The 136,401-nt window shown below is 52.0% G+C and overlaps 2 protein-coding genes across 21 annotated transcripts; both read left to right on the top strand.

The window, feature by feature from the left end:
* Positions 1–14,761: 14,761 nt before the first annotated feature.
* CHD6 (chromodomain helicase DNA binding protein 6) lies at positions 14,762–103,428 on the top strand. 17 transcript variants are annotated; one of them, XM_032704646.1, is made up of 40 exons: positions 14,854–14,870; positions 20,249–20,360; positions 46,755–46,810; positions 58,249–58,748; positions 62,475–62,613; positions 63,137–63,286; positions 66,100–66,165; positions 66,648–66,706; positions 67,053–67,170; positions 68,314–68,400; positions 68,615–68,764; positions 69,060–69,181; positions 69,811–70,054; positions 70,488–70,664; positions 71,531–71,674; positions 72,429–72,684; positions 73,170–73,380; positions 73,892–74,087; positions 74,613–74,777; positions 75,176–75,355; positions 76,557–76,667; positions 78,499–78,701; positions 79,082–79,284; positions 82,208–82,367; positions 82,995–83,084; positions 84,051–84,154; positions 84,776–84,905; positions 85,172–85,232; positions 85,923–85,980; positions 86,620–86,839; positions 88,862–89,070; positions 90,167–91,714; positions 92,295–92,443; positions 92,730–92,936; positions 93,588–94,034; positions 94,713–94,901; positions 96,741–96,860; positions 97,891–97,995; positions 100,002–100,924; positions 100,960–103,428. In XM_032704646.1, the coding sequence occupies exons 3-39, from the start codon at positions 46,778–46,780 to the stop codon at positions 100,890–100,892; spliced, it is 8,202 nt and encodes a 2,733-aa protein (XP_032560537.1). In that variant the 5' UTR covers positions 14,854–14,870; positions 20,249–20,360; positions 46,755–46,777; the 3' UTR covers positions 100,893–100,924; positions 100,960–103,428. The 17 variants fall into 17 exon arrangements, 16 of the variants coding, with proteins under 16 accessions (XP_032560540.1, XP_032560536.1, XP_032560537.1 ...); XM_032704647.1 differs by lacking the exon at positions 14,854–14,870 and adding an exon at positions 19,119–19,585; XM_032704640.1 differs by lacking the exons at positions 14,854–14,870; positions 20,249–20,360 and adding exons at positions 21,377–21,644; positions 47,374–47,468 and having other exon boundaries at positions 68,615–68,749; positions 79,082–79,281.
* A 3,153-nt stretch (positions 103,429–106,581) lies between these two features.
* Positions 106,582–131,186, top strand: RBL1 (RB transcriptional corepressor like 1). 4 transcript variants are annotated; one of them, XM_032705024.1, is made up of 22 exons: positions 106,582–106,713; positions 106,794–106,927; positions 107,827–108,027; positions 109,307–109,371; positions 109,464–109,592; positions 109,703–109,863; positions 110,589–110,638; positions 112,338–112,521; positions 113,974–114,140; positions 116,046–116,158; positions 116,702–116,805; positions 117,324–117,461; positions 118,911–119,075; positions 119,234–119,369; positions 120,985–121,251; positions 122,190–122,371; positions 124,098–124,274; positions 125,677–125,748; positions 125,922–126,003; positions 128,739–128,905; positions 129,331–129,495; positions 129,755–131,186. In XM_032705024.1, exons 1-22 carry the CDS (start codon positions 106,582–106,584, stop codon positions 129,923–129,925), a joined length of 3,162 nt encoding a protein of 1,053 aa, XP_032560915.1. In that variant the 3' UTR covers positions 129,926–131,186. The 4 variants fall into 4 exon arrangements, with proteins under 4 accessions (XP_032560915.1, XP_032560917.1, XP_032560919.1 ...); XM_032705026.1 differs by having other exon boundaries at positions 106,606–106,713; positions 122,244–122,371; positions 129,755–130,307; XM_032705028.1 differs by lacking the exon at positions 129,755–131,186 and having other exon boundaries at positions 106,606–106,713; positions 129,273–129,353.
* The last annotated feature ends 5,215 nt before the right edge of the window (positions 131,187–136,401 follow it).

The following is a 136,401-nucleotide window of genomic DNA, read 5'->3' as shown; positions in this document are numbered from 1 at the left end:
TTGGGGCATCTCTGTGACTTCCTCTGGACTCGCTCCAGCCGCTCCGTATCTTTCTTATGTTGGGAGCTCTGGAGCTGGAGGCAGCTCTGGAGTTGAGGTCTCACCTGAGCAGAGCAGAGAGGGAGAATCCCTCCCCCACCCTGCTGACCACGCTGTTGCGGATGCAGCCCAGCCCAGGTTGGTTTTCTAGGATGCCAGTGCACACTGCCTGCCAGTAGCCATTTTCCCTTGGGAATACCAGGGCTCTCCTGCCTTAAATCTCATATTCACCACAGGGATGACTCATGCTGCTGTTTCTGCTAATTCCAGAATAATTCCAGACTGGTTTGCCCTGGGGATGGAATTAGTTATTTGATCCAGAGCCATCATACACATCCATCCTCTGCATGATCCTTGCAAGTCTGGGGACGCTGGGCACACAAGGACTGCCCAGAGTGGCTGTTTGCAACCCACAGACCCATCTTCATTCTGCAGAAACTCGTTGCAGCAAAACCGTGCTGAGCTGTGTCCTGATGCTGGCATGAACCCAGTGTGGCAGCAGCAATCTTTGCCAGGGAGGACAGTGCCACCATCCTCTACATCAGACCAGACGCCCATCACTCCAAACCTACATTTCTTTGTAATTTTCTGTAACTAAGTAGCAATTCCATCCCTAAGCAGTTGTTGGCCGTTGGGATACTGAGTGACATTTATGGCTGATGAATTCCGTGAGAGGCGAGCAGGGACACAGCCAGGGGCTCCTCCGAGGTGGGACAGTGAAGGGGTAGCGGGGCTGGGGGGTGGCTGCTGCCAGGCTGCCCCAGGACACTGGGCATGACATCAGTGGGTGCTGGGTGTCCTGGGGAGTTGCTCCATGTTGACACTCCAGGGACACCCCACTGCCTCTGCAGGTGGATTTGGGGATGCCACATGGCCCCAGTCCAGCCCTGAGAGGGCACCAGTGCCAAGGCTAAGGCCACAGGCAGTGCCAGTCGGGGAGCCCCACCCCTGCAGGCCAGCAAGGGAAGGACTTGCTGGGTTTTTGTTTGATTTTATCCGTGACCTTTCAACTGGAGCAAAATCTGCTCTGGCAGCGCAGGGGACAGACAGAGGGGAGGGCAGTGGGAGGGGCAGCCCAGGCAGCTCAGCCCAAGGAGCTGTGCTCTGCTGGCTGCACCACAGCCCATCCTCCTACTCCTGTGCTGATAGAACACCTGGAATGGAGGAGGGAAATGGAGAGACAACACAGGAGGCCATGAGCTGCATCCCTACTCCAGTCTCCCACAGCATGTGGTAGCAAGGAGCACCCTAATTACTGCCTCTAATTAGGAGAGCAAGCAACTCCACGAGGGTTGTGCAGCCCCCTCTGCCACAGAGCAGGGACCCCCTGGCACGGCCCCATGCAGGATGAGGGGCCGTGGTAGGGGATCACTGCCACTGTCAGGCACCCCTGGACACAGATTCACTTTCACTGAAGCATTTTTAGGATGTTCAGCTTCAAGATTCAAGATTTCCAGCTGTGAACCCCAAACTGCATTCTTGTCAGTGTGGGGAGGCAGCACTGGCCCAAGCAGCCTTTAGTGTGGGTAGGAATGAGGCGCTGGAGCAGAGGACACCTTGGAGGGGTCGGTCCAGCTGAACCCTGGGCAACTGAAGGTCTCCCTAGGGAGCGGGGTGCCACAGAGGTGCAGAAATTCACCCCAGGCTCAGCAGAGATCAACTGGCCACCCAATGCAGGTACCCCTGCTCCCAGCTCTGATCTCTTCTCCACTCCAGGGATACAGACAGGGAACATGGGGAGCCATTGTGCTGATGTGTTCCCAATCAAGGGCTTCCCAGAGCCCTGCAGCGGGAGAGCAGAGGTGCTGCCAGTCCAGCCTTGTGCCTCCTCTGGCACAGAGCTCCTTGTGGCAGCTGAGAGCAGTAACAGCTGCCAGGGCATGTGGCCTCCTCAACCCTGGCCACACAAGGATGGTGGACACAGGGATGGTGCTGACGGGGATGGAGCCCACAGGGATGGTGGGGATGGGGCACATGGGGATATGCTCGTGGAGAGAGCACAAACAGGGATGGAGCACATCCAGGGTGGTGCTGACAAGGATGGAACACACAGGGATGGACCACAGGGGGATGATGTAGATGGGGATGGTGCACACACAGGGGTGGTACAGGGGGAGCAGTGGCTGCTGAGATGGCCCAGCAGACTGGCTCTCACAGCTGCATGAGCCCCAGCCTGCAGCCAGGCATTGGCTGCAGGAGCCACCAGTGTTTGGGGGCGGGGAGCAGCAGCTGATGAGCTAATTTTGGCTCACAGGGTGCCACACGCCACTCCTTCCTGCACAGCCACAAAAGCCAGGGTCACTCAGGATCAGGGAGGCAGGGAACATGGGACACCTTTGGTAAGTGACAGCTGGGGACAGTGCAGAGAGTCACATGGTGTTGCATGGTGTCCTCCTGCATGTGCTGCAACCTTGGGCTGAGGCTGTGGTCCTCCTTCAGGGTCCCTCAGCCTGAAAGGACACCAGGGGCTTCCCAAAACACATTCAAACCCTCAGACTCTCCCTCTCACTCTTCTGGAGCTTGCCCCTACTGGAAGTGGCTGCTCCTCATGCCCCTATTCCTTCCCACCTGCCTGACCGGTCCTGCAGGAAACCCGCATTTTTGCCCCAAAAATATGTGCCTGAAGTATTTTTTGTTTGCTTCTGCTTTGCTCTGTCCCTGTTTTCTTCCTTCCCCACAACTTACCTGCTTTGGGCCTGATTAAATCCTGTCCTCCTGCCCTGGCATGGCATCACTGTCCCCTGTGAGAAGTCCCCCAACAGGGACAAATCAGGATGAGTGGGCCCTTCCTCCATGGTAGCCCCAGGCTCAGTAATGAACTGATTTGACACCCTGGTGGCCCTGGTTTGCACTGCTTTCCCATCAGTTTTTCAGGAACAGCAGCACAGTCATCACCGTGGTGAAGGCCCAGCTGCTGCCTGACTCAGTGTCCCCACCAGTGATGCCCCAGGGCCATGTCACACACCTGCCAGGGCTGCAGGGTGCCAGGGAGCTGGGGGATGCCCAAGGAGTCCTGGGGTGCTGTTCCAGGGCGTGGTATGCGGTGGGACCCACGAGGTCACCAAAGCAGCCACTCACCTGTGGTGGGGACAGGCAGGTGACAGTCACCTGACGGGTGGCTGGAGGCTGGTGAGGGACACACAGAGGGGATCTACAATCCACCCCTCTGCCCACGTAGGAAACTGGAAATATTCAGCACCCTTAATTCCTCTAAACAATTGTCCTGGTTCACCAGGGTTTGTAACAAGACGATAAGGAATTGAATTGCTCTCGTTCCCTAAGAATTGCTGCGAGATTTCCAAAGGGAATAAATTAGTTCATTGCATCAAGGAAAATGAAAATGAGTTTTGCTTTCAGAAAGGAAACTTCCCTATCCCATGGCATTCAACTGCAGCACAGACCTTAAAAGGTTCCCTTATTTTCTTCCGTGTTCATCTTCAGTGGAGACCTTGGCTCGGTGGCTGGCAGGGTGACTCATGGGATGCTGGAAGTCTTCAGCCCCAACCTGAGCTTTGCTTGTCCCGGCATCTGCCCCTTGTCCCTTTTTCCCCCACTCCAGAGCAAAGAACCTGGCTCTGCCTCCACTCCTGCAGCCCTGGGTGCTCCTGGTGCCCTGTGGCCAGGCTTGGGGGTGCTGGCAGGGCCAGGGGTACCTCCCACACCTGGAATTCAGCCCCATCCCTCGCCCAGGGCTGCTCTAGATAAGCAGCTCCCAAAAACTGCCCCTCTCACCCTTGCCAGGCCTGGGGTGTCCAGCACCTGCACGGGCAGCCCAGCAACGTTGTCCTCCTGCTGCCACCCCAGGGGCTGGGCTTGGCCACATCCAGCCAAGACCTGCAGATGCAGCAGGAGGACAGGAGGCTCCTCGCATTGAGCTGATGGCTGATTAATGAGCTATTTTTCCTTCACACTGTTGATTTCCCTTCGGCTCTGCTGCAAGTTGGTTTGCCTCTGGGAAATAAGGATGTGGCAGCTCTGAGCAGGGCTCTGCCTTAAATCCACGGGATGTGCTGGAGTGGCATGGGCAGGGAGCATCCTGCTGCTTGAGGCTGCTCCAGGCAGCACTGAGTGGGCGTGTTTATCCAAGCCAGTGTTGATGACAAAGCACAAAATTTCAGGAGAGGGTTCACACCCTGAGGAAGTGTGTCCATATCTTGTATTTACACCAGATACTGAAAATGTCCAAGTGTGGCCTTGCAGCTGGAATAACTCAAACATGGCTTTTCCTGGCTCCACGCTCTGCTGCTGACCGCAGTGAACACACAGACACAGACACACCGAGCCTTTTCTTGCACCCTCAGTGATGCTCCAGCCAGTACAGAGGGGCCTAGCCCTTTGCCTTCATGTATGTGGTGGGAACAGGCCACGCCCAGACAATGCCACTGCTGCCCAAAGCTGCCTCCAGCAGTGCTGGGGGATGCTGCACAGAGCCAGATGCTGTTCAGAGCCCAGCTCCCCCTTATCCTCTTTCCTCCTTGGCCAGCCTCACTTACCTCCTGGCACCAGGGTAGAAGCAGAAGGGGTGCCAGCCCTGCCAGCCCCAGCACACGGAGGGATGTGCAGCCTGTAACTTGCAGGAGCTGCAGGTGACCCAGCAGGGAGGTGGCATTTCCAGTGCAGCCCTTGGGCATAGAGGAGAGCAGGGCTCAGCCCACTGCATGCCCACCCCGCTGGGGCACTCTGGAGGGATAAACAAAAGGAAGTCTAAATGTGTGATCAAGATTATGATTTAATTGGCATAACAAAGGCTTGGTGGGCTCTGACACATGACTGGAATATTAATATGGAAAGATGAAGCTTGTTCTGGAAAGACAGGCAGGGGACTAAGGGGAAATGTACTGTTTCATATAGGAAGGCAAGATACATTTGGTTTGCTACCCAGGGAGAACCTGGCTACCATCCTGCTGAGCTGAGGGGCTTTCCATGAGCAATTGCCAGGCTCAACAAAACCCAGGACATCGGGGTGATGGAGAACGTGCCTACCCGAGCAGCTGGTGTGGTTCTAGAACAGGGAGGACAGATTGTCCAGCAAACACTCATAAGGCTTTAAAGGTGATTTTTTGGGGGGAAGAGGCAAGTAGAAGAGAAAGGATCTACCTCCAGGGCATGGATGTGGAGTGGGGGGGGATATCAGTGGGATGAATGCTACCCAAACATGAAAGAGCCCCTTGCCTTGCGGAGAAAAAGAGCTAGAGCTTGGGACCAAGAATAGGGAGCAGGGTGCTCAGGGTTCTGTTCAGGTACAGTTCAAATAGCTCCACAAATGTCCAGCCCAAAGCTCTGTGAGCCCAGGCCAGGGTCTGGCCACCTTCCCAGTGAAAGTCTTGTCCTTAGAGCAACTTCCCTGAGTCCACTGAGTGCTGTCCTGCCCCTGTGCACCCCAAGCACCTCCTATTCCCTGTTATTGGCCATGTCTGCTGTTCACAGCTCACCAGCCTGGCTGGAAAGAGGTTGTGGAAGACCACAGCAACAACCATGTCAAGGGCAGTGTCAGTATGGGGAACATCCCACGCTGTCTCCAAACTCCCAGAGCAACCAGGAAACAGGACGGCAGGTTTGGATGTAAATGCATCCATTTGGAATGCAATATTGAGAAGACCAAAGGGAAAAGAAAAAGGATTCTGTGACAAGGCAGTGAGAGCACATGGGGGGACAGGCAAATCCAGGGCTGATGCTGCAGGGTGGAAAGGGGAAGCCCTGGATGGATACTGCCGTGCCAGGGGCATTCACTGCCTCGGTGCCTCAGCCTGGACCAGCCAGGGTGTGCAGTCAGAACCAGTGAGAGACAACGACCCTGCCAGGAACTGGGCTGGGGAGCTTGGAGAGACAGAGCAGTGCAGGCAGGCCAGGTCTGGCAGCCCTTTGTGAATGCAGGTAGAGCAGACAGTGGGAGATCCTGGAGCAGGAAGAGTGCAGCCAAAATTGGGGGGCTGGGTCAGCAGAAGGGCAATGCTGTGTGGATCTTTAAAAAGGAGAGAAAACTGAGTGCTCATTGCTGCTTCAGACCCCTGAGAAACACCAGGACAAGCAGCAAACCAGTCCAAGACCCTGCAGGGCAGCACGCGGGGGAGCAGTCACCAACACCAAACACAGTCTGTACAGCTTGATGTTCATAAGGTTTTGACTCAGGTCCATAAAAACATCTCAGCAGCAAGCTGCAGATCATATCCATCCTTGGTGTGAAGTGAGTGCTGGTCCCAGCTCAGATAACCATCTCCAGCCTGCCACTGTCAGCAGGTGAGATCATGGAATACAGAACTGCAGGCACAACACGAAGATAGGAAGTGTGGGAATTACGTTGGAAGACAGATCCTTATCCCAAGCTCCCCCTCCATGCCACCCTCACTGAGAAATTAGGAAAACAGGCTTGGGGAGCAGGACATCACAGAGCACAGCCCCACGCTGGCAGCATCCCAGCACAACCAGTGCGCTGTATAAACAAGGAATTGTATAAACAAAGAAATTACTCCCTTGTAAGAAGCAATTTTTGGGGGAAGGACTTGACATGCTAATAAATAACTGCAGAGCAAGGGGCTAACAGCAAAAAAAGGGGCAAACACAATGCTGGGGGGTGTAACCCTGAGAGGGCTTCAGAGGTGCTGGAGGCAGATCTTGCCATTCCCCACGGTGGCAGGGAGTGGGGCTGGAGAAGGCAGCTATGTCTGGACATTGCCCTTTGGGCTGGTTGGAGAGGATCCAGAGAAGGGTGTCAGAGACCTGGAAAACATGACCAGCAAGAAAAACCAGCAAATGCGGGACTGCTTAATGGTAGGAGGGAGCGGAAGGGTCTGTGGCAGCATCTGCAGGAACGTAAATGATTCCTGCAACGAGGAATCTGCCCATGCCAGATAACACAAATAGAGGTCAGCTTAGATCATGACAGGGCAAATCAAGCCAGGTTAATAATCTTCCCAGTGACGAGAGGGAGGGACTGGAGCCTCCATTGCTGAGGTTTCTTAGGACAAAAGGGCATGGTCTTAAGCTGTGCCAGGGGACGTTTAGGTTGAATATTAGGAAAAAAATTTTTACAGAGAGAGTGATCAGATATTGGAATGGGCTGCCCAGGGAGGGGGTGGAGTCACCATCCCTGGAGGTGTTTAAGGTGAGACTGGATGTGGCATCAGTGCCATGGTCTGGTAACCATGGCAGGGTTGGATCAAGGGTTGGACTTGATGATCTCAGAGGTCTTTCCAACTTGGTTGATTCTATGATTCTGTGATTCTGAGAGAGCCAGGTCCCCAACAACATGGTATTAGCATTAGTTGGTCCCAAAGCTTCCCTCGTTTCCAGGATTTTACCATTTCTGGGCACAAGCATATGGAAAACTATTATAGCAGGGGCCTGTCTGGCTTTATGGCCTGTCAATAAGGAAAGGTAGAACTGGGCAAGGCCTGGAAATAACCCCCAGAGACCTACAGGGATGAAAGGATCTGTATGGACCATGGGACACCATTGTCACAATCACAGAGAGTCACACAGGGAAGTGCTGGGGATATCAAACCAGCTTCCCCAGGAAATTACAGATGGAGAAGTCATGGGAAGGAACTTTCAGGGTAAAACAAAGCAGATGAAGCTCAAGTGGGCAGCAGATCCCCTGTCATGCTGGGTGCTCAGTGAGAGCCTGGGGAAAGAGGACCCCGGTGAGGAAACCTGGCTGGAATCAAGGTCAATTGGAAGCAGCAACAGGAAAATGTGCCAGGAGAGAAACAGTGTTTACAGAGCTGAGGGCTGTGTAATTTGAATTTGTGAAATAACTTCCGGTCTCAGTCTCAGGGGCAGTGATATCCAGTGGCTGTGCTTTGGTTGCACATGTGGGATGAGCAGAGCTCACGCGGGAGGCTGGTGATGGATGTTCGGGGCCTGGCTAATGATAAGCAGCATGTTAAGCACCCTTCACTCTTGTTAATTGGAGAAGTGCTGAGGAGCACCTGTGAGCTGGCAGCTCCAAAGCAACAGGAGCCACAAAACTTGAGCAGAAAGTAAGTGCCAGGGATGTCACCGAGAGCCCTGGGAAACTGTGAATCTTTCTCCCCCCAGGTAAAGCTGCTGCCCACAAGGTGACCCTGGGGTTAGGTCTGACCAGCCAAAGGTGGCAGCTCCTGCCACCACAGCTGACCATGGCAGCAGTACATGGGGTCCGCAGGGCAAGGGACGTGAGTGCTGGTGCAGCACAGAGCAGGGGGATGCAGAGCACCACAGCTGGCTGCTCAACTCTTCTCCTCGGCCACAGAAGACCAGCAGTAAAAGAAGATTAAATATAAGTTCCCCATAGATGTTAATTTTCATGTGTAATTTGCGCTCCATATGTGCCCGCAGGATAAGGTGGGCTCTGATACGTGTCCCAGGGACAGACTTCTGGGACAGCCTCCCATGGGGCAGATGGGGGCCAGTGGGGAAGGAAGCTCCCAAGTCCTCACTGCATCATCCATCACAAGCTTACACCTGAGCCATGAGCAGGGTCCAGTGTTGGGCAGCCCCCAGGTTTGCAGCACTGACAAAGCTGAGGGCTCAGGCAGGGGCAAGGTGAGTGATGGCCCTGTGCACAGCACCCCATCTACCCTGACATCAATTACTTGCAGCAGCAAAGCCAAGGAAACCACTTAATAATCCCAAATCATCCCACAGGAAAATTTACAACAGCAATCATAATTTATCGGATAGAAGCTCCTGAGGGCAGAGGAATTTCCTCAAATAACCACATCCAAGGAAACAGTTCTTCACTGGGGACTTTCCAGCTGAAGCCTACCTTGCAGACTTCCTAGACCAAGGCCAAGGAAACACCAGTCCGTTGGATCCCTGGGATCTCCTGCATAGGCCAGAAGTTGACTGCTCCTGCTGCAGCAAGGCAGCGCAGGCAGGATAACCCTGCAGGCAACAAGCAAAGCCAAGGCTGAGAGGCATCTGGGCTGGGCATCTCCAATCCCACACACCGTTCAGCCACCTCTTCAGCTGCCCCACAGAGGAGCCACCACCTCCTCGCTGTCGGCTCCAGTGAAGGGCACCTGACGTATGGAAGTTTCCACACAGGTCAGCCCATGATGACCCCTGGAGCTGGGGAGTCCTGTGGTGCCCCAGATATGTCCAAGTATCGCACCTGGGTACAGAGCCGCTCTTCAGACCTTGCACCAGAAGTCAGTCTGCCTTAATCTGCTCTGGCACACCAGTCTATAAGATGCTGAATTCTGCCTTGGTGACACGGTTATTTACTCATGGCTGCTCACAAGCTTTGCAAGGACTTTAAAATCTGCTCCCTCCCCTCTGGCTGCCTGCAGGCTCCATGCTTCACAGGGGCATAGGTGTGTTCCAACTGCCAAGAAGCAAAGGGCACGTGCTGTGGCATCAGAGGAATTCCCTCTCCTTCCTGCTGCACTGGATCTGGCTGGGACCGTGGCCACATCCAGTGGCAAAGGGATACCCTACCTGAGACCCTGCCCACACAGCAGCTTGCCATCCCCTTTCTGGCTTGTGCCTCACCAGAGGCACTCAGCTGTTGAGCTCTGCTTCTCTCCCACTTTACAGCGTGGCAGGGGCTGGGCTGGCACCCCTGTCCCCAGTGGGACCTGGTGACTGGACCTGCATGTTCCCCTTGTTCAGGCAGCTTGGGGGTCACCGCCCACCATCAAGTGCTCCCAAGAAAATGGGATATTTCTCAATCAGCTTAAGAGGGTTTGTTCTAGGAGAAAGCCAGACATATTAGGTTTTGATCTAAAAGACATAATTTTATGTGAATTCTGGTAATTACTCCTCACCCCCCCCTTTGAGCCCCAGGCCATGTGTGTCTCCAGCCCCTGGAGATGGTTCTGCACAGTGTCTGGTTCCCAAACACAGGACTCCTGTATGTGCACAAACCCCTGGCCAGCACTGAGCCTTTGTCAGCATCTGCACCGTGGAGGCAGCAGAAGAGCAGAGGCTGAGCAGCCCAACAGCCCTGTCAGACTCAAACTCCAGCCTGAAGTGACAGATCAGTGCTTTCAGGTCGAGCCTGTGCCCTGCATGGGGGGAGGACGCTTGAGCTGACCTGACTGCCAGGTGCAGCACACCCAGGCTGGCTGTGACCCCGCTCTGTGGCCAGGACGTGGTCTGTTCATGCTGATGACTTTGGCACAATAACCCCGGTTGTTTTGCCCAGGGTCGTATCAGCATGAGGAATCTGTCTTGAAATTTGTGTCTAGACAAGAAGGATGCAGTAAACCAGCACTGTCTACTGGTGTGCGTCTTTATGTAGCTCAGTCTATGGTTCAGACTTGGAAACTGTCTTGTCCACTATAAAATCCACAGGACAGCTTCTGGACAGCTTCTGGACAAATGCACCCCTCTGCCTTGCTTTGCAAATGGATTGTCAAAGTGGGATGGGAGAACTGAGGCTCCTGGTCCTCAGTTCCTGCCAACCTCCATTCAGGGAGCCAGGATGGAGGTCAGACAGAGCAACTTGGCAATGAGAGCCAAGCTTCCCCTCCAGCCTGGGCCTGGCGCTGTGTGGCCAAGTCGTTGGCATGGGAGGATGCCTGGTAGAAAGGAGCTGAGGGATCCTTCACTCACCTTGTGCTGGGACGAATGGGACAGCCCAGGAAGACTATTCTGTGTGTAAAAGCTCCAGAGCCCCAACAAAGCCACCGGCTTGTGAGGATGCCACAGGTAATCACACCAACCTCCCCAGAACCAGGCAAGTGAAGGACCCTCTGAACAGTGCAAACATACAAAAGGCCACAACAAGGCAGGGGCTGCTACCTCAGCAGCTGAGACTAATTTACTGAGGTGAACAAAGCCCTGCATCCCTTTCCCCAAAGACCTCCAAGGCTAACATCAACTAATTGCTCCTTTAATGGTCTCTTCAGCCTGCTTCCAAAACCTGTGGAATGGCTGCCCAGTTCCCAGGTGAGGACTGCCACCAGAGAAAAATCTTTGTGTCCCTGGGCTTGTGTGGTGGAGTGAGAGATCAGTCCAAGGGAACCCCACTTGCTCTGCCTGCCCCTGCAGAAACCCAGCACATTTCTTGCAGGCAGCTCTGGAGCATCCCTCTCTGTAAGAGGACAAGATTAGCCTGGAAACACTTGGCATTTCTTCAGCCTCGAGAGACTGTCCTTTCTTCTGCCAGAGCTGTCCCTGCGGCCGCCAGGGCCTGTCCCTGCAGTGGCAGCATGCCCAGCCCTGTGCCTGTGGATGCCTGAGGGTTGCCCAGACCTGCCATGTGCCAGATGGGCACAAGCACCTATCCGGACAAAGTGCTGCAGCCCCGGGGTGTGCCTGGGTAATCCGTACTGCTGCTGCATCTTAAGCAGGCACTGGAAGTCTCTGGGGCTCCTGGCCAGGAGATGCAGTGCCACTGGCAGTATCCTGCAGGCATGGCACAGTGCTGCCGTGCCACTCAGCCCGGCGCTCTGGCACAGGGAGGCTGCGCCTTCTGCTGCAAAATCTGGTCTTGGATAAATCAGCGACATTTGTGAGTGGTATGTGATGTTGGAGGTTCCCCCATCCCTGGTGGCAGCTCAGCCCTTGCTGCTCTTCACGCCTGGCACAGAGCTGCATGCAAGGGCTGCTAGAGCAGAGCCACTGCCAGTAGCTCCCAGTCACACAGGGAACACGATGCAGGGCACAACCACCCACGTGGGCTCACAGCCTAGGACCTTGTGCCCAACTCACTGCAGACCCTGGGAGTCCTCAGGACCTCTCCACAAGGAGGAGCACATCCTGGGTGCCACCAGGCCCCAAATGGTGCTGCTTCCTCCTGCTTCAGGGACACTGGCTGGGAGAGAGGCACAGGCACCCCAAGAACTGATGTCCCAGCAGGAGAGCAGGCTGAAGGTCTTTCTCTGCCTTTGCCACTGATGGTCTGTGAAAGCCAACAAAGTGTATTATTGCCTTTAATTTTAACTGCTTTCTTTGCATTTCTTGCTGTTGCCTGGCTGATACTTCCCACCTTCATTTGCATTTTGCTTTTCATGATTCCAGGTGACATTGGTTTCAAGAGAAGTATGTAACAGTAATGTGTTTCTCTTTCAGGATGAGGGATACCTGTAAATCAAGGCCACAGGGGATGTTTGTGCATGTGGTGGGCAGTAGCCTCCACATAGCACATTGCAGGTAAGGATGCAGGTAAGGATGCATCCTAGAGCAGAGTTGGCCATGCCCCCCAGGGAGGAGGCAGGTCCCATGTAGGCAGTGGGGTCTGGGGGTGTTCTGAACCCAGAGGAGTTTTCCAGGGAGGACTGCCTATTTATAAATGCCAAAATAACATATTATTATTATTATTATTATTATTATTAGTAGTAGTATTTAAAATCAGATCAGAAGACAGTGATCACAAAGACTGTGCACAACAATGGTTTGTGTTATAAAATCATACGTTCTTTGTTGTGCCTAGTATTGGGGCCTAGAAAACTGAGAAGCCCAGAGAGGCATCAGCGATGGATGACTAAGGCAGGCACAGGGCCCTTGAATACAGGTGGAGGAGCTGGGCTGGTTTCTCCTGGTGAAAAGGTGCCAGGAGCTGATCCAACAGCAGTACTGGAAAGGCAGTTTAAAGGATGATGGACTCAAATCCTTCTTGGCAGCAGTAACCACAAAATAAATCCTGAAAGGTTAAGGTGGGATGTTGGAATGGTGCAGCCTTGCCAGGTCACCAGAAGGGTGGGGGAATGGGTGCTATGGCCCAGGTAGGCAGAACCATGGCTGATCTCATCTTGTGTAGATCACCAAGGTGGTGTTGGGAAGGGACCTCTGGAAATCCCTTACACAGCCTTATTTGTCTTTGTTTTATTGTTCCCTAATCCCTGACTGGACAATTTTACCTGTTACAGCAATGAGTCACTTCTTTTGAGACCACTTGAGCAAAAATGGTTAATCTACAAATAAGGTGCTTTGGGTTCCTGGTCACAAAGTACTAATTAATTCCACATTTACAGCCATTCTTCACACTGTGGCCAAGGTGCTGCTCTGGAGACAGAGGGAAGATACAGGATGGTGTTTGGTTAGCCAAAGGTTGCCCAGTGCAGGATGAACAGAGCAGGTACAGGTACGGCTTGGGGCTAGAGAAAGAGCAGGCAGGACTAGGGAAAAGGAAGGGCACTGGCAAGGAATACTGCACACATGCTGGTCTTCTAGAAGCAGAGAAAGAATCTGAAGCTGGGGACAAGAGAGAGAAAACATACATGTGAGATTTCAGCAGTGTCCACAAGTGCCATCCATGGGCAAGGAGCCAAACTGAGGGAGGAGAAGGGGTGGTAGGTGGAGTTGTGGGTTGGAGCAGGTGAGAAATGATAAAGGGGAATGCTGCAGAGAAGGAAGTCCTGCTTCGCTGGGAAGAGCAAAGTGGTGATACTGGTCTGTGCGGGAGACTTGGAGGAGGCATGGAACGGGGCATGATGGACCTGTGTCCCTTGGCTGTGTCCTCTGCAGTTAATCTACAAGCATGCAGTGACAGGTACCTGCAGAGGACAACAGCACTGCCCAGTGGGGCTGCCCAGCAGACCCCCATGACTGATGGAAGAGCTGTATAGCTCAGGGGAGAGCATCTGGGGAAATCCAGGAAGCCTAAAGGGAATGTGCCAGCTGGACAGCACAGAACATCAGTGCCAGCTGCTGCCGGACAGGCCAGGACTTCAGTGGGTGCAATGCAGGGCTGTGCCAGCTTCCTGTGGGGCCTGGCAGGCGGGATGGCTGCACGACGACTGCCCTACCCTCGGTTAATCAGCCTGAGTCTCAGTAGAGCTAATTAGCTCCAACAGAGTTTCTTTTGGTGCTGGAGCATCCCTGCATCAGCTGGGAGGATGGAGTGACTGCACACTGCCAGCCCTGCTCCTCTTCCCCAGCAGCCCTGGGTGCTACTGGTCTGGCTGTGGGTGCTGAGCTGGAGGAGAGACCGCATCTGCTGAGCAAAGCCCTCAGCGTTGTGTGAGTGGGAACAGGTATTCCAACGGGGTCTGGTTGTGAGAAATTCCAGTGGAAAGCCCACCTCGGCTGGCTTGGCTCACCGTTAGCCAGTGCTGGACCCGAATCTTGCCGGTTGCTCCCTGCCAAGTTTCTCCCCGGACAGGTGGCTCACCCAGCCCATGTCCTAAGCCTGCTCCCAGTGCCTCTCCGGGAACACCCCTCCGAGAGTGACATTCCCTGGCGCTGCATTCCCTGCAGCATCCCACCGGGCAGCGACATTCCCTCCTCCCGAGCCAGCGGCCTCCCAGCGCTGCTCCCGCACTTCGCTCCGACGTTCGCAGCTCGACGGCCGGCAGCGCCTGCGGGGCCGGGACGGGGACAACCCCCGCGGCAGGACCGGGCGGCGCGGGGCTGTGCCGTGTGGTGTCCCTGTGCTGTGCAGGGTGGGGCTGTGCTGTGCGGTCTGGGCGGGGCGGGGCTGTGCGGAGTTGTGCGGGGTCCCCGTGCCGTGCGGAGTCCCCGTGCCGTGCGGGGTCCCCCGTGCCGTGCGGGGTCCCCCGTGCCGTGCGGGGTCCCCGTGCCGTGCGGGGTCCTCGTGCCGTGCGGGGTCCTCGTGCCGTGCGGTCTGTGCGGGCTCTGTGCGGGACCAGGCCCTGTCCACATCCGGGCCCCGCGCGGACGTGGAGCGCGGGGGCGGCGGCGCGGCCAATGAGCGGCGCCGCCGGCGGCGCAAACAGGAGCACAATGGAGCGGGCGGCGGGCGCGCTGCAGACAAGCTTGGCGCGAGCGCCGCGCGCCTGACGGGCCGGCCCGCCAATGGGCGGTGGCGCGCGGCCCCGGGCAGCCAATGGGCTCGGCACGGGGGCGGGCCCGGGCGAGGTTAGGGTGTCCTTGCAGGGTGCTGGGCTAAACTTCACCAAATAAAAGCTGTTTGTGTTGGGGCGGCCGCGGAGCCATTTTGGGTAAGTTCTGCTCCCAACTTTGGGTTCCCCCGCCCGGCGGGGCCGGGCCCGGGGCGGCGGGGCCGGGGTGGCGGCGGGGCCTCGCCGGGGCGGCGCTATGAATGAACTCGGCGGCGGCGGCGCGGGCCGCGGGGCGGGCGGGGGCCGGGGCGGCCGCCGGCCCTGTCATGGCTCCGGCCGCGGGGAGGGGCGGCGGCGCCCCCGGGCCCTCCGCGCCGCCCTCCCCCGCCCCCCCGGGCCGCGGCGCCGCGGGGGGGCCGCGGCCGTCCCGCCGGCCCTGCGGGGCGCGGGCACCGCCGCCTCCGGGCCGGCAGCGGCGGCGCTCCCGGGGCGTGCGGGGCCGGGGGCGGGGCGGGCTCCCCGCGGCGCTGCGCGGAGGCTCCTCCCGGCCCGAAGGAGGGAGCGAGACCCCGGCGCGGGGTGCGGGTGCCGGCGCCCCCCCGCGGGGCGCAGCTCCCCGCCGGCATCCCGGCCGCGGAGCTCCAGAGAATCCATAACTGCGGCTTTAAACTTGGCGGGCGGGGGCAGCGGGGCCCTGTGCGGGCTGGAGGCGCGGAGGCGGCGCGGGGGGTTGCGGGGGAGGGGCCGCTCCCCCCGCAGATAACGCGGGCCGGTCCCGCTGCGCGGAGCAGCCGCGGGCTGTGGTGGCACCGCAGCCATGTCACGGCACACATCGCAGCCGCGTCTCGCCGCAGTCATCGCGCCCGCTACGTGTCGGTGCCCGCGCCGGGGGGTTCCCCTGTGCCCGCCGGTGGCGTTCGCTGGTGATGGAGGTGGATTTTAGCCTTGATCGTTGAGGTCTGTAGGGTGAACGCTGTGAAAGACACGCACACAAACAATACGGGAAGAGGAAGCGAAATCCTCAGCTTGGTTGCTGCTGCGGGGGTGCAATACCCGCCTGGGAGCAGCGGCCCCTCTGTTTATCGATTCGCCTCCTGCCAACTACACCGAACTCGCGTTGGATTCGGGGACCGCGGGGGCCAGGCCGGTGGCCCCGCAACACACAAAGCTGGTGCTGTCTGCTCTGGTGCTGGCCTTGGATGTGGTAGTTCTTCCGCAGTTTTGCTATGAAAGGTGCTTGGTTTGTTTCTTCAGTGAGTTGGGATGCTTTTAGCCAAAAGCTCAGGCTTTTTTGTTGTTTACCTCCTGCTCGAGAAATGCAGCAAATGCTGTTGGGGTTGGAGAATGAGAGGGATGGAGATGGTTTGCTGTGGTTGTGCAGTGTCCTGTGGGTCTGGGCAGAAGCCTCCAGCACCCGTCAGGCAGCCCCAGCCTCCGTGGCAGAGGGCTCCCAGGGGGCAGACGGATGCGTTGCAGTCGTTAGATGTTTGTCCCTTCGGTTGCAGGGGATCCCTTTAACTGATTTGGAGTCAGTTGGATATGGATGTTGCCGCAGGAGAGGAAACACTGAGCTCTGAGTATTTTCCTCACTGTGAAGTGTTGCTGTTGCTTTTGGGCCCCATTCAGATGATAGCACAGGAATAGGTGCTGTCTTACCTTCACTTGCCCTTTGTTTACCTTGTTCACGTAGTAGCTTTGCTGTGCTGCTTTGCAGAGAAATTGTTGTTTTGGTCCAGCTGTTGAGGTATGAAGCAATAACAGCATATTTTGCTCTGAGAGTAAATTCTTCCTGGAGTAAATAGATTGTTTCTCTCAAGGTTTTTGGCCTCCAGCTGGGTTGGTTTTGGTTTAGGGCTGTCCCTGGGTTCCTTTCCCGAAAATTGATTCATCTTCCACTACAAAGCGTAATGTTGCTGTCTGTTTGCCTTTGGGAACACTAATTCAGCCCATGTTTCCAAATTGGTACAGCTCTTCGGGAGCACTGAGCACACTGCTGCGTTGGCTTTGCTGCAGAGATGGGCAGCATGGCAGCAGTGGGGTGAAGCTGACTGAATGTTGCCCCTCAAGTGCTTCAAGCTGTAAAGCATGATAACTAGGAGAGCTGGACCCTATCAAAGTGTCCGCGTGTGCCTCGTGCACAGAACTGAAAATATGTGTTGTTATTCTTCAAACAAAAAGCAAAGTCAAGGAGAGGACTTGGAGAAAAGCTGATGTTGGTCCGTTTACACTTCCATGAAGTTTGAAGCCCATCCTGTAGCCATGGGTGTTTATTCCTGCCTGTTGTGCCATTCCTCCCAGCAGAAACGTCAGCTGCCCTGTCTCTGAGGAGGCAGTTGCAGCCCCTTGCTGCAGGCTGGTGTGGGTACCCTGTTTGAACCTGTGAGACTAAGGCAGCTTTGTACTGTTTCTCATGCTCGCAGCTGTGAATAATGGGCATCTCTTGCACAAGATGCTATCACAGGGACCCTCATTACCTTGTTCTGAGCGCTGCTGTCTGGTTTGGTAGTGTACATTTGTTTAAAGGCTTCAGTTTACCTCTCCCTCCATTGCCCTGCGTGGTGGCCTTGGGGGACAGTGGCTCTGTCTACGCTGCTAGTGTTTAAGCAGCTGGCCCTAGGTGTACTAGTGCTAGACACAGTGTTCAGTGCTGTGGGTGTTTTTGGGGTCTGTTGATTTCTAGTGGCTTGGTGGAGAAGGCTCTCAGAGGAATATCTCGTTTTCCTGACTGCTTTTTACTGTATTTCTTCAACAGGAAGCAAATCTCTGCCCCCCGCCAAATGTAATCTTAATAATTTTTAAGATTTAGTTTTCTTGAGCGATCTGTAATATTTTCTCACCAGTTTCTCCAAAGACAAACTTTTACAGGTGGCTAATATGAAAGTCACTGTAATGGATTGTGTTATTTCAAGAGGGCTTTGCACAAGCATGTGAACTTGTTTTTGTGAGATGACTCGGCTGCCAGAGCAGGTCTTTGTGTTTTGCTGTGGTGTCCTGGCCTGTCTGGGCTTTGCAGAGATAAGAGCTGGTGTGGTGGTGCTCGTCAGCGTGCAGGAGAAGCTTGCCCTCGCAAAGAGCAGAGAGCTGATCAGCCTTGTGCTGAGAGCGAGCCCTTGGTGCAGGAACGTGGACTCCTGTGTTGTTGGGTCTGGAGAGCAGGCATGTGTGGGGAGGCTGCTCTGAGATTGTCTTAAAGAGACATTGGCAACCTCAGTGGTTGGATGTCTCAGTGGGTAAGACTTTGGGGGAGCCAAGAGGGCTTCTTTCATTGCTCCTACAAGCAGCAGTGAGTGCATTTCTCCTCTTTCACCCCCAATTTCCTTCTTGGGACAGTGGAATCAACCTCTGGTGTTGGTGATTCCAGCCAGGCAGAGGCAGAGTGGTTGTTGGGGGCCAACAAGTGCTGTCAAAGGTTGAGAAGATAATCAGGGTGAGTGGTCTATATGCAGTCAAGCAGCAGTGTTTGCTGTGGGCACGGTGTTGGTGCCAGTGCGAGCAGGGTTTGTGCAGTGGGTTCTCAGCACCCTAAAGCCCTGTGAAAGCAGAGTTGCCCTTCACCACGGGATTGGTGTCAGTCTCAGTGCCTGCATTGCCAAGCGTGGTGGTGGTGGGACCAAAATCCTGTAGGGAAGTGCAGGGCCCTGCAGAGCAGTGAGCTGTGAGTGCTGTTCTGGGCAGCACCTGTCCCAGCCAGCCTCCAGCCATCATCAGGCACAGCCTGCTGGAATAACAGCGCTGGGAAAGCTGACCAAACCGGCAGCAAATGGGGAAAACTGTGGTGCTGTGGGTGTCAGCTTGTGACATGAGGAAACTCTGATTTTGCTTTCTAATATCTCAGGCTGGTGCAATATGTTTTCCGTGTGATAGGACAATGCCTTCAACTTTCCCTTATATGGGAAAATCTGGGATGCAGCCTAGCAATCCGCCAATATGTGGCTAATAATTTTTAGCATTGTTGTGTCGGATGTGTCAAGTCATCCTAAGAATTAGGGTATACCTGGGACACTGTGGCTGGTCTTTAATGTTTGAGGCAGATCCCTGGCAGATACCCGGGGAAAGGTTATGGCTGTGCCCTAGGGAATGCCCGAGCACACTCGACTCTTCGGGAAGTCAGCTAAAAGCTGGGAGAGTTTGTGCCTGGACATAGGGCTCCTGCCCTGCGCTGCACTGGGGCCCAGTGCTCAGAGAGGTGCTGGGGGCCTGCGTTCTGTTGGCATGGGGGTGAGTCAGGACAGCTCTTCACCCATCCTTTGTATGGGAACCTCCTCCCTGCAGAGGAAACACTGCCTTGAGGTTAAGGGGTGCACGCTGCTTCTGTGCTGCAGCCTGTTGTCTCCAAGGCATTCCCAGCCTGTAGAGACTATAAATCCTGCTCTAACAGGAGCAAAACACTCCTTTCAGCTCAGAAAAGGAGAAGCGTGGGAACTGAGTCCCAGTCCCTCTTTGTTTTTCATGTGGGTGCTGGAAATGTGCTTGCAGAGGTGCACTGGGTATTGTTCAAGGAGTGTGGGTGTTTCTGTGATGGTGAGATTTTGGCTTGGTTATGGGGTGCCCATCACATTTTCCATCTCTGGTTTCCCTACGAGGGCTGCTGTTCTGTGATATTATGAATGTCTGTCCTCAGAGGTATATCGTGCCTTCTGCAGGCCTGCCTTTTCCCTCACTATGCAGCCCTTCTGTTGCACTAGGATAGGTACTGTTATCTGGTTGGTTGGTTTGGGATGGTTGGTTTTACTGGGCTGTTTTGGAGTTCTTCTGTTTTGTGTTTTTCCTGATGAGATCAAGTTTAGATCTCTTCTGGTGAAGCTTTCTGATGCTTATCTGGCTCTTTCTGCCATTTGGCTCAGTTGTTACGAGAAGTCTGGGTTGAAATGCAGGTAACTCATTGCTTCCTTTTGGGGTGACTGTGCCGAAAGCAGGGAAAAGTTATGATAATCAATTTGCAGAGTATTTGTTTTCTAAGTGTTTCCATGAAAGCATGGGATCTGTGGAACTCTGCTTTGCAGTAGAGTAGAAAGAGGCAGTATGTGGGGTCAGGCTGGTGTTGCCCCAGCCCCGTGAACTGGCTGCATGTCCCTGCTAACATGCCCATTATTGCAAGGGAGGGACGGGTAGGCAAGGTTGTCTCATTCACTACCTGATGCGGTCCTAAAGCATGTGTTTGAATTACATCGTGGTAGCTCTGGCACAGGAACACAGGTGGAAGGGCATGTGTGTGTGTGTGGGACCCCAGGCCAGAAGCCTGTGGGAAGGCCTTGTGGGGGAAGAGCAGCCTCTGGCTGGCAGAATGCTTTGGGAAAGAAAGCACTTACTGCCCGTTGTGCTAAAGCCCCCTGGGAGGGGCCCCCAGCCTGGGAGGTATCTCATTTGCACTGCCTTGAAGGCAGAAGCAGGACTTCAGCCAATTGAGGGACTTCAGCTACCAGACCCTCCCTGTTAGCAGCCACTGCTAAGAGTTGTGCTCCCTCTGTATTGCAGTGGAAATAGGTATTTGTTTTATGGAATTTGTTTTATGGACATAGTTTCATTTTACACTTCAGCTTTATACTCTATGGCTGCCTTGGAAGGTGAATTCCAGCGTTAGCAATTAGCTACATGCAGGAACGAAGGTGCTGCAAAGTTGTGGGGGACTTCCACTTCTTTGACATAGAGGTAGGTGAAGTATTGGTTCTTTAAGGAACATTAATGTCTTGTTATATATGTGCATCGAGGCAGAATTAAAGTTAGTCCTAGATACAAGAATAAACATTACTGCTTTGCTATATATGTGCTGTGAAAGCTGCTATTTTTGTGTGAGCTACTGCCTTGAGTCTCTAGGTCTTGTGCATGGAGCACTTTTAACCCTCTTTCTTTCATCTGCTTTGGCTGAACTTAAAATATACTTTAGGTAAAATGAAGTTTAAGTGTTTGATGTCTTTTAATTGAGGATCAGAGAAGAGCCATTCTCTCTTGAGGACTCCCCTAAGTGCCTGGTGTATCCTTGCTGTACCCTGTGCTTGCTTAGCCTGAGAAGGAGCGTGGTGGGGTGTGGGAATGCACAGCCCATTGCTCTTATTTGTATGCTTCTCTGCTTGTTGCTTTAGGGAAAGCAAAGCCCTGTTTCTCAGTGATCTTTCTCAGTCCCCGTAGGGTGCCCCTCACCAGAGTATCTGAGCCTTTCCCAGCATGCACTTTGGTGCATACATAAAAGCAGGTTTCTCTTCTCCACTGCTGACAAGAGACTGTGCTCGATTTGTTTGCATGGTGATGTTGTGGGGAGGCTGGCTGAAGCAAGGCTTGTGCTTACTGTGAAGGTGCTGAGGTTTGTGGTTACCCTGATTTCTTCAGAGAGGTGGTTGCAGATTTGTGGGCCAGTCACAGTGGCTGCTCCACCTCCTTGTTCTGGAGGGTGAGAGTTTTTGTCTGAGAATAATATCACTGGTTTGGAGTTGAGCCAGTCCCACACTGTGCTTTGAGTGTGAGGACCAGGGTCCTGAATCCAGAAGGCAAAGGAAGGAGTTGGGTCATTGTGGGCACAGGCTCTTTGAAGCTTTAGTAGTTGTAATTTCAAGGAGAGTGCCCTCTCCAGGGGCCTTGTAGTGAGGTATGACTTTGCAGCTTGCAGGTCCTGTGTGTTTGAATAGGTACAGCTGTGCCTGCATCTGACAGGGCACAGTGTTGTTGGGTGTGGAGATATGATTATCTGCAGATGCTGCTCTCTGGTTTCTAGACAGGCTCTCCACTGGCTGCTGTACTGAGTGGAACATGGCACTAGGGCTGAGGACAGTGCTCTTAAACCCTTTCCTGGATCCAACTCTATCTCCTGCTCTTTCTGTCACTCTGAGCTGGAAGAGGGAGATGTCTGACAGAGAAGTGGATTTCCAGACCTTGTTGCATGATTGTTGCTCCAGAGATGCCTGCTGAAGGAAGAGTTCAGAAAATGAGTGGCTTATCCGGGTACAGAGGGAGAGGAGATGCGGAAGCTGTGTTGGCATGGACTTCCAACAGATATGTGCAGCGAGATGGGCTAGGACATTGGTCTGTGGGAACTGTGCTTTCCTGCTGTGTCCAGGGTTTGCTCACCTGGCCTCCACATTCCTACATGTCAAAGGAGACTGATGTTTATAGACCTGCCAGGCAAGCAGGGACAAGAGTCTCTTAGTGGCTTGGCTCAGCTGGTGCTGTGTGCTTGCCTGCTGGCTGGGTGACCCCATGGCGATGGTGTTGGTTGGCCAGGAGTGTCCTGGACATCATCGGTCTGTGTCCTGAAGGAATGCAGCTTGAGTCCAGGAGAGACCCACAGCAGCTCTGCCTGTGTGCTGTTGGAAGAGGCTTGGTGTGCTCTGGGGTTCCAGCTCTGTTTGGAAAAAGGGACTCTGCAATGCTGGGGCTCTGCAGCCTGTGTTAGTGATGGTGGCTTGGTGCGCTCTGGCATGAGGGGTGTGCTCTCTGCCCCTGCAGCTGTGGCTCTCCAGTCTGGCAAGGCTGATGCTCTCTCCACTGCCCCCTGAGCTAACTCTGACCACAGGATCACGAGCTGGGGCAAGAAGGGGCTACCTCTCCATATGTGCTTTCAGTAGCATTTTACTTGCAGCATGTCCAAGGCAGGGCCTTGGGTGCTTGCTGTTTAAAAAGGCTACCCAAGTGTATGAAAGCATTGCCCATAGCTGAGGAGCTGGCATCATTGAACCCCAAGCATTTGTGTATGAGGAATTGAGGAATTTCTCTTTGGCACTGCTCTCTGCCTCCCATACTTTAGTCGTTCTTGGGACTGTGTAAAAGATACAAATGTAAGGAAGCATTGAGATGATTGAGAGGAAGGTCTTGTTACATCTCAACTCTGGAGACTGTTCTCCAAAGTAACTTCAGCTGAGATTGTGTAGAACTTGTATCTCAGAAGGTTAAATTCAAAGCAATCTGCAAGCCCTTGGAGGTGAATGTCAGGGATTTATAGTCCTTGCTGGGCAATGGAAGTGAAGGCGTATGTAAGGATGTGAACCTGGGGACTGGGGGTTAGTGATGCTGCTTGTGAGGAGTGCTCCTGCTCTGTGCTGCATCAGGAAAGTTCACTAAAATTTGCTTTCTCTCTCTGTTTTTTAGATGCTTGGGAAACAGGTCTGATGCTTCAGTTTGCAGCAGACTTTGTTGCTATTTTGGAGCAAGGTTTGCTAGATTCTGTACAGGCAGAACAGATGCCATGAGCTGTGGGACCTCCCCATAGCATACAGTATACTCTCAGATTGTGGTTATCTGGGATGCTGTCTTCCTGGGTGATGAGGAGCAACTTGGCTCCCCTAGTACCTGGCCCTGCTGCAGGCAGGGGTCTTGCCAGCCAACCTTTCTGCCCTGTCCTAGAGAGGGTGACCCGAGTTTGCAGCACTGGCAGGACAGGTGCAGCCTGTGCATGTGCAGGAGCTCCTCTCCAGCAGGGCAGCATCCATCAGGTGGCCTCTGTAAGCTGCTATTGAAGCTGTCCTGTGCTTAGAGAGTGAGCGGTGTAGCAAAGTGTCCTTTTGCTCCTGGAGGTCCCTTCTATGCCCGCTCCAGCCTGCACTGTGTGTGAGAGCACAGACCAAGCTGAGCTTCCTTTATCACCTGGTTTCTGAGACCCGTAGGACCAGGATGCAGGGCTGCCTGGCCCAAAGAAGAGCTGCTCACTCATCACAAGCTGAGACTACCTTGGGATCAGCCTTCAGTGCCCATGCTTACAAGCTGTGATGTGAGGTGTGGCCATGGTGGGCAAAGCACCAGCAAGGCTGGCCCTGAGCTCACTTCATGCACCAACACCCCTCCCCTCTTTGCTGCCTCCTTTGCAGGAGGTTGGCAGGAGGACACCAACTTTTTCTTTCACCCTTTTCCTTTACTGTAGTTTTAGTAGGAGGACAATGGAGAATAACTTACAGTCAGCAGGTAACAGGAGCAATTGGGGGACATCAGGTGGATGACTGACAGGGATAAGAGTGATCTACCATGAAGGTCTGTCAGGAGGCAGGGAGTTTCAACTGGAGAAGACTGACAAAAATGCCTGAAGGAATGATTTTTCAGGACTGGACTCTGCAGTGGGGTGTCCATTACCATATGGAGCTGTGGCCAGAATTGCTGTGCCTTCTCAGCAGGAAATCTGCTCTTCATGTGTGTCTACAGCCAAGCCTTGAGGTGCGCTGCAAGCATTTGTTCACTCTCTCAGTAGCCCTGCTGTGAAATTTTTTTTTAAATTTATTTATTTTTATTTTTTTTTGGTCCCTATTCCACCATTGGAAAGTAGAGGCACAAAGGGCTTGATTGCCTTTGAGGAGCTGTTTGCAGTGTGGCAAAGCTGTTTTCTGACAGCTTGAGTTTGCTGTCCAGGACATTAACAACAGTAAGAGGGGAAGATCTGTGCTTTCAGGAATGCCGTCTCATTTTTTGGCCATCTGCCTTGGGATAGCTTGAGTTTGGTGTCATTCGGTGTATAGCTGTCAAGCAGTAACCTTATAAAAGGGTCTTTGAGTTGGCCAGCTGTCAAGGTCTGCTGGTTGAGCTGGCTTTTGTACACCTTTCTTGCTAATAAAGGTGCCGTGGGCTAAATTACGTGCCTGGTGGCATCTTTACAGGGACAGTGACCTTGAGGATGGACTTGGACAGCTAAGTGAAGCTCTGAGTGCTTGTGCTCGAGGAATAAAAGGCAGCAGGAAAATGTGCAGAGTGCGCAGGGTGCTGGTTTCTGCTGAAACCTCTATATCCCTCCTGGTAGCTGGAGAGCAGCTGGATGGTTTGCTCTGATGCAAGAAGCCTCTGAAGCAGCTGATAATAACCCCTGCGATCCTGTGAGCTCAGTAATTCATCAGAGACTTTTCTTACACTGCTGGGAAGTCTGGTTCCTCACTGGTCCGGGAAGCCAGCAGGAGCTGAGCCCGTGATCCTCTCATTGCCCAGGCGTAACAGGCAGGCACTTCAGGGAAGAAAGCCTGCTTCCAGCACCAAGAGTGTGTCCTCAGAGCTTCTTCGCCCATTTCCATCTAAAATCTAGCTGGGGTTGTGTTGTCACTCTGACCTGAGGCTTTCCACAGCCTCCTTGGCAGCCCAGGTGCATCTGCCTTGGCACTTGAGGCTCCCTGCCTTGTGGAGGAGCAGACTGCGTGTACTGTCCCAGGCTGGGGAATGGGAGTTGCCCACCAGGCATCTTTTTGGTTGCCAGCAAGCTGGTCCTGCTGCTGTGTTGAGCTGCCATTAGCAGTGTGCTCCTGGCTCCCTCATACAAGGAGAGAGGCTGTGAGCTGGCTGCCTCTGGCTGCAGGAGGATACCAGAGGTGCTGGAGAGCTGTGCAGGACACTGCCGAGGTGGCAGTTGGCTGTAGGCTTTACTGGCTTGCACAGCTTGGGACTCTGCTGTAGCATGTGGATACAGATACTGTGTTTTCCCTTATTTTAAAGTAGGAAATGAAGTGCTGGGAGTGTGATGGGAGAAGTGAGAAGGCTTTATGGCCACTGGCACAGTCTGTTCCCTGGACACTCCATTCATGTCCTTCTTGTTGGCTTGCTGACCAACATGCTGGGGCTAGTGAATAAATGGAAGGAAGATTTGGCACTGGTAATGGAGAAATGGCTTTTTAAGATTTGGCAGATGGGGCAGTTAATTTGGCCTGTGTGGTGGCCTGGGTTGAATGCCACACCAGAGGGGGTTTGTGTTTAATGGGGAGCAGAGGTCTGGAAGTGCCACATCAGTGATGTGCGACGGGCTTTACTGATGTGGCAGGAGCTGGGTTGCTCTTGACAGAGCATGCAAATTGTGCTGGTGGGATGCTACCCTGCAGGGAGCTGCTGCAGACCCCCTGCATGTACAGGAGTGCTGTAGCTGTTTGTGCACACCAATGCACCCATGAAATCGTGGCGCTCAGCACTGCTGCAGGTGGTCATGTGCCTGCCCCTGTGGGAGCCAACCTGCTAGGTGTCAGCTATGAGCCTTGGCAGGCTTGGCCTGCCTCCGTTCTTTCTTCCTTGGCTGCATAGGTACTGAATTGTAGAGGTTTGGTTTGTCTTTCCTCTGTTTTTTGCCTTGCTGATGTTGAGGATTAAAATCCACTGCTTGGGGCTTATGAGCAACTGTTTGGAGTGAGACTCTTGGCCTGCAAATGAAAAGGCAACAGACATACTAGGCTTGAGAAACCTCTTGCTCCTGGCAGCTCCTGCACACCAGGGTAGCAGGGGGATGATGTGGGAAAGAGCATACAGCTGATGCTGGGTGCATCCCCCTGGCAGGGAAGGGGCTGCATTGATGCTGGGTGCATCCCCACTCTGCAGATGGCCACTTCTCAATTCCCAGTGCCACTTGGGAGTGGTGTGTCCCCTTGTTTTAGGCTGTCCATGAAGGTGATGAGGAAAATACATTTTAGGGTGAGCTCAGACCTGGTTTCCCTCTCTTTAGCAGCAAGCTGGAGTGCATTTCTTTGTGCATGCTGACTGGCCAGGCATGGCTTTGCATTCGTGACGTGCCTTTGTTGAACAAAACTAAAGGGGTTTCAGCCATTCTTGCTGCTTTCTCTTCCCTTGTGCTGTTGGTCCTTGCTTGTTGCTGTGCTTGCTGGAGTCTGAGCAGGCCCTTGGTTCTCAGCCCTCTGGCACTGTGCAGCTTTGAAATAGCTGCTGAAGGTCATTGTGGTTATGGTCTTGGGTTAGGAGCTGCATTTGAAAATCCTTCAGAAAGGAGCTATTGCTGGTTTTGCCACGTGAGCTTGTCATGAGAGTCATGAAGTGCAGCTGACTGAAGCTGCATTACCGGGGGCTGTATCCAGCCTGCGTGTGCTCTCTTGCTTGTTGGGTGCCAACAGAGCATCCTCTGTGCACAGGCAGTGGCACAGGCCCAAGTGTCTCCCCAGGGTCTCTGACGTGGCTGTCGCTGTAGAGCTGAGAGCTTGGGAGCAGAGTGTTGGTGCTGAGCAGGCTTTTTGGAGGGGAACGCTGTGCAGCATCACTGTATTCCTAATCCCAGGAAGCAAGCAGCGAGGAGGTTGTGGTGAATTATTGCCTGCCCGCCAAAGTCTTGTTGCCTGTTCTCCTGTGGAGAGGGGTGGTGGAGTTTGGTGTCCTGGGAAGGTGCTGCAGGATTGCTGTGTGCATTGGGTGGCCTTATTAGTAGATCTCTTGGCTTCCCTGGCCCCAAAGAGAACACAGTTCTTTCTCCCCCTCCTTCTTTTTTTTAAAGATTAAAATATTTTAAGAACAGAAAATTGCTTGGAGCATAGCTGTGGCTTCCTTGGGAGTGGCTATTGGTGTCATGCTCTGCCTGTCCTGGACACGTGCACCCGCCCGAGGCATGTTTGCTCCTTTACTTTGGGATATTTGGACCTCTGTGGACCTCTCCTTGCTTCCCTTCTGCTGCCGTGTGTCCTGCTGAGGGCTGTGGGCCCTGTGCCCCCTTCCCATCGGCACCAGGGAGCAGTGAGGGAGTGTTAGGGCAGCTCTGAATAAAGACCACTTGGCTGCTGAGCAAAGCCTCTGCTGATGGGATGCTGAGGGAATCTCACTTTCCGTAGCTGTATGAGCAGAGCTGGGAAGCTACTTCTCCATAGCCTCGGCTTGGGAAGGAAAATGTACACAGTGCTGCCTTGCAGCGAGCTCGCAGGCTCCCCAGCCCCCCGCGTCGCTGCTGCTGCTGCTTCTCTTGCTAAACTACCGGGTTATTTTTAACTTGGAAAAATTACAACCCGAGATTGGCATTCTCTACCCCCAGCGGAGGGCTGGAGGCAGGATGTGGGGGAGGCACTGCGGAGGGCTGGGAATGCGGCTGGCCGCTCGGCCGGCCCGGCTCCAGGCCGTGCCCCGGCCCCGCCGTGCAGCCGGGCGGGGAGGCCGCTCCTCCTCGGCGCGGCTGCAGTTGCAGCTTGGATTCCCATGGCGAAGGCACGGAGCAGCTGCAGACACATAAACAAATCCTGCTGCAGCAGGCTGTGGGGAGAGAGCCGGGCTCTGCCTGCCAGGCTCGCTTGCGTGACAGCCTGCAGACGGGTAGCTGCTGACGGGGGCTGGGTACCTCCTTCAAAGAGTATCCCGCAGAGATGCTCCCGGGTGATGGAGTGTGCTGTGGAGGAGCAGCCAGCCAGGTTGCTGTTTTGCCCAACAGAGGAGGCTTTGCTGGACCACGCAGCCCTAATTCAGCTTGCAGAGAGCTGGTGGGGAGGAGCCAGGGAGAGAAGTGTCACTCTCGTGCCGTGTTTTTTCTTTCCCCCGCCCCTAGCTCTGCCTCTACGGTGTTTTGCAGGCAGTTGTGTCGCCAGCGCTTGTCTCCCCTGTCTGGATCTCCCCGAGTGAGCAGGAGCACCTTTGTAAATCCAGTGGCAGGGAGATGTTTCTGCAGAGTCCCTTCTCCATGCAGCCCACAGGAGTGTAGTTCCCTCAGTCCCTCTGGATTGCACCAGACACTCAAGCTTCAAGCTCTGGCAGCTCTGCTGCTGAGACGTGTCTGTGCAGCCCTGGCTGGGAACAGGGATTGATAAGGTAGCAAGACTTAAACAGCACCAGAGGACTGCAGATACGTCTCTCTCTGCTGTTTCTCTCAGAGAAACCGTGTAGGTTGAGCCAAGCAGATAAAGAAGAACGCAGGCTCCAAGTTCTCGTCTTGGTCTGTCCCAGCCAGACCCGTGGGTCCTTGACTGCTGCTCACCTGCAGTGCATCAGGTAGGGAGGGTGGCTGATGCCTGGGCCATGCTTGTTTGTCCTCGGGTTTGCCGTCTTCCTTGCCAGCAGCAAAGCTGTTGAGGGTGGAGAGAGTTCTGGAGGCTCCTCTAATGGGCAGGTGCTGCCAGGGCCTGGGGCCCTCTGCTCCAGCTTGTCTGGGAAAGCCTGCCAGAGCCTATCAGTCCTGACCTGTCATCTGCTACTCAGTAGCTCTCCTAGTGACTGGGGCAGGAGTAGCAGTGTAAGGCAGCAAACCTCTTGACAAGCAATGGCCAATACTTATTTCTCTTAGCTCTCTTCAGGCAGATGCAGGCACCCTTGCTGCTTTGGGAATAATTTGTTTGCTTGTCGAGGCTGGTCCCTTACTCCCATCGCACTGATCCCATTTGGCCTCGCTTTGGACAGTGAGCTGGTGTGAGGCTTCCCAGGCTGTGGGATGGGGCACAGCATGAGATACTGATGCTGTTCCTGTGCGTCTGACCTCAAGCCAGGACTCCATGAGTTCCTGCTGGAGCAGTAGTACTGATGCCTCAGCCGTGCAAAGGCCTGACGTGATGCCTGACCCTGTTACAGAAATTACATGTTTTGGTGTTATCTCTGTGTGATAGGGAATGGCTTCTGGCTTCTCTCCTCAAGACTTGTAAGGTCTGTTAGGCATGAGACACTGTTCTGTGGTTGAGCCAAGGGCTGCTGCCATGATGATGGCAGGTAGTGGAGGGCAGAGCAGCTCTTGGACAGCCAGGGCTGGACCAGCACCTCTTCCCCTCGGTGAGCTACTCTGCAGCTTATGTGAGGCAGTGGGGTGTCCCCACCACCCCAGAGTGGTGTGTACACACAAGGACAGCTGCTGACACTGGCATTGGGGTTGGTGTGTGGGGTGAAAGACCAGGACCCTTTGCTTGTGAGACAGGCTTCTGAAAGCTCTCAAGTTGCCCCATTAGCTGGTGCCCTTTGTTGCTGCCTTGTGTGTGGCAGGGCTGAGCAGGGCCCTTGTGCTGTGGCTGTGGGAGCTGCCTGCAGTTATTTCTGAGACTGCTCATCAGTCTGTACTGTGACCTCTGCCAGTGTTTCTCAGGGCAGCTTGTCACATCCTCAGATACCAGAGCAGCAAGGCTGTGCTGAGCCACCCAACTCCACCTGGGCTAGCTGCTGTCCGTGAGCCTGGCTTGCTGCTGGCCTGCAGGCCTGAGCAGTGCCTTTGGACCTGGCACTCCTGACTGATCTCTTTTCCTTCAAGCTGTGCCCGAGCACTGGGGAGATGGAGCACTTCCTGAGGTGCTTCAGCAGAGCAGACCTGCTTGTCTGAAAATCAGTGATTTCATGGCATGGCTGTGCAATTCTTGTCTCTTCTTTATCTCCCTGCCTTCCTGCTTGGCCTTTGGGGCTGCATGCGAAGTGCTGTGCCTGTTTGGGATCTGTATTTTCAAAGAATCCTTCTTGTAATCAAAACCATGGCGAGGGAGGACAGAAGGGCCACATGATGTTGAGGAGGTGAACAAGGAAGGAAGCGTCACCAGAAGTCTGCTGACATATGAAGGTTGGACACTTCTTGCTGCTTGCTGTGAGACCTTGTCCTTGGCACCTCCCCGGACCCTGAGCCTGCTGTGCTGTGCCAGGTGCTGCTCCTGTGTCTGGGAAGGGGACCCTCAGGCTGCAGGGAGCTGGAAGATGAGTCAGCCAGGTATATTGTACTAGAGCACTTCTCTGGTTTGTAATAAGCAGAGGGGCCCCCAGCCTGAAGTATGGGGCTCCTGTTCCCCTTGAATGTCTTTGATGAACCACCAGAGGAGTTCATCTTTCCAGTCTGCCTGGTAGGAAAAGCAGCTGATCACTAAATCCAAGAATCGTAGAATGGAATGGGTTGGAAGGGACCAACAGTTGCTGTGCTTCAGCAAGTCAGGGGCTCTCACTTCTGGCCTGGGACTTGAGTATCCAAGAGACCTGCTGAGAAGCAAATATGTTCCCTTTGCTGGATTTTTATGCCTTCACTGAGATGTGGCATGTATGTGCAGGGTGCCGAGTGGCTTGGCTGTGTAAGTGAATGTTTGCCATGCATGTGGGCTGAAAATCAGAATTGAAATGTATCGTGTGCAATCTCCTCTGGAGATATTCAAAACCTGCCTGGACACGATCCTGTACAACCTGCTTGAGGTAAACCTGCCTAGCAGAGGGCTTGGGTGAGATGATCTCAAGAGGTCGCTTTGAATTCCAGCAATTCTGGGACTGTGTGGTGGCACACATCAACTTACAAGTTTACAATGCCCAAGGCTGCTTCAAGCTTCTGCTCTTTGCTGCAGCAGCTTTGGAGGGACTTTGGTGCAGAATTCCTATTTAGAAAGGGAAAAGAAAGAGTGCGGGTTTTCCAAATGAGTTATCACCAGTGTTTCTGACACATAAGTGGACATGCCCACAAGGACCTATGGGTGCCTCTTTCCTTCGTGAGGTGGTTTGTGAGCATTGCTTGTTCCTTGAATCCCATCTCCTTTTGCACTTGGAGAAAGCCACATGCCCCTTTTGTTTATCCTTCTGAATAGCATCATTAAGGACCTGGTGGTGGGGTGTTGATTTTTGTTTTAACTGCAGTCATTGTTTCCTGGCTGCAGTTTATTTCTACAGATAAAATCTGAGCTTTTTCCCCTTTGAAGAAGGCAGCCACCTGCCTCACACAGGCAGCTGAACATGGAACTGTACTGCAGGGATGTGCTCTAATAAAGTAAAAAAATTTGCTGCTGCACTGCATAAGGAGTGTTCTTGGGCAAATGCCATTAGTTTCTGCAGATGCTGAGGCCTCTGCTTTGTCTGGGTTTGTGGCCCTGTTAACTGTTGGTGACAAGCCTATGGATGTGACCTGGGGCAACAGACAGGGCTGTGCTCATGCCTGCCCTGGGGCAGTTCTGGGGCTGAGTTGGCCTCAGGAGAGCTGCTCAGCTGCAGCTAAGGCAGGTACAGAGGGGTTAGGGGGCCGGGGGACATCTGAGCTGTCAGAGAAGAGAGAGGAGGACAGGGCTTGAAGATAATACAGAGCCTGGAATACAGGACTGCGTTCAGAGCTGCTGACTCCCACCTTCCTCACCATGCTGCAGATGAGATTTCCTGTCAGGAAATGAAAGTTGCTCTTTGGATAAACGCTATGAATAAAACTTTCTTTCTGAAGTGCCTTGTTGTGTCCGTGACTGAGGAGCTGTTGGAGCATCTGTTCCTGTTGAGACATAGAATTCTTGAAGGGATATTGGTGGAAGTCTTTAATGGGACAATGCCAGATATTGTGCTCAGAGATTGAACTTCATATGTCTGAAGTCATCTGTGGGCCTGGTCCTTGGTGGTGGTTTTGAGGATATCTTGGGAGCACATGCAGGTGTTAAGGAGAGGGAAGGGCTGAGACAAGTGTCCCCATGGGAAAGATGGGGTAGCCTGACTGTGCTATATGCATTACTGGTTTTGGAGGCTGTTCCCCAGGTTATTGTGAACCATAGAATCATAGTAGTTTGGAAAAGGCCTTTAAGATCATTAAGCCCAATTGTAAACATAGCACTGCCAAAGTCACCACTCAACCATGTCCCTAAGTGGCACACTCACACATCTTTTTAAATCCCTCCAGGGATAGTGACTCCACCACTGTCCTGGGCAGCTGTGCCAGGGCTGGACAACCCTTTTGGTAGAGAAATTTTCCCTGATGTCCAACTGAAACCTCCCCTGGTGCAGCTTGAGGCCATTTCTTGTTACCAGGTAGAAGAGCCCACCTGGCTCCACCCTTCTGTCGGGGAGTTGTACAAAGCAGTTGTACAAAGAAGGTCCTCCCTGAGCCTCCTTTTCTCCAGGCTGGGCCCCTCCAGCTCCCTCAGATGCTTCTCACCAAACCTGTGCTCCAGACCCTTCCCCAGCTCCGTTCCCTTCTCTGGACATGCTCCAGTCCTTCAGTCTCATGAGGGTCACTTCCTTGTCATGAGGGTCCCAGCACTGAACCAAAGCTCCATCCCTCTGCATTGTTCCTCCCAAAGTGCTCGTCCTGTTGGGACCCTGAGAACTGGTCCTGTTTGACTGATCCTCACCTATGTGTATGTGTTATGTTAAAGGGAGGACACCTTTTTGTTGGGTATTTTGGTGATCAATGAACTTATATTAGCCCAGCCCGTTTTGGGGATGTGAGAACGGGAATTTGAAATGTGAGAGCCCACCAGCAGTCTCCTAAAAGATGAGTGGGACATCAGCTGAGAGCAACTTGTATGGTGCAGATGTGTCTTATCGCTTGCTCTTGGAATACATAACCTGTGGGCACAGTTCTTTTCTGCTTCTTAACACGTGCTATGCTTTCAGCTCTCTGGCTGTGGAGACCGTTGGTTTTGTGGGCCAGTCTAATTACAGCTCATTCCCACAAGATATGTTTTAATGTAATTCAGTCTTAGGTGGTGTTGGTGCTCTCTGTGATGAAGCTCCTTTGTGCAGCTGGAATAATCCTTGTCTAGCTCTCACTGTTTTGCAGTGCAAATCTGTGCAGTGCCTCAGGCTGGCTCTTTTTAAGATTTCAACAAGAACGGGTGTTGTTTTTAAGAAAGAGGTTACAGAAAAAGGCAAAATCTGATCTTTTACTTGTCCTTGTAAAAATTCAGTGAACCTCAGCACAGCATCAGCCTCTGAAAACAAACATTTGATTTTTAAAAGTTCTGTTTGTTGCTGTGCTCTATTCCCTTTGCACCTCTGTGAAGGAGGGCAGGAGCCTGACGCCATCACAGGGTTTGTCTTGCCTTAAATGGAGAAGTGTCTTTCTCTGAAACCTCGTCCTCGTTCTCCTGCTGAGCCTGAGACACGGAACGCCAGGTATTGCACAGGCATTGCACAGGTAAAAATTTCTCCCATCCCAAGTGTCTTGGCAGCCACCTTCCAGCCCCACTCCCATGGCAGCTCTTATCCTTCAGTCCTGTCCCTAGCCTGCCATTTCTTGGGAAGGGGTGGACATGGCCCTGAAGCCATGGGGCAGACCTGAGACTTCTCCTAGCATGGGTCTCCAGATGTTTCCTTCTGGCAGCCCCTTTCCAGCTCTGCTCTGCCTGCAGCTCCAGGCTGTTCTCAACCCTAGCTCTCTCTTTTTGGGGAAGCTCTAGGGAAGGCTGCTGAGCCATTTTCCAGACCAAAGGTTTCTCTAAGCCCCAGCCTCTGTAGAGGCCCCCACTTTGCCTTGGCAGCCCATAGCCATCCACGTTCCAGTTTTATTTCAAGACTTCCTCTGTCTGTCACTGTCACCCTGACCCTAATTTTGTAGCTGAACCTTTTGACAGTCGAAGTGCAGCTCTAGGCTTTGTCCCTCTCTCCACCCTAACCCTGGCTCTAGCTCTCATATTCCACAGAACAATCGGAAAGGCCCCACAGCCATTGCCTGGATGAAAACTGACCCAGCCCAGCTGTCCTGCCAGCCCCTGTTTGGATGTTGAAGTCCCAGCTCAGCTGTAAGTTCTGTCTTTCACTCAACCCTTTTATTTTTTGTGAAGAACTGGAGGGAAGACCCCTAAACCATGGCTCACACCAAAGCTTTCGCTCAGCCCAGGACTCTGAGCTGTTCTCACTTACCTTTGGCAGCCCTTTTCCAGTTTTGCTCCAGCACATGGGTCAGGCATTCTGCTTATTGTTTGCCTGTGGGCTGTAAAGAAGGGATGTAAGGAAGGGCCCCCAGCCATTTCTTGGCTAAAGGTGTCTCCCACATGGGTCTCTTGGCAGCCCTTCTCCCCAGGTGCGGTGTAGCCTTTCCTTTCAGTCTAGACCCTGGTCTTGGGAGCTGTTTTCCAGCTGAGCTCTAGGAGAAGCCTCTGAGCCATTTCCCAGCCTAGCCCCTTTGCCTTTTGGCAGTCTCTTTCCAGCCCCATATGAGCTCTATGCTTTTTCTGACCCTCACCCTGGTTTTCCAGCTGAGCCTTAGCCAAGTCCCCAAGCCTTTTTCCTGATGAAGGCTTTCTCCCAGGTGAGGCCTTGTGCAGCCCTTGCTTTGCTTGGGTGAGCCCTGCCTTGCCATGCTGCCTCTGCACCTCTGGGTTTTCTTTTTCTTAGCCATAGCCATGATTTTCCTGAGAAGCCATAGAGGAGTCTCCTACCAGTTACCTGGACCAGTGTTTTCCCCCAGCCCAGCACTCTTGGAAGCTGCCAGGTACTTTTGCATCCCCTTTGCAGCCCCGCTTGAGAACGCACACAGGATCACTCTTGAGGAGAAAAGACAACGCAGAAAGAATCATGTCTTACCGATACCACCTAAGGAGTCCTTCTGCTGTGCCTTTTGCAGCCAGACTTGTCTATCTCGTATTGGCCTTTTTAGCCACCAGCGCGCTTGTAGCAAGTGTGAGTAGAGCCCTTCCCAAATCTTCGTTCGCGAAGCCCGGCCATGATAATGTAGCCCTGCTCCAGCTGCTGCTCTGGATTTTATTTGTCTCAGCACTATCCCAACCCTAATCTCACGGCCAAGGTCATTCTTGAGGAATGTGTCTGCAAGCCCAGGTCTTTTAGCAGCCCCCACTTTCTTCTTGTGAGCCCTTTCTGGCCCCTCTCAAGCTATGGGTTTTGGCTTTCCTTCACCCTAGTCTTAATTTCACATCTGAAGCTCAGCCACGAGGCTTCTCCCAAGCCAGGTGTTGTGGCAGTTCCCACTGTGCTCCGGCAGTGCAGTTCCAGCCCCACTCCCTTGGCTGTCCTGTGCCTCTGGAGGGCCCGTTCCCCAGGCTTGCCCGTGACGCAGAACAGAGTTGTGGTTAGCTGGGGTTCCTTAAAATGTTATGTGCAAATTTCTGTTTTTTTTTTTTAAAGTCAGAAACCTGCTGTTTCAAAGTCAAACAGTCAGACAGGGACTGTGCAGTATGAACTTGTTTCCCTTTTCCCCTTCCTTCTTGTTTGCTCTCTGGGAATACTGAGCCGATGAAGGATATGGATGCTAGCACACACAGGCTGCTCCTTTTCCCAGTTTTGCATCCAGGCTTTGGATTTGGAGTCTGGTGTTGCTGCTAGCACGCAACCTTGGTGGGCATTATTTTTCTTGTGGAACAGCTGTCAACAGAAGTTGAGTTAGTAGTGCTTGTGCAACCTTCACTGAAGCATTTTCAGGTTTTCGAGTGTTTCCTTTAAGTATCTTCTTGAGTTGTGAGGTGGTATGGTTGAAATGCAGCCAAGGCCATGAGCACCTCAGACCTCAGGCTCCAGGAGAGGGGGAGAGGTGCTACTCTGAGAGGTGGGCAGCAGATGCTCCTGCTGCTGCCCAGGTGTGGAGGTACTACTGCCCTGGAGCTGCCGTAAAGGACTTCTTTATGGGCAGAGTCAGTTTTTCAGCTTGTAAAACAGTTTTGGGGCTCTTGAGTGGCTCTTAAAGGTAACTTGCACAGATTTGAAGGAAAAGGAGCCAACAGCAAGTTGCTAAGTGCCTGTGACAAGGGGTATGAGCTCCGATCCAGGCTGCCCCTTGGAGTGTGGGCAGCAGTGCCATGTGCCCCTTGCACTGGGGCTGGTCTGCACCCACTCCCTGCTGCTCTGTGAGGAGGGGTGGGAGATGTCAGGACTGGGCTTCTGGTGAAAAGTCTGCATCTTTTATATTTTCCTAGTGCAAAACTGCAGCCTCTGAATCTGGAAAATTGTTTCAAAAAAGCAAGTCTGAGGTTTAAACCCTCTTAGAAACCTTTTCCTTTTTTGGGATAAGCAGCATCTTGAAAGAGGGTAACAAACTGTGAGCCCTTCCTCCCACTGGGCTGGGTTTCTAGCACCCTGCCTCCCCTGACCCAACAGTGCTCCCAAAAAGCTGAAAATAGTTGGTACTTCCCATCCCTGGGGCAATTATTTGATCCTCTGCAGCTGATCTGAGCTATTCCCAGAACTAACAGCTGGCCCGGGCAGGCTCCTGGGTTGGGGGCTGTGCACCCCCAGAACCCAGGCTGGGTTCTGTAGCCCTCTCCAGTGAGCAGGGTTGTGGTCCTGTGCAGAATCACCTGTGCTGCAGTTCCCAACTGAACTGCATCTGTGAGCGAACTGCACACAGAGCTCGCTGTCATTGTCACACAAGGTGATGAGATGAGTATTAGAAATTATTTATTCTTCTGCAGTAGTTTTAAATACTGACAGTTTTGGATGCAGTGTTAGTGTCTCTCTGGGAGCTTTGTGCAGCTGGAGTGGATTCATCAGGATTTCCTTCTAGAAGCTCTTAGCCTGCAGGTGAGGAGGTGTGTGTTGCAGCAGGCATCTGCCCAGTCAGACTGAAGCAGCAAAACAATGAATGCTGCTTGCTGTGATTACAGACCACTAGCTATGCTCTATGTTAATTTAATTAATGTTAGAGAATATTGTTTGAAACGTTTTTGTCTTTAAAGTTTCAAAACCTGGCCAAAAATATACATATCTCATTAAATCAGGGGCTTTGAGAGTGCTGTGGGATATGTCTGAGGTTATCTGAGATCTGTTTGGTGGGCCAAGGGGGACCTTGAAGAGCTACTGTTTTCACCCCTTGCACAAGCTGCAGGCACACTAGCAGTGTAACTACTTTTGCAAACCATATACTAAAAATTCTTTGGTGTCCTGTGGCAGGTTGTCTTAGAGATTACCTGTTTCTAGCACTGTGACTTACGATGCCTGTTGGAGCCTTGCGCTCACAGGGGTGTTGCGGGGTCTCTCTGTGGGCCTCACATGCCACTGCAGGTGTGGCAGACACTGCAGGTGGGTGCCTGTGGGGACACGAGGGTGTGCTCGGAGGGTGCTGCACATGTGCCTGTCACCCAGCCTGCCATGGCCCGAGGGCTTCTCGTGTCTGGTGGTAACAGTGATATTTCAGATGTGTTCAGCTCTTCAGGTGAATGTGGGCTTGAGAAAAAAAAGTCTGCTGGTCAGCCTGATGCTGGGTAGTCAGACTCCCAGAGGGGCTGTGAAATGTTTCCCGGGCTACCCCTTGCTCTGGGCAGGCAAGGTGGCCAGGGATACGCTTCCAGAGGCTTGGTAAAAAGTCAGGGATACTTTCTCACTTGAGAGACAGCTCAGCACAAGGGAGAAAAAAGGCTGCAAGCTCTTCTTGATGAGACTGGGAACCTCCTCTGGGCAGTATACTCTAAAGTGAGGTATGGTGGATCCCAGCATCCCCCATCCTGGACAAACATCTGAGATCTGGAGAGGAGCTTTTCCTTAGGGACTGGCACAGACTCCTCTGAGCCTTCCCCAGCCTCCTGAATTTGCCCCATTTGCTCAGTCATGCCAGCCCTTGGAAGCATTGGGTGTGCTGTTGAACTGCTGATCACTGCAAGCAGAGTTCTGTCTTGGATTTTCCTGGAGGTTGAGTGCAGAAAGGAGAGTGCCATGTTATCTCCAGCTTCAGTCCTCTCTGATCTTTTTAGCCCCCTATATAGGATAGAAATATAGGTATAATCTAAAATAATAGGAAGACAGAAGCAAGGTAGGTGCAGAAAAGCAGGCTTCCTGTTCCAGCACTGGCCCTCACGGGAGCTTGGGGCAGAGCTGCGAGAGGAGGGTCTCTGAAGCACAGAGGAGCAGGGACACGCTGTGTGACATATGAACAGCCCCAACAGGAGCTTTGGTGTTAAATAGTGCCATAGCTTGGCTTTTGGAAGATGTCTGGGCAGAGGGAATGTGCACTCAGGCTGGAATGTCAGCTGGGCAGCGAATTTCAAGGGAACATGGTGGTTTAGAACAATGAAGGAAGGTGCAAGGAGAACTGCAGCCCATGTGGACTTGCCTGTCAGGGTATTGTCTGAGCACCTACTGCTTCATTTCTATGCTTCAGAGCTTTTTATGAGCCAGGAAGGATATGTTGCTTGTGTAGCTGTAAAATCCTTGCCTGGCATGTGTGAGACTCTGTTCGGGAGACTCACCATTTTGTTTGCAGAAGTGCACTCAGCTGTGGGGTGCTGAAAGGATCTGTGGGGCAACCGGGACAGTGATAGGAAGGTGCTGCAGGCAGCAGGGCAGAGTGGGACCCTGAGCTGGTGGGGCTACCTCTCTTGAGCAAGCAAGTCCTACAGGCCATGAGTCCTACCAAGATCCTGCGCTTGGGATATGCTGTTGTGCTTGGAGTTGAATCTCGCTACCTGGTATTTGGGTGCTGAATGCTTGGTACCTGCTCCTGCCACGTGCAGAAGGGTATACCAGCTGCTCCAGAACATCTCCTAGCTCAGCTTCATGTGAGTGCTCACGTTCTCCTGGGTGGCTCTCTGCGGGCCAGGTGCCGGAGTCTGATGGTGGTGTAGCACTGCACGTACAAACGGAATCCTTGGTGCTCTGTTTATGATGCCCAGCACATGCATCAGTCATGGGTTGTACTTGAGGGTGAGTGCACAAGTGTGCATTTTGTTTGCTCAGAGCTAGATTTTCAGCAGATGGTGTTGAGCAAGCAAGAAATTGGATGCTTTGGGGTAGAGACATGTTGTATGGTGGAAAGTCTGGAAAGGCGCTTTGGCTTTTGTGCCAGCATCCACCTCTCCTTCTGACGTGCAACAGGACGTAGGCAAAGGCGGTCTGTCTTTCCATCAGGTACGATCTTGAAAAGCATCCTCAGTGGGGGCCCATCTGTGATGTCTTTGTCCTGGACAGTCCCTGGGGCTGCTCATGGCTGTTCTGAAAGGCAGTGCTAACTCCCGAGTGCTGTGGCTCAAAATGTTGTGTTCCTGTGTCCCTGCTCACATGGATGAGTTAATGTGGTACATGGGTGCTGGGTGGCACACACCATCCAAGGCTCTGCGCTCCTGAGACTCCAGCTCAGATGCCACTGTGACTAAGCCAGGCCAAGAGGACTAGCTCACACATGCCTTTGGGTATATCCCTGTTACCACTTTAGGACTTTATTACTTTTCCTTCATTTGTTGACCTCCTCCCACAGACTAGGCAAGTGTGTTTCTCCAATGCCTGTTCAAAGTTCTCCTCAAACCCTGGAGATCTTTCTCTTTACAGGCTGATTAGTCAGAGCCACTGTGACTTTTCCGTGCCCTTGCTCTCAGCTCATTTTCAGCACCTCTTTTTCTCCTCCATCTGAAGATCATATTGAGAAGATCTTCTCCCATTTCTGAGGGAAAATGGAGGTGAACCACTCTGCAGGACGTGTCCTGACGGAGCTGCATGTACAAATGAGATCAAGGGTCGCTCCTCGCAGTGAGCTGTGGTTGCTGTCACAGATGCTCGAGGACGGATGTTGGGGCTGCGTGGCTGGAGCACTGTGTGTGTCCGCAGGATACTGGGAGCACATGACCCACGTGTTAGCAAGCCTCAGCCTCTGAACTGGGAAAATCAGAAGAGCCACTCTTGTGGAAATGATGGTAGAAGGAGAACACATGATCACTGCTTGGTCTTGGGTTGGTGTTTGCTCAGTTGTGGAATTTCTGATAATGTTTTTGGCTTCTGCACAGATGCTGCAACTCCTGGAGGAGCCCAGGCTGGAGTGACAGGAAATACTGGCATGATGTGGACTCGATCTGGTATAGGGATGGCTTCTGCTTTCAGAACAATAAAAATAAATCCAAGGGAGTAGGATAGTAACCTGATGTGCCTCAGATTGTGTAACCCTAAACATCATTGCTAGCAGCAGATGCTGTGCAGAGGCCGTGCCATAGCAAGTTGGGCTGCTCATGGAGAGGGACAAAACAGCGTTCAGCACTGCTCTGCTTGTCTCTTGAAATGCAACAATCCAGTTCCCAGTGCATGGTCAGCCTGCCAGCATGTGCCATGGTGGTGTGCTCGTGACATATGTGCAGTGCCTGGCACCGGGGGCTTGCCGAGGAGGCTGTACCACCACCTCATGAAGGAGGACTTGCCCTTGGCTGCTGACAGCGCTGGTACCTGCGTGGTGCAGGGTGTTACAGGCTGGCAGCGCAGGGGTGGGACGTGTGTCAATTAAAAAGCATAAAAAGGCATAAAAATTTGAGCACGGAGAATGAAAACTCCCCACTTGTAACAGTGGCAATAAAGCTGAATCTAGCAGCCTGGAGCGCTTGTGTGATGTGCTAGTGAGAACATGTTGATCTCCATATGAAAACCATAAGCTTATTTAGAAAATTGGGCTGTCTCATTTGAGATTAGAGTTTCTCTTATAATCTGCAAATACTTAATTAGCATGGAAATGGCTAGTTAAGTGGGGTTCTCAGTGCACATAAAACCACATTCCAGTGTGGTGGTACACCCTAGCAGGTGGTGTGCTTCTCTCTTCAGGATACTGGACAAGTTCCTGGCTCTTAGACCAGGCAGAATGATCTGGATGCAGCAGGCAAAAGCAGACGACAGCACTGGGCAAACATGAATGTGTCCCTTTCCTCCTGTCCAGCTTGTCCCCTAAGAAAGCGTGGAAAGAGCTGTTTGCTCCACAGGATTATGAACAGTACAATGTGTTAAATGCCCCAGGTTCCCTGGTGTCTGGAGTCACAGCTGGTCACAGTGACTCTGGCCCCTGCCAGCACAGAGCTTAATGGAGCCTTCCACAGGCCAGAATGGCATGTCATCCCGGGAGCTGGAGCAGGGCCCTGCGAGGCCCTGGGGTGCTGCCATCCTCTCCTGGCACCCTGTCTGCAGCCAGCTCTGAGTGTGGAGACCAGGGGCTCTCTCCTGACACTTGCGGGGACTTTGCAGGGCCTCTCCTTGGACTTGAATGACTTTGCACGTGGTTGGAGTGGGTATCTCAGTTAGAATCATTGAATCACTAAGTTTGGAAGAGACCTTTAAGATCAACTGTCCACCCAGCACTACCACTGTAACCACTAAACCACTTCACCCAGCACCAGATCCAGACGCCTCTTAAACACCTCCAGGGATGGTGACTCCACCACCTCCCTGGGCAACCTGTTCCAATGCCTGACCCTCTGTACAGTGAAAAATCTTTTTCTAATATCTAATCTGAACCTCCCCTGTCTCAGCCTATGGCCATTCCCTCTGGTCCTCTCACTGCCGGCACCGTAGGAGAGACCAGCCCTCACCTCATACAAGCTCTTGTCAGGGAGTTGCAGAGACCAGTGAGGTTCCCCTGAGCTTGCTCTTCTCGAGACTAAATAAACCCAGCTCCCTCCACCATTCCTCATAAGACATGTTCTCTAGATCCTTCACGAGCCTTCTTGCCCTGTGCTGGACACACTCCAGCACCTCAACATCCTTTTTAAAGTGAGGAGTCCACAACCGAACACAGTACTCGAGGTGCAGCCTCACCAGTGCCAAGCACAGGGGGATGATCACTTCCCTGGTCCTGCTGGCTGTGCTGTTATTGATACAGGCCAAGATGCCATTGACCACCTTGGCCACCTGGGCATACTGCTGGCTCATATTGAACTGGCTGTCAACCAGCATTCCCAAGTCCCTTTCTGCCCAACAGTTCTCAAGCACTCCTCCCCCAGCCTGTAGCACTGTTGTGGGGTTGCTGTGACCTGGCACAGTGACCTTGCCTTACTGAACCTCATGCAGCTGTCCTTAGCCCACTGATGGAGTGTGTCCAGGTCACTCTGTAGAGCCTTCCTACCCTCGAGCAGATCAAGCAGATCTTGAGGTTAAACTGTCTTCTCTGGATCTAACTGGATCTTCTCTGGATCCCAGCCTTGTTTTATCAAGACATACACATGCTGGCTTCAATGCTATGGAAAGACACAGTTGTAGGGTGAGTGTGATACTATTGTGTGCCTGTAATGAGAGGGCGGAGCATGCAGAAGACCTGTCTGCTGCCTTGGAACTGCTGCTGAGCATGGGACTGCCCTGCCATGGGGCTGGCCTGGCCCTGTCCTGGCTTGCTGTGCCAAGCAGCTGAGCTCTGACAGCGATGGGACATGACTGCCTATAATGCCTGGGTAGAGCATGGTATGTTCAAGGTGATGTACGTGGGAACAGACAGAAGAAGAAAGATGTATAGATGTTTCCTCCTGGCTCTTTGAGAGAGAGGAAAGTCTGCTCTGTTTCTGTCTATCTAATGCTAACTGTGACCTGAGCCAAGCGCTTTCGGGGCACAGTCTGTCCTGGGCTGTGGCCAGTGGTGAGGACTGCTTGACACTTCATTTCCAAGGGCCAGAGTGGCTCTTTTTGTGGCTGTGAGCAGCCCTTGCTGCTGAGAGAAGGAGGCACATAGCCTGGTAGCTGCCTCCTGCTGGTGTCAGAGCAGGCACTGTGCAGGGCACCCTCTGGGTTCACTTGTGTCTCCCACAGCTCATTCCTGGGTGTGAATCTGAGTAGAAACAAAGGTGTGTGCTGAGAAGTGACCATTCTGCTTCTGTCATGAAAAAACCTCCTCCTGTGCTCTGTTCTCCCATGTCCTTTCTTGAACCCGTGCCCTTGTCCCCTCTGGTCCGGATGCTCATTCAGAGCATGCCAGAGGGCTGGCCAAGAGCTCCTTCTCCCTTGCTTGTGCCAGTGCTGCCAGCCGTGCTTGGCTCGCACGGTGCCTGGGCTTCTGCCCTGCCTCTTGTAAACTCCTAAAGCCAGGGGTGGTCTGCAGCCTGCTGCACTCAGGGAATTGCCAAAGGCCTTCCCTGATACTGACTTTAACCTGGGAAAAGTTGTTCATGAGTCGTGTTGCACTCCCAGAGGAAAACAGATACTAGGAATGGGCGGGTAGGTTACCCTGCCCCAGCCTGGTCCAGAGGTGCCCTGGGAAGGAGAACGGCAGGCTGCAGGCAGAGGGCTGCTTTGGCAATGGGGTCCCAGCTCTCCTTCCTGGGCCACAAGAGCCCAGGAACATCCCTGCCCCACACAGCCGATCCTGGGAGCACTGGACCTGCAGCATCACCCAGCTGCCTGCTCGCTGTCCCGGTGCAGAACCTGTGCCTGGCCTGATGCTGCTGGTGACAAGGCTCATGAAGCAAGGCTAAAGCTCGGTCCCTTGAGCAGCTGGCTCGCAGTGCTGACTGCCCTTCCCTGCCTGCAGCCATGTGTCCCCTGCTTGAGATCCTGCCCTAGCTGGAGCACTGGGGCCCTGGGAACCGGTGAGGTGGTGCCGGAACAGCAGCTGATGGGAGCAGAGGCCAGGACTGCAGGACAGCCACTAGGGCTGATGGCAGCAGGGCCCTGCAGCTCTTGCTGGGCTCTGGAGGTAACAGAGTTGGGCCACTTGCTCACTGCAGCACCAAGTGTCTTGGTATCCTTCAGCCCTCTTTGGGCAGCTGCAGCTGCCTGTGCTAACACTGTACAGGAGGGACCTGGGCCACTGAATGCGTGTGATCCACAAGTCCTGAAACCCCAGAGCTGAGTGATAGGCCTCTTGTAGGCCACACAACGAGAGACTTCCAGGCTGGGCTAGCCCCATGCTGAGGAACTTGTAGCAAGGTATTTATCTTGACTTTAGCTTGCTGGAAGTTTTGCTGCCATACAGACAATGTATGAGCTTTTCTCCTTCCCTGGTGTTTCATGGGTCTTGATGAAACCTCTGGTGTGCTCCATGTGGAACCCTCACTCTGCTGGGATGGGATCAAAGGGCCACAGGTGCCCTCTCTGGGCTCACTTTGGCCTTGCCCCGGGCATTGGAGGTGGACAGAGCTGCACTGGTGAGATGCAGCAGTTTGTGGAGGGGTGTGGTTGGATGTACCAATGTCCTGCTCTACTGCCTTGGGAGAATCCTGTGCTGCTGGATCCCATCCTGGTGCTATCCCCACAGCTGTGTCAGCTGGAGACATGCACAGGCATCATAATGCCAGGTGCCAGGGCTCAGCCTGCAGCCTGGAAGTTGACTGGATGGTGTGAGCTCTGTTCTGGGGCTGGCCTGCAGAAACCCTCAGTGTCTGCCAAGGGGTGATCCAGGCACTTAGTTAAAAATGTCAAGGAGCGAATCTTTGGGGCAAGGAAGTAGTGGGGAGAGCTCTCTGAGCACAGAAGGGACACCATGCCTTTACAGGGCTCTAAGGGACCTCACAGTTTTTTGATGATGGAAAGAACAGAAGAAAATTGACTGAGCTCTGGAACAGGCTCCCCAAGGAAGTGGTCATGGCACCAAGTTTGTCTGAGTTCAAGAAACATTTGGACAACACTCTCAGGCACATGGTGTTGTTCTCGGGGTGTCCTGCACAGGGCCAGGAGTTGGACTCGATGATCCTGATGGGTCCCTTCCAACTCAGCATATTCTATAATTCTAAAATCTGTGAGTGAAGGGCTGGGAAGCAGAGCCAGGGCAAGAGCAACTCCTGTCCTGGTAGGTGGGAGGGACTGGATGGGCCCTGGCAAGCCCTACTGGGTACCAGCTGGGGCTGGTGGGGTAAGACCGGTGCACTTGAGTGCTGCTGGCAAGGAGGGGTAAGCTGAGCACCTTGGAGCCTCCTGCAGCACAGAAGCCACCGTGAAAGACAAACCAAACCCAGGTCTCCAACACTTCTGGCTGCAGGCACACCCTTGGGATGGGACTGCTCTCTGCTGGAGCCCAGCAGGATTGTTCTGAGCTGCTGTGGCCACTGGGTCTGAAATCTCTGCCTCCTTTCTGGAGGGCACCTCTGCTGCAGCTGCATGTCTTCCAACCCTGTGTCCTCTGGGCCCTCCTGGGGCACATTTGGAGCAGTACAGCATGACAGGCTTAGTCATGAGAAAGAAGTCCTGTTCATCCTGTCCACAGATACCATCAAACTCCTCCCTGCTCAGGTAGTGGCACTGGGTGCTTTGCCTTGCTCCCACCAAGCCTGACTTAGAAATGGGCCATGCTGGCCTGGCCCATACCATGTAGCCAGGATCAGAGTTGCCTCTTCTCCTTGGTGTGGTGGGCGTGTGCCATGGACCAGCATCCGCACGCAGAATCAGTCCCCTCACGCTGGCCTAAGCACTGCCCAGCTGTAGGGCCTGTTGGGTTTTGGTAAGGTTTGAGCCTAGCAGGGTGCTCCTGCTGGGGAGGGGAGACATGATGGGGGGTCTCTGGGGCCGGCCTGTGAGCTGGAGGTGGTGGGAGCTGTGCCCTCGTGCCCAGTGAGTCTGACAGCTCATGGCTTGTGGAGTGGGGTTTGCATGGTACAGGAGGGAAAGGAGAGGCAGGTGTTTGTGAGATTTGTGTCTAAAACACTTGTCAAATACTTCAGAGCTCCTTGGCACCCGTTGCTGGCACTGTGGGGCAGACAACTGCTGAGGGTCAGCTGCCCAGAAAGCATCTACTGCTGACAGCTCTGTTGTGTGTGCTGTGGCTGAGGCTGCTGTGGGACGGGCATGGGACTGTGACCTCAGCCTTCCCCCTTGACTGCCACAGCATGTTCATCCTGGGGAGCTGTAGTCCCATCCATCCAGAATTGGTTTTGTTTCCAATGCTGGCCCTGCGTGTGGTGGGGCTGCTCTTGGCCTCCCTACTGCCACGGCACCGTCAGGAGGAAGGCAGAGAGCCCAGCTTTCTTGTGACTCTGGCAGTGTCCAACCTATGCCCAGTCCCCGGAGGACTCAGGCCTGGGCAGGTGAGTGTCTGCTCACCAACCAGTCTGGTCCTCAGTGTGCGTGACAGCCCGTGGAGGGTGTGCTGGGTGCTGTGTCTCTGCATTTGGGCAGAGCTGCTCCAACCATGCCTGCAGGAAGCTGTAGCCATCGTGGAGAGATGAGCTAAAATGTGCTGCTGGCCAAGCTGGACCACAGCCACCAGTTGCAGGAGCCCTTAGGGAACAGTCTTTTTGTCCCAGAGAGCTGTCGGTGTGCTGCATTGCCACAGACCCCTCATTGGTCCCCTCCTCCAGAGGGGGACAGTGTGGGGACCTGGTCATACAGGCCTCTGGCACTAAGGTGCTGCTGAGAGCTGGGCTTGAAACTGCATCCCCTCTGGCCAGGCCTGTTATGGGGGAGTTGTTTGGGAGTCACCCCTGCCTGCAACCCATCTGCTCCTGTGGGCTGTGATGTGGGTGCTCACACAGTGTCCTCCAGTGCTGCAGGGGCACAGGCCTGAGGACACAGCCAGCCCCAGTGCTGCGCTAGGGCTGCTGCAGCTAGTGGGGAGATGCTGTCTGCCAGCATTTCTCTTGCCCTCCTTGCTTGCCCCATCCTTATCCCCATAGCAGCGCTTCCCTGGTCGTGGTCACAGGGCCTGCAGCCTGCCTCGAGCCCCTGCATCCTCTTTGTGTCTCCTTCTACTGTTATTGCTGCTTGGCAGAGTGCTTTGTTTATTTACTGTGTCCCCCTGCTGCTGCAGAGTTTTCAGCATCCAATAAGTCTCTCAGTGGGGCCTGGGATGTATCTGGGGCTCTGGGGAGTTGGAATGTGTTCTCTGCTAGCCCTGGGTGCTCCACTTCTTGCTGAGACTGTGACTGCCAGGTTGGTCTTGCCCAGTGGGTTTCAGGTAGCACCGAGCTGTGGAGAGATCTGTGGTTGGGCTCCATCTGATCTGTGGCTCAGCAGAGCAGATGTCCCTGAGAGTGTTTCACTCTGGCAGCTTTGTTGCTCTGGGCAGCACTGGGGTCGGCTCGGCCTCCTGGAGGGGTGAGTGGAAGGATGGAGTGCCTCAGGTTCACCAGTCTCGTCATTGTGAATTTTTTTTTGTGTTGTGTCTTGCAGAAATAACATTCATCCCAGATTTGATGATAATGAAAATACAGAAAAAAGAAAAGCAGGTTTGTGACCCTCTCTCCTTCTCCCAACTTAGCTGGCAAGGCTGAGGACCATGTCCTGTGTGCTGTGTGGGAATTGTTGCAGTGGATGGGTGGTGGGAAGGAGGCCAGGGTGGGGGAAGGTTCTTGCATTTCCAGACAAGGTTGCAACTCAGCCCCTTGAGATTTCATCTGAGCTGCAACCCAGAACGGGCCATTGATCAAGATGGGTTTTGTCTTCAATAGTGGAAGTGTTTTTGATTTGGTGCTGTCCCCAGTGAAGGAGCAGCCCTTCTTTTGCCTCAAAGCCCATAGTATTGGTTCTTGGTGGTATCTTATTACAAAAACCACACATTTGCTGTGATTACAGTTACTAACATGATACCAAAGGACTAACACCAGCTGGGAGGTTGGGAAAGATCATGCCTCGGACCTGTGTGAGCTTGGCCGGGGAATCTTCTTCCTTTACTCAGAAAAAATTCCATCCCACCAAGCTGCCATTTCTGAATTGCCGCATCAGATCTTAACAACCTGCTGCTCCCAGAGGAGATTTATGAGCCAGTAGTCTCTGTATTAACCATGTGCAGGGGAAGAGCCTGACCGTCAGCGCTCTGCTGAGGGGAAAGGACCTGTTACATGTGTGGAACCTCACTCTACCTGCAGGGCTGAAATATTGCTGGAGGTATAAAACAAACTGGTCTGCCCAGAGCTAATTTGTGTCTGTGCTGCTTTTAATGGGAAACCATTAAATTGAACACAGAGCTAAGGGATAAATCTCTTTGAGAGCATGAGCCGGTACCATTTCTAACCAGCTCTGAAAGCAGCGTGTGCTGCGCAGGGCACTCCAGATTACACCACCATGGCAGGGTGATGGGAGGAGGAAGGGAGGAGGAAGGGTTTGGAAGAGGTGAGTGTGCTGTTCTGGGTTTGCAGCAAAGCAACTACTGTGGATATTGGAAGGTGTGTGTGGACAGACCACCAGTACTGTGGGAAGTAGTGAGTTTATCAATGTGTCCTAAAGATGCTGTGAAAAAGCAGAGCCAGCTTCAAGGTGAGGAGGAGAAGGGGAGTGGCAGGTCTTACATACCAGCACGGCTGGATCACTCCTGATGGGGCAGGGCAAGGCCTGGAGGAGAGTGAGGTGCTTTAGGGGATGGGTCTGTGATCTCCCTGCTCTGGTAGCGAAGCCCAGGTAAGAAGTCCACACCACTCATTGGGCTAATAATAGCAGGTTTGACTGCTGTGGAAATGTGATTGCTGAGATGATGTGGGTTTTAAGCACAGCAGAACCACCTTCCACCAGCATTTGGAGATTCTAGAGGGCTCAACTGCTGAATTGTTTTGTGTAACTGAAGATAAAATCTGCGAGGGAGATAAAGACATGCCACTGTGAGCAGGGAGGGGTAGAAGTCCAGCTGCTCATCTCTTGAGCTCTTGAAGACGGCAGCAGTGTAGAACAATCCTTGCAGCATGTCACGGGGTGGGCTGCAGTGTTCCCAAGTTCAGTGTTTGGAAGAAAGCCCGGCCAAGCAGGGCTCCTGGGGGCACTGCGGGTTTCTGGTTGCAGTGGTGAAGGGCTCCCTATCATGCTCAGCAGAGTGGCATTGAGGGCAGAACTAGCAAGAGGTGCCATTCCACATCACTCTGGACACCTGAACCCAGGAGCTCCCATACCTTGTAAACAGACTTCTCATGGCACCAAGGAGGCTGTTGCCTTCCATTCAGCAGTCTCCGGAGAAAATGAGATGCATCAAGGGTCAAGCTCTCAAGGGTCATGCGTTTCCATGTGTGTCTCCCTGCCAGCCTCTCACCTGCGGAAGCTCCATGTTGATTGTCATGTAGATGTAGGTTCAAGCCCATGGGTGAAAAGGCTGGCAAAATGCTGGCACCCATCATATTGCTGAGGGATGGCAGGAGAGCTGCCAGCTGCCTTTGGGAACAAGTAATGCATGTCCTCTCTTGCTTTGCCAAGCCCTTGGCTGCCCTAGGCCAATGCCTTGTCATGCCATGTCCACTGCCAGTGGATTGGGAAACCTGGGCTGGAGAGCTTGGCTGTCTGGGAAGGAGCCCCTCTCTGTGCCCCCTTGGTGTCCCCCGCAGCAGTGCCACTCTGCCTGCACAGAGTTCCTGGGCACCGCCAGCTGGTGCACCGTCTGAGGGGCTGTTGCTAGCACAGGCGGGATCTGTGTTTGCGTGACTCTTCTTCCTTAGTAGGCATGAAAATCTGGTGGATTTGTCACCAAGCTGTGACTAACTTGTGAAACCTGTCACTTGCCTCATGACTTAGGAGTTTTTGTGGCAGGGTGCCTTGTCTGCTGGCAGAGGTGGGACAGGGGTGCCTGGTTACCCCCAAGAGCAATGACAAGCAATGGATTCCTCGGAGGGCTCAGCAAAACCATCATTCCCTGGGCTGCCTCTCCTGTCTGTGTCCTGGTTGTCCCTGGGCACTGAAAGGTCTTGTATTCCTTATTTCTGTCAAGCTCTGACTTGCTGAATAACCTGAGAAATATGGAAATAAAATAAATGCAGTTATCCTACAGTGCCTGTAAATCTCCTTATTCTACAGTCATGGAAATGCTCCCATCCTGCATGGACTGTGAGAGCTGAACAGCATAGCTTGCCTCTTGGAAATGGAGAGATTGAAAGCCCTGTGACCCCTTAGCTCCTGCCTTCTTCTGGAGAGCTCTTCTGGCTCTTCAGCCTGGGCTTGGAGGTGGTGGGAATCCCCTGGCGGTCTGTGGCCAGCAGTGTGGGAATGCAGTGGGGAACAGCCCAGGGCTGCAGGCACTGTGTGGCTGCTGGGCAGCCCTTCCAGCAGGGAGGCCTGTGGGAGGATCTATGGGAGCTCTGCTTGCCTTTGCTTCAAGCACTCACTGCATAAAATGAAGGATTTTCCTAAATTTTATGGGTCTGTTTAAGCAAAAGGTGAGCTTTGCTTGCTGCAAATGCTGCTGAGGGTTGTTACTGGAGCTCCTTGGGATAGGAGCAGGGTCCTGAGCAGTGAGAGGCAGTGCAAGGAGACAGGAGCCATCCGAGCCTAAGGGCACTTGTGAATCTGTCCCAGGTGTGTCTATGGGCTGCTGGTCCATACTGAGCTTCTTTTTGTCACAATGAGACTGTCAGGTGCGATGACCTTTGGAGCTGGGTGCATGGAAGAGTTTTGGGCACCTGCTCTGTAAGGATAAAGGGCAGGTGGAGCAGTGAGCTGCCAGGATGCTCTTTTCCTGCACCCAGGAGCATTGGACCTGGTCCTCCCCCATGGTCCAAAGGCTGCACAGGCTTTCTTCCCATGCTCTTTCCTTGACTTCCTTCCCACTCTGACAGAGAGGACTGAGCAGGGAGGACAGCCTGGACAGCCCAGGGCAGCAGTGTTGTCCTCTGCCCCACCTGTGCCATGTTCCAGTGCAGTGGAAACACATGTCCCATTGCCAGGGCTGTCCTGGTCACAAGACGGAGCTTCCTGGCCGTAGTTGTTGAAGGCTGCATCATGGAGAAGTGTCTCGGGAACAGAGCCAGGCCCCACCTCCGTCATGCACATCCCATGGTGACTGCAGTGCCTGCTCAGAGACATGATGGAAGGTGGCACTTGTGTATTTTTAGCTTCTGCTGCATTGCATTAAGAGCTGGAAACAAGGGGTGCGGACATCCAGCAACAAGAACGCAACAGCCCGTGCTGTGCATACCACTGGTGGGGATGGCAGCGGGTGCAGAGGTTGGCTCTGCCAAAACCCTCTGTGAAAGAAGCTGCCTGTTCTGCTCCCGTCGGGCTCTGCAGCCAGCTGTGCAGAGCAACTGGGCTGGGGGCAGGCAGCATGACCATCTCAGGGAGGCAGAGCTGTGTCACGGTGCCCATCCTGGGCTGCGGGTGCAGTGGCAGCCTGGATGGTGGCTTTGGTCAGTGCTGTGGGGGGAAGCCAAGCAGCAGGGGTGCTGGGCCGTGCCTGGGCATCAATCTCTGCCTAAAGAGCATGGAAACCTTTGATGGCCTCTGCAGTCAGGGTCCCTGTGGACACTCCATGTACAGAACAAATCTCTTTGGGGTTTAAGCCATGCCCTAGACCCAAATGCAGGGCTTCTTTGGGGCTCTCCTGGTGGACTGTAGAAAAGCCTGGCCAAGCCTGCAGCAAATGGGGTTTGAATGGTCCTGGCATTTGGATGCAAGGTGGCATGTGGCATGGCCACTGCTGCTGGCTGTGGTCACACTACCCAGCAAGAGTCTGTTGTGTGGATGTTCTCTTGAGCCTAGTAGCCAGGGCAGCTGGTTCTGTTTTTGGCTATAACCATGAGAAGTTCTCAGCTGTGGCCTCCTTGCTGGATGGAGCTGCCATTCAGGTCCCGAGGCTGTGGCAGAGCTTTGCTCTGCTGGGAACACTGTGCTCTTGGAGGGGAAAGTCTGCAGGATGGGCAGTGGGGTGGACATGAAGCTGTTGGTCCTTTCCTCTTCCTGCACCCAAAGGCGTGCAGTACTGCAGGGTTTGGATATGGATCAGGAGTGATGCTGGCTGGTGAAGAGGTTCCAACATCCAGCAGTGCTGATCCAACATCCGCTTCATCCCTGTCATATGTCCCGACTTCTGCCACGTGGGTCCAGGGGAGCGAACCTCTGCTCCTGTCTCTCCCAAATATCCCATGGCAAGTGCATAACGTGTGTAATCAGTGCCACCTTTATGGGGCAGCAGATGTTGCTAGGCTGACTGACCATGGGCTGGGAACCCAGGAGCTTTGGAGTCAGGGTCTCGCAAGCCATGGAGGGAACAGGGCTCTGGATGTGTGATGATTCCATCCTGGGCTGGACAAAAGGTGCAGAATCTTTTGCCCCATCCAGCCAAGCCTGACCTCTTCTGCTGTACCTCTCCCGCTGTACCTCTCCCAGGTGCTTGGGCCCAGTTTTCTCTTGTCTTCACCCAAAGCTATCTGCTGCTCTCCAGTCTCACTTGCTTCTTAGGACTCTCATCACGTAACATCCTAGTGTCATCCTGCCCCCTGTCCCTAACTGCACTGTCCTGCCCCCAGTTCCCTCCTTCTTCCCCATCCCCCTTCTCTTTGCAGTTTCCTCTTCTCTGCTCTTCCCTTTGCAGGTATGTGGCGCAGGCAGGTGAGGGAGAAGGCGAGGGTTTCACACTCGGCTCAAGACCGCAGGCAGTCCCACTGGCCTGAGCTGGTCCTTGCCCTGAGCAGGTATGGGGTAACACTGCTGAGCTTCACTGCTCCTGAGCTCTTGCACATGTGCCAAGTAGAGTTTGTAAACAGTCCCTTTACATCCCTGTGAGCCCAACTTTGCTGGAGGGCTCGGAGAGGGTCAGGGGTGCTGTGTGACCCTCATGGGCTGGGGTGGCTGGTACATCTCGCAGGCTCAGCAGTTTGGGAGAGAGGAGGGAGCCCTTCGAGGACCTGAGGTAGGAGCAGCTTTGCCTCCCATCTCCTAGTGGTGTTTTCCCCCCACCCCTGAATAAAAACTCAGGAATCAAATTGAGACTATAAATGAAACAAATTTCAAGTTAAAGAAAGCACACTATTAAGGCCCACCCTGACCCTGGCTTTGCCATAGAATGGATTGTGCAATTATAAGTGCTCTCTGTTAGCCTCCATGGCTCTCAGGGGAAGTTTCAAACATTTTTGCTCTGATCTTCTCTTTGACACTAGTTAGACACATGGGACAAGACTTGGTGCTGCAACGGATGCTGAGGGACTGTATGAAATGTAATTTATAGAAGATTCCTCTGTGAATAAAAAAACTTACAAACATTACAATAAAGTGTACTATGGAAACATGAAATCATTACAATCATCACCAAAAAAATGCCACTTGAGAGACAGTGCAAAGGTAGGGTTCTAAGGATAAAAAGTGTTCTGAGGAAGCGGAGGCTGCTTGTATTGACTGCAAGACGTTTAGAGATGGGCATCACCTGCCAAAACCTGGAAGTCATGACCTTTACTTCTCCCCCACTGCAAAATACCCCAGAAGCAACAAAGCGGTGTGCTTAGGTAGGCATGTAGAAGGGGCAGTTGAATGGAAAATGATGTTTCTCTTCAGTTAAAAAAAAATTGTAGTAACTAAAAGGAGACAAACTCTGTGAATTTAAAAGTAAACCTGTAGCAAGGCAGGACTACATATATTTTTAGGAACCACTAAGGACACAGAATCTAATAACAAATCTTTTTCCAACCATCTCAGGACTAAAAAGCCTTTAAGAGGAGTCACAGGGTTAAATAAGGCGTTGAATGAGGGCTTGTGGAAATGCAGCCCTGGCAGAACAGCTCAGTCAGGAAGGCTCCCTACCCAGAACCATCCCTGATACCAGAGGCATCAAAGAGTTACCTTTAAATTAAAGGGTTTGATAAAGACATTTTTGAGCAAAGTAACGCAAGCCACCTGCTTTGATGGTGTTTACTCCAGAATTGTAAAGGAGCCTGATGATATTTGGGAATTGCTAATAATGTTTGGGCCATTGCCCATCAGAACCACATTATGGAAGGGAAGGGGGTGGGTAAATGTGAGACTAGAGGCCAATAGGTCCACTTGGGTATTGAGTAAATAGTTAGGAATTATAATAAACACTTTATTTCTGAAAATACTACACTGATAAATAGTCAGCCTGGCTTTTGCAAAGCAGAGTTAGTCCTTCCAATCTGCTAGGGGTTTTAAAGGGGTTTCCTGGATCACAGGACTGAAGTCGGGCTGGGCTGGTGCAGGGCTGATGGGCTTCTAACCAGCTGTTGAGGAAGTTTCTCACTGAATGCTCTTAAAGAAGCGTTGTCCTGACAAAAGCTCTTTCTGTAAATTAGTGACTGATTAAAGGCAAGGAAGCAAAATACAGGGAAGATGTTGCGGCTTTCACAGTGTGGACTGGGGAAGAAAGGTGCTGGCTGATTCCTGCAGTCATCTGAGATGCTGAAATGGAAATGGAGACTGAAAAGTTGAGAAAAGTCTCAGTGTGCCCAGTAAAGCCTTGGGGGAACCAGCCATGCACATGTCGTCACTGGAGGCTGTCCCTATTCATGGAGGAGACTGTAAAATGCTGGCAGAGAGTTTGGCGTCTGCCTACAGGTTGTTCCAGAGGTGTGTTCAGTGGTTTGTAAAGGGAGAAGGAGCAGAGCCAGAAACCCTCCTGCTGTTCTGTGGTACCTCTGATGCTGCGTGCTTCCTACTACCACCCCATAGCCCATGGGGTTGGAAGAGGTGCAGAACAGGATAAGGCGGGTGGTCTGAGAGCTGGCCCAGTCTGCCTGGGAGGAGAGGGTGACGTGTCACCTGTACCTTAGCTGGGCCAGGAGAGCTCTGCAGGGAGAGGACGGCAAAACTGAATTGTACAGAGTGGGTGACATGGAGACCCTCTCATACCCTGAGAAGTAGAAGCCACTTAGGAGGGCAGCAGGATTTAAACAAAATTCTTGGGTTTTCCCCCATCCCTTATGAGTTTGTAGTACTGAATGCCCCTGGGTGCTTTGACAGCCGGGGTTACAGGTGGGTTTGTCATTGTCTGGGTGCAGCCTGTCACTGGAGATCCTGAGCTGGGCCAGCCTGAGCAAACGGGGCACAGAGGTGCTGCCTGCCCTGCCCCACTCCTGCCCCCTCAGGGTCAGAGCACTGGCCTAGAGCATCCCCAGCTGGTGCAGAGCAGCACCGAGCAGCCTGCCTTGCCCACCTACTGTGGGAGCGTCCCAGGGGTACGGTTTGCCAGGTTTAGGCTCCTGCAGCTGTGCATGTTCCTCCTCCGTGTCACTGTTGGCCACTGCTGCAGACAAGATGCCCTGTAGCCCATTCCCACCATGAGCCTGGTGGCTCATGGAGACGTGTCTCAGGCCACTCAGGCCGAGGTTGCTGCTGCACCAGAGCCTCCCTGCAGTGCTGTGTCCCCATCAGCATGACACCAGCCCTTCAGCCTCTCATCCTTTGGAAGTAGGGATGATGTTCCCTGGGGCAGCAGCACGGGCACAGTAAGCTCCTGCCTGGCACAAAGAACCAGCCAGGCTGCTGCAGGCAAGTGGTAAAAGTACTCTGGAGCCATGCAGGAGCACAGATAAGGCTGGCACTGCTTTCTTAGTCTTTTCCTGTTGACAAGAAGCCAGGATAAACTGAACCTCATCAAGGGGAAGTAGAAAAAGCCCATTCCCTGGCTCGTGGCCGTGAGCCAGGCTCTCATGGCAAACTGTACTTGGCAGCACAGTCCTGTGTGGATGTCCAGAGCTTGCTGTGGACTTTAGAAGCATGACATGGAGCATTTTCCTCTCAAGACAAACCAGGAAGCCTTGGGAGCAGTAGGATTTCTGGGCTGGCAGCAACTTGCCTGTGCTTGGTGGGAAGCAGCCTGGTCTCCCTGCCCTCTGTGTGTCTGCTGCCCGTGCGAGCCCGGGCCGTGAGCCTGGTCCCACGGGCTGGCATTTGATGACCTGTTCATGGCAGAGCCTGTGCCAGAGGCTTCTGGCTGCTCCAGCTGGAGGCAGGCGCTGCTGACTGGGACCAGCACTGCTCCTGGGACACAGCAGGCCTGATGCCCACAGGGCAAGGCACTGACGCTGAACATTAGGAAAGCAGACTGCCCGCTCTTCGGGGAGATTGTCAGTGGGATCCCCTGGGAGACTGCCCTCTAGGACAGTGGAGTGGAACAGAGCTGGATCTTTAAGGAAGCCTGGGTCGGGGCAACCCCCGGTATCAATCCAGGCTGGGAGATGAACAGATCAAAAGCAGCCCTGCTGAGGAGGATTTGGGAGTGCTGGTGCATGAGAGGCTGGACATTCCCCATCTGTGTGCACTAGCAGCCCAGGAACCAGCCATGTCCTGGGCTCCATCAAAAGCAGCGTGAGGGAGGTGATTCTGCCCTTCTGTTGTGCTCTGGTGAGACCCCACCTGCAGTGCTGCCTCCAGGTCTGGGATCCTCAGCACAGGAAAGACATGAACCTGTTGGAGCAAGTTCAGAGGAGGCCACCAGGTTGATTAAAGGGATGGAGCACCTCTCTTACGAGGAAAGGCTGAGAGAATTCAGTTTGTTCAGCCTGGAAAAGAGGAGGCTTCAGGTTGACATAATTGCAGCCTTCCAGTACCTAAACAGGGCTTACAAGAAAGATGGAGAGGGACTTTTTACAAGAGCATGTAGTGACAGGACAAGGAGGAATGGATTCAAACTAAGAGAGGGTAGGTTTAGATTAGATATTAGAAGGACATTCTTTGCTGTGAGAGTGGTGAGACACTGGAACAGGTTGCCCAGAGAAGTTGTGGCTGCCCCACTCCTGGGGGTGTTCAAGTCCAGGTTGGATTGGGCTCTGAGCAACGTGGCAGGGGGTGGAACTAGATGATCTGTAAGGTCCTTTTCAACCCAGGCCATTCTGTGATTCTATGATTCTAAATTGTTCCAGCTGACCCTCAGCTTGTGAGATCTGAGGAATGCAAGGCTGAGACTGATCTTGTTGCACAGCCAGTGGACTCAGAGGCAGCATCTATAGTGCTGATTTTCTCCTGGCCCAGAATATATTCCCGTCAATTGCTTGGGTGCCCTTTGATGGCTGGTCCATGTGGTGACATGTTTGCTCTCCCCCATCCCAAGACAGCAGCAAGGGCCAGGGCAGAGCACTACAGGGGGCTGCAGGCAAGGCAAGGGTGCTGACCAATGTCAGCCAAGCCGACAGCCACACTCACGGGTGGCTGCAGGGGCGTTGCCCCCTTGCAGTCTGTTTCATTTACTGCTTTTATCTAATCCAAATCAGAAATCCAAGTGTACAAAGCACCCTGTGTCTAGACCACCCTGGATGGGCTCCAGCCCTCAGCCTGTAAGATGTAAAGATTTTCATTCTCTCCCACAGCTCTGAGGTACCTGAGAAACTGGATGGTGCTGGGGTTCTGCAGGGCTAGGTAGGCATTGCTGCCAGAGGCACTGGCACCTCAGCACCAGGGAAGTGGCTTGTGAAGGAACCAGCACCCCTGGCCTGGGGCAGCCGTGGGTGTGGGGTGCCAGGGCGAGCACTGCCTCTGTCCCCACAGGCACAGTGCTGCCCGGCGCCTCCTGGGCCACTCACCTGCTGCCCCACCTCCCTACGAGGAGGTACCACCTCCAGGCTGGCAGGATGGGCCCATGTCTTGTCTCATGACACAGCCACCAGCCACCGCAGGACCAACTTTCCAGCACTGGTCATGCTGCTGGGCTTGGTCTGGTGCTGCTTTGCCAGCCCCACAATGAGCCAGCACAGCAGTGGCTGCTGCTTCCCTCTGCTCATGACTGAGCCGTGCATTAAAAGGCGGAGCTAATCAGGTGGTTGTGGGTGAGAGGTTTGCCATCTCCTGTGAGGGCTATGGGATTTGCTCTGCCACTGTGTGGTCAGAGGAGCAGCTCAGACTGCTCTTGCTGCCAGGGCAGTGGGCAGAGACCTGCCTGGGCACCTGGAGGTATCCCAGCAGTGCCACACAGGATTGGTTCTGGCCGTGGCCTCAGCTGCTCTCCAGTGGCCTCTGGTCACAGGAAGGGAGGAGAGCGTGCAGTGGGCTGACCAAGGTGCTGCCTGTACCAAGGCACTGGGGATGGGAACTGACCGATTGAGCAGCTGAAGCTGAGCATGACCCGTTCCTCTCCCTGTCCTTACTGCACACAACTGCGCTTCTGCCCAGTCCTTTGTGCAGCCTTTGCTCTCTCCTGCTTTGGCAGCTGCTGTAAGAGATGTTTCTTGTTCCAACTGTGAATTGTCACCCACAGCTCCCTTCCTTGGGCTGTCTTCTGCCAGCCCTCTGGCCTGGGCTGCTCTCAAGGAGCCGAGGTCGCTGCTCATGAGCCTGGGCCTTTACCAGGCTACTCGAGCAGAGCTGGGCCCCTGAATGCGCTGCTGTCTGGTCGTGCCTGCCGCAGCCAAGCATGGCAGGGAGGCAGCTGAATTCCTTTCAATGTTCGGTGCTGGAAAGTTCTCAGGAAGTGAAGCTGTAGCAGGAAGGGCAGCTCTGCTCTCCTGGGCTGGAGGGAGCCCCAGCACTCAGCAGCTCCCGGGAGAGGTGCCAGTCTAACCCTCTTTTGCCCCAAGGTCTGCCCCATATGGAGCTGGTGCCCATTTGTTGCAGGCTGCAAGGCATCCTTAATTTCCTCTCTTTGCCCTGTCGGGACAATCCCTGTCTCTGGGCAACAGGCAGGAGGTGGCCTAGGCACAAGGGTCTCTCTGGCCTCAGCAGAGTGAGGTCTGGAGTGTCCGATCAAAGGCAGGACTGTGTTTGGGGCACACACTGGGGCCAGCTTGGGACCTGCGTGGGCTGGTGGGGAGGCCGAAAGGCCTCTATCTGTCACTTCCATTGGGCAGGGAAGGGATGTCCTCCCTGTTGAGCTGTGTCTGCCCGTGGTGGCCATGAGCCCTAGTCCCCATGTGCTGAGGGACACTGCTGTGCTGCACTGGGGGATTGGAGCCTCGTGGGGCTGCAGTTGCACCCGCAGCACCTGCTGTTTCCAACTGTGCCATTTGCTTCACTCACTGCCTTTCTGTTCTCTCTGCAGCCACTGACCTTAAAAGCGCTGAGCCTCTCCCCAATGTCGTCTGCCTGGGAGTGCAAGGCACAGGACACCTTTGCCAGCAGCGAGGAGCAGGACGAGGTGCCCCACCAGGTGACAGTGACGGCCACGAACACGGGCAGCCAGTGCCAGTGCCCAAAGGAGGAGCCCAGTGGGGCTCCCCAGAAGCGGACGAGCACCCAGAATGGGATGCAGGACAGTGGGGGCGGGGGCACAGGGGTGAAGAAGAAACGGAAGAAAAAGGATCTGGGAGAGCAGGAAGGGGGAGATAAAGCAGCTGTGGAGGTGAAACCAAAGAGGAGGAGAGAGCCTAAAGAACCAAAAGAGCCTAAAAAGGTGAAGGAGTCCAAGAAGCCGAAGGAGCCCAAACAGAGGGAGGTGGCCAAGAAGCCCCGCAAACCTCGGGAACCCAAAGCCCCGAAGGAGCCTAAAGACAAGAAGAGCAGTGCCGAGCCTGCCCCCAGAGCAAGACCCAAGAAGAGCAGGTGGGTGGTGATGTGGCCATGTCTGTGTACCTGGTGTGGACAGGGCTGTGGGCTTACAGGAGCTGCAGCCCGGAGAGTGGCACTGGATGTGTAGGCTGCTTGTGCTGCAGGCTGGACGTGCCAGTTGTGAGGCCAGGGTGAGCTCTGCTCACGCACGGGCGGGACAGACAGGTGCCCTTTTGGGGATGAGGCCCTGTGAGACCCCAGATCCATAAGAGGACCAAAGAATCTTGGCCTCTCTTTGGTATGGCCTTTATACCAAGTGTCCTGGGGCAAAAGGGACCTTAGGGTGGTGTCCCGCCAGGACAGCGAAGTGCTGTGTGGCAGAGGGCCTGTCATGCCTGTTTTGGGGCTGGGGCAGAGTGTATGTGAGTGAGAAAAACATGACCCTGGACTGTGTGCAAGTGAGGCTCCCCGCACACCCAGGGGCTGGCAGTGTGCCTTCCCTCAGCTCAGGTTTGGGAGGATGGTGGAGCACATCCCATCCCAGCTCCCTCTCCTGGGTGGCAGGAGCTGTCCCTCCTTGCAGCTGTGGAGCTGTGCTGGCAGCCGAGGCCAGCAGTGGGGGGAGGCCTGAGGACTCCCTGGTACTGCACAGCCCAGCGCTGCCGCCTCTGCTGATTCCTCATCCTTTTAATTAACAGGCTGATTGGACAGAAGCTCTGATTTCTTTTTAATTGGGGATGTGTGCACATAGCAGAGCAGCTCTCAACAGCACCGCTGTCATTTGGTTTACTGTTGTGGACTGGCGAGAATAAGTGGTTTTGGAGAGTCCTGTACAAAGCAGGCCCATCAGCTGGAACTGAGCCCTCCTCATGTACTGTAAATAATCCATGAGCTGAATATATTTGCACTGTAAATACAATTACTACAGGAGCCAGCTGGGAATTTTTCAGCAAAATCATTCTTTGTTACAAAACATCAGTTTGGTAGATCTTCTTGAGGACACTTCCCTGGAAATGGTCTCCGGAATAGACTTTTCTGGTCTGTGGGATCTACCCACCTTCCTACCACCATGGCTGCCCAGGGCATGTGTGCAGGGCGAGGGCTGAGCCCTGGGTCTTCCACGGCCCTGCTTCTTCAGAGCTCACTGACAGCCAGATCCTGGAAAGGCCAGGGCTGCAGAGGCAGCACCAGGGGGGCCTTTAGTGCCATTGGTGTGGGCTGGTTGTGGGCAGGAGGGGGTGTGGGGAGCTCACCAGGGTGAGTCAGGTGCCACGTCCCCAGTGGCTCCCTGAGCCATGCAGTGCTGTCACTTCTGGTCTTCCTCGAGCCTGGGGCTCTGCACGTGTTCGTTGTCCTGGGCTGGTGAGCCAGAGAAGATGGGAGATGGATGAATCAAATGGACAGTGCCAGGAGGGTGAGGAAAGGGCTCCTCCAGGCCCCAATGAGGGCTGCAGCAGGGAGATGGAGGTGGAGAGGGAAGGAGAGGGGCAAGAAAGGGAAGGATGAAGCCCATGTAAATGCAGCATTGGTTCCCAAGGAGGGTCCTGGGATCAGGGATGCAGCTAGCAGCTTTTCCTACTAACACCTCTGCTCCACCAGTAAGAACCTGCCATACAGGCAGTTCACAGAGGTCTGCCCATGCAGCGGGAACTGTGGGACCCGACCAAAGCAGGAGAAACCTGGGAAAGAGGAGACCATGGAGGCTTGTGCTCGTTTAAGGTATTCATGGCTCTCGTAGGAGCTTGTTGCCACCCTGGCAGGTCCTGTGACTGCCAGCAGTACCTTCACAGGGCATTGAGGGTCACAGGGCAGCCCATGACCATGTGACCTGCCATGGACAGGACACCCTGCTAGAGATGGGGCTCGTGGCAGGGTAAGCCCAGCTACAGAGCTGGAAACCCTGGCCCTCCTACCTGGGCACGGCAGGGGCTGCGTGTACCGGGAGGGGCTGAAGGATGACCCGCTTGCTGTGCTGGGCACCAGCAGAGCCCTGGTGAAAAGGCCACTTTGTGCAAAACAGACCATTTAAAAAAAATAACTGTAACACATCATGCAGCCAGAAGAAACCGTGTTTGGGAGTCTGGGAGTTCCACAGGGCTCTGCACATTCCTAGTGCTCTGTCCCAGTTGGAGCCTGAGCCTGTTGTGCTTCCTCCTGCTCACCTGCACCTTCCAGGAAGACCTAGTACCAATCCTGCTGCTTGGAAAGCCCAGCTCATGCGTCCTCCTTGCAGCTTTTCTACCTCCACAGCCTCTTTCGAGCCTCATCTCAGACTTGCTTCACCCTCTGGGTCAGCCCCCAGCAAACCCACCTGTGGGAGTGTCAGGTGGAAGCTGTGCAGGGAGCAGAGCTGTGTGTCCCACTGTGCCTCCTGCCCAGGACAGAGCTGGGGAGGTGTCTGGGGGCCCCTGGCAGTGCAGGGAGGGGAGGGGAGAGCAGCAGGCAGGGTCAGTACTCTGTGCAGATGGAATGATTGCTGGGAGTCCTCTAAGTGGCAGATAATGGTAGCATAATTTCTTCTAAATTATTTCTAATCATAGTAAATGACTGGTTCATGAATGAAACAGTTGTTAATTGTGACTTACAAATCAATATCTTGGGAGTTATTGCTCAGTGGAAGCAGTGCTCACAGAGCATTTTCAGGGCCTCTAATTCAAGCATGGATGCATGGCCAGGGCATTTTTGGCCTGAATAGCAGATTTTTACCCTTACTTTTTGACAGTCCCAGGCAAGCAATGATTTTTCCTGTTAAATGGACCTAAAACCTTGACATGGCTTTGAAACTAACTGTTCCTCTGACACTGTGCAGGTCTGGGATGTGGAGGGAATGGATGGCAGGAGTGAGGAGTGAGGAAGGGGGTGTTGCTCAGCCCCAGGACAGGCACCAGCGCTTTGGAGCCTTTCCCTTAACTGTGTTCCTTGCAGAGGATAAGGATGGACAGGCACGCTGGGAGCTGTTGTTTCTTACCCTGGTGTGTCCTGGCCCCATTCCCTCGCACAGGAAGGTTGTGCTGGGTGCCAGGGGCTGCAGGTGGCCCTTACCCTGAGAGTGTGCCATGGGGCTGGGCTCGTCTTCGCTTGTTTTTCAGGGAGGTGGTGGGATTCACAGGAGCAGAGCCCAAATCCCCTCTGTAACCATCTGCTGTGATGGGCCATTGCACCTTTGGGAGCGAGACCTGCAGCGTTCATGGCCATCACAGGGCTCAACTTCCCCTGGCTGGAGGCACAGTCCAGTGTCTGTCAGCTGCTGTCTCGGGAGGAGACTCAGTGCTATGGCTCAGGAAGACAAACCATGATCTGGGGCAGCTTGTGCCTCAGCACTGGTGTAAAGGTTTACTGGGGTAAACCGATTTGCTGGCAGGGCTCTCTGACACACACAGGAGTTGGCCAGCAGCGTGGCCAGCGTTGGGAGTGCTGTGATCGAAGCAGGCACCTTGCTGCCCTGGCCTGCTGGAGTCTGTGGTGGGGACATCCTTTTTGTGCCTGCACTGGGCCCCATGAGCTGAACCCCAACTCCTACAGCCCCTGTAGGGCTGTTCCCCTGGCTGGTGGGAGCTCCCAGGCAGGGCAGGTGGACCCTTTCATCCCAGTACTGGAACTGGATGGAGAAACACTTGGTGGTGATCAATGAGTATCACAAACTGGGGGTCCCCAGTGCTGGGGGAGGCCCCAGGAGCCTTGAGGTGCCTCTGGGTGATCCATTGGGAGCAGAGCCCTGTGCCTGCTGGCTCTCCCTTTGGATTCCTAGGACAGGATCTAACTATCAGTCTGCCTTGGCAGCAAGGATACCCCTGTGGAGAAGAAGAAGAAAGGGAAGAGGAAAAATGAGATACCAGCGAACAGTTTGGATTTGGATCAGGATCTGCTGAGCCCATCCGTACAGAGCCCAGAGGAGTCTGCAGAGTCAGCTGACAGCCAGGTATGTCCAAAGCCCTCTGCTGCCATTGGGGAAATCCCAGCTGCCTTTGAGTGGGAGAATTGGGCCCCTGGGTGCAGTGGTCAGAGAGCATGTTCAGCAGTGTGGCTCCAAGGCCAGCTTCTGTCAGCCTGAAGTCAGCGGATGGCCCAGGGTTAGGTGCATGTCCCTCAGCCTTGAGTGTCCTTCTCTGTCATGACTCCGGGGAGCTCCCCTTTCCTGGCACAGCACAAGGAGGCAGGTTGGCCCTGCAGTCTGGGGAGCTGTGTACTCTGTATCTCTGCAGGGCTCCTCTGCCTCACACCCTGGGGACTGATGGGGCTGTGTGGGTCAGGATGGAGACCTCGGCACCACGGTGGGGAGTTATCTACAAGGAGAGCCAGTTCTCACCACTTCCGTCCTGCTAGAGCAGGGGGTGGCCTGGACATCCAGCAGCCCTGTGGCTTTCTCTCTGCCTCTCAAGCAAGGAGGCAGATACCTGGTCTGCCTGTGTCCCCTGGCACTGCCTTTTTCATCCCGTGTACAGAAACGACGCTCCGGACGGCAGGTGAAGAGGAGGAAGTACAATGAGGACCTGGATTTCAAGGTTGTGGATGATGACGGCGAGACAATCGCTGTGCTGGGAGCTGGGCGAACCTCCGCGCTCTCTGCCTCTACTCTGGCATGGCAGGCGGAGGTAGTGCTGGGTGTGGGATGGGGGGTGTGGGATCTGCCTCATGCAGCGTGTCCCGGGGTGTCAGTGATGATGATCAGGAAAGTAGGGGCTCCCAGCTCAAGGATGGGGTGAGAGTGTGTCTGTCTGGAGGGGTGCAGGCTGGCTTTGCAGGAGCTGTGAGATGGGCAAGAGAGGTGTGCAGGTCTAACTGCTGCCCTCTTGCTGGGAGAACAGGACGTCTGGAACATGTCACATAACTGGACACATCCCGGAAGAAGTGACCCGACCACTGCCCATGCACACCTTTGGCTCTGGTCTCTGTAGGTCCTGTCTATGATTAATCTCTTATTTTGTCTCTGCCAGCTGAGGGCTTTGTAGGTGCCAGGTCATCATTTTCAGCCCTGGCTGCTCTCCATCAGTGCCTTGGAACAAAGCAATGCCAGCCTGACACTTGCCAGCTGAGCTGATCTGCCGGGCAACGTGGCGGGGACCAGTGGGTGCCACTGCAGTTTGAGCCTTGCTGTCCTGCTGCCTATGCCCACTAGTTCAGTGCTGGCTCCTGGTGGGTGCTGGCGGCTCTTTCCTGCCTACCTGTGACTGTGTGTTGGATTCTGCAGCTCATTCCATTTCTGATCGTTGTTAACAAATCTGCCAGATATTAATAACGGTCACTAGTTGTTTTCACAGTGTTCTTGTAACCCTCTGTAGTCCCCTCTTCCCAAAGCTTTGGTGGGTATTAGTCAGCTCTGTTGTTCAGCCATTAGATAAGCTCTGGCCTGATGGTCCATGCCTGGCCTGGACCCACGGGACGTGCTGCGGGTGCTGCTTCAGCTCTGCCTGGGGCTGTTTCCCAGCTGGGCTTCTGGCACTCATCTTTCCAAGTGAGATTTTCAAAGCAGCAGATAGGTATGAGCTGCCACTCTGTTCTCCTCTCAGTTCTGAACTTCCACCTCGGTTTGTCCTGCTCCAGGTGAGTTATTAAGGCTGTTGTCCAGTAGCAGCCAGGCTGGGTGGCTGCTGTGGGGCCTGGCCAGCCTGCACAGCTGGGCCTGCCCATGGCTGCTCCCAGGGTCAGAACTGACCTGGCAGGGTAGGATGTGAGTGCTGCGACTGTGATGCTGCTCTCTCCATGGCCTGGGCTTGCACCTTTCCCCTTGGGTCCTGGCCACAGTCCTCAGAATCTCTGTGGGGCAGTGCAGGGCTCCTCCAGCAGCCTTCAGGCAGCGAGCAATGAGCCATGGACCATTGTAAGGGCTGTGGGGCAGTGTGGGAGCTCCAAGCTCCAGGCCACTGAAAGTGGCTGTGGTGTGCTCCTGACCATATTCACGCAAACCCTTTGTGCCAGGCAGGGTCAAGCAGAGCCCAGCAGTGCCAGGGTGGATGCCTGGGCATGGGGGAACGGGCACTGCGCAGTGTCTGCAGTGGGAGCACCTCTGCACGCTCCCCTCAGCCATGTTACTCTGGCGTGGGGCAGAGCTCCTCAAAGAGGGCAAAAGTCCCACTCTGGGCCTCAGATGGCTGCTAAGGGCCTAGACAGACCTGCTGTTCCTCTGCTTATTGTGTTGTGGTGCTGGGTGCAGCATCCTGCCCTGCACAGAAGGGTAGTGCCGAGGCAGCAGTCAGCTGAGGGCTGAGGATGGAAGGGTTGCTGTGGCCCCGGGCATGGTCTTGGCTTTCCCAGACACTTTCAGGTGAGTGGTGTGGGATGCCCCACGTGTCTGTCCCTCCCCAGCATGCCCTGAGCCATTCTTTGAGAATCTTTCTAGTCTGCAAAGCTACACCTCAGGACTGCTTTGCCTTGGACCAGGTTCTGCCTCCATCTGAAGGGGATGAACAAAGTTCTTCTCTTTTCTGCTCTGCGCTTTGCTCCTCCTGCTGCTGTACCATCTCCCAGCCAGGGCAGAACTGATATTTCTAATGCTCAAGCAAGCTCCATGTTTTTGGTGTGTGTCCTCTCCCATGAGTCTTCCCGTGCCTCTCCTCTGCAGCACAGATGGGCACAAGCCCAGCTCTCTTGTCCCTTGGCATTTGGTGGGGCTGGTCCTGGCACAGATGCAGCCAGGAGAGCCAGCCTCCCCCTCCCTGCTCTCAGGGCTGACAGCAGGGCAGTGTTAGGGCACCTCCAGCAAAGCCCATGTGCTCAGCGAGAGGGGCTGTGCTGGGAGCCCGGGGTACCAGCAGAGGGGATCTGCAGCCTCAAGGGGTGATTTCCTCAGGGGAGAGTTGAAGCCTGCAGAGGGAAGGAGACAGCACTTTGAGCCTACCAGGAAGAGCTGCATGGACACTGGTAGGGTGAGATGCTGTTGCCTGTGTCCTGAGGCTTTAGGCAGGTGGCAGCAACAGAGGGTGCATGTGGCAGGGCTCAAGAGCCCTGCTTTCCTGGGGTCCTTGGGGCCATACAGCACTACGGAGCTGTATAAAGGCCAAGGCATGTCCAAGATCTGGCATGGAGAGTGCCTGGGAGCAGAAACGTGCATGTTTTTCCTTCCTTGGGTCTCAGGGCAGAAGTGCCCAAGTTCCCTCCTCTTTTCTGGGAGAGTTGCCACCCTCTCCAGCTGCCCTGGTGTAGCTGGAAGGACCCATACAGCAAACTCAACAATGCTGTGGCCTGACACTTACCCAGGGAGGACGGGCAGAGGGTGAGTGTAGCTGGGCAGGCAGCACTTACACCCTCACACCCAGCGAGGGCTCCCCAGGCACAGCTCTCCCAGCTCCCAGTGCCAGCTCTGTCTGCCCAGCTGGTGGACTGGGAGAGGGGCAAGTAGCTGCTCTGTGCTGGGCGGTGCCAGGGCATGTGATGAGCTGGGAAAACAGCTCTCCTCTCCTGTCCCCAGGAGCCTCCTGAGGATGATGCCAATATCATTGAGAAGATCCTTGCCTCCAGGATGGTGCAGAAGGAGGTGAGTGGCAAAGATGTCAGTGGGGCTGGAGGTCCGTGGGCATAGGAGAGATGGGACCTGGCTGCCCTATGCAGCAGGGAACCTGAGATGTAGCAGCAGTTGGTGCTGCCTTGCTTGCTTTTCCTTGCTCTTGCTCTCACGGTGGAGTGCTGGGGTGTGCCCGCCTTTCTGGGCCGTGGATCAATGTGGTGCCTCTTCCTGTCCTGGGTACCGGAAAGCCTGGAGAGGAGTCAGGCCTGGGCTGATGCCCAGGAGGTGTTTTAGTCCCCCATGGTCAAGGATGGTCTTATACCATGTTCCCAAGGGCTATTACGCCTCTGGGGCAGCAGCACAACAAATGCCTGGCTGTCCTCACCGTCCCTGGGGCTCAGTCCCTGGGGCCTGTGGCCAGGGAGGGGATGGCTGCCTGCACCCAGGTCGCAAAGCCCGCCTCCCCAGTTTCTGCACAGGCTCTGACTGTTGCTGCCTCTCCTTGGTTTCAGGCTCATCCTGGAGGCCTGGCATTTGAGACGGAGGAGTTCTACGTCAAGTACAGGAACTTGTACGTGTGGTATTGTGATGCTTTTTGCCGTGGGCCCTGTGCATGCAGGAGCAAGGACTGTGCGCTCCCACCTCCGTCCCATCCCTAGCTGCAGGCCCAGCGTCCCTGTTTTCCAGCCTCTGTCCTCCTGAGCCAGCCATAGTGGTGGGAAGCAGGGAAGCTGCAGCATCTTCAGTGCTTGCTCTTGGCCTGCTCCTGTGCCACAGCTTTCCCCAGTTTAGGGTGCCATAGGTGTGGGTTGGGCCTTCTCTGGATCACCAGCAGATCCCTGCTGCTCTGTGTGGTGGATGGGATTGGGACCAAAGGCCTTTTGGTCACATTTGGTGACTTTTTTCCTCCCCTGCAGCTCCTATCTCCACTGTAAGTGGGCAACTCTGGAGGAGCTGGAGAAGGACCCCAGGATCTCCCAGAAGATAAAGCGCTTCCGGAACAAGCAGGCTCAGATGAAACATATTTTTACAGAGGTGAGAGCAGAGCACGGGGAGCAGCAGTGCACGACCCTGAGCCCAGGGCAGGGGCTGAGCAGGCCAGGAGTGCTGCCCCTGACACCTCCCTACCAAAGCCAGACCAGTTCCTGGGCCAAAGGCACCAGAGCTAAGGCTGAGGGTGTGTGGCAGTGCCTGGACACCTGTGTCGTCACTGCCGGAATTATGAGCAAGGTGACAAGTGACACTTGCCAGGCATTGCCAACTACGGAAGCGTTGCTCAATGGGAGGGAGGGCACAGTGTGGGTCTGGGGCTGCTTCTGTGGTGGAGCAGAGATGCTGTGGGAGGGAGGGAGCTATAAATATCTCGGCTTAGAGCAGCTCCTGCCTGCTCTGCTCTGTAAGCAGATTAATCTTGCTTAGTATGAAAGGTGTTCTATAATTTATCTTGGTGCTCCAGAGATAGTTGTTGAATCTCCTCAAACTGCCCCTTACAAGTGTAAATCAGGCCAGTAGGCTATGAAAATTTCTCCATTGTAGCTGGAAAGCTGGGGGCGTGTGTCAGATTTCTCACTCTCAAGTCTGTTTGTGGTCTTTCTCAGGATGCAAAGAAAAAGCATGTATTGGAATGCACTGTACCACTGACAATTCATCAAGGAGCACATGGTCTTTTCCTGTGACTAACTGGGCTTGGGGAGTTGTGAGCATAGAAGCCTGTTTTTTCTCCTTCCCAAGTGCTAGGCCATGTGTCTCTCCGAGGACTACTGCTAGGTGGGGCAAGAGGGAGGCAGAGTCAGAAACCAAGGGGTCACCCCTTGCAGGAGTGGGGTTCTGTGTATGGCTCTGTGCTGTGGCAGTCACAGCTCTGGATGCTGCACATCAGCTGGAGCAGGCAGCTCAGGGCTTGTACCTTGGGGCCAGATAGGCTGGAGAGGACATTCCTGCCTAACAGCAAGGGCAGCATAAAGCCTGTGACTGCTCTAAAGGAAGAGCTTTGCCTTCCTGTGTCCTCCCTGCCCAGAGACAGATGTCTGTACCTGCATCCAGGGCACTTGGTGTGCTGCACACAGCTAGCAGCATCCTGGGGACAGATGCCCTGCAGCTGTTTACTCGTGCCTGCCATCTGGTTCACCCTGGAATCACCTTGAACTTACTCTCCCTTTTTACTGTTTGCTGTCACAGCCTGATGAGGATTTGTTCAACCCGGACTACGTGGAGGTAGATCGAATTCTGGAGGTGGCTCACACAAAGGACCCAGACACTGGGGAGGTGGGTGGCTGTATCACTTTCTTGCCCCTCGGAGGGAGGGAGGGAGACTTGGCAGGAGGCCCAGCCCCACAGTGTGCATTGTGGGTCATCTCAGAGCATGCTGAGCCTTCCCAGCCTTTCCTTGTGCAGCCTGAGTTCCTGAGGACCCTTGGCACAGGGTAGATGGAGGGCTTCTGACCCTCCCTGTCTCTGAGTCTGACTCTCTGTGCTGCAGGAGGTGACTCACTACCTGGTGAAGTGGTGCTCGCTGCCCTATGAAGAGAGTACCTGGGAGCTGGAGGAGGATGTTGACCCAGGGAAGATTAAAGAGTTTGAAGCCCTCCAGATCCCTCCTGAAATCAAGCACATGGTAACGTACCCAGAGGTAACGTACCCAGTTGGCAGCTCTCTGCCCTGGGCACAGGGACTGGCTGTGTTGTGCCATGGTCCAGCAGTGCTGACCTTGTCCCTGGTGCTGCAGTGCAAGCCCTGTATTCTCCCCTCCGGGTGGGTTAGTTGTCAGGGTCTGAGGGTGGGCTCTGGAGGCCAGGACATTGCTGTGACTCAGCTGTCAGGGACTGCTCTGAAGTGTTGTCCCGATGCACAGCCCCAGCAGCAGGATCTGGCCTCGCTGGGCATTGGCCTCTCCCATGGATCTTGCTCCTGCTCTCCCCTCTCAGGAGCGCCCAGCATCTGAGTCCTGGCAGAAACTGGAGAAGTCCCGAGAGTACAAGAACAGCAACCAGCTGCGGGAGTATCAACTAGAGGGAATGAACTGGCTACTCTTTAACTGGTATAACAGGTGAGGAGGGGCTAGAGGCCTGTGTTCCCAGGAGCAGTCCTGCTAGCAGCAGGCCCTGGTATGTGCTGTCATGAGAACAGCAGAGCTGGGGAGCAGAGTGTACAAATGGGCCTGACAGAGCAGCCACTGAGTCCTTCAAGTGCTGGAACTGGCAGGCAGCTGCCAGAAAAATTGGGTTAGCTTTAGCTTTGCAACTGAGTCTTTAAGAAGGTTTCTCCCTAGGAAATGCTGATGAGTCTTGGAGGTAGTAGGGCTTAGCTATGAGTCTAAGGTACACCTGATGATTAGTGTTGGCCAGGCTACTGGTGACCCACTGTGTGGCAGGACGGCAGGAATGTGAATGTTCTCAGCTGCAGCAGGCCATCAGATGCATCTTTCCCTGGCTCTTGTGTACCTGAAGAGCAGCATCTTTCATGCTGACTTTGAATCCATGATCTTGCAAGAAGTTGGATGGTCAGGCTTACCCAGGCAGGTTTGGGCCGCTATACCAATAGTGGCCAATATACTCCACCCTCCACGCTGCAGGGTCAGAGAAGTGTGAGAAGTGATGTGCCTGACATCCCATCAAGGAGTTGGCGACAGGGTGGCTCTCAAGAGCCACGTTCACCTGACCCTGTCCATCTCTGCAGGAAGAATTGCATCCTGGCTGATGAGATGGGGCTGGGGAAGACAATCCAGTCAATCACGTTCCTCTCAGAGATATTCCTGATGGGCATTCATGGCCCCTTCCTCATCATCGCTCCTCTCTCCACCATCACGAACTGGGAGCGGGAGTTCCGCACGTGGACGGAGATGAATGCCATCGTGTACCACGGCAGCCAGATCAGCCGCCAGATGATCCAGCAGTACGAGATGGTGTACAGGGACACACAGGTGAGTGGCACACACAGCATTCCCAGGATGCATCCCCAGCCCTGGCTCCCTTTACTTGGGAAGCATTGAGCTGCCTGAGAAACTTGTTGTCCTCCGGAGAGGGAAAGGTGACCTTTTAAGAACTCTTTGCTGGCGTGGCCTCAAGGTGCAGTATGTGAGTGAACAGCCCCAACTCATGCAGGAGGGGGAAGGTGCAGCAGAGCCCCAGCCATGGTTCTTGTCCAGGCCTATGTGTCTGCTCTGGAGCAGTGTCTAGTTTGGAGACAACACAGCCTGTGGCTAGCAAGGAGGCTTGCAGGAACCTGCCCAGTGCTCGAGAGAAATTATTCTGGGGAAATCCCAGCTCAGAGCCAGATACTGATACTGTCAGACAGAGGGTCTGACAGTGTCCTGCTGCCCTGCAGGAGTCAAGCTCTGGTTTCTGTCTCTCTAGGGTAACCCTCTCCCTGGGATTTTCAAGTTCCAGGTGGTTATCACCACCTTTGAGATGATCCTTGCTGACTGCCCAGAGCTGAAGAAGATCCAGTGGCGCTGTGTGGTCATTGACGAGGCACATCGCCTGAAGAACAGGAACTGCAAACTCCTGGAGGGGCTGAAGCTCATGGCCCTGGTGAGCATGTCCTGCCTGGGGTTCACCTGGGAGCAGGGTGGGCTGGAGATGGCTGTGCTGAGCATTCAGATACCACTGTCACTGGCTCAGGCCCCATGCCAGGCTGGGGGAAAACCATCCAGATCACTAAAGCAGTGCCAGTGAAGGGGGGCCCTTTGATGGACAGGGCACTGGTGCCCTGCAGCTATCACAAACTCCTTCTTACCGAAGTGGAATATTAACCCACAGCAGACCTGGGAGGGAGAGCGTTCTCCTTGAGGGATCACCCAGTCCTCACGTCCCCAGGTCTTGGGGTTGTCTCGACCCCATCTCCTTTTGTTGCACATGTACCTACATGATGAACGTCTAATAAAAGCTCCCCCTCGTTCCCAGTGCATAGTCATACCTGCCCCTGCTCAGGCTGGCCCTGGCAGCAGGTCCCTCCTGCCTCTTGGTATGGCATGGCTCTGGGCCATGTTGCTTCTTGTTCTACCTGAGCCCTGAGGAGGGACATTCTGCCCCCAGCTGCACGGGGGCTCGGGCAGATGTCAACGTCCCCATCTGGCACCAGCACAGCCCCGCCTGAAGGTCTTGTGCCAGGACTGACACCTGTTGGCAATGTGAGATCAAGGTTTTGGCTGTTGTTGCTGCACAGAGCTGGACTGGGACGTGTCCAGGGAAGCATCCTGGGAGCCACAAGACAGTGTGGTGAGGCTGTGGCTTGATTAGGGCTGTCACCATGGCCAGGGGAACCTTTCAGCCTGTGTGTGCTCCCGGGTGACCCAGAGTGCTTCTGAGGCTGGAAGACAAAGAGCATTGCACTCTTAGGACACCTTGGACCTGGCCAATGGGTCTGAGCCCTCAACCTCTTTTCTGTGTGTCCCCAGGAGCACAAGGTTCTGCTGACAGGGACTCCCCTGCAGAACTCGGTGGAGGAGCTCTTCAGCCTCCTAAATTTCCTGGAGCCACAGCAGTTTCCCTCAGAGACAGCCTTCCTGGAGGAGTTTGGAGACCTGAAGACAGAGGAGCAGGTACCTAGAAGAGTCATGCTGGTGAATGTTGGCGCAGGCCACTGGGACACCTGATGACCAAACCAGGCATGCTCTGAGGCATGTACTTCATGGAAGTGGATAGGGCTCCTCATGGTGGGAGAAGCAAAGTTGGGACAGAGCTCCCAATGCTGCTTTGGAGAGGGGAGACCGGCCTGTGCCAAGGCAGTAGTCTGCTTCCACCTCTCTCCCTGCTGCCTTTGCACCCTTGGGCAGCACAGCTCACCTACCTCTCCCACCTGGTCTGTCCCTGAAACCAGCAGGAGTGTAGGGGGAATGGGGAGGTTAGTAAGTCAGTTGTCCTTGTCAGGTTCCCATGGAGAGCCTTCCTCCAAAGTTCCTCTTGAGTGTGGGTCATGGGAAGCTACTCAGTCCCTTGGGCTGTCCCTGCTGCCATTTGAATGGGGGAATTGCACAAAGATTGTCATTCTGGGAGAGCAGGCACAGGCATATGAAGCAACCACTACCTGCTGTCCAAACTCTCAGCTCTCCTCCTGCATCAGACACCCAAGGCTGCCAGCACCAGAAGCATGTGCAGTTCATGGTACAGGACTGGTCACTCACATGCCTGCCCCAAGGATGCCAGCCCTTGAAGTCTTCCTGGCTGGCTGCTGAGCAGCTGCTCCAGGGTCACTTGTAGTGGGTTCGCAGCCTGGAGGGGCTCCAACGTTGCCTCCACTGTCACCACGTGTTTGCCGTGTTGGGAGGGCAGTGAGTGTCTCTCCTTGCTCTGCAGGTGAAGAAGCTGCAGTCCATCCTGAAGCCCATGATGCTGCGACGGCTGAAGGATGATGTAGAGAAGAATCTGGCACCCAAACAGGAGACCATCATTGAAGTGGAGCTGACCAATATCCAGAAGAAATACTACCGGGCCATCCTGGAGAAGAACTTCTCCTTCCTCTCCAAGGGTGCCAACCAGCACAATATGCCCAACCTCATCAACACCATGATGGAGCTGCGCAAGTGCTGCAATCACCCCTACCTCATCAATGGTGAGGGCTGTGCACAGGAGGTGTGGGGGGACACACCTGCAACATTTACTGCTCACTACCTGCAGAACTTGCCCATCTTGGGGGGGCCAGCTCAGGCCCTTGTGCCATCTGCTGATGGTGTGGCTGTGAGCCCAGCACAGGGTACAGTGATCTGCCCTGTTGCCCTCCCAAGCAGCCCAGCTCCCTGCAAGAGCTGCTTGCTGATGGGCATCTCAGGGTCTTGTGAGGCTCACTGTGTTTGGGGTTGTTCTGACACAGGACCCTCTTCAGCATCCCAGCTTGACTTGTTCTGCCAAGAGCTGATGCAAACCCTGAAGTTTAGTCACAGGAGCGGAGGGTCTGCTGGAGGTCTCTGGGCAACCTCCCTAGCTCTGACTGCATGGGTTCTGTTCCTTGGGTGCTCCTTTGCTGCTGCCCTGGGCGGGAGGCTGGGGGAGCTGCACTGCCAGCCTCACCAGGAGCTCACATCCCTTTTCACCTGGCAGGGGCAGAGGAGAAGATCCTGGAAGACTTCCGTAAAACACACAGCCCAGAGGCGCCAGACTTCCAGCTGCAGGCAATGATCCAGGCAGCTGGGAAGCTGGTGCTCATTGATAAGCTGCTTCCCAAGCTGATTGCTGGTGGGCACAAGGTGCTCATCTTCTCACAGATGGTGCGCTGCCTCGACATCCTGGAAGACTATCTCATCCAGAGGCGGTTAGTACAGGCTCCAGCATTCACCACAGCTCCTCCACATCACCTACATGCACTGTACATAGAGTGGCAGCAATGCAGGGTGGGGATTTGGCCATTCCATGCCCATGTACCAATGGATTGGAGTTACTGGCTACTGCTGGTGGGTGCAGAGACCCCAGAGCTGAGCAGCTCAGACCTGTCCATTCTGCGTAGCCCAGGGCCAGTCCTCGGAGAGACCAGGTGGAAGTAGGTAGGACCCTCGGTCCTGGTTCCCACGAGCCCCATGTCCATGCACCATGCATGGAGTTGTGATGATTTTGCCATCATAAGAGGCACAACTTTCAGGAACAGCCAGAGTGCACACAGGCTGATGGGGCCTGAGCCTCCACCTGGGCACAGGTTCTGCCAGTTAGTCTCAGCTGCCTGTGTACCCACACTCAGCCCAGGGGAAGGAGCAGGAAGGAATTTAAAAGCCATGACCAGTTCAGGCCCTGCCGTGACGCTGCTTCTCCCCTGTCCCCCTCTCGAGCAGGTACACCTACGAGCGCATCGACGGGCGGGTGCGCGGGAACCTGCGCCAGGCTGCCATCGACCGCTTCTGCAAGCCCGACTCGGATCGCTTCGTGTTTCTGCTGTGCACGCGGGCAGGGGGGCTGGGCATCAACCTGACGGCTGCTGACACCTGCATCATCTTCGACTCGGACTGGAACCCACAGAACGACCTGCAGGTAACGGGCCGGTCTGGGCCAGGCTGCTGGGCAGTCCTGTGGCACAGCTCCTGTTGCTGGTGCCAGGAGGGCAGGGCGGGGCAGCGGCTGTGCTGGGCACAGGGTACCATGCTGGGAGAACCGGCAGGACTGCAGGCAGAGGGGACAGGACACAAGGGAGGTCACGGTGTGGCTCTGAAAGTACAGATGAGCCACAGAGCAGGCAACACTGTGTCCATAGCTGATGTTAGAGTGGGTGCAGTGTTGTGTGCCTGCATTTGCAGAGAGCCATGGCTCCAGCCTGAGGCCTGTGTCCTTGCCCTGAGGGTGCTGGGATCACCCATTTCTACTCCACAGCCACGCAGGCTGTGCCAGAGCCAGAGCCTTGCCAGGTCAGCCACAGGCATGGAACGGAGATGCTGTGGTGGGTAGGAGCTGGCTGTGGCTTGGATGGGTGAGTGTAGGTGCTGGTACAGGTGCCACAAGCCACACAGTCCCCATCCTGCTGGGCTCCCTGTGCTGACACTGTGTCCTCTGCTCTCCCAGGCTCAAGCTCGCTGCCACCGGATCGGGCAGAGCAAGGCAGTGAAGGTCTATCGCCTCATCACCAGGAACTCCTACGAGCGGGAGATGTTTGACAAGGCCAGCCTGAAGCTGGGCCTGGATAAGGCTGTGCTGCAGGACATCAACCGCAAGGGCAGCACCAACGGGGTAGGTTGGCTGCCTGAGTGAGGTCAGGCGGGAGCTGCTGCAGGAGAACTCTCCTCCAAGTGCAAGTCATTGCCAGGTTGGAGCAGAGACTGGGCAGGCTTTGGGGAGGGAGAACCCAGTCCCACACACTCACACTGCTGCTGATAGCCTGACAGGCTATCCCTGCACTGCCACAGGGTTGGGGGACACATGATGCTGTGTCTGGGGTGGCATGGACTGAAATTCCTGACAGTCTCTCAGGCAGCATTTTGAAGTGACCTCTTTGCTGTAGCAGCAGCAGGTCTGGGTTTGCTTGAGGTATCTCTGTCCTCCTCCTGGAGCAGAGGGAGGAGCCTTCTCCTGCTGTGCAGTGGTCAGGGTTGCTGGCCAGGTTGGTGATGCCCCCGTGTTTTGGGCAGGTTCAGCAGCTCTCCAAGATGGAGGTGGAGGACCTGCTGCGGAAGGGTGCCTATGGCGCACTCATGGATGAGGAGGACGAAGGGTCGAAGTTCTGCGAGGAAGACATTGATCAGATCCTCCAGCGCAGGACACAGACCATCACAATCCAGTCTGAGGGCAAGGGCTCCACCTTTGCCAAGGTATGCTGTGCTCCATCAGGAGGGAAGGGGGATTCCCCTCGAGGGGTGGGGGAGGAGGACACACTGGGAGCATGCAGGGCAGTAGCAGCGGGCTGATCTCCTGCCTGTGTGCAGAGACACGTCTGCATGGAGGCCAAGCTCTCCTGTCCCGCTGTGCCCAGGAGTGAGACCTTGCTGGGACTTCACAGCAGGTGTGGTCTCCTCTGGTGGTCAGCACAGTGTTGAGGAGGGGGCCACCGGCCTGGATAGATGATGGGAGGCTGCCTAGGAGGGTTCAGCACTCCCTTTGAAGCTGGCTCAGGCTAGTGAGAGGCAGAGCAGGGCCTGTGCTCCAGGTGCCAGGCAGTATCGGGGTGTGCTCTGTCCCCAGGCTGGAGGTGTGGATGGATACAGAGCTGCTGTCATGTCCCAGCAAGGTGGAGGTCTTGCTGCTCTCATGGGCTGAGGGCTCCTTGCCGTGGCAGCAGACCATGCCCAGAGCTAGACTCTGCCCAGGGCTGTGTGGGCAGGGTCAGGCCTCTCGTCAGGGAGGACGGATGAGTTCAAAGCCTAGATGAGATCCAGACCTGAGCTGGGCTGATCTTACTCATGGACTGAGCTTATTTGATCCGAGTCTGTCACCCGGCCAGACTGGTGCAGCCTCAGTGTGGTGCTTTGACAAGCAGAAATTTGAGTGGAAACCTGAGCCGCCAGCGGTGCGGAAAGGAGCCATGGTACCTTCAGCCCAGCCAATCTCTGTCTCCAGCCTCTCTCTTCTGCTGCCATGAGGCCTGGCTCTGCAGGAAGACTCCCAGAATGGTGGCAGGGTCCAGCTCCTGGGCTGCACGACGCCCAAAGCCAGGTGCTGCTGTGCCATGGGAAGCTGTGTGCAGGGTCTGATGTACCCCCCCTGAGAGAGCCCAAGGAGCCAGCTCTGTGCTGTGCTCATGGCTAGTGTCTGCTGGGGGCTCTAAGGGCCATCTATCCCTTCTCATTTTGCATAGCTCAGACTCTGTTTACAATGGGTCAGGCAGGACTGTAGATCAGAGCAGTTCAGCTCCCTTAGGCGAACAAAGAACGCTCTAGCACATATCAGCTTGGAGTGCAACACCCCATGGCAGTGAGACCGTGTGCTCAGACAGGCGTGGGGGGAGATCTCTGTGTGAGAGAAGGCGCATCTCGATGGTGGGTTGCACTCCCTTCACTCTTCTTTCTCTCCCAGGCCAGCTTTGTAGCATCAGGAAACAGAACTGACATTTCCTTAGACGACCCCAACTTCTGGCAGAAGTGGGCCAAGATAGCAGAGCTCGATACAGACGCCAAGAACGAAAAGGTAGGATCCAGTTTGCAGTCTGTGTGCCCTACAACTCATCTGACACCACATGGTGTGGTCTCCAGGCAGGAGCTGTGTGCTTCTGCTGGGCTCCTGAAGGGATTGGTGTTGGGCATCAAGAATTACTGCAAGGGAAGACTGACCCATGAGTTAAAGACCCAATTTATGTAGTCTGTATCTCCCTGACATTCAGGCTGCTCAGTCTGTGCTCCCAGCTACTCCCAAGCCTGGCTAAGGGGCAGCAGCTGGGGCAGCACGAGAGGGGAGGAGAGGATGAAGGAACCAGTACCCACCTGTGAGCCCAGCAGGCTGGTGTGACTGCCTGTCATGGGGCTGTGCAGAGTCCCCCACAGCACAGACAGGCATGAGTGCTACCTGCTGCCAACCACGTGGGTGCAGGCAGCCCAGGCAGCTGGGGTGGGGCTCCAGCACGGAGCAGTACCGGGACAGTCCCATGCTGCCCTCCAGGTGCCAGCTCTGATCTCCCAGTTCTCCGGCTGTCTCTGCAAGGCCAGAGACCTTAATTAGTGCAAAGGGGTTCCAAGTGGCAGCTCTTGCTGTGGCTTGGGATTGGTGGGGTGAGCGAGGCTCTTTCCACTTTGGGGGATGCTGTGTAACTGTTCCCCAGAGCAGCCCAAGTCCGTGTGAGCCCTTGTACCCTGGGCAGAGGATAGCATTTGGCCTCTCAGCTCTGGAGGAGGCCTGGAGAGCTGACTTGAGTTAGTGAGCTCCAGCCCTGGAGCTCACAGTGCTGGGCACATTGTTCCACTGCAGCTCCCAGGCTCCCACCACCCACATCTTGATGGCTTGAGAGCATTGTCCAAACACTTCTTGAGCTCTGGACAGCTTAGGACCATGACCACTGCCCTGGGGAGCCTGTTCTAGTGCCCAACCACCCTCTGGGGGCAGAACATTTTCCTAATATCCAGCCTAAACCTCTCCTGACACAGCTCCACGACATTTGCTATCGTGTCACCAGAGAGCAGAGATTGGCGCCTTCCCCTCTTCTTCCCCTTGTGAGGAGGTGAGGGTGGGCTGGTGCTGCTGCCTGTTGGGAGACAGGAGGGGACAGAGGGGGTCCCACCTCTCTGCTGGCCCTGCTGAGCTGGTGTGCTAAGCTGCAGCTCAGGCCTCTGCAGCTGGCTCCAGTGCAGCCCCGGGGCCCTGCCATGATTCCAGCTAAGGCAGCAATGCCATAGAGGTGGTGTTACACAGCAGGAGGGAGGCCCTGCAGCTCTGCAGAGCTCCCTGCTCAAGCAGAAGCAATGGAATGAGACGACTCTGTGTGTGTCTGTGTGTGTGTCCCATGTGCCTGAAATCCAGGCAGACTTAGGTGGCATGGATTTGTTCGACAGGGCAGGGGTAAGGAGGCAGGTACGTGCTATTTAATTTCAGATTGCTCCCTCCTGCACCTTCTTGCAATCTGCCTTTCCTCTTCCAGCCCACCTGTCCCCTGACACAAAGATTACACCTCCCCTGACGCAAAGATTACACCTCCTTCAGCACAGCACTTGGCACAGGCGGTGCTGGGAAGGCCAGGAGTGACTCAGAGCTGAGTCAGCTGCTGGCTGTCAGCAGTTTGGACCCAGAGGGGCTGGTTTTCAGCCCGTCATCATTCAGGCTGAATTTTGTCCTGGCCAGGAGTTGTCTCATGTGTGCAGGCAGAGCTGCAAGCAGGTGATTTGGAGCAGGTATCCCAGGGGGATGGTTAGCCATGGGACTGGCAAGCCAGGAGCCAGAGGTGTGAGCAGAACCAGTGGCAGCGGGGAGAAGAATGTATACAAGTTTTTCTGCCTGTACCTGAGCATGTTCTCTGCTCTGTCCCTCCCAGGAGAGCCTGGTCATCGACAGACCCCGGGTACGGAAGCAAACCAAACACTACAACTCCTTCGAAGAGGACGAGCTGATGGAGTTCTCTGAGCTGGACAGTGACTCAGACGAGCGACCGACGCGCTCGCGGCGCTTTAACGAGAAGACGCGGCGGTACCTGCGGGCTGAGTGCTTCCGCGTGGAGAAGAACCTGCTCATATTTGGGTGAGTCTCACCCCTCCCAGAGACCATGGCCGCAGCCTCCAGCTGGCCCAGTATCTGTGGGCCATTGGCTACCCCAGCCACTTTTTGTCCATCCTGCTTGCAGAGTCCCCCCCTTCCAGCAGTGACCTCCCGGGTGGGGCCTGGGCTCTCAGCGAATGTTTGGGATGGAAGGAGAGTTAGAGGGACAAAGCATGGCACTTCCAGAGTCTGCTCCTGCCTCTGCCCTGTTCTGTCTGGCAGACCTCTCTCCCTCTCTGCTCCTGTTATGTGTGGGAAAAACACCCCTTTCCAGGGGCTAGCAAGGCCATGCTCCTGGAGGGAGGTGCCAACAAGATCTCTCTTTGCACTGGAGTGTTTACTCTGTGTTCTTGCTGTTTCAGCTGGGGACGCTGGAAAGATATCCTAACCCATGGGCGGTTCAAGTGGCACCTGAATGAGAAGGACATGGAGATGATTTGTCGGGCCTTGCTGGTGTATTGCGTCAAACACTACAAGGGGGATGAGAAGATTAAGAGTTTTATCTGGGATCTCATCACGCCGACGAAGGATGGCCAGAACCAGGCTCTGCAGAATCACTCAGGTATTGCGTGTTCTCTCTGCCATTGCATCTGTACTTGTCACCCTGTGCTAGCCTGTGGGACCAAGGCTTCAAAATTCAAAGCTGATGGAAACAGTCCGCAAGTCATTGTGCTTGAGCACTGTGATTCTCTCAGCACAGAGAAAGGGACTTCCATGGACCTCACTTCCACACTGACCCTCAGAGCCAGCAGCAGGGGCTGGCTGAGTGGGGGAGGCTGTTTCGTGTCTCTCAGTGCCATGGCTGGTGCAGAAAGAGCCTTGTGGTGGGAGCAGAGGTGCTTCTAAGTTTTCTCTGGCCTGTGAGTGCTGTCGGGGTTCCCCTGTTTGGTGAGACACTGGGCAGCGAGCTCATGGGGTGCTGGTGACCCTATGAACACATTGGCTGTGGTAGGTAGGAGGGTACATATTCCACTCGGAGCACTGACGTGCCTGGCTGTTCCTCGGAGCCACACAGGACACAGCATGGATGTTGTTCAGGGACTCTGCTTGTGCCTCTGGGCAGCACTGGCAGCTGTGCCAGGAAAAGCTGAGTGTGCAGCTGAGCATCCGTCTCACTCCATCTCCAGCTTATGTTTCCCCTTGCCATGGTGCTTGTCCCAGACATACTGATCTTCGGTGCCTGACGTGATGGGTGGAGGTGCAACATTGGTTTGTCCTGAGACCCCTGCAGAGTCTTCCCCAGCTGCAGAGTCTTCCCCAGGTGATACTGCCTTCTCTCACTGTGTCTAGCAGGACCCTTGTCCCAGGTCTGGCTGTGCCCTCTCTGCTCAGAGACCTCACTTGCTTATTTTCCAGTGTGTGTGAGGTCCATGTGTCACACTACAGATGTCAGATCTGTAATTGCATCTGTGTTCTGTAGGGTGGAGGTTCCCAGTTATCCTCAGCTTCAGGCAGGTCACCCAGAGCCTTCCCAGCCCTGCTTTCCTGCTGGCTCTGGCTCTGCTTCCCTAGTGGACACTGCAGATTGGTCCCCCCACCTGCAGCTCAGTGGCTGCTCTTTGTGGGCTCCCCTAGAGCCCCACCCTGCAAACAGGGCCTTTATCTTTCATGCTGTGACCACAGAGTGGGTGCTGGCTCCCTGGATCAGCCTGGGGGGTTGTGGTCTGGGACACATGGTCAGGGCCTGCTGTGTGTCAGAGAGCTCTGGCTGCACAGTGCCTGCATCCTGTGGTTCTTAAGACAGAGGAGTGGGGCTGGGGGAGGCTGCGGTGTCCCTGGGGGAGTCAGAGCTCAAAAGCCATGTGCTTCTTGTTCTGCCCTTCTGATCTGTGGCGCAAGGTGAGTAGTGAGGGGGCTGGGGCTCTCTGGACTGCTTTTGGCATCAGGGAGCCAGGCTGAAACCTGGGACTCAGGCGGTGGAGCACAGGGAAGGCTGTTCTGTAGTGGTGCTGCTGATGAGCCCCAGTTGCGCGGTACTTGGTGCTTAAAACCCAACATCACCATTTCCTTCTGCCTAGAAATGTCTGGCTGGGACTGCTTGAGAGAGCAGAGCAAGAGTCAAAACCAAACCAGCTGGTATGAGTGGGCTTGATTTAGATAATGCCAAGTAACAAACAAGCCATGGTTTCAGTGGAGAGTCAGGATTGCTTGTAGTGCAAGAGCAGCACTAACATTGGATATTGAGCGGAGAGGCGACCAGGAACTTCTGCATCAACTCTTCAGAATGGCTTTTCCCACCTGTGAGACCTCCACATGGTCTTGGCTAGAGGAATGACACCATCCAGCCTGACATCAGGAGCTGGAGGAGAGCAGAACCCTGCAGTGCAGAGCAGCCTCCCTGGGGAGCCATGTGTGCAGAGAGCTGACCAGGCGAGACGTGCCCTGGGCCTCCCTGATGTGCAGAAAGCAACAGCAACCTCCAACCCTCGCTAGTGCATCCTGGAGCTGTTCCTTCTCAATCCCTTATCCGTGTGACCATGGGGGCTGAGCACAGCACCCAGGCAGTCCAGCTCAGAGCACTGCTGATCCAGCACCATCCTGCCTTCCATCCTGGAAGAGGCCAAGCTGCTGAGGAAGCAGCATTTGCCCAAAGGCCAGTTTGGTGTTGGAGATAGGAACCCTGGTGCCCATTGCAGGCCTCCAGCAGCCACCCAGGCTGCAACCCTTGTCCTGTCATGGAGCTGCAGACCTTATGCAGGAGTTGAGGACATGGTGATGCTCTGTCTTCTTCAGTGGACCAGACAGATGGGACAGAACTGCTCAGGCACTCTTTCCCCTTCACACATGGGCAGGAGAGGATGTCTGCAGGACCTCCCTCAATAGCAGCTGCCCAGAGAGGCAGCTTATCCCTCTCCAAAGATTCCAGATAATAATGACCCCACCAGGAATTGTTTCCACATTCTGCTGTGAACTCACATCTTATTTCAAGGTTGAAATGTGTTTCATTTTCAGCTCCAGCCACTGGATCTCGTTTTATCATTGTCAGCCAGATGCGACCGCATTCCCTTTCCCTTTGGTACCTTAGCCCCCTGCACTGATCTGGTTCCCCCACAGCCCTACTCCTAATGCACAGCATAAGAAACAACCCTTACAGATCAGATCCACAGGTCTGCTGGTATTTGGTCATTTGGGAACTTCTTATTTGAACTCTTGTCCCAAATCACTGTCCCTTAGGGTGACCTTCAGAGCTGGCTGCAGTATCTAGAGAAGGCTCCAAGAGCTGGGCCCAGGACCAAGGTCGCTTCCATGCTTCTGTGGGATATTTTTATACATCAAGGGGCCATGTTTGCCCCGTGCACTTCCACCTCTTTGGCTTTCCAAGCTGCAGCTGGGAGCTCTGCATGGCCTCCTCCAGCTCCTGGCTCTGCTGCCCTGCCTCGCAGCCAGTGCCAGCTGTGCCTGGTGGCAGTGCCATCTGTGCCTGGTGGCAGTGCCCGGCTGTGCCCGTGGTGCCTGCGGTGCTTACTGGCTGCCACTCGCTGTTACAGGTTTGTCAGCACCAGTGCCCAGAGGCAGGAAGGGGAAGAAGACGAAGAACCAGATGCTGCTTCCTGAGATAAAGAACGCGGACTGGCTCGCCACCTGCAACCCCGAGGTGGTCCTACATGATGACAGCTACAAGAAGCACCTCAAACAGCACTGCAACAAGTGAGTCATAGAATCATAGAATCGTAGAGTAGTTTGGGTTGGAAGATGTTAAAAAACATCTTGTTGCACCCACCCCTGGCCATGGGCAGGGACACCTTCCACTAGACCAGGTTGCTCCAAGCTCCATCCAACCTGTCCTTGAACACTTCCAGGGATGGAGCAGCCACAGCTTCTCTGGCCAACCTGTGCCAGGGCCTCACCACCCTCACAGGGAAGAATTTCTTCCTAGCATCTAGTCTGAATCTCTCCTCTTTTAGTTTAAAACCATTCCCCCTTGTGGGAGCCCACACCAGCTCGTGGAGACAGTGGGCTGAGGGCCTTTAGCATTGGGAAGGTGGGAGGGAGCTACGAAGGGCTCACAGCCCACACAGGATCCCCATGTTCCCACTGCTGGACCTCTCTCACTGCTGGACCTCTCTCGGATTCTCCTCCAGCTCATGGGAGCCATGTCCTGAGCAGTGACCCTCTGGCCAATGGGCCCCACCAGGTCACAGGGCTGGGCACTGCTGTGTGACACTGCATGGCTGGTGCCCATCCTGCTTTAAGGAAGTGGGTCCTTCCACGTGGGGAAACAGGGTGTCAAGCAGGTTTCCCTGGCCTTGCTGACCTCTCTGCCACCCGGGACAGGGTTCTGCTGCGGGTGCGAATGCTCTACTACCTGAAGGCTGAAGTGCTGGGGGAGGCTGCGGATAAAGCCTTTGAGGGGACCCCTGCCAGGTAGGGACCTCACGGTGAACCCCTGCGAGGCTTCTCGGGCTCGAGCACTGCCGCAGCCATCCAGCCCAGCCATGTCTGGGCTCACTGCAGCTCCAGGCGAGTTAGACCTGGGGGTCAAGTCCCCACCCAGGTCTTGCTCTGGCAAAACTTCACCTTCAGACAGCCACTCTACCTGCTCAGGGACTGCGGCCGTGACAGCCCCACTGAGGCAGCTGTGAGGCTGCAACACTAGCCTGGGGGTGGCGGGGACTTTCAGGAACACCCTGCAGGAAAATGGCTCTGTGTGCTGCTTGACAAATGGGCCCTTAATCCAAAGTGGGAGTCCGCAGAGACTGTTCCCAGTCTCAGGGCCAGGCCTCAGAGCAGGGCATGCCTCATCACTGTGACTACAGTCCCTTCCCAGCACTGGGGACAGTGGGACCCACAGGCTTTGTAATGCCACTGAGCCTGGAGCCTGCTGGCTCATGACCTTTCTGCAAAGACTCAGCTCTCTGTGTTTCACAGAGAAGTGTGATATGCTGAGCTTATATCTTAATTTCTGCAAGCGGGGGCTGCTGCCTTCCCCAGCACAGCTCCATCAGCACAAGTCTGTGCAGTGAGACACTGTTCTATTGGGGCTGGTAGGTGTGAAGAGGTTTCCCCCCAGAGGTGCTGTTCAGGTCAGATGGGATCTCCAGTCCTCTGATGTTGCTTGGGTGGGATGGGAGAGGGGCTGGGCAGCCTCCACATCACTGGAGAGAGAGGAGCAGGAGGGCGGTGGGTTGTGGTGGGACCAAGGCTCCAACTCTCTGTCCCCAGGGAGATGTGTGCCCACATCATGCTGGGGCCCCAGGCCAATATTCGTTAGCTGTCCCCAAGCCAGCAAGCGATGGCTTCTGCCTCCCCCTGTCCCTTCTGAGTGGTGCCCAGTGCCCCTCAGTGTCTGGTGAGACTGGAAGAGGGGTGTTCATATCTTGTCTGCCACAGGGAGCTGGACGTGCTGCTGCCAGACATTGACTACGTGGAGATCCCAGTGGACTGGTGGAACGCCGAAGCTGATAAATCCCTGCTCATCGGCGTCTTCAAACATGGTGTGTAGCCAGCTGACTGGTTGGTTGGTGTGTGAGGGAACGAGTACCTCTGGTACGTGGAGGGGACATCACGTCAGTGCGAAGGGGCAGAGCCATGCGCTGCAGCCACACAGGGCCAAGACAGCTCTCTCCAGGTGCTAGCAGCATGTTTTGGGTGGGGGAGATGGACAGGCACCCCACGCTGCCCAGGGTGGCCATGCCGGGCCTCATGGCAGACTCTGGTTTGCCATGAGCAGCGTGCAGTTGCTACCTGAGGGTGAGGAGGAAGGCACAGAGCTTTACCTGGCCTTGTCATGGAGTCTCCCTGTACTTTGAGGAGCCACAGGGCTTTCTGCCCCAGCTGCACCCCACACGGGTGCTGTGCACAGCTCTGTGGGCGCTGTGCTGCTGCAGGGGGTGGGATGGGAAGGCTGACCTTTCCCTTTTCTGCTGCCCAGGGGAGAGCCATTAGCAGCTTTTGGGGGAGGTGTTCAGAATTTCTGGGGTGAGAATTGCTCTCACAGCAGCATAGAGGGAGTTAAAGCCAGGTGGGGAGCTGTGTCCCTGGAGGAGGTTTTCCCAGACCAGGCTCAGGCCTTGCTCTGTGCTGTCTGTCCATGTTGTGACGTGCGGCGGTCTCAGGGTACGAGCGGTACAACGCCATGCGGGCGGACCCGGCGCTGTGCTTCCTGGAGAAGGTGGGCATGCCGGACGAGAAGCTGCTCTCTGCCGAGCAGGGCGTCAGCGACGGGGCACAGGACGCTGCTGAAAGGTGGGCAGGGGATGGAGCCCAGCTCTTGTGGCTGTTTGGCTCACTCCTGGGGGCAGTGCAACAGGGCGAGCTGTGCACAGGGAGGAGGGAAGGAGCAGGCTGTGCCTCTGAGCACAGAGGGGAGGCCAGTGGGGAGCTGGTCCCCGGTACCAGGTGGAAGGATGGCATGAGCACCAATTCTCCACTTCCTGCTGCTGAGGACTGGCACAGCCACGGGGGCGGCGCTGCGCTGCCTCTACCAGGGACTAATTCACTCTCTCACCCAGGGGCAGCGTGGAAAAGGAAGAGAGCAATGGAGAAAAGCTGGAGGGGCTGCCAAAACAGGAGGTGAGTGGGATTCCCAGTGTTGAAAACACATCTGCTGCTGCCAGGGGTGTCCTGCTGTGCTGCAGGCTTGGCTCCATCGACTCTGCTGCGGGGCACTGGGAGGCAGGCCAGCACGGCTCGTGCCCCTGCTCTGCGCTGCCGGTGCCCGATCCCGTCTGCATTGCCTCTGCTCCCTGTGCCTCTGTGTGTTACCTGTGGACCTGGGCAGCATCCACCTCGTGGGGAGCTGAGGGGGATTGAGGGCTGGGGATGCCCAGGCGTGCTGGCTCTCGCACTCAGCTCCAGCAGCCCTGTGGGGCCCTGTCAGAGGAGTCAGGGGCATCCTAAAATAGCCCTGAGTAGAGGAAGAGCAGGGAATGAGGCAGCACAAGAGGGTGCAGGGTTTGTTTGAACAGCTAAGGCTGTCACACTGCTACTGTCCTGGGCAGTGGCACTACATACAGCCTGTGTCACTGTGGTGGACCTCCTCACCAGGACCCAAATGGTCAGCACTGCCCCTCTGAGCTGTCACCTCCCCTGTCCCTGCTGCTCTGATCCCGTACACTGAACCTAGCCAGCGACTGCAGCCTGAGGGCACAGGGCACACGACCCTGCCTGTTCCACCACCTGTACCCTGCTAAGGATGGGTGGGCTGTGGGTGTGTGGTGTTCTGTGTGGGACTGAGCCCTCTCTGATGGTTTCCTTCCGCAGGACATCGTGGCTGCTGGGGTGGGTGAAGCCAGTGAGAAGCGGGACGAGCCAGCGGCAGGTGAGGCCATGTCTCTGCAGTACAGCACGCAGCTCCCCAGGGCTTGGCGTGGCAGAGCTGGAGCACTGCGCCAGGCACTGGGTGGTGGACGGGACACACTGCTGGGGTGGGGGGACACACTGCTCCGTGTTAGCTCAGCCTGGAGCTACCTCTCATGCAGAGTCACAGCTGACCCGGGGTGGGCCCTGTGGCAGTGCAGCTGGGGTGCCCAGTGTTTCCAGCCAAAGCTGCCCAAGGTGACTAGAAGCCATTAGCCTGCCCTTGTCCGTGCAGTTGCCTGCATGAGATGAGTGTACAAGGTCTCTGCAGTAGGCAGTGCTGGCACATGCCATGAGCTGACTGGTCCCACTGCTGAGCAGGGAGCTGCAGTCCTCTCCCATGCATGGCCTGGCCCAGAGCCATCATTCTTACCCTGGTCTCTGCCTCTGGGCTCTCTGTGAAGGAAGCTAAGACATGGTGAGGCTGTGAGCCAACAGGCCTGGGGACAGTCACCATAGTCCCCTACTCCTGACTGTGATCCCTGATGCACCCCACGGGAGGGAGAAGGTGGGAGGAAGCTCTTGGAGCTTGTCACAGGGACATGGGAACCTGTGGCTTTGCATGTGCACTAAATACTAATGTCTTTGCTGATGTTTGAAGCCCAGGATGGCTCTGACTCAGACAGATCCTGCTGGCCTGTCTCCTCTGCTCTCACGGCCAGACTGCGGCGACTCGTCACCGTCTACCAGCGCTGCAACCGCAAGGAGCTGCCTCCCCGCGCCGAGATGCTGGTGCCCGGTAACCATGGCTACTGGCTGCAGGACGAGATGTTCCGGAGAGCCTCTGAGATGGACTCGGTGAACAAAGAAATGCAGAAAAGGTAATGCAACAGAGAGGCCTTTCCAAAGCTGATTTATCCCTCTTGAATTCCTTGCCCCCCTGAACTGACCCAGGTAAATGTCGTCACAGCTGTCTGTGCAGCTGCCTGCCCAGGGAATGGAGTCACGGGGGTCCTTGCTGGGCAAGGGAATGCTGCTTCCAGCTGCAGGAGCCTTGCTGCTCCAGCAGCCAGCCCAGCCCTGGAGCAGCCTCCAGTGCAAACTAGAGTTTGCAGGTAACAGGTGGTGACACTGAAAGGAAGTGAGGGGACAGCTCTTCAGGTTCAAATCCAGTGTCTGCTGGGAGAGGGTCAGCCCCAGCAGAGCGGGTGCTGCTGAGCAGAGTTGTGCCCTTGGGACACACCAAGGGTGAGGGTGACAGATGAGCGCTGTCAGAGCCCGTGAGCGATGCCTTTCTGACCCTTGTGGCTCTCATGCCGCTGCCTTTGCCTCCTGCTCGTGGCCTCAGGAGCCCTGTGGTGACATGTCCTGGTTGCGCTGTGCTCCCACTTCATTTGTGTCCCAGTAAGTGGAAGGGTGGTGGGACTGTGGTGGGACCAATCTGCAGAAACTGCAGGGCGTGCGCAGGGTGGTGCTGCTGCCATAGCTGCCGATCTCCAGTGCAGCCCTGGGACTGGGGCTCTCTGTGGTCACCAGCCCTCGATAGCTTTGTCTCCTGTGAACCTGTCCCCACAGCAGGACCCCACGTAACTGCATGGTATCTGTGCTGCCCTGTGCTCTGTTCATGGCCTCCTTGTATGGAAGCTGCTCCCATTCCTCTGTCTCTGGACTTCTTCCAGTTGTACCATCCCCATTTCGATGTGGGGGCATCAATGGTTGTGCTGTGGACACCACAGCAGCCTGGTACCTCCTGCTCTTTAATTCTCTGGGCTTCTTGTAAAGACCTCCCTGTAAGAAGAGAGGTCTTCTTACAGGAGTTTCCCACCAGTCTTTAATTTGAGGCCTTTCCACAAACTCACCATTGGGCTCCTTGATTTGGATCATTAATGTATTTATTAACTTTAATCATGTTATTCTCGTTTTTGAAATGAAACATGACTGCAGAGGGCTCCCAGCGCCTGGGAACAGGGGTGGAAATGCTGGTCCAGGTATATTTTGGGCAGCTGTGAGTGCTGTCACCCTGTCTGCTCTCCCTTGACATGTCCTACCTGCTTACTGGTGCTGGCTCAGAGCTGCAATTCAGAGAAGCTGAGATTGTACTTGAAGCTTTCTTCAGCGCTCCCTTTTCTCTGCCCTTGCCCTGCCATGTGCACCCAGCTCTGTTCTCCGTGGCTCTTTCTCTGTGCTCTGTTTGCCCAGGGCTGTATTTGCCCAGGACAGTCTTCACTGTCTGTCCTGGATTGTTCCTTAGAGTGATCCCCACGAGGTGAAAGCTCAGAGGGTCCAAGCCAGTTGTGCTCTAACAGTGCTGTAACTGAACCCCCTCTATCACTGCTTTCCTTCAGTGGGGAGGGGGTGACACCCACCCCTGGCACCCAGGAGTCCACAGGAGTCAGCAGGGCAGATGGTGTTTGATACTGGAACTCTTAACAGCAGCAAGCCCCAGTCCCAGTTTGCCTCTGGAGGAGGCTGGATGAGAGCTGTGTCTGCAGATCCTTCCTGATGGCTGCAACAGAGAATTGGCCTTTCCATGGAGGTGATGAAACAGCTTGACGTGGCAGGAAGCGAGTAGGTGGGATAGGTTTGTGCCTCCACTGAAGCTGCTGGAGCCTGTGCCCTGTTGGCAGCACAGCCCAGGCCTGCAGCTGCACTCAGGTTTATTGAAACAACCAAGAGGATTTTTTTCATCTGTGAATCAAGAGCCAGAGGGCCCATGGCCTCTGCTCCTCTTCCCTGTGCACCACTGAGCAGAGGATCTCAGGTTGTGGTGGTCTCCCTGACAGCTTCCCCCAAAACTGGTGGTCGGTAACTAGACAGTGCCTTTGAGCCTCTGCCTGGTGCCTTGCCTGTGCTGGACCCAGAACATGTCTCAGTGGTGTTCCTGTCTCCTCCCTGCCCCACAGGTGGACCAGGAGGGAGCAGGCAGATTTCTACCGCACTGTCTCCTCCTTTGGGGTTATCTATGACCAGGAGAAAAAGATCTTTGACTGGTCCCAGTTCCGAGCCATCTCTCGACTGGAGAAGAAGACGGATGAGAGCCTGGAGAAGTACTTCTACAGCTTCGTGGCCATGTGCAAGAATGTCTGTGGTCTCCCTCTGTGGAAAGAGGATGGTGAGTGGAAATTGCACAGCCTATGGAGTGCTAATGGTAGGTCCATGTAGAACTGATCCCACTGCTCTCGTGGAGCAGTAGAGCAAGAGAAGAGTTTCAGTGACAGTTGCAAGCACTGAGATGCCAGGCAGGCCATGGGCTTCCATCAAGTCATGCATTTCTGGCTGCCTTGTCCCTGCCAGATACCGCCTCCCCAGCACAGTGGGAGGGTAGAACAGCCCTGTGGGCTCCAGCCCCTACTCTCACAGATCTCTTGGAGCTCTTGCATAAAATCACAACCAATTCTATCCAAGACAGCAACCTCTGCATGTGAGAGACAAGTAGAGAAGCAGTGCACACAGCAGCACATCTCCATGCTAGAGCTGGGGGTTGTTTGGGTGAGCTCCATTGCTGCTTTATCTCTGAGCATCTCTCTACTGGCACTGGACAAAGTCCGCTCCATGCCCATGCTGCCTGTGGAGCTCTGCTGCAGGGTAAATGGAGCCTGAACCCACTACAGCCCGGCCAACACACATCCATTTTCCTCGAGTGCTCTGCAGAGACCCTGCATTGGCACTGAGCAGGACACGGCAGATGAAAAGCTGCTTCAGGGCTATTTAAACACAAAGTGATTTGCTTCCAGCAGCAGCAGAAAACGTTTTGCCTCAGACCTGTCGAGGGGTCTGGTCTCAGGTGCAGTTCCTTGCATGTGTCTGTTAGTGCCTTGGGTAGGTGTTCTTCATCAGAAGAGCTGCACAAGCTGCCCTTCCCTGAGAACAGGCTAAAGGGCTACCAGAGGCTCAGACCTCTGGGTGCTGCTCCACCAGCAGGTCCAGGCAGCTCCAGCACTGCTGATGCTGATGGAGCAGAGCTCGGACAAGACTCTGAAATCCTCTGCAGCTGGTGTCACTCTTGATCCAACTGCTGAAGTCACAGGGTTTTACTCCCATGTGTGAGTAGGAAGGTGGTGAGACTAGAAAAAGACAGTGGCTACAAGCACTGCTGCACCTCACCTGCAGTCTGAGCAAGAGTTAAAACTCACCTTGCTCATCACTGCCCCTGAGGAGCTCTCACCAACCAGTGTAATGTGGCCTTGGCTTTGGTGTCCCTGCTGTAGGTCCTCCGGACCCCGACATCTACGTGGAGCCCATCACAGAGGAACGTGCTGCCAGGACCCTCTACCGCATCGAGCTGCTGCGGAAGGTGCGTGAGCAGGTGCTCAAGTGCCCCCAGCTCCACGAGCGGCTCAAGCTGTGCCGGCCGAGCCTCTACCTGCCGGTGTGGTGGGAGTGTGGCAAACACGACCGGGACCTGCTAATCGGCACCGCCAAGCACGGCCTGAACCGCACCGACTACTACATCATGAATGACCCCCAGCTGTCTTTTTTAGATGCATACAGGAACTATGCCCAGCATAAAAGAACAGGGCTTCCAGGCCCAGAAACCCTGTGCTGCCTTTACCAGACTAATTCCAAACTCTACAGTTCCCCTCTGTACAGCCAGGTGGACCGGACCTGTGAAACCCTGGAGAATGAAGCTGAGAGTCAGATCAAGCTGGAAGCCGTGGACAGCACCATGTCTCAGGCCGGAGGCAGCACACCAGATGCAAACTGTGAAACGTTCATGTCTGAAGTCCGGGACATCATTTCCAGTAACTACGACGAGAGCTCGCTGCCGGAGTCGTTGGTGTGCATGATGTACGACGAGAAGGGCTGTCACAGCGAGCAGAGCTCCCTCGCCAGAGACAGCCCAAGCTGCACAGAGGTCGGAAGCAGCGTTGCCAAACTCTCTGAGGGCAAGCTGGAGGGGGATGAGGATCCATCCAGCTGCGATGCAGACACCATGAGAGAGGTTCCCTTCCTCAAGGGTTTGCCGGTGGGCTCTGACCGATTGGACAGTCAGAACGAGGAAGCTGAGCCTTCACCTTCCACCCCTGAGAGCAACCGTTCGCAGAGCGTCCCGGCCGAGCTCGTCAAAGCCTTGGAGCAGAAGGGAGCCCTCACCAGCCCGGCGACAGGGCTGCCCGAGCACGGCACCGTGGAAAGGGTCCTGAGCATGGGGCTCTACGGTTCCAGTCTCCATAACTATGAACTAAAGGTTCCTCCTGAGCAGAGGTTCATCAGTCTGCTGCAGGAAAAAGGAATGGAGGCAAAGTCAGGGCCAAGTCAGAGCCACAGCGAGGAAGATGAGGAGGAAGAAGAGGATGATGATAACTCTGAGGCAGCAGCAGATGCTGTGGCTGGCTTGAGTCGTCCCAGGACCAGGGCCAATTGTGACTCTGAGGCTAATGAACTGGGGGGTGAGGAGCAGAGCTCTGGCCTCCCCACACCCGAGGACACTTACCCAGAAGATGTGAGTGGCGAGAAGGAGCCCCTGGGACTGGGGGAGCCTGGGCCAGAAGGCAGGGAGGACCGTGGCTTGGATGAGGAGAGCACTGGACAGCGCTCACCAGGCCAGGCTCAGAGCCAGCCCTTCAGCCTGCCCACACCTCTGCTGGGGACCTCGGGTACAGAGCCCCCCCATGCCGGGGGGGATGGCTGGGGCCGAGGGGCCGAGGGGCAGGCAGGCTGCACAGAGGTCCCACACCCCGAGCCCCAGCGTGTGGAGCAAGAAGAGTGTGAGAACAGAGACGAAGGGGAGAAAGCCAGCAGCAGCCAGAGCCGAGGTACGGTCCTGAGAGCTCCCTCAGGTTGATAAGTCACATCTGGCTGGGGTGGGAAGGACCTGCTGTCCTCTCTGCAGAGCCAAACCTTGGGGCTGCCCAGCCCCTGGAGCGGCCTCCCATCTGCAGGAGCTGGGGTCCCTGTAGCTGCTGTAACTGGAGGGAAAAAAGGGTTGGGGATTGCATTTGCCAGCAGGGCTGGCCAGAACTCTCCACCCAGCAGCCCTTCTGCCGTGAGCATGCCATGGAATGCAGGACTCCTTTCCCTTCCTGCCCCAGGGTGAGCAGCTCCTTTTGGAAGGGTATGTGCCCTCCCCTTCGCCCACCTGGGTATGGGGATGGTCAGGGATGGGGGCTACTGCAGTACAAGCCACCAGACTCAGCCCAGAAGAGTCATGTCCCTTCCTGAGCAGCTTGGGCCATCTGCCCTGACCCTGCTGCTTCTCTTGGTGACTGTTTGGGGAGTGGGACCTTAGTGGAGCCAGCTGGGCATTGGGGTGGGAAGGTGTGAAGAGATGCTCCCACCTCAAGAGGGAGAGAAAGGCAGGGTGGTGATGGGCTCTGTTCTCCTTCGTTTTCTTAGATGGTCCAGAGAAGTACTTAGAGGAAGAGAACAAGAGTTCTGCTTCTGTCCTGCCCAGGGAGATCGACGACCTTCAGGATGCCCGAGCACCGACCATTGCCCAGCTGTTGCAGGAGAAGACACTTTACTCCTTCTCTGAGTGGCCTAAGGTGAGGTTAAAATGAACACTGTTTGTATCGAAGTGTCCTGTGTAATCCTGACCAGCAGTGGCTCACACAGCCCCAGCTCTGCCTCCTGCTCCTCCGCACACGGCTCCCCACGGATGCTCTGACTGAGGTGCTCTTCCCAAGCATGGGTGCCATGGAGATGCTTGCCACTGAAGCAGTTTCCTGCTGAGTTGTGATCACCTGGGCTGGACTTGGTTTTAATCCTGAGCTGACATACATTGGTCAGTCATTCCAGTCCCAGCTTGCCACTGTCCAATTCTGTTTCCAGGACCGTGTGATCATCAACCGCATTGACAACATCTGCCACGCCATTCTAAAGGGCAAGTGGCCTTCCTCCAGCCAGCAGTTTGAGGCACAGAGCCTGCTGACAGCCCCAGCCGTGGCCAGCAATGCCGGCAGCAGGAGCAGCTTTGCTGAGTCGGAACCCCCAGATCCCAGCTTCAGTAACGGGGTGTTACTCTCACAGGTACAAAAGGTGAGGGGGCCCCTCGGGCAGTGACAGGCTCAGGACTCTGGTGTGAGACATTGCCCAGGACTACTCAGGAGTTTCCCAAGTGGGGCCTCTTGGTGCCACTTGCGGTGTATAACACATGGCTTAAGCCACTTGCTCTCCTCTCCTGGGTGCTCCTGGTGAGCTCCCTGTGCTTTCAGCCTCCCTGCTCCTCTCCTGGGAAGGCAGCTGTTCTCGCCAGTTCTGCAGCCTCTGCAGCCGTAGAGCTTCCAAAGTCAACGCTGGAGCTCCCAACATGGTCAGAGAGAAAAGCGGACGCTGCCCTGGTATCCCAAAGGAAAGGATGCAGGAGAAGGCACTGCCCCATTAGGTCCCCAGCTCCCAAGTCCCAGTGTCCCGGTCCCCAGTGGTCACACTGGACAGAGACAGAAGCTCTGTCTGAGCCACCACTCTGGCCACCCCACAGCTGGCGGAGCAGCCGGGGTTGTAGCACCTTGGGAGATCAGAGTGTATGCCAGGGTGCTCCTGCACCATCCCCACGCAGGGAAAGAGGTCTCATGTGCCCGTGGAGAGGCAGAAGAGTGTGACCATTAGCTCAGTGCTGGTGTGAAGAGCTGTGGTCCCTGGGCAGGGTGGGAGCAGCCATAACCCTCTCTGTGGCTTTGGTACACACAGGAAGGTTTCCTGAGCCCTGCCTTCACAAAAGACGAGCGTAAACACAGGAGACCATATGAATTTGAGATGGAGAGAGATGCGAAACAGAGGAGCCTGGAGCAGCTGGCAGCAACCCACGTCCATTCACCCATTGTGCTGAACGGCTGGCGTGAGGCAGCGGTGGACTTGTCCAGAGCCTCTGATGGGTCCCCAGGAAACTCTTCTCCTTTCCCCCTGAACACAAACATGCCCAAATTGGGGACTGTGAATGCCCTCCAGGGCTCCCTGGGCATGGACTTGTCTGGCATCCTACAGGCAGGGTTAATCCATCCTGTCACGGGACAGATTGTAAACGGCAGCCTGCGAAGAGATGATGCTGCCATGAGGAGGAGACGGGGCAGGAGGAAAAATGTCGAAGGGATGGACCTCATCTTCTTGAAGGAGAGGCCTCTTCCAAACAGGCTGCAGGTGGGTTGATGCTCCCCCCTTTCACATGGACCCAGTGGGGTCAGCACGGTTTGTCTCATGACCCAGCTCTCCCTTCCATGCTCTGCTGCCCGTGACAACTGCAGGACCTCCTCCAGGACAGCTTGGCTTGTGCAGGCACAGATACTACTCCAGGGAGCAAGGGAAGTTTTCCCTCTGATTTGCAGCACTCTGGAGTGTTTGAGTCCTACTAAGCATTATCAAAAGCTGCTGTCCCACCTCAGAGGGCGTTTAGGGTTAGAGAACATGAGGAAAGATCCTTGACTTTGTTAGAGCTGTGGCCAAGAGCCTACCGCACCTGTTCTTCTTCTACCCTGGGATCCACTCAAAGAAAAATGGAGCTTTGAGAGCAAGGTCAGTCCCTCTAGACCAGTTTTAGGAGTGATCTGGGGGGAAGTTGGTCTTTCTGGTGATTAGCGTGTTTCCAGGTGAGTTCAGAAGCATCTCCCAGCTCTCTCTGCCCTCCCTGCCACCACTGCTGGGGATGGACTGGAAATGTAATGTGGTCGTGTGTGGTATTTTAAGGAACAGGCACTCGGAACATGTGGATTAATCTGTGTGATGGGAGCAGATGACCTGATTTAGGAGCTCTGCTTCTTGGGGTGTGCATGCATCACCACATGCTGTTGATGGCTCTCCCTGCTCCTCCCTCCTTGGCAGGATGTTCAGGAAGACCAGCCGCAGCCCCCTCAGAACAGTCCTCTCCCTGATGGGCCGGTTGCTGCTACCTCGACTCCACAGCCAGTCCCAGCTGCAAGCGGCCAAGAGAAGGCTGTCCCCAATAAGAGTCTCCTCGACTGGCTCCGGCAGCAGTCTGACTACACACTCGATGTTCCTGGCTTTGGCACAGTAAGGGTGGCCTCCAGTGGCACCTGTGTGTGTGTGTGTGTGTGTGTGTGTGTGTGTGTCTGCCTTGTGTGTTGCCCTTTGTGTTAGGGCTTTTCCTGTAACATGGCGTGTGGTGTTCATCAGAGCTGTTTGAGAGGTTCATCACACATTTGGGAGGTGGGCAGAGTTCCCTGTACAGCAGCAAAAGGCACTCGCTGCTGGGGAACTCCTCTCCTTTCCTCCTGGACACAAATGTGCCCAAACTGGGGACTGTGAATGCCCTCCAGGGCTCCCTGGGCTTGGACTTATCTGGCATCCTCCAAGACCTGCATCCCAATGCCCAAGGTCAGTCGGTTCTCCAGCTGCAGTGCCCAATGCACAATGTCTTCCAGAAGTGCCAGGGTTGGGGACAGAAATAAGAAAAGGGATTTGGGATGCTCAAAGCTTGTCTGTGTTGCTCTTTTTCACCAGGGCTTATTTTAAGCAGTACTATTGTATTAAATAAGGTTCTCAGGCAAGAGAAAACCTCCTGGCTTGAAAAGCCAGACCCAAGTGGCTGTGTTGGAGGCTGAAAGGCTGCAGCTGTGTCGCCATGGGTGCTGTCAGAAAGCAGAGTGGCACAGAGTAGGGTATACAGTCTCTATCATTCTTCCTGCTGTCTCATAAACCTCCACCTCTTGGTTGGTTTGCTCCAGGTTTCAGCTTATTTAGCCTGCTAGACCATGTGACAGGCAGAGCACAGGCTGTGAAACAGAGTAGAAAGAAATGTGGTGGTAATACAGAAAAGACTCTTCATCTTGGTCCTGGAGTATCGTGTGCCTGAGGCGAGGATTCCCTGGAGCTTGGACTACAGGCAAGCCATTAGCATTTTGGAGAGTTAGAGATGAGAGGTGAGGGGCCCAGTGTTTTCTTGGTAGGATGGTCCTTGCGTTTCAAAGTCCAGAGACACATCCGGCTGTGTGCCCAGGGCAGACCCTCAGGAGCAGTCAGATGGTGGAGCAAGTGCCGAGGTGCCTTCCCACTCCTTCCCAACGCCCTTGCCTTCCAGGGGGGTACTGGAGCTTGGCCAGTCTGACCATGCTGCTGGTGAAGCTGTTGCTCCCAGCAAGCCCCCAGTGCCCCGGGCCAGCCGTGTAGAATCACTCTGTCGGGGTGGGTGTCCTCTCTCCAGGTAGGATGGATTGAAAGAGGCTTTGGGGTACTGCAGCAGCTCAGCTTGAAGGACAAACCACACTCAGAGTCCTTCTTCTGACTCTCAGGAATCTGAGCCAGCAGTAGTTCCTTATAATGCTCCATCCCTGCAGGCACATGGCCAGCAGGGCTCGGTGCATGCAGTGGGTGTTCAGTGACTCAGCTGTAACTCAGTAGGTTGCATTTACAAAGGGCTCTGATCCCAAAGAAACACAGTGCAGCATCTCTGTGGTGGGAACAGCTGAATCAGGAATGAAACACAGCACAGCTGAGCTGGCAAAAGCAGGTGACTGTATCAGAGCGACGCAAATGGCACAAACAGACCTGTTCTCTCTTTCCTGGCTGTAGGCAGTGTCCCCTTTACAGAAGCATATAGAGGAACCTGGAACAGACTGCAGCTTCAGGAGTGGAGGGGAGCTAGAAAGGGCTGGAGCAGTCTGAATGGGGTGCACTGGAGACCCCTTTATACCTACAAAAATCAGTTGTGCTCACTTGAGAGCTGGTGCTGTGGCAGGGACCGGTTTGTGCTGCTGGCGCTGCTGTTGCCCCAGTCTGCAGGGCCCCTCTGTCCCTCATGAGTTCATCCATGCCTCTCTCCTGCAGGGCTTGTAACCAGCCAGGCTCATTAAGCCATCTAGTCTCATTAACGTTATCTTGTTTGCACTCCAGAATTTTTCAGACAAGCCCAAGCAGAGGAGGCAGCGCTGCAAGGACCCCAGCAAATTGGACATTAGCTCACTGACGGGAGAGGAGCGGGTGCCGGTGGTACATAAGGGTACCGGACGGCGGGTAAGCCACGGCCTGTTCTGCACTCTGCCCTCAGTGTCCCCAAATGCTTGGCAGACCCTGAGCTCACCCAGGGGCGTGGTGGAGATTTAATCTAGAGAATCTTATGGATGGGACAAAGGTCTGGAATACTTCTCTGATCTACACTGTCCTGTGACACCTGTGCCCAAGGGGATGCAGACCTGTGACATAAGTGACTGGGTGAAGTAAGGAATGTGGGAGTGTTGACCCTTGCCAGGGGGCACAGACCCCTCAATGGCAAAGGGATACAGCCTTTGGCTTTAAAGCCACCCTTAACACAGCCCTGGCTGGTGCTTCCCCTCCTGGATTTGATTGTTCCTTGAGTTCACCGCAATATGCCACAAGCCGTAATACTGCCATGCAAATATCTTTGGTTTGTTCCTCCTTACGAGGTGCAGGCCAGAGCACACCAATACCTATCCCACTGCTGCGCACGTGGGAAGTGGAGGGTTGGAAGGGCTTTTTCTTGCTTCGTGAGCAAGGAGCTTGGATTTATTTGTCTGCAGTTTAATCTCCAGGGCACTGATGTTCACTTCTCTGAATGAGAAGGGATGTCCAGGAGTACTTTCCCCCTAGTTCTTAAACACATACAGGACTGCAACAGGTCAGAAGGTGACTTGGCATTAATCCCATCTAAAACCAAAACTAAAGAGTGAGGCAGAAAGAGGCTGTTTCAGCCACATCCGTGTTCCCCTCTGGGCCCCCACACTGGCCACTGGAGACCTGAGTGAGCTGGGGGGGTTTGTCAGTTCTGAGCATGGCTTTTACAGCTCTGTCCCCATCAGAGGGCAATGGGCCAGGCCACAGAGGCTGAACCTGCCTTTTCTCCCTGGGCTGTGTGTCTGGAGGCAGCAGGCACACACCCTACAAAGATGTGCAGCAATGAAATAGTCTCTGCCCCAGCTGAATCGCAGCCCAAAGCAAGGAGCTAGGGGAAGTGTAATCGTATTTTTTGTATTATTTTACATAACTCTCTCTGCAATAGAGGTCATCCTTCTGCTGTGTTTTATAGTTAGGGGGAGCCACAGCACCAGCATTGAAGGAATTGCCAAGGTGGCTTGATGCAAACTTGGAGTATGCTGTTGCAGCTGACTGGGCTGACATTGTTAAGCTTTCAGTAAGTTAGAGCTTTTGGAGAAATCTGTATCATGTCATCTTTTCTTTCCCCTCCCCATCCCCACAACCTTTCTCCAGTGAGGATCCGGGAGCTGCGAGGCAGGCCCTCGGCTGCGCGTGTGGGAGGGGACAGCGTCAGGGTCGGCAGGGCCGGGGGCACCGGGGCACAGAGGGAGGTTGGGTGTGTGGCCATGGCAAGGAGAGAGGGGGGCCAGCGTCCTGGGAGAGGGGCTCAGCAGCCCAGGGTGGCTGCTCAGGGTGTCTGTCTGGAAAGCCTCGGGATGCTTAGGAATAGCAGGGGCAAGAGGAACGCCCTAGGAGCAGCAATCCACCACAGGTGCTGGATGCAGGGTGTGGACAAAACACATTCTCATGGGTCAAATTTTCAGAAGTACCTTTAGATGATGCTTTTTGTCAGCTCCTGCAAACTCTGCCTGCGCAGCTGTGGGCCCGCCAAAGGCCCTGCAGGTCACCAGGCCTGGAGGATCAGGCACAGGCAGGGAGCGGGGCAAGACGGAGCCTCGCCATGCCACATTCATCCTCCCTGTTCATCACACCAGTCCCTGCCCCGGAGCGTGGCAGAGCCTGTGCAGGAGTGCTCTCCCTTCCGGCACACGGGCACTGTCAGATCACCTTGCCATGACCTGATCCAGACTTCTCCCTACAGTCCCTCTTGCCTGCTGCCTGTGTTTGGGGTTGCAGTGGTTTGTGTGACACCCTTGCAGGGGGCTGGAGGGGGAATCAATTGGCTTAGAGGATTTTACTGCTCTCAAATTGTTTTTTAATTAGTGCTGGAGATTTGGCATGGTGTGTCCCACTGCCCAGGAAATGGCTCCACATCCAGGCTGGCATCAGGGCCCCATCCGGGTGGCCAGTCCTGGGAGAGCTGACAGCTCTTCCTTCCCTTGGTTTGAGGGGACAGTCTCTTTGCTGCAGGAGCTGCTGTGTGCCTGGCACTGCCCAGGCACCTCTCATGTGCCCTGCTCTGGCAGCTGCATCCCAAGAGCATTCCCACCCTGAGCCCCATCCACAAGGAGCTCTTGGCGAGTGCACCTCTGTCCTGGTGTGGGGCAGGGACGGCGGCTGCTCCAGGCACTCCAGCCAGCGGTGCTGCCCCACAGAGCCCAGGCAGTCATGGCCCTATGCGGGCTCTCCCACATGGCAGTGAGAGATAATCCCAGAAGGTTCTCCCTCCTTGGGCAGGAGCCGTGCTGAGCAGATTGCCAGGGGCATCTGATTCATGTTTCTGCACTGCAGGTGTCACCAGGAAATACTTTTCCTGCTTAAATCTATTACTGGAAATGGTTCAGAGTGGTGATATTGAAACTCAAGGGAGCCACGAAGGGAAATGTTTAAATGTCTGTGCTGAGGATGCTGAAGAAGGGAGTTCTGAGCTGGGCTGTGGATCCCCCATCCCCACTGCTCTGTGTAACCACATGCTCTTGCCCAGTTCTGGCTGCTGGGTTTTGGTCCCATGTCTGAACGCTCAGAGCTTTCTGAATGCTTCCTGGCATCTCAGTAAAGCTCTGACCAGGAGCTCTTCAGACAGCATGTCCACTCTCTGTGTGTCATCCCATGAGCTTTGCTGTTCTGCAGAGCATTGAAAATTTGGCCCTTCACCTCTCAAAGATGTGACTTTTTCACCTGTTGCTGAAGGCACAATTGGAGCTGGGCAGGGAGCTGAGTAGGCAGCTGACACCACACTGCCCTGGTGCTTCTCGCACTGTGAACAGCTGGTGCTGAGGCCTGGGGTGAAATATGGGGTAGAAACATGCTTCCTCCTCCCCTCCCTGAGCATTTTGACACTGCAGGATCCTGCTAGGGTGTTTTGCATTTGGCAGCATCCATTGGGGAAAGTCGTGTATACCTCTCAAATTCCATATCATGTAGGCAAATATTTCTGCGCCGACACCATCTGGGACGCAGATGCAAGCACAGACAAGGCAGATCCCCTTTGCTGCAGTAGTAACTGTCAGGTGTTCTCTGTTATGTGTCTCTTATTTCCAGGGCTACTTACCCGAAAACAAATTCAATCGCGTTCTCACCGAGCCCGTGCTCCGGGACACGGGGCCGCGCCGGAGAGGGAGGAGGCCCCGAAGTGACCTCCTTAAAGGCCCCGGTGTTGTAGCAGATTCTTCTTCTGGAATGGGACCATTGTTCATGAACGGACTCATTGCTGGGATGGATCTAGTGGGACTTCAGAACATGAGAAACATGCAGGGGATCCCTCTGACCGGGCTGGTCGGGTTTCCTGCTGGCTTTGCAGCAGTGCCCGCTGGGGAGGATGTGAAGAGCACCCTGAGTATGTTGCCCATGATGCTGCCGGGCATGGCTACTGTACCCCAGATGTTTGGCGTTGGAGGACTTCTCAATTCCCCCATGACAACGACTTGTACTGCGACTGCTCCGACTTCGTTAACAAGCACAACGAAAGGTGGCACAGCCAGCGCTGAGAAAGCCAACGAGGAGAAACAGGGCAGCCAGGATGGGAAAAAAGAACCTCTCGCCGAAGACAAGCCCGGTCCTAGTTCATTTTCTAATCAGACAGAATCCGCAATAACTACCAGTAGTCCTGTAGCTTTTAACCCATTTCTTATCCCAGGGATGTCTCCTGGACTGATCTATCCCTCCATGTTCCTCTCCCCCGGCATCGGCATGGCGCTGCCTGGCATCCAGCAAACCAGGCACTCGGAGGCGGCGAACCTGGAGAGCCAGAAGCGGAAGAGGAAGAAAGCAAAAGGGGAATCGGCAAATCCAGAGCCAGAAACTGTCTCACTGCCGGAAAAAGAAGCTGCAAACAGTCAAAACTGTGTGGAGCAGAGCCCGCCGGCGGCGGCAGAGAAGGAGCAGGATGGACCAGCAGAGGAGGAGCGCCAGGCGGCTCACGATACTGATTAGAACTTTTGTTTCATTGGGAGAAAAAAAAAAAACAAAAAAAAAACCAACAACAACAACAAAAAAAAACCACAAAAAGATTGTGGCTTGTGAGTTTCTTATCCCATAAACTCTTTGTTACTTCCCCTCCCACCCTGCTCCACCTTCATAAACCTGTGTTTCCATGAGTAATATTATCTACCTAATTTCCTGTCAGAAAAAACTCTGGTGACATACTACATGTTAATAGTTGCAGGGTCTTGCCACTTTATTAGATAAACAGTGTTGTCTAGCTAGTATGGGAGGCACAGAATTCTCGTTCTGTTTTTCCAGTCGTTCATCCCAGCCAACGATAGCAAATCCAGTACTCGGTCACCCCCCCCAAATTGCTCACTCCTTTGAGAAGAAAAAGCAGCAAAAAAAACAAGAGCAAAAGAAAAGTCTTTACCTCTTGGTCTACATGCAGACAAGGGTATTTCTGTCTACAGTGACACTGAACGAAAAGCCTGTATTTGGGCTAAAAGCACAGCTATAGTAAGTGCTAATGTGTATTTTTGATTTAAAGTATTTCCCTATTTTATCATGGTTACTAGAATAGTAGTATAGACAGAAATATATAACTAATGATTGAAAATGCATATATTCATTTCTTTGAAAGGAAAAGCATAACTGCTAGTGCTATAATTTCTTGATCACCCCCACCTCAAAGGTTTGGAGACAAACCGCAGAGAGTGAAAAGACGATGTAGACATTCTTTTGTATTTTTTAAAACCAAAGTTTGGTTTTATGTTACGTGGAGTTTAGTTGCCCTTTCTTTGTTAGTTACAAGAACTTTTCAGCTTGAGCTGGAAAGCTTTTGCACACTTGCATGACTTTTCTGGGGTTACTGTACCTGTAGCTACCAGTTCCTTTGTCATTCTGCTAGTCTTCAGTTCTCCTCTCTGGCGTTAGTTCTCAGCTATGGCATTACAGGTGCTCTAAAGGTATTTTTTCCAGCCGTGAACAGGCCACGCCAATTTTAATGCTCTTATATGAACACTGAGGCTTTTTGAGTTTTTATATTCCACACTCCTTACCCCAGAAGTGATGTCCTTTCAGCAAACACAGAGAAGGCTGTAGGCCAGCTTCTCTCTTTGGGGAGTCCTCTGAGAAGGAGCCTTGAGACTTTTAGAGCTTGAGTTTCTTCCTTTCTAGCGTTGGACTGTGAAGAGATGACTTGGCTTCTTCCCATTCCGTTTGCTGTTGAACAGTATTTCCAATCCCCCAAAGGATTTCAGTGTCTGCATTTCATACAGACGGGTTTTAATGCCGCCAGCCCCCCCGCCCCCAGCTCTGGGTACTGAGACTCCTCCACAGGCAACTCTTCTGATTTCTCCTTCCCCTCACTCATCCTTTAATTCTTCTTTTCACTTGGGGTTGTGTTTATTTGCAGCTCATGGTCTGAGACTTGAATAAAGCTGCAGTGGTGCAGCGGTGAGCGAAGGGCAGGCTGGGAGGGAGTTGGAGTGTGTGCTACTCATCGGTTTCACACTTGGTTGTCACAATTTACTGTATTTTTTACTTTTTTTTCTGTTGCAGTTTTGCTAATTTATCAGATGGTCCAAATGTTTTGACATAACTATTTCAGTTTGCATTATTTATTTATGATGCTTTTTGTCATTGTCTTTTATACATTTGCAATTATAAATTATGTACATGTTAAAATTAGCATCTCAAAGAAGTCTGTTACCCATGGTCAAAAAAAGCAGTTGGTTTATATTTTCACGGAATTTATTCCCAGTTTACTGGATTGGATGATTTTTTTTAAAGTATGTAACCAATCATAATGCAACCCCTCTGGATAATTAAATGTGTTCTATTTAATAACAGTCTTGTAGCATAGATACTGTATCACTATTGACAGATTTCTTAGAAATGCTGCTATCTCTATTTAACTAACATTTTGTTCAGTTTTTGCCTCCAGTGGAAGCAGAAAGGGTTTTTTCAGCTGTTAAATCCAAAATCAATATAATTTATTTATGTAAAAAAAAAGTCACAATTGATATATTTTTGAACCTTTTAAGTACTAACTTTGTTTTTATTCAGTGGAAGAACATGTACTTGCCCTAAATCCTTAAAATACAAATGCTATAAAACTTCATATATCCTCAAAGCCTTACTGTGAATGGATATAGAAATCTCTTCCGAGTTCATTTCTTGTTAAGGGATGGTTTTTCCAGGGTTACACGCGTAAGGAACAGGGTTTAAAGTGAAATTTATTTAATTAGCCAGCATGCTCTATACCTTGTTCTTTCTTAGCAGACATGTATGCTATGTCTCTGGGTGTTTAGGCTTCTCTTTGCTACTTTGTGACCCTTTTGCAACCCAGTATACTCTGTGGATTATTTAGACTGTAAGGCGTAAGTGGCTGCTTCTTCTTTTCCATGATATCCCAAACGAACACCAAATTTTCACCGGTTTTCATGGCTACTCACACACATACATCCTTCACCAAATGTGCTAACAAAATAAACTGTCTGTGCTCTTGAACATGGATAAAAAGAAAAAGATTTAAAAGTCAGATTTTTATTTTTTTAATTTAGTGACTAGATGATGCTTATCTTTCAGACTTGGCAGAGCCTTGCTACAGATGTATATAATTTTTTTCAGCAAATATATGTGAATGTTTAATTCACCTGACTCAGTGATAAACGTGACTTGCCTTTTTCTCAGCCTGAATCCGTTGAGAAGCTGTCAAACCCAGTGGCCTGCTCCCTGCTTTAGGGTTGCTCTTCGTGCCCTGTGCGTTACTCCGGGGAAGGGCTGCTCGTAGTGGGTACATCAGCTTTTCCTGCCACAGGAGGAGGTTACTGGGCTGCACCCCGGCTCTCACACAGTGCCCTGGGGGTTAACTGACTGTGCTGTGGGAGTTAACTTGCTGTCCTGCAAGATCCCAGGAGCAGATCGAGCTCCAGGGCCACTTTAAACACAGAGGATATACAGGGGACCTGCTCTGTCCAGAGGCTGGGTGGAAGCCCAGAGACTTCCACAGTCCTCACACACACCCGCACGCCCCTGCCCCAGGCAGTTCCTGTCTGGTTTTTATCTGATGGGACACAGAGATGTCTCATGACACATTTAGACAGGATCTCCAATTCCCTTTATGGTCACAAAAAATGGGGAAGGATTTCCCTCAGCACTGACCTGCGGATGGGGGAGCTTTACCTGCCCCAAGTGCAGACTGGGCTCTTTACAGTTACAAGAAAGGATTTGGGGTTGGAAATCTTAGCCAGCAGTGAGCAGAGGGCAGTTTCTCTAGTGACATTTGGTTTGCATTGAAGAAAACTTGAGCTTTTCAGTGCATTTTTGTTTTCTGCCTCTTTGGAAGCCGCTTTGGTCCCAGGGCTCTGGAGCATGGGCTGAGTCACAAGACCATGAATTCTCCTCAATTTTTGCAACCTCAAATATTGGGCACTGTACCACAGGTAAAGGCATCGTTTGTGGTCCCCGAGTGCCTCAGACCCTGTGTGCCAGCGCAGAGCTGCCCACGGCGCTGGTGCTCGGCCATGGGCACTGGACAGATGGGTAGCACTGCCAGGGAAGGAGCCCAGCTGCCTGCAGAGCAGCAGCTCTGGAGAACTGGAGGAAGAGAAATCTGGCCTCTCTCTCATTCCCCTTCCCATCTATTGGCACATCGTGCCCTATACACTTGCATACCAGGCCTGGGAACATCCTCCTCACCCTCCCATGTGGTTTTTTGGGGTGTTGGTGGTTTCATGGTGCACCCAGGGGTGGCTGGAGGTGCAGTGCCAAGGTGGAACTAATTCCTGTAGAATTCAGATTTCACCTCAAAAGGTTTAAACAGTGCAAGATCTCCAGCCCAGCAGAAAATCGTTTGCAGTCCCTATGTTGCCTTGTTCACCCTCCAGTGGGATTTTAATTCATGGAACAACTCCATACAGCACCACTACCTGGCTCCACTTGCCAGTAGTCTGGGTGGGATAGGATGTTACTGGTTTAGCCTGGAACTCAATCCCAGTCCCAGCCTGGCTGAATGCAAGCCCAGCACATGCCCTTGGAGGGTTTCAAGGAATTTCAGTGACCTGGACTTGTTGCAGGAGCAGCTGAGGGGAGAGGGAGCTGTGGCAGATACTCCAGCCTGTCTCTGGGCTCCTGCCAAGCATTGGCTGTCAGGTTTTTCAGCTGGCTGTGCTGTATTGCCAGCACAATTGTTCAGGGAGACATTGTACAGGAATTGTCTGTATTATTTGGAAAGACGAAATTTTAAAGGAAAACTTCACAGTGACTTTTCTTTTTTCCCCAGAAAAGGGCAAAAATTTCTGATAGAGGAACGGATGCACAAAAAGCAAAGCTCAGTTCACCCCAAGGAAGGCAAATCTCTGGTCTTGAAGGAAGAAATAAGTTTGCGGGACTCATAGTCTCATTATCCCAAATTAAACACATTTCCTGGCTGTTCAGAGCAGGCAACTTTCCGTGCTCTTTTAGCAAATCTTTTCGCAAATATATTTAGGTGTTGGATTAAGGGAAGTAACGTTTCATGGAAAGTAATGTGGAAAGCACGGAGCTGAGCTGGTTCTCGGTGATTGACTGCCTCTGCCGGCCTGTGGATCCCACGAATTGATCCCTGTGCTTTGCAAACGGACATTTTCAAGAAAACCAGCCCCGGGATGTGTGTGTGGGGCAGGGGCACGGCAGGGGCTGCTGAGCGAGCGGGGGGCACCGCAGCCGGGTCCCTCCGGCGGCTCCGGGACGCGCCTCTGAGCAGCAGGTCCGGGGAGCAGGGTGCGGGTCCAGCGCCGCGCTGGGCACCCGCGCTCGCTCCGGGCTTGCTGCGTGTGTTCTCTGTCCCACGCCCTCCCAGCAGCAGCAGCAGCTGGCTCGGGGAGCACCACAGGATGGTGGTTCAAGTGTCCTCCGAGGTTACGCGGGTTCAGAGCCGTGTTCCCTGTGCCCGAACCAGTGCTGCGTCACCCGAGCCCCTTCAGGGCTGCGGGAGCTGCTCCGCTGCCCACGGGGACACTTGGTGCTCTCAGGAGGGCTCTGGCCATCGGCGCTGGTCAGTGCACGGCCGGGATGGCAGCGGGGCTGCGCCCCGGGACACGGGAGCGCTGCGGGGGCGAGGGGGAGCCCAACCGTCCCCGCCCCACGCGGGTCACGGGGCGCTGCGGGACCGCGACGAAACCCGCTCCTGCCTCGGGCTCCCGGAGCCGCGCGCGCAAGCACCGCTGTGACACGCGTGACAGCGAGTGACAGCGAGTGACACGCGTGACAGCGAGCACCGCCCCATGCGCGTGTCCGTGTGTGCTCTGTTTGCTTTGTGTGCGCTGTGCCCGCGTTTGCTCTCTGCTGCGTCTGTGTGCTCTGCATGTGCTGTTACTGTGCGCGATCTGTCTGTCTGTGTGCGTTTCTGTGTCCGTCTGTCCGTGTCTGCCTGTGTCTCTATCTCTCTGTCTCTCTGTCTGTCCGTCTGTCTGTCCATCCCTGTCTGTCTGTGCCTCTGTCCGTCTGTCTGTCCATCCCTGTCTGTCTGTGCCTCTGTCCGTCTGTCTGTCTGTCCATCCCTGTCTGTCTGTGCCTCTGTCCGTCTGTCTGGGTCTCTCCGCGTCCCTCTGTCCCGACCCCGCTCGTTTCCGCGCGTTTCCCGCCCCCTCGGCGGAAGCGGCCCCGCCCTTCCGGCGGTTTTGGCGCGCGGCTCTGGGGCGGCAGCCCCGCCATGGCCCGCCCTGGCCCCGCCGAGCCCGGGGCCGCCGTCGAGCAGCTCTGCCGGGACCTCAACCTGGACGCGGCGAGCGCGGCCGAGGCGCTGCGGGACTTCACAGCGCTGCGGGGCACCTACAGCCTGGAGGTGAGCGGGGCGGGGGCGGCGGGGCCGGGCCGGGGTCCCGGCCGAGCCCCGGCTGAGCGCCGTGCCCGCTGTGCCCGCAGGGCGAGCCGCTGCACTGGTTGGCCTGCGCGCTGTACGTCGCCTGCCGCCGGAGCCGGGTGCCCACGGTGGGGAGTGTCCCGATGGAGGGGAACGGCGTGTCCCTGACCCGCATCCTGCGCTCCGCACGCCTCAGGTGAGCGCTGGGCTAATTAATTACCGCCGGGGCTGATTGCGCAGCGCCCGTCAGTCTCTGCGCTGCCAAAGCCGCTGGCCCGGGACCGCTCCCGGTGCTCTCAATCGCAGCGCCCGAGGCAGAGCTGGGAAAGCAACAAATTCGCGGGTGTTACAGATGGAAATTGGATGCAAATACGTAATTTTCAACTTCAAGCCTTTGGGAGACCACCCATGTCGGACCAGCAGTTCCACCCACGCCAGTTGTTTCTCGCTGTAGTTAATTTGACCGCAAACACCTCGGCGTTGCCGTAGCGATCTCGATAGCACGCGTGTCTGGATCAGGATTCAGGGCAAATCCCAAGGAAGTGCTGGCGGCTCCCAATTATTCTGGGAACACAGCGTTCCCCCTCTGCACGGCCCCGGCAGCAGCTCCCCTGCCCCTGTGGCTCTGACCGGGCAAGACAGAGCTGGAACGACAGAGCTCGGAACGTTTCTCGTTCCGTTTAAAGACCCGCTCCTGGCTGAGCTGCTGGAGGGGGAGTGCCAATTAATTACACCCAGAACTAACAGGTTTTTGTGCAGGTAACTTTGACAACTCTTGCTTGTGGTTTTACTGCCTGTCCTGCCTCCCCCTCCACACGTGCAGAGCGGCATGTGATTTTTCCTTTCCACTCCTCCCCTGCCCAACACAGCCATGCTGGCAGCCGCTGCATCAAAGTAGTGTTCCTGTGCCTTAAAGAGGGTCAAGGAGAAACCCCAGAGTGATAAAAGGCAAAAAACTTACAATATGTACAGTTTGGGAGTCTGTCAAAAAAAATGTAAATCTACATAGTAATCTAATCAGTCATTAAGGAGTAAATATGTTGCATTTTGGAAGATAGTTAAGGCTCAAAGAAGACCTTTCTTTTTTCTTTAAAGTTTAATTCAGTTTTTTAGCAAAATGAAGAAGTGGATAGACATGTCAAACCTACCACAGGAATTCCGAGAGCGAGTGGAGCGGCTGGAGAGAAATTTTGAAGTGACAACTGTGATTTTCAAGAAGTTTGAACCAATATTTTTTGATGTATTTCAAAACCCTTATGAAGAAACTTCCAAGCCACAGCGAAGCAGGAAACAGAGGTATGAGATTTTGAGATTTAATGTGACTTTTCCCTGGAAAGAGTTATACCCAGTACAGATTTGTGAAAATGAAGTTCTGAAGAGATGGGGCCTCTTTGACCCTGAAACCCAGCACATGCAGAGCCAGCCCTGACCCTGGGGGGACCCAGCTCGTGCCCCCAGGGCTTTGCATCCCACTCCCTGTCACAGGTGGGAAGGTCTGTGTGTGTCGGGCAGAGGTGCCACGAGGTGGGTTAACTTCGAGGCACAGTGAGACCAATGCTCTAAACGTTTAGCAGAAATAAGTAAAGTGGCACAGGGGTGTTTTGTCTTGGCACAGCGCAGGCAGGCAGCTGGTGTGACAGGACCCCTCTGTGCTACATTGATACATCCTCTGTTACGTCCCCGGTGACCTGCTGGGTCCTTACTGTGATTGCCAGATGAGGGAGGAAGTTACAGCTGATGTGCTAATTTTTATGAGATTTGGTGGTGTCATCTTCCACAAACACATGGAAGTTCTGCCTTAATTAAAGGAGGCAATTAATTGTCTGTGTTCCTTGCTGAGTGTGTGGCTGTCGCTGTGACATCTTTGTAGTTAGAGTGTAACCCTGGGGATGAGGGAGCCAAGCTGTGGCACTGCGGGGTGTTTTTTCAGCTCATGTGGGTTCTCTGGATGTGAGGGGGGATAATTGTTCTGGTAAAATGCTCCAGTGTAGCTCCATGACTACAGGTAGAGTGTAGTGGGAGAAGTTTTATTGGGTGCTTTCTTTGTGTCCCTCAGAGCAGCGTTGGGCAGCATCACCGTGGCTTTGGCTCCTCTGTGGGCTGTCCCAAGTAATGCCTTCCCTGGTCTTCCAGCTCTGTGGGTTTGGATAATCTCTACTCCAAGTGGGATTCAGCAGCTGAGCTGTTGTACAAGCTGTAATCGTGTGTTCTGAAGGGATGACTGATGCTTTAGTAAAATATTTAGGAAAAACCATCACTGGCATATATATAGCCCTTATCATCTCACCATCTGTGGCTGCAGGAGGGTTCTGTGGGAGATGTGACACCAGCAGAATAGTGTGGCAGGGTCAGAGGCAGCCACTGGCTTGGAAACAGGGTCAGGAGGTTGTGAATGCTGTGCAGGATGCCCTGTGGAGCCAGGTGGGAGGCTGTTGACTGCGCCTTAGTGTGAAATTAAGACAACAGCTCCAGCTGTTACTTTGAGCAGGGAAATGGAATGAAATTCCTACTGTAAAACAAGGTTCAGCTTTCTGGAACTGAAGAGTGACTTCTCCCCACTTTTCCTTGTTGCCAGGCGGGTGCCATGCAGTGTCAAAGATCTCTTCAACTTCTGCTGGACTCTCTTTGTGTATACTAAGGGTAGGCTTGCTTGCTTTAGCTGCGTGATTTGGATACATTCCCAGCTGTGAACTTCTGTTGTGTTGCTTGACGTGATGTGCTGTCTCTTCAAGGTAATTTCCGTATGATTGGAGATGATTTAGTAAATTCCTATCATTTGCTTCTGTGCTGCTTGGACCTGATTTTTGCCAATGCCCTTCTGTGTCCAAACAGAAGAGATTTGCTAAATCCATCATTTAAAGGTATGGTGGGGAAAGATTATTTACAATCAAATGAGATTTTTTTTTTCTCTTGGTTCATTTGAAATGAAGTTGAAGGTTGGTTGTCTTCCCCTCCCCCGCCTTGTTCTCAGGCTTACCAGTGGAATTCCACACTCCAGAGATCAAAGCCTCTGAAGACCCTCCCTGCATCATTGCCACGCTGTGTGAGCTGCACGACGGGCTCCTGGTAGAAGCAAAAGGCATAAAGGAACACTACTTTAAACCATACATTGCAAAGCTGTTTGATAGGAAGGTACATCTCACTAGTTTTGTGAGTGCATGGTGGTGCCCCATGATGGCTCTCAAGACCATTTAGGTCCTGTGGGTTCCTCAGGGAAGAGTGCAAATGAGCAAAGGAACTCAGGCTGGTTCAGGTTTTCTTTGTCTGTATTTTAGCAGGAGCAGAATTCACTCTCAGCTTTTAATGCTGTGTGCTGTAAGGTCTCCTCTGTTTTGGCTTTTTATGTCAGTGGAGAACCTTTGCTTTCCTTTCTCGGCATTGTGAAACTGAATTATTAAAGGTGGTGTTTTCTTCAGGCAAAAAAAAGTGATCTCCTTGTGAAATAGTTTTATGGGATGTCTGTTATGGTAGTGTGGGTCCTGCTGCTTGTCTTGAAGTTGAGCAAAATGCTTTGGAAGGAAGAGGTTGAGGTCACAGGTGTATGAACTGTTCTGTCTAGTTTTGATCTTGGAAACGTTTTCCAAGCTCTGGAAGTTTCTGTGTAGTTGTTTGTAAGGTCAGTCCCTAACCTGGCAGTGAACAGATACTACATTGTAGAACTGTGTCTGAAGAGTGAGTTCATCTGGAGCTTTGTCTTGATAATGGCACTGTAGCCCTTTGGTCTAGGCAAAAAAAAAACCAAAAAAGTCCAGTTATGCACCTCAATCTCATTTCCTTTTTAACTAAAACCATCGTGTCCTCACAATTGGAACAGTTTTGATTTTATTACGTAAGATATTTCTGCTTTTTATTCTTAGATCTTAAAAGGAGATTGTCTGTTGGATCTCTGCAACTTTACAGAAAATAGGTAAGTTACAGCTTTTGTTCTTAATCATGGGGCTCGGTTTCACATCTAAAGCACTGGCCTTTGTGTACTAAATCTCAGGTTTTCCTGTTTCATTATCTTACCATATCTAATGGGGTTTTTATTATTGACCACCAAAGCTTCTCTCTGGCTGAAATGCTTTCTTGTTCCAAGATGTGGCCAATGTCAGGGGTTCAAGCTGCAGAGGTTCTTCCTTGCTGTCAGGTTTTTTGGTGCTTGCTTTGATTTTCTGGTGACTAACCTTTGAGTAATCTAATACAAATCAAAGCCTTGACTCTGATGTGCACGGATGTATTTCTGTACACATATTATGCCCAGGTAGGGAAGTGTTTAAATTCATTTGTCAGTCTCTAATTGAGTGTATAAATCTGTGGATGCAGCAGAAGGGCTTCAGAGAAAAAGAAGAAACAATTGCAAAACCACAAAAGAGGTGTAGTGTTTCTGTGGGAGGCGAGTGTAATTGTTTCAGAAACTTTTTGAATTCACTTCTGAAGGTTAATTTAAATGCAAAATAGGAATAGCAGCTTCTTTGTTCTGGATCCCTTATGGTTTGGGGGGTTTTTTGCCTTTTGCAAAAATACCTATTAATTTTTTTTTTGCTAGGTTAGCTCTTAACTTGTTGGTTTTTTGGGAATTTTGAGATAAGACGTGATTGTTTTAACAGTGTAGATAACACTTTAATTTAGATATAAACCCATGTATAAACTGTGATCCATTGAATATGCAACTTTTCTTAGTATTTTTCTTAAAAATTAATAGTATTACATACAGTAGTCCCTGTTCTTTTGAAAGTAGCCTGACATTTAAAAGAAGCATGGAAGCCTGTTAGGGTTTGGGTTTTTTTTTGTCCAAACCTTCCATAGTTGTTTTTTTCTTTTTTCTTTTCCACTTTCTTTTTTTTTTCCTAAAAGACATGGGGAAAGTGAACCTGTGATACAGTCAGGTTTCCTGTGGGATCACAGAGTTGCTTTTGTCATGATTACATTATGTTCCACTAATATGTCTGCTTCAGTGGTAGCTGGAACTGCATTCCTGGCCCGTGGAAAAGCTGCAGGCAGGATTTATTGATGTGAACCATTTCTGATTTTTATCCAAAAGTTCCATTCCGCTTCCTAAGTGTAAATTTAAAGCTTTGCAACCTTGGTGGGATTAAACATTTCTGTTTTCCAATTGGGTTAGCTGGAATAAAGAGGGTGAAGGATTTGTTTGGTCTCACAGCTAGCTAGCTCTTCCCTGTCCCTTCTGCTGCATCATTAGGAAAATTATGGGCTAGGGAGTGACAAAACCAGAAATCGAATGGAGGTGGATGCAGCTCCCGTTGGTGCGCTCTGTGTGTTCACAGATTTAACCTCTGATCAGTTGAGCGCTTCCACACTGGTTTATTCACAACTGGAGTAGAAGCAGAGTTGGATTTTTTTCCTCTTCTTACTGAGAGCCAAATGTTGGTGGTCACTTAGGAGGAAGAATGGTCCCTGCAGCAGGTCCTGGAGAGCTTCCAGTCTGAAGGCAGGCAGGGATGACCCCAGGCAGGTTGCCTGGGGAGGTGGAAGCAGCACTGCTGCCCAGAGCATGGAACACTTTGACCTCGTGTTGTTGTGAGTTTGTACTTGCGCTCCACAGGGACCTTCTTTGTTTCTTCAACACTTAAACCTTTGATATCAAACCTGGGCTTCTCTTTCAGCAAAGCACTGAATAAAGAGTATGAAGAGTATGTTCTGACCGTGGGTGATTTTGATGAGAGAGTTTTCCTGGGAGCTGATGCTGAAGAAGAAATTGGCACTCGAAAATTCCCTGCAGATGCGCTAGTAGAGAAAACAGCAGCACGAGCTCCCACAGAGTGTCATCTGCAGCAGCATTTTGAAAAGGTGATTCATTTAACACATCAGTCTCACTCGAAGGACTCGGAGTTTTCCCTTCCTTACACACACTTTGAATTATTGAGGGGACTTGGAATTTCTTGAACTTCTTCCTGAGAGGAAGGTGGTGAATGCCGTTTGCAGGCTCCAGTACTGTCTTGCTAAGGAGAAATGGTGGTGATGTCTTTCCTGTGGAATTTATTGTATAATTATTCCTTAAACTGGATGAGAGCACTTTCATGTGTTTAGTCTGGTTTTGTCCACGAAAAACCTGTATGTAGGTAATACCTAAATATATAGGTCTTACAGTTTTGTTCAAGCTCCATAATCATGCCACAAAACCTTGACACTGACTTCATTTATTTGTTTTCCCAGTGTTTCCTTTCTTAGGATAGGAAAGATCATCTTTTTTATTCTTCTGCAGAAAATAACATTCACAGCATAAACCTCACCAAACTGTCTCTTCATTACAAAAAGTAGCCTATTATCAGAGTAAATCTTTCACTGCATTTAAAAATGTACGATGTATTTAATGAAGTTGGCATGCAGGAAAATGCTTGATTACTTTTGGATAAGGAGAAAAATAGTGCTAGATGTGTGAAAGAACCATATGCTGTTTGATTTACATGTCTATTAAAAAATAAGAATTCTTATTCCAAGATGCTAGTGGTGGTGTAAGTGAATCCTATGGCTTAGCTTTTTCTGCCAAGTGTAAGTGTATTTCGTATTCAGGCAAATTAAAGACAGGGATGTGGAGTGGGTTTTAGCAATTCTGAACTTCAGTTTCTGTAATGTAACAATATTGCTATTAATGCATAATGACTGCAGGCTTAACCTTTTCTCATTATTTGCTGTGTATCATCAGAATGTTGTCTGCTCTGGTAATTAAATCCAAAAACTGTGTCACTTCCAGAGAGCAGGATACAAATAGGTAAGTGCAGTCCACACAGCTCCGTCTGCTCAGTGCTGCATCATCCTTTGGATAAAGGAAGGCTCAAGGTCTGCCTGGACACCATTTTCCAAGGAATATTTTCCTGTGGACCTCTCCTGAGCACCTTTGCCACCCACTCCTTGTGTCACACAGCTAATGCAGTCAGGGACTGAGAATGGAAGCATGTGCTTCCTCTTCCTTATCCTGTATTTTTCAGTGTTCAGATGATCTTAAAAAATTACAGGCTTTAAGATTTTTAGGTCTTGATTTACTGTATTTTATTTTTTAAAACCCTTTGAGTTAATTTTCATCTGCATGAAGATTTGTTATATTTTGTATTTATGGAGTCCTGGGAAAACTTTGGCTCATTTTCAGTCAGTTCTGAGCTGGCAGGTTTGATGAACCCTCACGTAGTGTACTGGTGGTGTAATTTTAGTCTTTGGAGGGGTTTTGAAGGAGATGCTCATTTGAAAGATTATTGAAACTGTTTTGTTGGCTGATTTTACTTGTTATCTTTCTCTGTGTGACAGAAAAGATCATTTGCACCTTCAACTCCCCTGACTGGCCGACGATACCTGCGAGAAAAGGAAGGTGTCATCACTCCTGTGGCTTCAGCCACGCAGAGCGTGAGCCGCTTGCAGAACATGGTGGCTGGGTTGAAAAATGCACCCAGTGAACAACTTACAGCTATTTTTGAGTGAGTGTGTCCACTTCAGCTGCTCTCATACACAAAGGAACTGACCTTCTGGCTTTTTTTGTTTGGTGCAGAGTACTTAGGTCTGTGTTTCTGTAGTATTTCTTGTTGAAAGATCTATTTTCTAGATGATCTCATCTGGCTGAACACCACCACCCCCATCTGACTTTTCACCACCATTGCATTAATGGAGACTCAGCTTTTGGTGGTGTTAATTTATCTGTTTGCTTGAAAGCCAAATGCCTTTTTTGTTTATTTATTTGGATTTTAAACAAGTATGACTCTAATAAAAGATGTGGTAACTGTGTTGTCAGAGGTTTTGGAGGAGGGCAGAAATGTTAGAATCAACAAGCTATAGTGTTGGCCTTCAACTTGGGAAGATAAAACTAAAAGCAGCATACAGATTTCCCATTTCTCCTTCCTGCTACTTCAGGATATCTTAATCTAACCCTGTAGCACTTGTATGAGTCTTACAGTGACCCTGGTTACTGTCAAAGCTGATCTCTTGTGTAGCAGCAGCTGTGCTTTCCATGTTGGTTGTTCTGGTGGCTGTTCCCTGAGCTCTCTTCAGCTCACTGCTTTCCTCTCTGAGCCTAGCTCATAAAAAGCAGTAATTGAATAGTAAATACCTGTAAAGGTGGGTGTTTGCTTAACATCTGCAAGTTAGAGCCTTGCTGTATTATGGTGTAAGGTCTCTAGATGTGTTTTTATTAATCAGAATGGACATTTAGTATTAGGACTTAATATTTGAAGTGTGAAAGTAATGTTTTGTAAAATAACCATCATAAATAGGTGAAAAATATTACTTGCAGTTCTCATCTTCGGAGTTAATGTATATTTTGAAAGTTTTCTTAGCACTAGTTCTTCAAATTTTACAACCGCTCAGCAGGATGCGTTTGTTTTGAATATTTCTTTTATTGTTTTTTAAGGACTGATATTATTTATATTACACAATTAAGACATTAAAGTGTCTACAATCTCTAATGAAGAATGTGTTTGTTCCAAGTAATAAACTAGTCTGTCAGGAGAGAGGTAAATATTAAAACGAGAAAAAAATTGAGTAAACCTCTTACAAGAGTTGTGGTGAGTACTTTGCTCATACTGGACATGAGTTCAGCAAGCACTGGGATATGTACTGGTGTGATTGGGAGAAATGGGAGGAACTGTAGTTTGGACTGTGTAATATTCTGTGCTTTTTAGTATTTTCTTTTTCAAATTAAAATTCCACGGAGATGGCTTGGAAGTTAATTAGAAGGCTTTGTTCAAAGAAACCTTAGTTGCTTTCAGTTCTGGCTTTTCAGAATAGTTTATTGTCTTAAGTTGACATCAGTGACAAACCACTGTCCTCTAAAGCAGTTGCTGGAAGATCTGAAAGCTTTCAGAGAGACCATCTCTAGCCAGAGATTCTCTGGCCCATTTTTATGACAGTGACTGTCTGGAGTTCACCAGTTTCTCTCTGTCTTGGTAGTAAATGGGAAGATGTTGGCTCTTCACTCTAAGCTTTTCTGTACTCCCTCAGACTGAACCTGGCTTGTGGTGGTCTCGTGGATGCATTTGGTTGATTGTTGCCTTTTGCAGTATCCTCACTACTGCCTTGCTCTCACCAAATCCTTTTTCTCCTGAGTGTGCTGCTGTAGCTCTTACTTTCTCCTGCATTTGTTCCAAGATCTACATAGCCTCCCTAACCTTGTTAGGAAAGGAAAAAAGGACACAATATTTGTGTGGTTTATGTTTTCCTCTGTCTGGGTAATACAGGTTATTGCAGATGAGGAATGTCCATATAATTAGCTTCCCTTTTTATTTTGGTGGTATGGGTTTTTTGTTGTTGTTGTTCTTGAGTTTGGTTTTTTTTTTTTAACTGGGTATTAATTTATACAAACAAGGCTTTCTCTTTGCCTTCTGCTTCAGGTCTTGTGCCCGCAGCCCCATGGAAAGCATCATGAGCAGAGTGAAGGAGATCGGTGAGACCTTCTGCTGCAGCTACACTCAGTCAACAGATGAGCAGCCAGGCTCTCATATAGGTATGGAGTGAAAGGCATGGGATGTTTCAAAATACTAAACCAGGGCAAATAGAATGCATACATACACTCTTGTCTAAGTACTTAATGCAGTGGAGCTGTTTTTATCCCAGAACATACCCAAGCAGAAAACTGTTGCTGTCAAACAGAACACGGTAAAAAATAAAAATTTATGACAGAGTAAACCCAAAGCTGCAGTTTGAACTAGGATAACCAAGAGATAATGGAAAAGCAGCTCTCAACAACGGTAAACTTGCATTCTTCTTGGCTTTAGAATCTAAAGGGAACCGAATACAAATAGAAAAGTTATTATTGAAACATTGCGAAACTACACCAGAAGAAATATTAAGTGATCCTTTAAAACATTTATCGAATTTCATGCTGTGCTTGGACTTAGCGGATTTCTGAACATACTTTTTGGGTTTGCAAAGTGTGTACATACACACCCACAGTATTTTCTTGGATCAGGACAGGTTGCTCAGTTTAGTCTTAAGACCATTTGTGCCAGTGGCACTGGACTTCATCTCTGTTGGTTTTAAATTTCAGATTTTGCTGTAAACAGATTAAAACTGGCAGAGATCTTGTACTATAAAATCTTGGAGACTATAATGGTGCAAGAAACACGGAGACTGCATGGGAAGGATCTGACTGTAAGTAAAGAACTGTCTGAAGAGTAGACCACTTTTTGTAACTGTTTCTCAGAGCTTGTCTTCAGGCAGCTTCAGAACAGAGCACTGTAAAGCACTCTGTGTATATTGTTAATATTTAAAAGGGGAAATACATGGGAGGTGCCTAAATGTGTTTTTTTCTACTGTTAAAACCAGTATAACTGGCATAACTAGCCATCTGAATTTGTGGTGCCTTCTAGAATCACAACTTTATGGACAGTTGACTTTTATTCTCTTCTTGATCCAATGAACAAGATCAATACTTCATGTTAGGCAGCACTGCATTTGCTCTGCTTTGTGGTGCACAATAAGGAGGCCAGTTGATTTGTCCATAGTATGCAAAATGGGGTGGGTTTGGTGCTGCTGCTCTACATCTAGTCTTCTAAATTCCCCTATAAAAAAAGAGGAGGTTGTGAACAGTGGAAAAAAGCAGGTTCTTTCACAAAATTCTGACTTCCATTTCCCAGACATGAGACCACTGCCATTTTGTGTCTCCTCAGGCTCTCCTGGAGCAGGATCTGTTCCACCGCTCCCTCATGGCGTGCTGCCTGGAGATCGTGCTCTTCGCCTACAGCTCCCCTCGCACCTTCCCCTGGATCATTGAAGTGCTTGACCTCAGGCCCTTCTACTTCTATAAGGTAAATAGCCTCTGACTTAGGACAGTATCTGTATTAAAAATGGCATGTTACTGGATTGAGAGGGTGATGCTCTTCCTCCCTAGGGAATCAGGTAAGAGAAGGACTGATGTTATTGTGCACTGGCTGTCCTGAAATAATATTACCTGGAATATGTAATGCCAGAGCTGAAGCTGAAATATAAAGCAAAAAAATCCATTTTGTAAATGGTACTGAACTGTAACATGCTGTCAATCAACTTTTAGTTCTTAATCTGTATACACTGTTAGTAGACTAAAGCATTCAAGCATATATTTTGTTGATACTCTGTTTCTGGTCATTTTTTTAAACACATTCACCCCACCTCCAATGTAATTTGTTGTTTGACTACTTCAGTCCTTTTGTCACCTATCCATATGCCTCTAGTTTTTGCTGGACACCTCACAGCTTACCATGAATAAATCAAGTAGTTCTGTTTAGGTGACAGCAACCAAAAAATGGAACCCTTTGGAAAAGCTCGTTTATATTCTGTTCTCTCTTTTTCCTTCACTCATCAGCTTAGGGCAGTACTGAAGCTGAAACAAATCTGTCAGTATTGCTGTGGCTTTTGGTAGCCTCCTTCAAAATGAAATGCACTGGTGCAGACCCAACTTTGTGGAACAGATTTATGTTTGATTTGAATTTTTTTTGCTATTCAGTGTATTGCAGCGCTCTTACGTGAAAAAAATTGCCATCACAAAGGCTTCACACCACGGAGACTTGTGGCGTTTGTAACTTTGTTCTCCAGATGCTTAGTTTCTGTAGCAGGAATAACTAAAAATATCAATAAGTCCTCCAGGGAAGTCTTATGGCATTTCTGTCTCTGGAGCTTTAGAAAAACAATCTGAATGCTCTTCAGACAGGAGTAAAATAAATAAAGTGGATTTTGTGTTGGAGCATGGGGGTGGAATACGATGCTGCAGGGGATCTGTTCAACCCCCACTTGTCCACGTTAAGGGTTCTGAGCATTTCTTAAAACTTTGGAGCAGTGGTTTTCAACCCTTCGTGTAATGGGCTGCTGGTTTGAAGGGCAGGAAAGCTGGAATGCTAGGGTTGCCACGTGCCCTGCTGTGAGCGGCTGTACCTGTTCCCATCTCCCCAGGTCTGCTGCACGTACTGCAGGGTGAGCTCTGGGTATGCTCAGTGTTTCTTTCTGTGCATGCTTAGCAATGGGAAGAGAGGGCCTAAAATCCCCTGGAGTGGGTTGGTCTGCATTGATGGCACATCTGCTGTCCACTTCTGACTCCTGGGTTGCCTTTGGGAAAGGGGGTTAAAAAAACGGGGATCAGAAGAGGGCTGAGGAAGATGAAGATACAAGGAGAAGGCTGGAGCACTCTTTGTTGAAGTTTCAAACAGGGTCGTGAAATAAAGAACAGTCTGATAACGTTAAACATGAGCCACGTGACTTTGGGGTGTGTGTGTCATTGCCATCAGGTCATTGAAGTGCTGATTCGGTCTGAGGAAGGGCTTTCCAGAGACATGGTGAAGCACCTCAACAGCATTGAGGAACAAATTCTGGAGAGTCTTGCCTGGACTCGGAACTCGGCACTCTGGAATGCACTCGAGGCATCAGACAACAAAGTCCCAACCTGTGAAGAAGTAGGTGATCTGTTTTCCTTTAAATAGGAAATTCACTGTTGCTTTATAGAGAAAATAGTTCAAATGAGACAATTGCTGCAGAAAATCTTCTATTAATAGATTGGCACAAAGAAGGGAAAGTCATTTGTTATCTTACACTGACATTTCTTATTTCTCAGGTAATATTTCCCAGTAATTTTGAAGCCAGCAATGGAGGAAGTGGGCTTGGGCATTTGCCTATGATGCCATTATCTCCCATAATTCATCCTCGAGTAAAAGAGGTTCGAACAGATCTTGGTGGGAGTTTAAGACGGGGTATGTTCAAGGTTTCTGATACGATTTGAATGTGTGAATTTGGGGGGAGGGGTTTTAAGCTTCTTTGTAATTGCAAAAAGCAATCTTGAATGTGAATTAAGCATTCAGAATTGTGAAGCCTCTTATTTGATCAAGGGAAGGTCTGGATTCACCCAGTCAAACCAGTGCTGTGTCTCACTGGCAGCAGACAATGGTGATGGTGCTTCCCTGCTGGACTGGAGCAGGTTTTGTTGCTGGTTTGATGCCAGAGTGACCTTACTCTCAGGTGGGTTGTCATGTAATGGCTTATTGTCCATTGATTTTCAGATTTTTTTAGGTTTTTTTGGCTTTTTATTTGTTCGTTATCAGTGAGTTTGATTGGATTTTAGGTGACTTTTTTTTTTAATGAAATGACTGGTGCATTTATTCCTGCTTCCTATGAAACTGTTTTGGTGCAGAAAGGGAGGGCAATACTGTGCCTGCAGTATTCTCTGCTCTGAAGAACAGTTCTTTGCAGATTCCTGGATCTGAAATAGAATTATCTCCTGACAGCGAGGGTGCAGAGGCAGTGCCAGCACTGCTGTTTCCTTTGCATACTCCCCTAGTTAGGAATTGCTGGTTTTGTTGTATCCCAGACACTATTCCATATGTTCTTGCAGGTGCACCATGGACTTATTGGTTGTGTGATGTCTCCCTTGGTGTTTATCTGGCAAATTGCAGGACAGGACTGATTTTTTTTTTTTAAATACTCCTTAGGAAAGATATGTACAAGCAGTTGCTGTAGGTGGTGTGGTTTGTTGTTGGAGATGGTGTCATATATGGGTAGGGCTGTGTGAGACGTGACCTTGTATATGAGAATCTGGTACCAGAGGCTCCTCCTAACTTCAGTTGGAGTATGGTTGGGATTTTAAATGCTTATTTGCCCCTGGTATCAAGAGAACCATCTTGGCAGAGTTAGGAATGTGGTCTCCAATCAGTCTTACCTGACCAGTTATCCAGAAAGTCTGTTTTTTGGGAAATGGGAAACTGCTACCACTGGTATCCTCGCAGACGGCAGCAGAAATGCAAAAAGCCTGTGAACTGAAGCCTGTACATCAGTGCTGTGTACTTCAGCCTTACTGCTGGAGGAAGTATTTGAAAGCAACAGAAAAGCCTGAGAGGAACCAGGGGTGGGTGAGGGTGGAGGCACCGGACTCAGGTCAGTGTAGAGAGAGCTTGAAAGCCAGAACATAGAGAAGACTGCATATCCAGGGAATATGGTCAGTGTTCCTGTAGGTAACTGTGTTCAGAGGAATAGCACTTGCAAATGTTACTAATTGCTAAGCAGACTGGAGTGTCTGTGACCTTGTGTGTTCCTCAGTCTCTGCAAATTTGTTTGGTTACTCGGCTTCCACGTGGTACCTGATGGGAAAACTGTGCTGTCTGGGATGACTGCAAAATAAAAGGAATCAGACTGTAGATCTTGTTCACATCACCTGGGAACAGTGAACTCTGAGAGCAGGTCTGAACTAGAAGAGATCTCTGGTACTCTGGTGTAGTTGGAAGGCAGCCTTTCCCCTTCTCTGGAGAAGTATTCCCATTAAGCTGCTGCTTATAAGGTTTTGTTGATTTTATCTTTTTGTCCTTGGCATACCAGACATGCAGCCCTTGTCTCCAATCTCAGTTCATGAGCGCTACAGTTCTCCTGCAGCTGGAAGTGCTAAGAGAAGGCTCTTTGGAGATGACAGCCCCCGAGAAACGCAGACAGAAAAAATCTTACCCAAAGGAACTAAGTTGACAATTGCTCCAGCGTCGAGCATTGGTGCTGAAAACGTGTCAGTGTCTCCTGGGCAGACAGTGCTGACCATGACAACCACGACAGGGCCGGGGAAAGTGGGACAGAAGGTCACGATCCCACTGCACGGTACGAATTCTTCCTGCTTTTCTAATAGGTGTTTTCCTTGCTTTTAAGATCTGCTTAGACCAATCACGCACTTGGAGCATGTATTGCTTGTTCTCTTTTAAAGAATGCTGACTTTGTCCCAAAAAAAAAAAAAAAGCTTAAGTTCATACTGACATCTTCTCCTTGGAGGCATCTGATCCCTGGGAAACGTCCTGAGGATTCAGAATCATGAACAAAGTTGTGGAGTTCGTACTTCTTCCAGTTATACCTTACACAGGTTAAGTGATGCTTTGGTTCTCAGTTCCAACAATCATTTACTGCAATTTATCTTAACTTTGGTCTGTTATAATCTTAAAAGGCTCTGGAATTTCTAGATAAGGGTTACGTGTTAACAATAGGAAAATACTGGGAGACTTTTATTTTGTTAAAGTTGGGTGATGCTTGAATATTTCTGAAAATAATACATGAGCAATGAGTTTTATAGCCATTTTTAATTTAAAAATTTGGTCTACAGTTAAAGACAAGAAGGAAAAAATCTCCATTTTTCATGTTTGGGGAGATTTTCAGCAAGAGAATTTGACTGCTGAGGAAACTAATGCGGACTGTATCGGATATGCTGTCGGGTTTGCAGAATAGTAAAAAAGGGAGTGCCCACCTCCCCCAAAAGAGTGGAACACCAAGTACAGAAACTGTGATTTCTTCTAAACTTTGTCCTTTCGGACAATTTTAGAAATGATCATTCACATTCATAGTCTTCCTTTAACCTTACCAGAAATGTAATTTTTAATAATTTCTAAAGACTCAGAGGGATACAGTCTTTCTGGCATCTAGTACAGAAGATGAGATGCCTTTAGTATGAAATGTTTGTAAATGAGTTTGGTTTGCAAACCAAACCTCATTTAGCTCTGCAGCATGAGGAGAGCAACTGGTTTGTTTCTGGGTGTGTGTATCCTCTCCAGGTATTGCAAATGAAATGGGTGGGATCACCTTGATCCCCATTTCAATTAATTTAGGCCAGCCGTGTAAAGTGGAGGCTCTGGCTCCCTCCTGCCACCCCCCAGGGAACCAAGTACAGGAAGTGCAGGTGTCAGCAGCGAGCAAACCAAAGAGAACGGGGTCCTTGGCACTGTTCTACAGGAAGGTAAGTGTCCTTATTGGAAGTTGTGCTGTACTTCTGCTCGTGGCCACGCTGGAACCTGCCTCCTTGTGCAGTTTCCATTACTTTCAGTCTTCACGTACCTTTCCTTTGGTACCTGCAGTTCTTGTATACCTCGAAGAAGGAGAAAGATGTTGAGTGTTGCAGAGAATCCAGTTTTCCCCTTCCCATTCATGAGATTTTTTTTCCTTTTAATTAAGACCTTCCGTAAATAACTATCAAAGACACATTGGTAGATTTTACTTCTCTTGTCTATTTTGCTTCCTACATTTGCAAATTAGACATACCCATGGTGAGATGATTCTCCCGTGTCTGTGGATCCAGCACCTGGAGATTCTCATTTGCCACTTTGAGGCCTGCCTGGTAGTGCTGATCGTGCTGGGCTGAGAGCTCAGAAAGCAGTGATGAATGACACACTAGCTAGGGGTTTCTAGAAAGAAGGAACTTTTTGAAACAATGCAGGATTTAAGGGGCAAGTTAAGAACTGACTGTGCTTCAGAGAAATTTCAGGTGACTTACTTCTAGTTACCTTCATTTCCAGTGTGGAGGGCATGAGGGGTCTTTGGAAGAGGCAGGGTAACTTGGTCTAAATGACTACAAAGAATATATGCCTAAATTAATCTCTCAAAAATATTAGAAGATTGGTTTTTTGCTGTTATTTTCTTACTAGAGAAGTTATTTTTAGAGGGTGTCCCCTTTGGCGGTGTCTGTGTTAAAATACAACCTAGAAAATTCTGCAGTGAACGATCTTTAAGGTACATTTTAATACAGAAAGTAATTTCTGGAAACACTTGTAAGCCATATCCTGTGTCTGAACTATTGATTCTTTAATTTTGCTAGTGACAGTCTGTCTCTATGAGAACAGATTAAGAACTGAGTAGCCAGCTGCCAGGTGGGAACATTGCAATTTGGAACGTTTACTCTCAGCCAGGGAGTGCCTTCAGCTGTAGCCATGTATTTCACCAATAATAGGCAATATATTCTTCTTAGTTATGAAGGAGAACTAAAATCTTGAACCTAAATTTGTCTTTAAATTTTGACCTTTCATTTACATTGATCATGCTATTCACAATGATAATTTTCCCCTCCTCTCCTTTCTTGCTCCTGTTCAGTAGACCAAGTGAAAATGGACCTAATTAGTTAGTGAGGGATATGGTGTAGAAGCTGTAGGCATAATGTTTTTAGGCAGATTTTCTATAAGCATTAGAGATTCAACAGCTGAAGAGTGGACAACTTAGTCTTTGAATCATAGAATCCCAGAATGGTTTGGATTGGAAGGGACCTAAAAGATTATCTCATTTCAACTCCACCTAAAAGATTATCTCATTTCAACTCCCTGCCATGGCCAGGGACACCTTCCACTACACCAACACTTCCAGGGATGGGGCAGCCACAGCTTCTCTGGCCAACCTGTGCCAGGGCCTCACCACCCTCACAGGGAACAACTTATTCCCAATATCCCATCTACCCCCTGCCCTCTGGCAGTGGGAAGCCATTCCCCCTTGTCCTGTCACTCCAGGCCCTTGTCCAGTGTCTTTCTCCAGGCTGAACAACCCCAACCCTCTCAGGCTATCCTCACAGGAAAAGTGTTCCCTCCCTCTAGTCATCTTCATGGTCCTTCTAGAACAGCTCTGCTTTGAGCCATTTCATTTTCGCAGAGCAGGATAAGGTTGTTTGGCTTCACTCTTTCCTGTGTGTCTTTCTCTTCCAGGTTTATCACCTGGCCAGTGTGCGCTTGCGTGACCTGTGCTTGAAGTTGGACGTTTCCAATGACTTGCGCAGGAAGATATGGACGTGCTTTGAATTCACGTTGGTTCACTGTGCTGATCTAATGAAGGACAGACATTTGGACCAGCTCCTCCTCTGTGCCTTTTATATCATGGCGAAGGTAATGTGTAGTTTTTAAGAAATTCGGGGAATTTTACGTTCAGTTGACAGTGTCAGGTGTGTTCAGAGTTTACAATTTAATTGCTTCATTCTCGTCATATTACTTACTGGAGGGAAGGAAAAAGTCCTTCCAAAAAGTGCATGAAGTCCTAGTACGTGTTTTTCCTTGTTTTGCATATCTTAAAATTTCCCACCAACCAGCCAGTGTGTAGAGAGGGTTTTTCTTCTTTCCTGAGCACATTCAAGGTGAGTGCTGGTTGATGCAGACAAAGCACTGTGTGATCTTATTGCCCCATGTTTGTTTTCTATCCTGTTTGTCATCTTCACAATCTGTATAATCTGAACCAAAAAATCCATTGCAGTTACAGAATTAGGCAGGTGCAGAAGTTTGCAGGAGCAAATGTATGTAGGGAAGGTCTCTATTCCCCAAAAATCCTCTTAGCTTTTGAAGATCCAGGCTGAGGAATTGAGGTGGTTGTCTGCTACTCGTACTTCTTTATTTCTTATTCCATTTCCCAGCTTTGATATAAGGTGGTGTTAAATTGGATTATGAAACTGGAATATTAGTTTGACTCAAACTTGAGCTGATGGTTATGGTGTCCATCAAGTCTAATTCAGACACAAAATTGAGGAGGTGAAACTAAGCCCAGGCTACTTCCACTGGGGCTGAATTACCTTTTCTTGAGGCAGACAGATGAAGAGGAGCACCATATGTGGAGGGAAACTGATGTTTAAATTGTGACTACCTGTGCTTTTAACTGCAGTGTGGCTCAGGCTCACCTGACATCAATACTGATAGCTGCAGGAAAGCAAAACCATTGAATAGTCAGTGCTCTAGGTCACGTAATTTGCCAGTTGTTTGGGTTTTTTTCATAATACAGGCTTTCAAGTGCTGACTCCAGTGCAGTGTGAGACCTGACAACTTAGCCAGAGACTGTGATACATTCTCTCCTGGCCCCTATTACAAAAATTGTTAAAATTGCAAATGTATGGCTGAAAAACTGCTTTAGCAAGTGAGCTATTTTGAAGTACAAAAGCAAGATGAAATTGCATGAGTGTACATACCTGCCTACTTTCTGTTTAGAAAAGTTAAGGGGTCCGGTTTCCAAATGTACAAAATGCATTTTTGACTTTATAATATTTCCCTTCTTTAATTTTAAGTGTCACTAGAAGAAAAGCCAAAAAAGAAAAATGCCTAAGCATCATAATAAAAAGACTTCGGTGGCTAAGAAACAAGGAATTCCTGAACAAGAAAAATCCTTGGTGTTTTCTTATTCTCATCACCAGGATTAAATTTTAAAATTATGTACTGATAGTAATACTCACTAAAAAGCTGCATGCTGGACCTGAGCAGCCCAGCCTTCATGCTTGCACTTGGTCTTCGATACCCTTTTCTGTTCCAGGTAACCAAAGAGGAAAGAACTTTTCAGGACATAATGAAAAGTTACAGGAATCAGCCACAAGCAAACAGCCATGTGAGTCAATAGCATTGCCTTTCTTCTCTGCAGATCTCAGAGATGGCTTTTCAAGTGTTTGTGCTCATAAATCCTGTGCAGTATAATATTCATTCCTATTCAAATGGATTTCATCTGGTCTCTCAACTTCCTTGTTTTCCTTGACAAGAGTGCTTTTCCCTGGTGTCTTGTAGGTTTATAGGAGTGTCTTGTTGAGAAATATTTCTGCTGATGTCTCGGGCAAAAATGCAGACCCAGATACAGAGATGACAGAAGGTGGGTACAGCTGAATCCGAAAAATCGGTCTAAGAAACTGCTCAGGGACTTTGATCTTTTGAGCAGCAAAGGTATTTATTTGCAGCGCTGGGAGCAAGCCAGCTCGCGCTGGACAAACTTGCTCACCGGCTCTTCAGAAAATCAGCACTTTTATACAATTTTTAGATGTGATTAAATGCATATTCAAACGATTACAACATCTATCAATACATATTAAAAATAGGCGGAGAATAGGTGGAGCTTGGGGCGGTGCTTCTCTTGGCACCCCATTTCGAGGGGTCGTTCCCATCTTCCTCCATGGGGCAGGGGGCTTTAACTCCTCTTCCTCAGCTTGACCTTTCTTCCTTTCCGTTGTTCTTGACCCACTCACTGAAGCTCGGAAAAGGCCCTGGCTCCAGGCCTATTTCTCCTATTCAAATGTCTACCTGATCCTGCTGTATTTCTAATTTATTGCCTCTAGGCCTATTACATGTTCTTGTACTGTTCTCTTAAGCTTTCGGTCCAGTAAGTAGAACAGAACGGGTACAGATCGTTTTGGATGTTGGTAACTTGTTAGCAGGCCCAAATTTCTTAGTTAACTCTTTTGGGCCTAACCCCTTGTATCATTCCCCCCTTTTTGTTTAGAATTTACGAATTCTTTCGTCAAGTTCTAATTGGTTTTGATAGGTATGCATCACTGCCCAAATTATCTGTATCCTTCTAACCATGCTGTTTGATTTGTACCATAACCAGATGGTTAGGATCAACAGTATAATCATGCCAGCTCCGATTACTAATATTGGATGTATCAAATAGTGGAACACTTGTGATGCCGTAGGGGAGTATCCAGTGAAGATGTCCCACCAGTGGTGTTTTCCCACTTTTTCCACTTTGGTTAAAACAATTTTTATGTTCGCCAGAGCATTCGTTTAGTCGTTCTGTTCACTTCTTGGACCAGTTCTTCTATATCAGGATGTTTAAGCATTGCCTTGAAAAGATTAATGTTCATTCCTATCTGCTATTTTGGCACATCATGATACATTATATAATCAGCTTCAATCAATTTCCTCGGGGTCATCTACACTCTCAGCTATACTCCTGGAATCACAGCAAAGGACTCTGCTCTTTTCAGTAATGTACTTGTGGGCTTTTACAGAACTGAACTGTCAAGTGCTAAGAAGTGGAGCAAATTTTACAGTTTTAAATATGTTAGAGAAGAACAAATGTAATGTTGAAAAAGAAACCCTCTTGTCAGCAGCTCTCCTGTGTGATAGAAGTGGAAATTATGCTTCCTAGTTGGAAAGAATGTTTGATTTTTCTTTCCATAAATTTGGTTGCTCAGGGTTGAAGTATCTTCTTAGTTTGTCAATGATATTATAGTTCTTCTTGGACAGTAACACTGGTTAAGAAAGAAAGACGAAGATGAACAGTACCTGGAATATTATGATTTTTTTTTTTAATATCACCTGTTCTGAAGATTTAACAGAAAATAAAAATGCTGACTCACTAAGACCACCATTTTCTTATATTCAGGTTTCTTTTAAATAGATGAAATTTTCTTTGCTCTAGGTTAGAGGAGAAAAGGGTAAGAGCAGTATTAGAGAAAAGCATGAGAACTGTGCTGTGCCCATTTTAAGTGACATGTCAGGACAGTGAGAGATCTTGAGCCCATGTATGAACCCATGAGCAGAGCAGATCTGCAGCCAGGACACACGTGGAATTTAGGAGTTTTTTCTTTGTGGTACGTTCCCACTGTGGCTGGGATTCAACTGCCTGAAGGAGTATTAAAGCTGTTTTTTAAAGGCCTGGTGAGGATTCCATCAGGGTCCAGGAAAGTGCTAATCTCCTGTAGTTCAGCATCCTGTCTGACAAATCCACACTTCTTGGATGTCTTGGAGTATCTTGAAGTGACACTGAGCTCCAGTGTTTTGTTAGACAAATATACTTGGTTACAAAGTTCTTCATTGGCTTTTCCTGCCAGACTTTTTCTTCAGTTTATAGACTTGTGTCTCCTTTCTTTAGTAACCCCTGCTCTTTTGACACTAGCTTACAGGAGCACGTGCCTGTGTTGTGACAGAAGGCAGACAGATAGAGTTACAGGTGTCATCTGGAGCTTTTGATGTTTGTCTCTGTGCAGTGATGGCCAGAGACTTTATTCTGTGCTGCCCTGTTTTACTTGGCAGTGAGCAGAATGGAGGAGGAGACATAGAAGGTTGTAATCAGTAGCACTTCAGCTTAATTAGGGGAGAAAGAACATTAACAGAAATACACTTGCTGTGTGGCTGCAGCTTTTCCCTCTGAACATAACACACCTGAACAAATGGTGCCATAGCTTCCGTGCAGCAGATGCGAGTTGAGCCGATCAACAGAAACTTTCACAGAAGCCAAAAGCTGAGAGGTGTCAGACTGCTTAAAACATAGTTTTAAGAGCGTCTAATGGCTTTGTACCACTCCCCAAAATAAGCATGGGAGAAGGGTTCAGTCGTGCTACAGTTTCTTGCTACAGCTATTTCCAAGTTTGGAATGAAGGCTGGTGTTGGTCTTTTTAGCCATAACCCACTAGCCTGCTCACAGTGATTGGTAGCTTCTCCTAATGTTCATCACCATCTGCAGCAGCCCCTGCTCCTGCCTCAGGCACGTTTCTTTAATTCCTCTCGTTAACTAGTCAATTTATGGACAAGTTCTTGCTAGCTGGACAGGGTAAGTTTGACTCTGAAGCGCCCAGTTTTTGACATCTGAAGCTCTCTCGTTGTTAGACTCAGCTGTGAAAGCTGCCAGTTCCTCCGGACAATCCACAGCAGAGAACTCCAGTGAGTCGGAAACAGAGGAGAGAGGAGATCTGATTAAATTTTACAATGCAGTCTATGTAGGACGAGTAAAGGCATTTGCACTGAAGTACGATATCACAAACCAGGATCATGTGGTAAGTAAAGTATTTTGGAATGAATACTCAGAGTCGTTTTTTCTGACAGTTAAACGTATGCCAATAATTTTGTCCTGTCACTCACCTGGTGTGGGTAAAGTCAGATAGTTGTAGGTAAGGGTATAAAAACTTGCTTTAACAGCCTTTCGAGAGAACTGGCACGGATGCTGTTCAGTTTGCAAACCTGGTTTCAGCTTCTTTACCTCGATGCAACACCCATTTGCTCAAATGCCTGTGGACCATCTCTGTAACACATCTAGACAATTAATTCTGTTATTTGATCGATATTTGATCTGTTGTTTACCTGTCTCAAGATAAAATCTTCTAAAGAAGACCTGGAGGTGTATTAATCTTTCCTTCTGTGCAGTTACTGCTCTTAAACACCTTGTGATTGAGCTCCCACGCAGATGTGTCCTCCCTTGCAGATGGAAGCCCCTCCCTTGTCCCCGTTCCCCAGCATCCGGCAGCAGCCAGTGTCCCCCCGGCGCATCTCCCAGCAACACTCTGTTTACGTGTCGCCTCACAAGAACGGCGCCTGCCTGACGCCCCGAACTGCACTGCTCTACAAGTTCAGTGGGAGCCCTTCCAAGGTACACAGCAAAAAAAGGTTGAAAGGCATCAGTTTGAGAGTGGGTTAATTAATCTCCTAATTAGGATGTGGTATAATGCAGTTCTAGTGTGTTATAATGCATCTAGTCTCTCAGTTTGCACTGAAGGGTAGAATTATGTATGTAGAATCCATCACTCACAGAGGTTCAGAATAACCTTTTGCTCCCAGATATTTGAAAATCAGAGCAAGTTTGAAATGGAGACAGAGTAACTCATGATTTTTTTTTATCTTGATCACAGAGTTTGAAGGACATCAATAATATGATAAAACAAGGTGAACAGAGGAGCAAGAAGCGAGCAATAACAATTGATAGTGACACTGAATCCCCCACAAAGCGACTCTGCCAGGAAAATGATGATGTTCTTCTAAAACGTCTCCAGGATGTTGTCAGTGAAAGAGCAAATCATTAAAACTGCCTGTTTCCTGTGGGATCTAAAAACTATGGAGCTGGTTACAGCTGTTGTGCTGTTTATTTCCTGGCTTTGTATACAGACAACTGCCAAGTTTCTTTAACACTGAACTTTCACCTGACTTCCACAGGATGCAAAAAGCAATAGTTAAGTAGGAAATGCCAGTGATCTTCATTCCCAAAGGCCACGCTGTGCTATAACTTTGAGCTGTTCTAGCAAGAGTGTTTTGTAGAAAGCCATATTGGATGTTCTCAGGCGTAACTGGGAGCATCGTGAGTTCTGAGTGTAACTCAGCTTCTAGTAACATTGGTTTTATTTTTGGAATCAGATTGGTAAAGAAATGAGTCAACTCAGTTTAAGTTTCCTCAAGCTTTTTATATTTGGAGAAAAAATTTTCAAAGTGCCTTATTTTAAAAGAATGTGAAATTTTATGCATTATTTTCTGTGGAGGAACTGGAGGGAATAAAAATGAATCATTTAGCCTCAGGAAGAGCTGAGCAGTTTTGAACTGTCAGAACTTCAGTTAAAATGTAGGTTGTGACATGGATCTGACAGCTTTGCAGTAACGGGGCAGTAATCAAAAAATACAAATAGCAATGACTTAAATTGGACTCTGGTAAAGCACTGAGATATGGTTCAGTGAATTCCCTTTCTTTTGAGCCAGGGGGTGCTGCCACGTTGGAAGTTACAGAGCAGCCAGCCCTAGAAGCTTTTCATATGGATGGCAGCTCACCCTGAAGAATTACAAGCAGGTTACAGTTGAAATCAGCAGCTGGGGTGAGATTAGAGCCATAGAGAAACTTCTCAGCACTGTAATTTTCAGTTTCTGTGTAACTGAACTGGAAAAAAAAAAAAAAAGGAACGATTACACATAGGACTTGTTTGAGGAGCTCTGCTCACTTCGTTGGCTGGGTGGGTTAGTATGGAAGTGTTAGTAAAAGCACTGTGATGATTTTGGGCAGTCTCAGCCAATGAATCTGGCCAGGAGTGAGAGAGGAGAAATTGATTCCTAAGTGTGAGTGATTCCTAAGAGAGAGGGCCACTACTCAGCAAGGAGTAGAAAGTTTACAAACTTGGTTTTGAATACTGAACTACTTGAATTTTGGTTTGGTTTTGTTTTTTTTTTTACTTTCAAAAAAGGTGCTTGGTGCTTGGCCATGGAGAGCTGCAGTGTGAGGAAATGGCCATGCAGTGGACTAACTTCCATGTCGATTCTTCAGTTTCTTTAATTTTATTCAAGTTTTAATGTTTGTCTTCAGATTTTGAGATAAAAAGTGGAGGATTCTAGCCTTTCTGGGTGGGAAATGTATAGTCAGACATAACAGGGTCAGTCTTTTCACAGTACTGTATGACGAGAGTTTAGTTGATTTGGTTTACATTTGACATGACATGCACATCTCCTCATGTGTCTGGTCCCCACACTGTCACTGCCTTTTCTGAAACCAGAAAACTGATGGCGCCAAAATCCTTAGTAGTTGTCATTAAGTGTAGTGTTTCTGCAGTTCAGAATTTTTCACCTTTTTAAGTGATAGAAAAAATATGGAAAAACATGGAAAACATGGAAAATATAGAAAAATATAGAAAAAACATGGAAATTTAGTTAACGGTTTCAAAGTGCCTTCACGTGTAAATCTTTGTTTTATAATAAACAACTAAAAAGTATTTTAACCTGTGTTGCTATATTTCCTGTTGTTTCCCTGTGCTAATTCATTAAACAATGCCTTCTGTCTGCATTTTCTGTAATGTCAAAGACCATCATTTTTATATTCCCTCAAATTTCTTTGGGATTTTTTTTCTTTTTAAATTCATCATATTTCATGTGTTTTGTCTGAAGGTTCCTCCTGAGGTTTCTTTACTGTTTGTGCTTCAGACCAGTGTGGTTTCTGGGAGGAGAAGGTGAGTAATACATTACATGAAGTAACCAAAAAACAAAGGGAGAAAACCCTGCAGTGACAGGTGACATGCCCACAGAGAAAGGCTGCCCTTCTCCCAGATGTGTTTCAAAACCAGCCTTGGACAGGTTCGGATCTGTACCAGCTGGTTTTGTCACTCCAGGTAAGCATAAAGCTGGCATGAACCCAGAGCTTTTTAAATTACTCTTGTTCACCTGCTCTAGGGGTGGGGAAAAGGCTAATTTGTGCAGATTCGCCTGTAATGATATTTTAAAAGACTAATCTGTAGTTCAGAGAATCACAGAATATCCTCAGTTGGAAGGGACCAGCAAGGATCATCAAAGTCCAACTTCTGGCCCTGCACAGGACACCCCAACAATAACAGAATGGCTTAGATTGGAAGGGACCTTTTAAGATCATCTGATTCCCCATCCTGTGCCTGAGAGCATTGTCCAAACACTCCTGGAGCTCTGGCAGCCTTGGGGCCGTGCCCACTGCCCTGGGGAGCCTGTTCAGTGCCAACCACCCTCTGGGGGAAGAACCTTTTGCTGAGATCCAACCTGACCCTGCCCTGGCACAGCTCCAGCCGTTCCCTCAGGCCCTCTCAGTGGTCACAGAGCAGAGGTCGGTGCTGCCCCTCCGCTGCTGCTCGTGGGGAAGCTGCAGAACCCCAGGGAGGTCTGACCTCAGTCTCCTCCAGCTGAACAAGCCAAGTGCCCTCTGCTGCTCCTCAAGGCCCTTCACCATCTTTGTAGCCTCCTCTGCATGTGCTCTTTAATGGCTTTATATCCACATATAGAGGCCCCTCAACCTGCCCCAGGACTTGAGGTGAGGCTGCCCCAGTGCAGACCAGAGCAGGACAGACCCCCCTCACCCTGCTGGGCCTGATGCCCCCCAGGACAGGGCTGGCCTTTGGGGCTGCCAGGGCACTGCTGGCCTCTGTTCCACCTGCCTCAGCCCAAACCTCTGACCCCTTTCCCCAGAGCTCTCCAGCCTCTCATTCCCAGTCTGTCTGTACATCCAGAGTTGCCCCATCCCCCTTGTTGAACTTCCCATGGTTGGTAAGTGCCCAGTCCTCTCATTTGTTGAGGTCTCTCTGCTGGGCCTCCCTGCCCTCGAGGGACTCAACAGCCCCTCCCAGTTTTGGGTCATCTGCAAACTTGCTCCATGTCCCTTCCAGTGCTGTGTCCAAGTCATTGATGGAGGTGTTGGAGAGCACAGGGCCCAAGATGGAGCCCTGGGGAACCCCAGTAGTGACAGGTCACAGTCTGATGTCACCCCAGTCACTGTCACCCTCTGTGCCTCACCCCAGAGCCAATTGCTCAGCCAGTACAGGATGTGTTTATCCAGCTGTGGGCTGGACAGTTTGTCCAGAAGGATCTGGGGAGAGACAGGATCAAAGGCTTTACAAAATCCAGAAAGATCACATCAACTGACTTCCCTTGACCAGCCAGGGGGGTCACCTTGTCAGAGGAGGAAACCAGGTTGGCTTCCTCTCATGAAGCCGTGCTGGTTGTGACCAATGACTGTGTTGTCTTTCAGGGGGTTTTCAATAACTCCCAGAATAATCTCTATAATTTTACTAGATTGTTGACATGAGAGTGTAGGCAGGCCTGTGTAGTTTCATTTCTGGGATCATCCTTCTTCCCCTTCTCGGAAATCGGGAAAATGTTCACCGGCTTCCAGGCAGCTGGAACCTCTCTAGATTCCCAAGGGCATTGAGAGGCCTCATGATGACATCACTCAGCAACTTGAGTACTCTTGGATGAGTGCTCCCATCAAACTTAGAGGGATCCATCTGGAGCAGCAGATCCCACACAATGTCAGGGTCAACTGGGAGTTGATCATTCTCACAGTCATGGTCCGCCAGCTCAGGGCACTAGCACCCCCTTAGCCCTTGAAAACCAAAGCAAAGAAAGTGTTAAACACCTCTGCCCTGTGTCTCTCCCTGTTTGTGAGGGACCATCCTCATCAAGTAACAGGCTGATGTTATTTCTGCACTGCCTTTTGCTATTTGTGTATTTTAAAACCCTTTTTATTGTTCCCCACAACACTGCCCAGCGCCAATACTCCAGTTGAGCTTTGGCCGCGTGAATTTTCTCCCTACAGTGATAAGCAGCAGCTCTGTGTTCCTCCTACGTCACCTAACCTTGCTCCCACTGACCACACACTATCTTTTTTTTGCCTTAGCTCCAGAGGAAGATCCCTGCTCAGCCAAGCTGGCCTTCTGCCTCGCCTGTTTGCCTTCTGATATTTGGGAATTGCCTGCTCCTGTGCCCTTCAGAGGTGGAGCTTAAAAAGTAACCAGCACTGATGGACCTCAGCACCTCCAAAAGCATTTCCCCAGGGAACCTTACTGACTAATTCCTGGAGCAGCTTGAGCTCTGCTCTTCTCATGTCCAGAGTTGAGGTTTTGCTGGCACTTTTCCACCTGTCAACAGAGATTTTAAACTCGATCACTTTGTGATCGCTGTGGCCAAGACAGCCCCAACAGCCACTTCACTCTCAGGACCTATTTCTGTTAACAAGCAACAAATCAAGGAGAGCACCTTTCCCAGTCAGCTCCCTTAGTACCTGTACCATGACATTATGATCCAAATGCTTTAGCAATCTTCTGGGCCAGTTTGTACCAGCTGTGTGGTATTCCCAGTTAACCTCTGTCAAGCTGAAATCAGATAAAGGTGATTGATTTAGATGTGTTTCTTAGTGTTCCATAGTAGACTCCCACGATGACACTCGTTTGTTTGTTTGTCCCTTAATATTACCCAAGGATTAGTTATCAGGCAAGGGGATGTTGAGGGGTGTAGTCGGGAAAACCTGGCTGCTTTTCCCTTTGTGAGTTTGTTTTTGCAGACAAGACTGCCAGTGAGGGAACAGCATGAGGGCAGCCTGAAGTAAGAAACCAGGCCACTGTACCCCAGACTTGCAAACCATCCTGTCTGCTGGGGCAGAGGTTTTTCACTAATTCTTCAAATGAAAATATCACCTCCTTAAAACTCCTTGAAGCGGATTCAAAGCTTCCATGTTTACTACAGCTCAGCTTTCTACAGAGTCAAAGTTAAAAGGTTATTCACACCCCTGGGGAGAATACTATAAATCTGCTAGCTCTTTACATATAAGCAGTATGTTAATATTATGTTGCCACATCCTAAGTGTTGTACTAAGATGTGGCCTCAAGAAAATTTGTGGTTAGAGTGCAATTAAGCAGCAGGGGGAATCAAAACTGATTTTCTCTTTAGTTTCCTGTTAGGAATTACTCTTCTTGTGTTGCTGTCCTGTGACTCATGAAGAATTTTTTGTAATTTGATGCCTGAGGAGTGGTGAGAATTGAAATTGGAGACACAATAGAAACTATGAAGTTATAAAGAAACTGTAAGCATGTAAGGAGTGCTGGGATCTCAGACCAAAGAAGTTGAATGTGTCTAAATCTGTCTTAATGCCAAAGTCACTGAGCAAACAAAGATTACTCAATTTGATTATTTTGATTACTGAAATCAAAATTTACAGTAAGCACATAAATCACTGCTCAAGTAGCAGTTCTTGAAAGCCTGGTGTCAGTTGAACACAATGCCAAACTCCTAAAACTTTTCACTTCCTTCAGTGACCAGAAGTGCATTGGAGGGGAAGTGCATCAGAGGTGGATGATGCTTGTGGTTCCCAGCCCAGCCACAGCCAGCACTAGCGCTGCCCTGCTCCACCTGAAGGCTGGGCAGAGCTGCTGGGGCACAGGGCTCACACGGTGCCTCGTCCTGAAGGTTTGTACACCTCAGTAATGGGGAACCTTTCGTTCCAGGGAGCCGAGTTTCCCTGCATGTGTACGCCACAGCAGTGCTCCTGTGACCCGGTGCTGCCCCTCAGCTGAGGCACAATGGACTCAAGGCTGAGAAGGTGCTGCAGCAAAGCTACTGCAGCTCGTCTTACATGTCATCCATCGTGGGGCCCTGTCACAGCAAAACAGTTTTGCAAGGGCTCAGTCACACAAATTTCAGTTAGTCCATGTGTAAATACAGAGCTCAAGCAGATGAGGTTGTGGAACAAACTGGTGCCAAATCACAGACGGCTTTGTCATGAACTTTCTAGTTCCTTGGTAGCGAGTTTGTGGCACTGCCTCATGGAGTCTATCCAGTGGTGGATGCCCCATCCCTGGGAGTGTTCAAGGCCAGGCTGGATGGGGCTTGGAGCAACCTGGGCTAGAGGAAGGTGTCCCTGCCCATGGCAGGGAGGTTGGAACAAGATGAGGTTTAAGGTCCCTTCCAGCCCAAACCATTCTATGAATACCAGGAAAATGCTACAAAAAATACATAAAGTGAAAAAAATAAAGAGCCCCTACAAAGGAATATTTCTCTTCATCCTGACTTTGACCATGTGCCTTGGGTTTTGTTTGCCATTGCAGCGGGACCTATCGGCATAACTTTGGGTTTCTGCACCACATTGCATGAGTAGAGATAACTGGGTTTCCTGTGTGTGCAGCGGTGGGAGGGGATGGGAGGGCACTCAGGCCACGTCAATTGCACACAAACAAGTGCAAAATGAACTCTTTTTCTTCCCTTCCCCTTTTTCATGTGCTTTGTTTGGTCACAAGGG

This window comes from Chiroxiphia lanceolata, chromosome 17 (assembly GCF_009829145.1).
Source record: "Chiroxiphia lanceolata isolate bChiLan1 chromosome 17, bChiLan1.pri, whole genome shotgun sequence".
NCBI classification, from domain to species: domain Eukaryota; kingdom Metazoa; phylum Chordata; class Aves; order Passeriformes; family Pipridae; genus Chiroxiphia; species Chiroxiphia lanceolata.
Note: the sequence above shows the minus strand (reverse complement) of the source record. Positions and strands in the feature narration are given on the sequence as shown.

What these genes read in the sequence shown, in the direction of transcription:
- CHD6 (XM_032704635.1), top strand. Translation starts at nt 21,583, where the DNA reads ATGATTGTTGCTCCAGAGATGCCTGCTGAAGGAAGAGTTCAGAAAATG. An exon ending in AGGGCTCCACCTTTGCCAAG is followed by an intron (nt 75,356 to 76,556) that starts GTATGCTGTGCT and finishes TTTCTCTCCCAG; the next exon opens with GCCAGCTTTGTAGCATCAGG. An exon ending in TACTCTCACAGGTACAAAAG is followed by an intron (nt 92,937 to 93,587) that starts GTGAGGGGGCCC and finishes TGGTACACACAG; the next exon opens with GAAGGTTTCCTGAGCCCTGC.
- RBL1 (XM_032705024.1), top strand. Translation starts at nt 106,582, where the DNA reads ATGGCCCGCCCTGGCCCCGCCGAGCCCGGGGCCGCCGTCGAGCAGCTC. An exon ending in TGCAGCAGCATTTTGAAAAG is followed by an intron (nt 112,522 to 113,973) that starts GTGATTCATTTA and finishes TCTGTGTGACAG; the next exon opens with AAAAGATCATTTGCACCTTC. An exon ending in GGCCCTTCTACTTCTATAAG is followed by an intron (nt 117,462 to 118,910) that starts GTAAATAGCCTC and finishes CATTGCCATCAG; the next exon opens with GTCATTGAAGTGCTGATTCG.